A 142,294-nucleotide genomic window follows, 5' to 3' on the forward strand; every position below is an offset into this window, starting at 1 on the left:
CACAGTTCGTGGGTTTGAATTTTATTATCTCGATGTTGAGGTAATCTGATTCGACAACAACCGGAGAACTAGACATCCAGGTTGAGAATCTTGCAGGAAGGCCCTTGTTGACCTCTGAAATTTCCTGCCCGACATATAGGGGACATTTCTTGTCACCACGGGGTGCGAGAGTTAGGCCGCCACCTACAGCTCCGGGGATTCGGGGGAGAACATAGTAAATGCCCTGGTAGTGTACGATTTTACCATCAGTGTCGAGAACTGGTGCTCCGGCGGCGTTTGCGGTCGCAGCCAAAGCAGCAGTTAAGACAAGAAGGAAGTAACACATATAATTCATTCTTTTTGTTTTTTTTTGGTTTGAGGTTTAAATGTTACTGGATGGAGAAAATGTGAGTTTATGTGATCGGTATTTATATGTATAGTATGAACAACACACTGCTTTGCATACACTATGGGGGTTATCGGAGATAAATTTGTGTAGCGTTTGTGAATTTTAAGAGTTGATAGATTTTAAAAATTACGTGGATTGTGAAAATTTATATACATGACTTATGAAATTTGATCGGGAAATCGGCCAATTCATACATCAACAAAAAGCCGCGGTCCCGATCAATACATAAACACAGACCCTGTGCTAAAACATACATCAACACAAAACATATTCAAATTTCATACGTTGACCGTGTCTCTGTTAAATAAATGGTTACAGATGCTGACGTGATTACAGATGTTAATTACAGATGTTAAACAAATAAATTTAACCTGTCGTTTCAGGGAATCGAACATGAATACTACCCATACTGAACCATGCACACAACCACTGTGCCACAACAGGTTATTAATATGTTATCTATGGGATCCATCTTTATCTATTGTGTCTTACTTATATCTAATATATTTTGTTTATATGTTTCTAATTTTCTAGAATTAGTTCCACAAAATATATATAAATTCTAAGAAATTGTGTTTATTTACCTAAATTATTGTTATTGTGTTCTAAAAAAAATAAAAATTTCAAAATAAAAATAAAATTTTGAAAAAAGCATCTTCAAAATTAAAAAAGATTTAAATTTGAAAACATATAATTCAAAACTATTTTAAAAAATATTTTTTATTTTATTTTATTATTTATTTAAATAATTATTTATATTTAAAGAAATATATTTATTTAAGTAATTATTTATATTTAAATAATTTTAAACAATTATTTAAATAAATAAAAATTATAAAATAAAACTAAAAAGTATTTTTGAAAATCTGTTTTCAAATTCAAAACTTTTATAATAATTTTTTCAATTTTTTTTTTCAATTTTTCAAAATATGTTTTTTCATATTTTCTCTTAAAATTTCGAAAGTGCTTTTTAATTTTTCAAATGTTTATTTTGAAATCTTGATTTGTTTTAGAACACAATAACAATAATTAGGTAATTAAACACAATTACTTAGAATTTATATATTTGTAGAACTAATTTTAGATAATTAGAAATATATGAACATACATATTAGATATAAATAAGATACAATAAATAACACAACCAATAATTTGGTTTGGCACAATTGTTTAGCGTTTGATTAAATTTCACTCGAACTCGGGTTCGACTCCACCCAATGACATAATATTTGTATTGTTTTTATTAATTAATTAAAATGTAAAAGCCACGTCAGCATCCGTTAAAGCCACATCAACATCCGTTACCATTTGACTAACAGAGAAACAGTTAATGTATAAAAAAACCTAAATATCTTTGTTCATGTATGAAATTTGAAAATATTTTGTGTTGATGTATGTTTTAGCACAGGGTCCGTGTTATGTACTGATCGGGACCGCGGCCCGCTGTTGATGTATGAATTGGCCGATTTTGATCACAACTTTTTTAGATTTGTATAAATTTTTATGAATTTGTATTACCAATTTTCTATCATTTTTTTGTAATATAAATATATAATCTATTTATTTTCTAAATCATATAGTATTGTTATTTATTTTTTCTTTCAAATTAAAAGAAAATAATAGTGAGTCATTTTAAAAATTTTGTCACAAAATAGCATTCAAAGAGAAAAATGACCAAAAACAATTTCATGAAAAAGGAAAAAGACGATTTTACCCTTTGCTTTATATATATAAAATTAATAAAACAATAAAAATTACGAATAAATAAGTTTCTTTTATAATTTTGAATTATATGTTTTCAAATTTGAATTTTTTAATGATTTTTATAATTTTGAATTTTTTTTCAAAATATTTTCTAAACTCCGGTATGTTCGCGTAACCGAGAATTTGGCTAATTTTTTTTTCAAAATATTTTCTAAACTCCGGTCTATTCGCATATCCGAGAATTTGGCTCTCATATTTTTTTTTTGAAATTCAAATTTTTTGTCGAAACTATTTTAAAATTATTAATATTTATAAATGTAATTATTAATATTTATATTCAAAATGATAAATATTTATAAAAATAGTTATATATTCTAAAATGTAAAAGTATATAAATGTAATGAATTATAGTTTTGGGCATATAATTTGGATTTAAGGTGCAATAGATATTTGGTAAGAATAATTATTTTGTTTTCTAGTTTTTTATCACATGGATTTTGAAAATCACAAGGTTACTTATGATATTTTGAAAGTTGAGTCTTATAAGTAAAAATGAATAGAATTCATCTTCCAATAACAATATATTTTGTTAGAATTAGAGAATCAATAATAATTAAACTTTTTGAATAACAAAGGACTTGAATAGATTTTGAAATTGCTTAAACCAATAACAATAGATTCTACTACAATTTTTGAAATCTAAGAACCAATAATAATGAAATCTCAAAATTTTCAAAATTGACGATAATTCACTTACCAATAACCCTGTACGATTAGGTGTTCAATTATTAACTTTAATATAAGCATGTACATCGAGATTTGAGAAGATGCCTATTCCAATTTGCTTCCACGCTCCAACCACCATTCGCCAATTATTTTTGTCTTTTTTATTTATTATGGATCAACTTTATTAATAAAATGAGTATGTGCTTCACGAGCTCTATTTATTTAAGTCATTTAGCTAGGGTAGAATGGATTCGAATATCTAAAAATAATTAGAGTATATGGATCCGGTTCGGATCTGTTGAATCCGAATTTTAGTATCTGAATCGATTTGGACCTGTGATTTTTGAATATCTAGATTTCGGATAACCGTCTAGATATCTGTGATTTTATTATCTAGATTCAGACTTTTGACATTTGCATATCCGGATTTCGGATAATCGTCTAGATATTGTAATATTTGCGGATATTGGGATTCGGATCCCAAAAAATAATAAAAAATATATTTTAAAAAATTCCAAAAATAATACATAAATTAAATATTTTTATACAATTTCAGCTGTTTTAATTTCATTTTGTAGTTCTCATAAATCTAAATTGGAATAATGAATGTACAGTAAAACCTCTATAAATTAATACTCGATAAATTAATAATCTCTATGAGCTAATAAATATCACCGGTCCCAATTTGGGCTGGTTTGAAATTTAACACAAATCGATAAAATAATAAGATAATATTTTTTTATAAAATTCTATGTAAATATATGGTCCCATTAAAATTATAAATTAATAATTTATATGTATACATATTTTATATAAGTAAGAACCTATTGTTATATTGTTTGTTTTATATTCACAATGAAATTATCTTTATATTTTCTTAACATTTAATATATATTTTTATGAGATTTAGTAATATTATATCTAAAACCACATTTAAGTTCTATGCAATATATATTATAATACACCAAATAATATAATAAATTAATATAAATGTCAAATTTAAAAAAATAACACTTAATGTCTATGCACTAAAATCAAAAAAAATTCTTATCTTAGAATAAATATATTTTAAAATAAAAAATCTAAATAAGAAAACTTTTGTAAATTAATATCTCTATAAATTAATAAATTTCAAAGTCCCAACATTATTAATTTATAGAAGTTCTATTGTAGTTTGTTGAATTTTTATGGTTTGTCATTAACATGGTCCTCATTTATTGAGACATCACCCTACTATAAATCACCTCTTCATCAATGCTTTTAGCATCAATATGTGTTATTGTAATTTTTCCTAAAATAAAAAAACTCAGGTTCATGATTCTTAATTGAATTTTCACTTCTTCTCACATAAACATCTCTTAAGTCAAACAAAAAAACAAGTTTATAAAATTTTGCTTTAGGAAACGAAATAAGTACACTATAATACTACAATTTTCCTTCGCAGAGTGAGTTATTAAGTGGCAGGTGTAGAAATTGATAATAAGTTAATTAAAAACAAAAATCAAAACCAAATTGGTTTGAGAATTATCCTCTTGGTGCTATCTCACTATATAAAAGGGGCTAATTTTGGATGTTATAAAGGATGCCACATAGGCAAAATATTCTCAGCCATTCATTCTGCCACGTCATTGGCAACCCCGACCAACAAATCGTAATTACAGCCCAGCGCATTAACCGTTTTCGCTTACGAAATTGCTGTCTCCGTCACTTTGCTGTTGGGCCAGATAAAAAAAAAATAATAACAGGCGGTGAAAATGGGAATGAAACACGCATGGGAAGCAAAAGATCTGGCCGTTGAATATTATGGAAGGAGGCCTGTGTCCGTCCATCATGAGATTCTCTGACCGAAATCATCACTCTTCCGTATAACCCACGTTAATTATTTACCCTCTTATTAAAAAAAAGTAATTTTCTTTTGCAAAAAAGAACATGGAGTAATAAACATCTTCAAAATAAATTATATGAACGTTTATGCACCTTCAAAAAGTATATGAGTTTTCTTAACATTCCCAAGCTTAATAAAGTTTTGCAAAAAAAAAGTAATTTTCTTTTGCAAAAAAGAACATGGAGTAATAAACATATGAACGTTTATGCACCTTCAAAAAGTATACGAGTTTTCTTAACATTCTCAAGCTTTATAAAGTTTGTTCCTCATATTTTATATATGTCGAATATTTAAGTCAGGAGAAAACATAATTTCTGGGAGAGTGAGAAAAGAAGAGTGCAAAGCGGAGTTTATATATTTCAGTATTTAATATTACATGTACTTAAAACATGTGTGGCTGTTGGGCCAGAAAAAAAAAATATCTCCCAGCCCATCCCATAACCCGTTATCGCCGTATTGGTAAAACGACGGCTTAAGCTTTGTGATCCTCTCAGCAACCCTAAACGCCGTCTTGCCCATTTCTCTTTTTCGCATGGCGATTCTCTTCGTCTCCCACAAATCTCCCCGCAAAACGCCTCCGATGAAAAGGCTTGAACTTCAATGTTCTCCCTTAAAGCCTCCATTCAAGATCCCTACGGCCCTTCCACATCCCCCCTCCGCCTTATATCTATCTTCCCATTTATACCCTTATCTCTCTTACCTCAGATCATACCTTCCAATCTCCTGCCTCAGATCGTTAGCTCTATACCCTAATCATGTCGAAAGAGATCGCAGTCCGCACCGGCGAATCTTCTCCTCCCCTCCTCTTCCGACAAGTTTCACCCGGACCGAGCGATTCCACCCTGCAGTTTCGGCTTCTTCATTTCTGGGATGCTCGCAAGAATGTCAAAGGAGGACCAGGGATCCTTCTTGGGATCGAGATGCTGATGATCGACACGGAGGTATGTCTTCATTTTTAATTAGATTGGCGTCCATTAGGTTGAGATGTTAGCGTATATTGGAAAACAAAAGCTTGATAGATTAAAATATAAACTTGATCGATTCGTTAAACACATGATTGATAAAAATAAAAACTTGATCTATTTTTGGGAAATTTTTTTATTGATTCGTTTGATGTTTCCGTATGTGGGAAAACAAAAACTTGGTTGTTAAGATAAAAAAGTTGATTGATTCGTAAGAAACTTGATTGATTAAAATTAAAAACTTGATCTCTTTTTGGAAAAAACCTTGATTGATTCGCTTTATGTTAGCGTATGTTGGTAAACAAAAACTGGAATGATTAAAATAACAACTTGATTGATACGTAAAAAACTTGATTGATTAAATAAAAACTTGATTTTTTTTTGTGAGAAAAAAAATGATTGATCCGTTTGAATTATATTACCGTATCTTCGATTCATTAGTGGGATTTGTTACTGTTGCTATAAACGCTTATAATTTTAATCATTCTGAAAAACACTTGATTTAGCTTATCTTTGATTGGTTTTCTTCTTTCATTATTCACTTGAGAATTGTTTGATAGAGATCAGATTATTACAGAACATGGGTTCGTGTAATACCATTCATGTAAAGTTTGTTTTTGTTCGCGCTTATAATATTAATCACTCTGGAAAAAAAATGATTGATTAGTTTGAACTGGAGATTTTCTCTGTTGCTTTAGACGCTTATAATCTTAATATTTCTGAAAAAATACTATAAGTGTCATACACATAACAGCTTATCTTTGAGTGGTTTTCCTCTTTTATTATTCACTTGGGAGTGAACACTTTCAACTGACTTGATATGGTATCTATGTTCTGTAGGGTACTTTGGCTCAGGGGTTCATCGGTCAGAACCGTCGCAACCAGTACGAGAAGGAGCTCCATCGTGGGAGCATCTACACGCTGACAAACTACTATGCATCCAACAGCAAGGTGATGTACCATGTTGCTGATCAGAGGCTAGTAATTTGCATCTCACACGCTTCTGCCATGTCGAAGGATGAAGAAGACATTGATGGCATTTTGAGAGAGCGCTTCAGGGTCCGGTCGTTTTCTGAATTTGAAGCGAACTGCGATCTTAGAGGCGATCTTCACGGTACGGTTGAAACCTTTTCTTAACATGTTTAACCATTCCAATCTATTAACTTTGTATTGCGTGTAACTGTTTTTTGTAGATGTTGTTAGCCACCTTAAGCTGGTTGATGGCCAGGCTCTCCATCAGCGTCCGGTTTTGTGCACTAATGATGACTCAGCTTCTCGGAAAGTGATGGTCCATTTGCAGCTTAAAGAGTAAGCTATTGTAGTTCTACCAATATAAAAATTTCATTTTCTAATTTATGCTTCTTACCTAAATTAAACATCAAATCTTTGTTAACTGCAGCGGTCCAGTGATGAACGTCTATTTATGGGACGAGGCCGCTGAAAGTTTCCGCCTCAAGTTTGGCGGAAGTGCAGCCACTCCAACTGTTCTTTTGGTCACAACGGTCAATCCTAAGAGGCTCGGTGGTAATCTCTCACACTCAAAATACGAATTCCTCATCACTCACACTCAGTTAGTTAAACCTACCACTAACTGTTTCTATATTGACAGGGAAATTGTGCCTAAGTTCAATGTCCTCTTCAAAAGTTTTTTTTGATGAAGAGGTTGACCCCAGCAAGGAATACTTGGCATGGTTAGTTTTTTATTTTTTAAGAAACAATCTATAGCTTAGACTATTAAGCGTTTAACACCTTTGATGATCGCCTGACTTGAAATTCTTTGCAAGGTTGGCCACGAACCCTTCTGTAACTTCTTTGGTGAACCCTGTTGAGGTGGTCAAAGCTGAGACTCTCACAATAGGTGAGATTGCCGCCTTCATCAAGCGTCAACCTGCTCAGGTAATCCCATTCCGTTATTACAATCAAACACTTTTCTCAATGGAGTTGCTGACAACCCTTAGAATGTGATTACAGGTTGCCTAATTTGACTGCATTGCCACAATTGATGATGTCAAGCTTGGCACTGGGTGGTATTACATTGCTTGCAAGGATTGCCAGACCAAGTTAAACCGTGGGCCTACAACTTTGCTTTGTCCAAAATGCGGGAATGAAAATGCTACTGCAGTAGCCAAGTAAGTTTCTCCTCTCAAATATGTTTTCAAGCGACAATGTGTATACTAATCATTTGGTTTTAACCAGCTATCGGGTGGAGCTGTCTGTCTATGATAATGATGAGTAGTGCATGTTCATCATTCTCGGTGATGCTGGGAAAGATCTCACAGGCAGGAAAGTAACAGAGTTGATCGATGCTTATGTTCAGGTAATGGTTGTTTTGATTATAAATGAAAATTTCTATAATCTTCACACTTATGTTAATCATAGCGTCTACGAAGTTGATGAATGTGTTTTGTTATATTAGGAAAATGGTGGAGATGCGGCTGAGATTGAAGTTCCACTGCCACAGTGTTTCATTGATGCAATAGGCCAGACAAAGAAATTCAGGATCAAGGTAGCTCACTACAACTTCACTTCTACCAGATTGTCCTTAACTGCTACCAAGGTAGTCTCAGCAGCAGAGTTACCACCAAAGAATTCTCCACTCAAGACGACACCAGTAACTGAAGTGGAGAACACAGAGTTGGCTGAGAGTAGTGATGGTGGTGCTTCAGCTATTGACGATCAGAAGAAAGCAAAGCGTGCCAAGCGTAGTGGCTAGATCACATGCAGAATGGTCACTCCATCAGTGGCTGGTACAGACTGCCAGTCAGGATGATTCTCTAATAACAGTCTACTTATCTCTCTTTAAACAGTTTGTTTTTGCTTCTTGCTAAGACAGTTTAGTATTGGAAACACGTTATGGTTTGGTTTTTTATTTGAATTGTTTGGTTTTTATTCAAAGCTTTGTTATGAAGTTTAAGAATGATCAGCTTTATTATATTAAAATGGTTTGATTTTCATTCCTAACTTATTTAAGTTGTTTGATCAGCATGCATTTTTGCATACGTATACGTACTTAAGAACGTAATGCATGCATGGATTGTTTAATATCCATACTAAATAGTTATACTCATATTCTTCTACGTGGTCAACTTTTTATTCAATTTAGGCTACTGTAATATTAGCTGACATATTATTTTTATTATAGTGATCAGATTTGGGAATTATTTATCAATAACAATTTCCTTGACAGTAACCGTAATACTGTCAATTTATATACGTATGGTCATATTTTGAATGTCAATTATGAGTCAAATAGTATCTACTGAATTTATTGAGAATTAAATTTAATATATTCTGCCATTAAGTCAAATGAATGGCGACATTAAATTTATTATATGCAAAATAACATCAACAATTCTATTCTCAAAAACACAAGTCCATCGCCCCTTTGCAGAAATTCACGCCACCAAGCAAGAGGAATAAACGCCACCAGTCAACTTTTAAAACATTTTCGTTACCGCTTCCTACGTCAATTAAATAGTCACACACAAATACTATTTTCTCATACGAATTTTGAATTCGTCAAAACAATTTATTATTCATACTTACTGTTGTTTTTTTTAAAAAAAATGATCACCGCTTCCAACATCTTCCCATTATTAAACAAAACGCTACACTTATCCTTTTAGAAACTTCAAAACACACAATTTTAATTGATCTGACTTTTATTAAACATGTAATCCGCGCAAAGCGCGGACCCGACTCTAGTTTTCATAATTTATGATATAGAAATGTATCAGGGGAGATTGTAAATGCTATAAAGTGAAGTGAATATCAAATATATTGATGAACTAAAGATAGTGTAATGAATTTGTCAACTGATGAGATAATCACTTTGATCTTTGGTTTACCACTCATGTGTGCCTTATTATATTCCTTAAATACTAGTAACATTAGTCTGAAACAGAAGAAGCAATTAAATAGAATATCTATATTATTAAAACTGAAGTACTTTTTGGTATCGTTTGAAAACTTAGATAGTAGATTAAATGAAAGTTGTTTGGAAACAAAGATAACAGATTAAATATATATTTTATTTACATATTTAGTCACTGTATTACTTTCTCATTTAAAGATTATGTCGTTTGGAAACTTGGATAGCAGATTTAATGAGAATTGTTTGGAAACAGGGATATCAGATTAAATATTTCTTTTTATTTACACATTAAGTCATTGTATTTCTTTCTTATTTACAAATCTGCCACTTCACTTAAAATCAAAAGATTAAATTAATTACAATGAATTGTTATTTCTTTTTGCCGAAAATAAAAACACAAACTGTAATATATAGTATATATTAATTTGCAACAATACAATTTTCAAAAAAACCAAATATCATAAAATTAATAATAATTCATAAAAACCTACCGTAAAAAATTAAATCATTTTCAAATAAATAAACAAAAAAATAAATAGGTTAATATATGAATATTACAATTACATCAAATTGCATCAAGTTATAAAATTATAAATATAATATTACGTACGGATAAAAAATTATTATCAAATATCTATATTATAATATAATATATTCTACTCTAAATATATTTTACAAAACATAAAAATATAAATAGACATTTTATAAAATCAATAGTTAATAAATTTACATATGAAAGTTAACTCCAACATCCTCAAGATCCGGTTAAAACTTAAAAGAGTTGATATAAATTTATCATCTTACCACATTTATTTGGGACCACATTTATTTGGGACGTTGTATAAAGTGAAAGTTCACATACAGTCTCTGCCTTCGTTTTCTCCGTATAAAGCTATCCCAATTTATCATATGGACTTATTTATTACATTATTTATTATCTTAAGAAATAAATTCAAATATATGTTCAACAAAGTTTTGTAATCAATATCCGTGCAGATAGTACATACAAGTTGTCCAATCTGGTAAGCCAAAACATTACAAAAATAATAATATTTCACGAAGTTTTCGTTCTTTTGAGTGCATGGATGTTGCTATTTTCATTCCATTGTAGATTTATTATAGCTTCTTGTTTGATTTTTCCTCTATCCAACTAGACTTTTAGCCCTTTTCAACAGAGCAAGTTCCAAAGAACCTTTTTTTTTTTTTTGTGCACCTCCAAAGAACTTGTGCTTCAAGATGTAGCAGATGTAGAGACAAACCACGATTGACCAAACAAGTTCCAAATAGACGAAACTTCTTGGTTCTATTGTCGCCAGTGATTCATGTCTATTAGCCTCTCTGACTATTTAGAAGATTCTAAGACTTTATTCATCTTCCCTGATGCCTCAGCTACAAACAAACCCTCTCCGACTTTAGCACCCTTTTGTTCTTGACCATATTTACTTTTCCGTTTCTGCCACGTCTTTTTCTGCTCACTGTACTCCTCCGAGAGATGTTGGTCTACAAGAAAACATACAGTTTTGTAGATGCATAACGAACCGGGATATGTGAAGCGGGCCAAACCAAGACGCATACATTTCCTAGCTATCCAAACCGGGTTATTCACGTACCGATTTCGACCCGGTTCAGCCTCTTTTGTGGACTTTCCGGAAGCAGAATCCTAAAAATTAAAGACAGACGGTAGAAGAAGCCATGGAGATCGGAGAGATAGAGACAGCGAAGAAGAGATGCGAATCCGTCATAAGAACAATCACCCACCTTCCTTTATCAACTTCCATCACCGCTTCGTGTCGCAGCACGCTCCTCAAGCTCGCATCCTCCGAGCTCTCCTTCCTATCATCCCTCGCCACCGATCCTCCCCCACAGCCTCTCAGTATCAACATCGGCCACATCGAGTTAGTCCTATGGATCTTACGCCATCCTTCAATCACCGCCGTTTCGCGCGTCTGCAAACAGATTCCTCTTCCGATCACCAATAGCGTCCACGTCGATCTCGTGTGTACTCTCGGAAAGGCTCCCGTTTGGATCATCGTCTCCGATAGAAACCCTAGGTACATCACCTGGAGCGATAACCGCCACGGAAGCAAGGGGTTAAAGTCGAGAATCGAAACGATCCTCTCCGCTGCGAACTCTACAACGACGTTGAAACCTTCTTCGTTGATTCTCTTCTTCGCAAATGGCTTGCCTTTACCGGTTTACGAGAGATTAAAAGACCGGTTCGGAGCTAAAGACTTCTACTTTGGCTCTGATTCGGATTTTGATTGGGATTGCGAGGAGACATTAGAGGGAGGAGAATGGGTTAATGTGGTTCGGACCAGGTCGTATAAAGAAGCTGTTTCTGTCGAGATCAAGCTCATAGATGGTCACGATTCTCTTGCCTCTCCTGAGCATATTGTAGTTGAAGCAGAGGTCGCAGAGCTTAGCGAGAAAGATGCTTTCTCATCTGTACTTTCTTCCATGAGATTAAAAGGTGAAGACTTTCTTGTGAATTTCGACACGACAGCTCTTGTTGCTCTTGTTTCTGGAATCGCTAACGGGTGTGCAGAGAGGATCTTGGACATGCCTGAGAGCGTGTTGGAGGAAAAGTTCAAAGGGAATACTGTTTTCGTGATTGCTCAGGTACTTACCGTTGGATCTTTATCTTATAGTATAATATCAAAACATTGACTTTTTTTGGTGAACTCGACACGCAGGCGAGATCTGAAGTTGAGAACTCAGTTCTTGTCAGAATGGGAGATGTGCTGTCAGGGAAGCGAGGGATTGTGTGCAAGAGTGTTGTTTCAGAGTTCGAGGAGTTAGTATCAATGTATGCTGGACACAATGAGAAGCAAAGAGCTGAGCAGTTGTTGAAGAGCCTAATGTATACAATTTGATTATGTATGCTCTATGTCAACAGGGAATCTCATCTTTTTTACTAAATGTGATTGTGTTTTGTGACAGGGTGGTGAATGACAATCCCACGGAGCGTGTGATGGGACTCCCAACAACGAGGAAGTTAGCGATGAAGAACAAGATTGTGTTTGGGACAGGTGATAGATGGGGAGCTCCTACGTTGACTGCTAACATGGGGTTTGTCAGAGCCGTAGCTCAGTCAGGCATGTCTCTCTCCACCATAGAACATAGCCCTCGTGCTCTCACTGGTGATTAGCCAAAGTTCAAAAACCCAAACCTTGTGTTAGGGAAACAAAACGAAAACAGAACCTAGCATTTTACTTCTATCTGGTTAGATGTCGTTTAGTTGTGGACCAAGTATCATTTCTCGGAAGCAAAGAGACCTTATCAAGACAGTTGCCTAATGTTTATGTTGGTTTCTTTGGGAATGATCTCACAGCGCATAACACGTTCTGAAGTTAACTATTGCGTACACAGGGCTGAATGTTTGTACGATGGTTAGCATAACCATTCCCTTAAACGTGAGAGAGAGGTGTGATCTCTTCATGGTTCATAGTTATTCTTGAAAACATTATGATGCTAGAACAGTGTGGTTTCATCGTTCAGCTAATATAGACAAGAAGATCTCATCAGTTCTGGTTAACGGTTGGTTTAAAGTCTATGTCAGCATTTGGTGGAGCACAGTACATGCACGGTTAAAAAGTGAAAACCAATATGGTATACTGCTGGTCAAGTGTAATCAGGATCCGGTTTAGATGTATGAGTCTTTCTTGAATACCACACTTTTTTGTTAGTATGATAGGTTCGAAACTGAAGAAGGCTTCTCTCCTAACACTATCAATAGAACAAATGAAATTGGTTACGGCTCCATTCCCAACTAACTCTGTTTTATTTATTTTCCTACTTAACTTTTTTCCCCAAAGTTTTCCTACTTAACTTTACCAGCAATTAAAAGGCAAAATTTATGTTTATTAGTATTTGTTATCAATTTAATTATCAAAATCATTTTAAGTATAGATTATTTACCTTTATTGGTAATAAAACTGTGTCATCATCTCTAGAATAAAACACTCACAGTGCTAAAAAGACATTTACTCCAAGTTTCCAACTATAGTTAAAAGGGAAATATGTAAATACTGTTATATATCAATTTGTGAATGTCCATAACCGGCTTGGTCCATAACCGGCCCATACAATTAGAGAGAGAGTTGGCCACGACTTGGAGAGAGAGAGAGGCGGCTTGGAGAAAAGGAACCTAGTTGTTATCTTTCCATTTATGTATTTAATAGTTATCCTAAATCTAGTTGGATTATGATTTGTATACTTTCCATTTATCTTTATCTTGTAATCCTTATATAAAGGAACTTCCATTGATCATTAATAATACACAGACAAATTCCCCATACTTTTACAACACGTTATCAGCACGATAGCCTCTAACACCCTGAGGCTAAAACAAAACCCCTAAAACCCTAAACGAAAGGAATCTACCTCGGAACTTCAAAGGGATCGTTCTCCCAAACCATGAGGACCCAGAAAACGATCAAGATATCAAATCGAAGCTCTTGCCAAGAGGAATCATTCAGTGCAAACCGTTTGTCGATCTGACCACCGACGCACCCTCACGCTCCGATACAGTGCGTGCCGATTTGCTTTGGAACCCTAATCCGAACCCGATGAACCCTAATCCGTTCTTGCTCGCGTCCCAGCTCGTCACCATCCGATCAGCTCCAGCCCTAAGGTGTTCCTGATCCTAGACGATCTCAGCCTCCCGTTCGCATCTCAGCCAGCTCGCATTCCCGATCAGCCGCTTGCAAACCCGATAGGAAGCAGCCGCTCGCGAACCCAATAGGAAGCAGACGTGTCCCGCTCGCGAACCCAATAGGAAGCAGACGTGTCCCGCTCGCATCCGACGACGATCCGATAGTAACCAGCTCGCGTCCGTCCGTGTGCAGCTCGAGGTTCATCCGTTCATCTTGGTGGTCCGGTTTCAACAACCTGCAAACAAAAAGGTAACCCTAATTCTAAGAACATGAGAATTGAATTTGGATTGTTTGTAAAGATTGAAACCCTAAATTCTAATCCTTAAGATAAAACCCTAGGATAATAGAGCAAACCCTAAAAGAGTATATCGGAGCTCGAATAAGTCCGATCCCCACCCTAAATCGAGATTGATCCATTGATCAATTAAAATCATAACCTTAAAGGTTTTGAATCTCAAATCAAATCCCTTTGATCAAAGATCAAAGTTTCGAAATCCCTAAAACCCTAAATTGGAAAATCGGTTTTAATTTTGATTTGAAACTTAATTGTTTGTTTGATCACCTAGAAATATTGATTAAGATTGTTTAAACTTGAATCTAAATTGCTTGAATTGGTTAAAACCCTAATGACCATCGAATTAGATTGTGGCCGTGTGGACTTAACACATTCTAGGTTAATTTTTCTAGATCATCATCTGTGGCCGTGTGGCCTTGTTGTATTCATATATGAACCTGATCACTACTGATTGATTGCAATTGAACTTAGATCGAACTCTAGGGATGATATTGAATTGAACTAAATAACTGTGTGGCTTGTTCTATTACTTGGCCGATTGGTTTGTTTGTTTGTTTTGATTGAATCATGAACTGATAGAAACCAACCGCCATAGGATTGCAAGTACATGTAAACTATATGCATTAACCCTAAATTGAATCTTGGCCGTGTGGCTTCTACTTGGCCATGTGGCTTAATGCATCATAGCTTGGCCGTGTGGCCTAGAGAGACACCATATCTGAATGGTCGTGTGACCTTGCTTGCATATCTTATGAATTGATCTCTAGGATCGTTGTATCACATTACATGGCTGTGTGGCCTAAGCATCACATATAGACCTAGCATTCTCGACTTGATCGCACCATGGTCGTTTTAGATTGATTGAAAACATGATTGTATAAGACTAGCTTGTGGCCGACATTATTGATTGTCTTGCGGACACATGATCACATTGTGAAACCCTAAATTTCGAATGATAATGTGATTCAGATGCCGAAAATCTCAAACCTAGACTATGATGCCCTTAATCTCTCCGGAGACAACTATTTGCAATGGGCACTTGACACAAAGATTAACTTGAGGTCAAAGGAACTCGGTGATGCTATCATCGAGGGCAACAATGAGACTGATAAGAATCGGTACATGTCTATAAGTATTATACGCCACCATCTCATTGAGGGTCTAAAAGATCAGTACCTCACCATGGAGAATCCACTAGACCTTTGGACCGCTTTACAGCGACGATATGATCACCAGAAAATGGTGCTATTACCAAAGGCTAAACATGAGTGAAAGAATCTCAGATTCATGGACTATAACTCTGTGGATGAATACAATTCAGTATTGTTTAAGATAGTCTCAATGATGAGACTTTGTGGTGAGGAAGTAACCGAGAAAGAGTTGCTTGATAAAACATTCTCCACGTTCCATTCGACGAACGTGTGGCTGCAACAACAATATAGAGAGAGAGGCTTCGCCTTATACACTGATCTGATCTCGTGCCTACTCCTGGCCGAGGCTAATAATGAACTCCTGATGAAAAACAGTGAGATGAGACCTATCGGAACAGCAGCAATACCAGAAGCCAATGAGGCTGAAAAGAAAGATCCCAAAGAGTGCAACCATGTCCATGATGATAAGAGATCACGCGGCAAAGGCCGTAGTAGATACAAAGGACGTGGCCGTGACAACTACTCATATGGCCGGCAAGGAAACCACAATAACTGTGGTCGTGGTTCCAGCTATGGCCGTGGCCGAGGCAGTTATGGCCGTGGCCGAGGCAGTTATGGCCGTGGCCAAGGCAGTTATGGCCGTGGCCGAGGCAGTTATGGCCGTGGTCGAGGCGGCATATCTAAACCGTCTAACTCGACCAAATCAGCTTGTCACAGATGCGGGATGAGTAACCATTGGGCCAAGAATTGTAGAACCCCTAAACATCTATGTGAGCTCTATCAAGAGAGCCTTAAGAACAAGAACCCGGAAGCCCATATGGTTCATGATACCGGGTATGATGCTGATGATGATTCCGACCTTGAAAAGGACGACCTCTTGGATTTTGAGACATCTGATTGTCTCAAAGACTAAAATCGACATCTTATCTTATTGTTTTATGAAATGCTTTGAGTTCATTGCTATTATATCTTGCCTGATTTTGCTTGATAATGTGAATGATTTTATTGATAAAGAAATTGCCTAAAGGGCATTATAGTACGGGTATAGTAACCTAGTAAGAAATCTATGGCCAAGGCATTGCCTAAAGGGCATTATATACACCCAAGAATGTATGACCCATTGAGTTAATATGGTTTCCAAATAGAAACAATGGGAAAAAGGAAACAAGTTCCTTCAGATTTAAGAAAGAAAGAAAACGCCCAAGACCCTTTTGAGAAAGTGGTCAAGACTATAACTATGTAATCTACTGATCAAAATTATGCTACAGATCAGTATGATAAGAGGCAAGAGCCGTGGTGATCATACTGATATATCCCACGAAAATTATACACTTTATGGCAAGACCGGATTAGCCATCCTAGTCTAAACTTGATGCAAAGATTGATATTGAGAAGACACAAAGAGTTATCCCATAAGATCTCACGTTGTGTAACATGTACACAAGGGGAAACTCATTAGGCTTTATTGTCCTAAGCATCACGAAATTATAGTATGTTCATGAGGGGGAGAGAGGATAAACCCGTGATCCATGATCACACATGATCAATACTACAAATTCGTGTACTACTATGGTCATGTTATAAACGACTAGGCCGTAAAGGCCATTACCTACAAAGGTTCGGCCGTATAAGCCATTATCTATAACGCTCAGACTCTAAAGTCTATAAGCTTGGGGACATCATGAATTTACATGTATATAAAGATAAGATGCATCAGGCCATATAAGTGAGCATATATATTCTTATCTCAGATTGAATACGGGTCATAAACCAGACATACACCATCTTAAGAGACTTTGAATAAACCACCACAGACATATGTGCCGTCCAAGATGGAACCTCAGAAGAGGATTGGGAATATATGTTGGATAAGAGTATGACTTTCTCCCACGACTTCTAAGAGACCTTGAGTCAAATATGGGTGATCAGAAAGTGGCCAGGTACACGGATTGCATGATCAATGAATCCGACTATCCAACATTAAAAGGAGAAAGCTATAAGCTGGTAAAGAGTAAAGAATGATAAGAAACATAATGGTATCAACCATCATTGTCTTGGAAAATATCCTCGAATTAGACTTATAAACGTCCAAAGAAAGAAAAGATTATACATAGCTAGCTAATCGAGATGCCAAACACTGGCCTGAAAAGAAAAGAAAAGAATGACTAAGTCATAACCAGCTTAGCACCAAACGAAATCTGATGTCCTAGAAAGAGAAACAGTCAAGTTGCTACAGAGTCTATACAAGATAGACCAAAGTGTTCCATAAGATAAGGAACCTCGGAAAGAAAAAGAGAAAGGTGCATAGAATACAAATCCGAGGTCATAAGGAAACCAGACCAGACATTGGAAAAAGGCTGCGCAGCTAAACATCTAAGGTACCAAACCATGTAGTTTGGGACGCCAAGCTACTAGGTAACAAAGGTCCTGGATAATGAAATCTCAAATCGATTAGATCATGTCTGGAACACAATGGAACCATATATAAGTGTCGACACATAAAGATATATTTGTACATAAGAGAGTAGCACTTGAACATAAAAATATAAACGAGGATCAGAACCCACAAAAGAGTACTCATAAAGAATAAAGATTAGATTGAAAAGATAAAGGTGGGGTTTAAAGTATCTAAAGAAGAGAAAGGCGTATTGGCCATACATACATATACAGAAACGTCATCTGATATAAACCAGTGAAATAGATGGATCTTGTGAGGAAAAAGAAACCGTGAGATATGGTACATGATCACGTGGTCTAAAGGTGTTCATGTTTCGTACTAACAGCATACGATCATAGCTTGTTACACAAGGATACTCACAGAGACCATAGAACATATTATAAGGAGACAAACTCCTATGTGGTGAATGCTGCTACACAAATTCAAAATTGATAAAGGTCTGGTCATAAGAAAGAAATTAGATACTGATGTAGTAAGCAGCATATGGATCACTGGATAAAGAACCGCATTGTTCCTAAGTTGTACATGGATAAAGAACAATATTATTCCTAAGCTGTTCATGGATTGAAACAAAGCAGCTGCATATAGTATGTAATACTAGTAAAGGAATTGTATAAGGACAATCCAAATTCAGTCCATACATATACTTATAAAAGAGATTTGAATTCCTTGTGTTTACTATATACTAAACCAGCCTAAAGAGATGTTAATTGGTTGATACAGATTATTTATTAAATCTGTGTGGGTGTCTGGCTAGAGGGGTCCGGCCCGTCTTCTTTGATCATGGCTAGTGTAAAAGAAAGATCAGCCATCATGATTGCCGTCCATAAGCTCGTGTAGTCGAGGTCCATGGCCTAATAGATCTTCCGGTGCGTGGTATGATCCACGACAACAAAGGGCATGGGACACCATCAAGGTATGGATAAAAGACTGTAATAGCATTACCGAATGCAAGAGAGATTACTGATCGAGATCCATGAATGTGTTCGGCCGAAGAGCCATAGCTTGATGAGATTATAAAACTCATTACAACAATAATCATTGATCACATCTTGATTTAGAACACTCATGAGACAAGTTATAAACATGTATAGAATAAGTCTATGACTCAATATGGATCGATCAGATTAGTGCATAGTCGATGATAATAAAGAAAGATCTATGGACAGAGACATTGGTACACATCCGTGTAGTAGATACACCGGAACATAGGTTTACGACCTGAGACTATAAGTTCATAAGTACCATGCTCAGTATATATATTGTCCACAGTGTGTTTAGTCTGTCCGACCTAATTAAGAGGAGTCGACAGCCAAAGGTCCACTTCTTGACCACGCACACACGATGTCAGAAGACATGAGAAGAGACCAGAAAGGTCAAAGTAATCCAATTGCGGTTCAGTAATGAACTTGGCATATTTGTTTACTCCCTACCTGCACGTTCAGAAAAGATCACGCATCAGATGCGTAGACTGAAGAAACCTCCACTGAGGTCCACATCAGGGAGAGTAGTACGTGTTGTACTCTTTTTCCTTCATCATGGTTTTTCCCACTGGATTTTCCTGATAATGTTTTAATGAGGCAACATGAAGCGTACGACGATCCTGAATGGTTATGGCATCCAAGGAGGAGTGTTATAAATCAATTAGTGGATGTCCATAACCGGCCCGGTCCATATCCGGCCCATACAACTAGAGAGAGGGTTGGCCACGACTTGGAAAGAGAGAGAGGCGGCTTGGAGAAAAGGAAACCATCTTTCATTTTCCTTGTAATTGTTATCTTTCCATTTATGTATTTAGTAGTTATCCTAAATCTAGTTGGATTATGATTTGTATACTTTCCATTTATCTTGTAATTCTTATATAAAGAAACCCCATTGATAATTAATAATACACAGACAAATTTTCTATACTTTTACAACAAATACTAAATAATATATTAGTTATCTACTTTATTTTTATTAGTGTAAAAGAAATATTATTTATTCGATGATCTAGTCTAGTCAGTGTTTAGTTGTTAAGGCTGCGATGTTAAAAAGGTGAATAATATGACTTAGCTAACCAGACTTAGTTGTATGGTGTCAACGTTGGCATATATAGTTCGAATCAAGCTAAGACAAAAACGTTGATTAGGTTTGAGAGGTTATCAGAACCTATCCATCAAATAATATATGTGACCTGCAATTTAACCAGAAGTCCACAACAATGTTACCAAACTCTTTTCTTCTCTTCATGTTTTTTTGGGTCTAATTTCAATAATTTATCATATATAATTAATATTACAAAGTATTCTCAGCATTTAATTAGCAGCATCACCCATTAACTAACTAAAGGCAATATGCAGTTGGTTGGAATCCACATATTATGGAATAACAAGTTCTCATGATCCATCCAATGTACGTAAGGTTTCTAGAATATACATATAATTAAATTAAAAACATAGATCTTAGACGTATAAAACACATATTATGCATATGGAGAAGTATATTCGACATAAGCATGCATAAGAATTAACAGTTTTAAAAACTATCGCAAACTAATTTTGTTATAGTTATCGAAATTAGTAATCAAACAATATTTATGTACAACAGTTACTCACAAAAATTATCAGTTTAGGATATCAATATAGTTAAATAAAGAACTACGGTTAAAAAATCAAATCCTCTCTGACACGGTTCCCAATGCAGAACCTTTGGCACATTCCTGGCGGCGGTTCCGGCCTGAAACCTCCGTTAGGTGCAGCTGATGACCGATCCCCTCTGACCCGCCAGATCCAACTTCGCCTCTATCTCCTCACCTCTTTCCCCCGCTATCCCCTGTCTCAACTAACTCTGCCTTATCCACTGTCCCTTTTACCTCTCGTAAAGGGTCAAGGAAACCCGCCCAAACTGCTGCTGCTCCTTCAGTACTAGTCGATACTCTCGCTCTCACCCCAAACCTTGCCATTACAACTTCTATCTGTGATGGCTCAACTGCTCCAATTTCTGGATCTGGAAAAACTATTGTTCCTATCTTTGGGTCTTTTAAAAACCCTGAGGAGGAATTCACCACCATTCCCTCCAAGAACTCCCCAATCCAAACAAACAAAGCTTCATCTCAACCATCAATTTCCCATCAAACCCCCCCCCCCCTCTCAACTAGTACTCCTACCATCCCCCTCCCTCAAACCCTAGCGCCCCACCTCTTACCCTCCCTGCCACCATGAACAAACAAAACATCAACACCCCACCTTCACTTGTGGAGCGAATCCGACGCTCTGAAGATAAGACTCTCTCAAGGTTAGCTCATGTCTCCGTCGCCCCATCAAGAAGACCTAGAGTGCTTATTTCAGATTCAGTTTTTCAGCAAGGAGCTGAGCTGCATAAAGATTTTATCATTTGCTATTTTAAAGGGAAAGCCCCCCTGTGGGGAAAAGGAAAAAGGTTGGAAATACACAATAACTCTCTCAACAAATCTGTTTTGGTTCGGATTCAGAGTGAGTACCTGAAGCAGAAGATTTTGGAGAAAAATATCTGGTATGTGGGTGACTCTATGTTTCACACGTCCCAATGGTCCTCGGAGCACTCAAAGAACACTCCACCTCTGGAAGCTATCCAGATTTGGGCACACTTGACGGGTGATCCTCTCGACTTGCGTCACACAAAATGGCTGAGTTTAGTTGCTGGTCTCGTGGGAGAACCAAAAGAAACAGATGAATTTACAAGGAACTTAGTAAGCCTTACCCTATTACATGTCAAAGTAGAGGTGGATCTAACAAAGCCTCTACCCCTCCATCGTTGAGTTCGAGCGGTAAAATGGGGAAGTAGTGGAAGTTATTGTCCACTACCCATGGGTCCCCCCGACGTGCTATCATTGCCATGAACTGGGGCATATCATTCGTAACTGCTTACTCTACACCCCTCCTGCCGCTGATCCCCCTGCTGCTGCTGGTAAAAGAAGTAACAAAACTCCAGCAAAAAGTGCAAAAAAGGCTCACCCGGCTGTAAAAGTGAGTCAGTCAACCTCAACTACCTCTGGCCCCAGTAAACCCTCAAACCAAGCTCAGAAAGCCCCAGACTCTGTTCCTCGGTCTTCTCCCAAGGAAGGAGTCTCCACCAATGATAGTCACTGTCTCGCTACCCCCTCTATAAATCAGATTGTAACAGCTTATCACATGGACATATCCACTTCTTCCATCTCCACCAAACATCCTCCCTCCCTTGTCCTCTCCACAATAAAGCCTTTCAATCCCTTTTCCACCCCTGACCCCCCTAGACCATCTCTCAAAAGATCTCGCTCATCACCGACCCTCTCCCCTCCTCAAACCTCAAACCCAAACCCTTTTATACGCCCCAAAGCCACCACGAAAGCCCTGCCTTCCACAAACACTCACTCTCTTTCCACAACTGATCACCTTCAAAAAACCATGTCTACTACTTTTTCAAACTCTTTTGCGCTTCTGGATGTTCCCAATCTTTCGGGAGATCCTTCCAACCTTTTGTAATGAGTGTAAAACTCTTTTTTTGGAATGTTCGGGGGCTAAATGAACCGAACAAGCATAGACCTTTTTATTCTTGGCTAAATTCTCAGCAGCCTCTTTTTGGTGCCATTCTTGAATCACATATCAAAGAACCCTCTCTAAATCCCATTTTATCTCATCTCTGTCCTGGCTGGAAACTAAGCTCCAATCATGCTTCTGATTATGATGGTAGGATCATCCTAATCTGGCGAGACTCTCTAAATGTCCAGATCATATCTCAATCAAGCCAGTGCATCACCTGTTGGATCTACTTCCCTAACCAAGCCTCGATTGTCTTCTCTGCAATCTATGCATTCAATGAATGCTCGGACCGTGATGCACTCTGGGTTGAGCTCCTTACTCTGCATCAAGATCTTGATTTGGATAACCATTGTTGGATCATCGGGGGTGATCTAAACTAAGCCCTTCATCCCTCTGATCACTCGGGAACTCATGTCAACACTCCTGATGCTCAGATGTATCAGCTCCAGAACTGCTTCCTTCAAATGGGAGTCTTTGACCTGCGCTTCATTGGCCCTCAACACTCTTGGACCAATAGGCAACCCGATAACCCTATCTCAAAGAAGCTTGATAGATTCCTTGTCAACTCCACAGCCCTCTCCACCTTCCCAAATGCCTTAGCTTCCTTCATTCCTCCCCTCATCTTTGATCATACCCCATGTGTCCTTGACTTATCTTTTTCCCTTCCCATAGCCGGTTCCCGTCCTTATAAATTCCCTAACTACCTGACCAAACACCCAAAATTCCATCAGTTAATACATGATGCTTGGTCTCAAGCCGGAAACATGTGCCAAACGCTTGCCCAATTGTGTTGGAAACTAAAAGTCATAAAGAGCGATATGAGAGCACTAAACATAGATAATTTTTCACAAATCCAAGAGAGAGAGAGTGTTGCTAACCGTTTGCATCAATGTGCGCAGGTTGAGGCTTTGCAGAACCCCACTACCACTACGTTCCAAGCCGAGAGAGACTTGCACCAGAACTGGACTTTCCTGAGACAAATAGAGGAGATGTACTTTAGGCAGAAATCAAGAATCAACTGGTTAAGAGAAGGGGATCTTAATACAACTTACTTCTTTCAGATTTGTCAAGTTAGAGCAAGCTACAACTGCATTCGTGCTTTCTTGACTCTTTCGGGTGACCTGATAACAGACCCCTTAGAGATGAGTGCGCTAGCGGTCTCACACTTTCAATCAGTTCTCGGGCCACTTCACTGCCCCCCATCGGCTCTTCTCTCTCCCCCATAATGGTTCCATGATCTCTTAGGCTACACTTTCCCTGAAGATCACAGACTGAGTATGGTGTCAATCCCATCTGATGAAGAGACTAGGAAATTGTACTTCAAGCTCAACCCAAACAAGGCGCCTGGCCCCGATGGACTAACCTCTGCTTTCTTTAGGGATTCTTGGGACACTCTCGGTGCAGAAATGATAACATCAACAAAGAATTTCTTTGCTTCATGCTTCCTGCCTGCAACAATAAATGCCACAATACTCACTTTAGTGCCAAAATTTCCAGGAGCCTCAAAGATTACAGATTTCAGGCCAATTGCGTGTCTTAATACTGTCTATAAAGTCCTATCAAGACTGCTAGTGAGAAGACTGAAGCCTACCCTACCCTCTCTGATCTTGTCAAGCCAAACTGCCTTTATAAAGGACAAGCTCCTTGTAGAGAATACTATCTTAGCGGGAGAACTGATAAACGGCTATCACAAGAACAAGGGCTCGAAGAAAATTACCATAAAGGTAGACATTGCGAAAGCCTTTGATACATTCTCTTGGGAACTCCTATTCTCATGTCTTCAGGGCTTGCAGTTTCCCCCACAATTTATCTCTCGACTCCGAGCCTGCATCTGCACAACCAGCTTCATGTTGGGTTACAATGGAATAGTCAATGGGTATTTTAAAGGGAAACGAGGTCTCAGGCAAGATGACCCTCTTTCACCTTACCTGTTCGTGATTGCTATGAACGTCCTCTCTCACATGTTAAACAGAGCAGCATCACAAAGCAGGATAAAGCTCCATTCCAACTGTCATGCGATGAAACTAACCCATCTCTTTTGTTGATGATCTATTAATATTTATTGATGGTTCTATTGAGTCGGTGCAACAGGTCTTGCAAGTCCTAAAAAAATTTGAGATGAGGTCAGGACTAGCAGTTAGTATGCAAAATACAAGTTTATTTGCGTCAGGGCTTACCGACACAGAAGTAGACACTGTCCAGGCATCAACAGGCATGGCGCTTGGTCACCTCCCCTTCAGATACTTGGGAGTTTCCCTCGACTCAAGGAAGATCTCCCTCGCAAACTGTGAACCATTGATCCAACAGGTGAAAGGCCGGTTCAACAACTGGTCTGTAAAATCTCTCTCTTTTGCAGCAAGGTTACTTCTCATCAAGACAGTCATCTCTGGCATCACAAACTTTTGGTGCTCCGCTTTCATACTTCCCAAGGCCTGTATTGTGAGGATCAACTCTCTATGCAGCATCTTCTTGTGGAAAGGGAACCTTGAAGGACATAACTCGGCGCGGGCCTCATGGGAAACGATCGTCTTAACCAAAAGACAAGGATGCTTGGGGGTGAAAGACATGAAAACTTGGAACAAAGCTTGCTGTCTCCGTCTACTCTGGATGTTGTTCTTCCGACAAGACTCGGTCTGGGCGACATGGTTCAAAGAAGTCATACTCAAAGGCTCGATCCACAACTATTGGACCACTACTCCGAAGCAATCATACTCATGGTTCACAAACAAACTACTGAAGCTCAAAGATTCTGTCTTTCCACTAATAAAGCTCCGGCTTGAAATTGGAAACACAACTCGATTCTGGTTTGAAAATTGGACGCCTTTTGGAAGTCTCTATGATTATTTGCGAGGCTGTGGCACACGTCTGGGGATCCCTTTAACTGCTGTTGTCTCCTCTCTACACTCTGATGGCGCATGGCGACTCCTTCCAACGAGAACTGATCGCCATCTTCAGCTACATTGCTTCCTGACAACTGTTCAGCTCACAACAAATGAAGATAACTATGAGTGGAAGATCGATGGTAGGACCACAACTAAACTCAGAACTGGAGAGGTATACACTTACCTTTCTAAAGAGAGACAAGATGTACTATGGCACAAAGCCGTCTGGACTTCGCGAGGGATCCCACGCCATAACTTCCACACATGGCTTGTTGTACTAGACACACTACCGACCAAAGATAGACTCATCAGATGGGGAATTCAGGTTGACCACCGATGCCTCCTCTGCAACTCCTCACCGGAATCGCGTGATTACATATTTGGGGAATGCAACTTCTACCGCCAACTATGGAGTCTGGCCGCAAGGAGGATACCGATAGCTCCCTCATCAAGCTGTCTTCAAACACTGGATCAGATGACTTCACTACCTCCTTCGAACTCATCTCGCCTCCTCAGACTTCTAGTTTGGCAATCGACACTCCACTGGACCTGGAATGAGAGAAACTCCAGAGTGCATGCAAACGCCTTTCGCTCGGTAGATTCTCTCTTCCTCTAGATCGATCGCCAGGTAAGGAACAAGACCCAAAGCTTTCGTGAATCAAACCCTGTCCGTTCATCACAGATGCTTCTGCAGTGGCTCACTCATGGTTGAAGGAAGGACCAGATCGCAAAGCTATTATCTCTCCCTCACCCGTAAACTCCCCAACTACCTCCATTACCACTCTTTCAGAAACTGCCTCTTGGGCTTTACTATGAGTTTTACTTGTGTTCTACTTGTGATTCAACTGGACTGGGTTCTTAACTAGCTTTTAGCTTGTAAAACTTTTTTTGGTCTCATGCTTTTAATATTAAGAATGCCTTTTAAAAAAAAAAAAAAAGATATCAATATAGTTGTTTTGTCTTTAATTTGGATATCAATGTTTATTATATGTAAATACGTAGAGCTTGTCGAAGACTACAGAAACGTAGATGAATGTTGGTGGCTCGAAGTAGCGGGTGTAGGTTAGAATTTAGAGAAAACCCTTAAATTAATACCCACACGAAGAGACGTTGAGAGGTTAACGAAATTCAGCGCACACCAAAGCAATCTCTAACCCTTATATGTTTAAATTTATACATATTCCGTAAATTTATCAAGTAAGTATGATCAAATGTACAAGAAAATAAATATAATAAAAAAGGTAGATCGATTACTTAAAATGGATGTTGTGTTGGTTAGGGTAGACGTTGGCATCAGTCGCCGGTCGAGAGGTCCGTCCAAACCCTCCCAACTCTCTAACGGACTCTATTTTATTTTTATTTTTATTTTTCTCTTTATATATATACATAAACTTTATATAATAGACTATATATATATATATATATATGTATACGTGCTGTTGCTCTTCACCTTTCTTCTGGTTCCCACATACCCATCTTCCCCAACCTTTCCCAAAAAGAAAAACTTAGGGTTTTAAGCCTCACAATTCATACAGATATGTATATATATAAAACACACAAACGCATAAAATAATTGCGTATGTTGTTTATGTAACATCTGTGTGTTTTATTTTCTTGTGATATTTTTCTTTGTTCTTGTATTGGTTTAGATCGTTACGCTTGAGATAAAGGTGTTCAGTAATTAATTAAAAAGATCAGCGTAAAGAAAGAAAAGGATCATGTGTAGTCGAGGCCATTGGAGACCAGCAGAAGACGAGAAGCTCAAGGATCTGGTCGAACAATATGGTCCTCATAACTGGAACGCCATAGCCCTCAAACTACCTGGTCGATCTGGTAAGTATCTTTTACGGGTGGTCCTAGATATTACAAAACTAGGGTTTGATATATGTATTAATTATGTAATAAAATGGATAATAATTTGTAATTATGTTGATGTATATATGCAGGTAAGAGTTGTAGATTGAGATGGTTTAATCAACTGGATCCGAGAATAAATCGAAACCCTTTCACTGAAGAAGAAGAAGAAAGACTTTTAGCGGCTCACCGGATCCATGGGAACAGGTGGTCCATCATCGCTAGACTTTTCCCTGGAAGAACTGACAACGCCGTCAAGAACCATTGGCATGTTATCATGGCTCGACGCACACGTCAAACCTCCAAGCCTCGTATTCTTACCTCCACGACTTCTTCTTTATTGGCGACTGACCAAATCATGATGGCTTCTGGTGATCGGAAGAGAATACTTGGGGACGGTATCAGTTACGCTTACCAATTCTCTCATATCAATCATCTTCAGTTCCTAGAGGAGTTCTTCACCCAAAAGATCGCTTTCAATACCAAAGGTAAACTAAAAAAGTGATGGGAGTACATTTTCATATTAGCGTTGCATGGATTGGTGATGAAATTATTATGTTCTAATTTTTGCAATGGCAGCGGAGTTTTTTTTTTCTTTCTCTCTCTTTTCATTGCATAATCAAAAAGAATTGTGATGAATTTCGATTTATTTGTGATAAAATCGTATTTTCTGTTGTATAATAAATCATTTTCTTTATTACCCTAAATTTTTATGCATTTTAATTATAACTATGATTTTTTGGTAAAATTATATAATTATGGTTGCAACGACATATATAACTGGTGATTTGATTGATCTTCATTTTTAGATGCGATGGTAGCAAATCAGAGTAAAAAGCCTGTGGAGTTCTACAATTTTCTACAAGTAGATATGGATTCTAACAAGAGCGAGAATATTGATCAAGATTCAGACCAAAGCAACCCCCATGACTCGGACAACAAAAAAGAAAGTCGTGTTCCTTTCTTCGACTTTTTATCTGTTAAAAACTCTACTTCCTAGGGTTAACTCGTTTGCAGTATATCCTTATATGTATACGTATGTAAGTCATAAATTTCTAGATTTAACTAATTAGTCTGTATACTTACGAGACTTGACATCGATTACACGTATGTTTGACGTATATAAATTACTAAATAGTGAGCTCTAGCTAGCTAATCTGAGCTGAATGTTAAAATGTACCAAATGTAAATGCATCCACTCCACACATTATTAATCGGTTTGTATGAGGTGGGTAAAATGTCTAATCATATAATTCTTCTACCAATAAAACAATCATATAATTAAACTTACGGCGGCGTTCTTAGTTTAGAATACTAATTAAACGATGATTTAACTAAAGAGAACAAAAGATGTCGTGTAACCAAGAAGTAGTGGGCTATTCAAACAGATCGCTTACGGTCAAGATCAGGCACAAGTAAAATGCATATATACACACACAATCATATACTTTTTTTTTTTGAAAAAAAAAAATAACATCATCTCTATGCACTAAGCCAAGGTAAATCATTAGTCACAATCATATACTTCCTTGCAAACTTATGTGAATACATTATATATATAGAGCAAATCACCTAAAAGACCATAAAATGAGTTTTTTACTACGAGTTTAAAAATCATTATACCCTTACTTTACAGATATATAAATATAAAATAATTATTTCAATAAATAATCAAAAATCAAAAGTACTTTTATAAATTCGAGCTTTTTATTTATTTTTCATATTTTTTCAATTTTATTTTGAAATCAGAAAATTCCTTTTTTAACTATTTTAAAAATTATTATTTAAATTTTAAATAGTACTAGGTAATAACCCGCGCCTTGCACGGAATGTGATTATTAGTTTCGTTATTTTTTAATAAGGCGCGAAATGTGATTATTAGTTTCGTTATTTTTAATAAGGAGACATTAATCTATTTAATCTGGATATCGGTTCGGTTTTAGGTTAATTTTTTGGTTTTTAATCTCCTAAAATATAACTATCATTTTAAGTTAATATTTATTTTGTTTGTTCGGTTAAAATGTTTGATGTTTTTGGTTTTTTTTCTGTGATAATCAAAAATTACTATTATTTGTTTGTTTTCATGTTATGAATCTTAGATAATCGTGATGTCGAACCAATGGTTTCATATTATAGTTTCTAAACGGATAATAGTTAAAAAAGAAAAGAAAATTATTAAGACAAATTATGAAAGAAACATTGAGAAAAAAGAATATTTTAACTTCCAAAAAAATTAGATATTTAAGTTGTGGTAAATAAGTAGTTATAAGGTGCTCACGTCAATGTGCACATGTATGTGTATGTAAAAGTATATAAAGATGATTGATAAATATATAAATATACTGTTAATTAATATTAAATGACATTTTTTCAAAATAATACATCAAATATAAAATTCTTAAAATGAAATTATTTAAAAATATTTTTTTTGTAAAATTTATATAAACTATAATATATAACTTATATATACTTTGTTACATATATATATGCATATAACAGATCAAATTGGATATCCGTTTCTATAAATATTGATATTTTTGATTTGCTTTTTTTTTACGGATATTGCATTTTAGTATTTGATTTGCTTCGTAGAGTAACGGATATCTGGATTTTTCGGTTCAAATCAAAACATATAACAAATCGAATCAAAATTTATGAATAATTTGTCCAGCTCTATTCGTAAACAATAAAAATAACGTAAAGAAGAACCACGCATGTGAGTTTTATATTAAAAAAACGTAAGTACATAATGCGAACATATTTATGTAAAATTTGGCTGAGAAGCTCTCTACATGTGACATGTGTCCATTTTAGTGTGAACGCGTTTATTACAATGATTCTACACGTGACATGTGTCCAGTTTAGTGTGAACGTATTTATTACAATGTTTTTCCTCTAATATATAAGGGATTTTAAAAAAAATTAAACTCCACCCTCCCTCACCAAAAAAAAAAATCACTCCTCAAATTTAAATTCTAGATCTAAATTAGTTAACCATATATATATAAATATCTTTTTATTTTATTTTGGTCATTTTGATTTTTATGTATTATATTTATGATAAAAATTTCACTTATATATATATATATATATATATATATATATATATGATATATGTACATTAAAAAGAAAGGAAGAATATAATTACTTCCTGTATCTAGATCGAAGTCGTGCTAATTTGAATGAGTGAGATGTTTCAAAATGAAAGTTTGTTTGATACAAGAATTAAGCTATTTCATTAAGTTTATTCTTCCTATCAATTATAGCAGGTTCCAAACGTGTTTCACTGTATATATTATATTTTACTAACATTATATAACTAATTAATCAAAACTACAAGACTGAGTGAATTTTTGGTGAATAGATTGTTTGTCAATAAAATGCAGTGTGCAAGTTTGAACATAAACACAATCGAGAATAATGCTAGCATAAGCCACAGTTGCATGATATAGGTAGTTAAAAAGGAAAATAATGTTTTGCACGTTTTTGTAACTGAAAACAATGTGATGAATATATACACAAATTCTATATAAGGTTTTACATAATTGAGTTTTTTTTCCGGTAAACGGCTATTCTATTACTCAAACTTGAGGTGGTCTGGGAAGTCAGATCGAAATAGAACAACCAATAAAACATAAAGATCTATGAAACGAACATGCATTCCTAGCTAAGGAATCTGCAATCTCATTATGCGTCCTTGGAAAGTAACTGATCTTGAAGTCCAAAAAACATAACCGAAGAGTTTGAATGATTTCCAGCTCAGTTGAGAAGTTGGGCCAATCTTGTGGCTGTTCTATCATTGCAATCTGGTCCTTGCAGTCCGTCCCAAACCTCTGACAGGTCGAGTGTTGTATCATACTCTCCATTGCCCACTTTAGCGCTTCCAGTTCCGAGTGCAGCGGTGTCTCTCTTCTCTGCAAGTTTCTTGACCCCATGAACTGTATCTTCCCTATTGTATCCTTCCAAACCCATCCCATTCCACTAAACTGAGTTGTGGAGGTCCGTGAACTATCCACCATACAAATATTACCCAAGCTTAAGGCTTGTGTTTCTTCATCAGTCTGTACATGTGGTGGAATCAGTACAGTGTCTCTTGCATTATACCAAGCTTGGCACTCACCCTCTGCATACATAACTAGTTCCAATAGATTTCTGTCTATGCCTCTAAACAGCTTATCATTCCTACTTTTCTAAATGTACCAAATTATCCAAGGATAAAAATCTCTATCATCATCTGGCTCCAGAATACCATTCTTTCTCCAAAAAGGATAGTCCATATTAGCATAAATACTTGGTACAGAGAAAATTTCAGAATTCGACGGCATTGATGATAATTCCCATGTTTGTAAGGCCGGTGGACACTCAAAGATAATATGAGTAACAATCTCTTCTGCTGCTCTACATCTTGGGTAGTAATTGTCAAGATAATTGAGTTTTTAATGGTGAAGTATGATAACGGAAAGACGAAATGGATGTTGGAGTATAGATATGATTAAGTTGGGCGTAGCTATCAGACACCAACAAAGATTATTTCAAAGCAGCATGTAAAACCTAGTCAAAAATACTAAATTACAAAAGTAAAAACAATGGGATGTAGTTGGAGATAAAAATAATTACATTTGACATTTGACATTTGACACGACGGATAAATTAAGTGAAAGTTTAAAAGTATTGGGGCAAAAGTAAAAGTTTAAATAATTTAAGGATGAGTTGGCAATAGCTGACATAAACAAGTGATAAGTTATGCGTCAGTCGGCACACGTGTGACATCCCTCCGTTTCTGAGGCCTAGATCGTCGGCAGATCGCGTCGCGCGTAAAGGTCTAAACGGTCGTTACTCAACTTTCTTTAATCGCATTTGTTGCGAACGCAAACGCGGAAAAGCGTTTTGGTCTGGCGTTTTGGTTCGTGTAACGGTAACGCCGTTTAGATCGCAATAGCTTTTAGCAGATGAACAGATTCTCAAGTTAAAGAGTAAAACGAAACGAACGAGGGATCGTCGTCGTCTTCATTTTCCAAGCGACGAATCAAACCCGAGATTCTGAAGAAACTGCCGTAGATATGGCGACTAAGGTGGCATCGTCTCCAAGCCTTCCCAAATCCGGAGCCATCTCCAAAGGCTACAATTTCGCTTCCACTTGGGATCAGGTAATAGCTCTCGAGGTCCCGCTGATCTGGATAGTGATCCCTTAGTTCAGATACGATAGTTAGATCTGAATGATGCTCTGCTTGTTGAGAATTTAGAGATTCAGTGTGGGTGGCTTGCCTTGTTATCTTCTTCATGTGTAATGTGGTTACTCTCCATTGCAGAGCGCTCCTTTGACAGAGGAGCAACAAGCAGCTATAGTTTCTTTATCTCACGCAGTCGCTGAGCGGCCATTCCCTGCCAATCTTGTGAGTCTGAAGTTGTTTGTTTTGGAGTTTTCTTGAATGTTTTCTCTCTCTTTTTTTTTCGTCTGATGTAAATGTGAGTGTTAGTTCCTGGCTTTAGGTACATGAGTATGTTTACCGGCCCGAGTATGGCTTGTCTGTCTCAGCAGAGGACACAAACTTGGGAGATTCTGGAGTAATTGAAGTTGTTTTGGTTAACAAAAATCAGGTAATCTCTTGCCCTCCAAAAATTTGTGACTTATGTGGGGAAAGACAATGCTTAGCTGATTTTGATAATAGAATGCGGTACTGTAGGGAGTTGCATTTGTATTTGCGGTGTGGACATCTCTTTTATTTCATCTCTATATATGTGCTATTGCATCTTCATTTTGGCGTGCGTGTAGAAAGATTTATTTGATAAAGAATGCGATACTGTAGGATTTGCATCTGCATTTGTGGTGTGGGCATCTCTTTTCTTGGGTCTCTCTATATGTCTGCTAATGCTTCTTTATTTCGACGTGTGTTGCTTTTATTACAGTTTTACAAATGGTTTACTGATCTTGAATTAGCGATGAAGTCTGAGGTTAGTGATAGTCATGTTGTTCCGAGGTTAAATGTCGCGGATGATTATTTGGCTAATAGATTTGTTCGTTTCTGACAACAGACAGAGGAAAAGTATTTGCACTATGTTAATACTTTGACTGAGCGCATCCAGACGTGTGATAATATACTCCCCCAGGCAGGTTTCCACCAAGTTTTTACCTTTCCAAGATAGTATTAAGGCTTCTGTTGTTGTATGTGACCTTAGGAATTATCCTACGCAGGTTGATGAAACGCTTGACCTATTTAACGAACTGCAGCTGCAACATCAAACAGTAACAACAAAGACTAAAACTCTTCACGATGCATTCGACCGACTGGTATTGTTTTCTACTCTCTTTTATGCTGGAAAATGATCTTATTGTTTCTCTTAATCTTTAGAATGTATTCTCCCCCTACCAGCTATAATTATCGAAAACTAAAAAATATATATACTTAATGCATCTTGGCTGATCAAAATTTTGTGTCCGCTGTGTGATTGTTGTAGTTTACTTATTTGAGCTCTTTCTTCCACCTTTTCTAGTTAATGGAGAAGCAGAAATTGATGGAGTTTGCAGAAGCACTAAGGAGTAAGCTCAACTATTTTGATGAACTGGAGAATGTAAGATTTTAAATACTGGCTTACTGACATAATTTTGCATATGTGTGTAGCTACTTGTGATTGCACCCTTGTTTTACTTATCAACATCATCTACTTATAACTTGGCCTACACGTGGAACTTAAGTACATAGTGTATGTTTCTCATTTAATACTGGTTGTAAATTTAGGAGAAAGACCCAACAAGGTTTTCAATTGCTCTAATTTTAGTAATTTATTTATTTTTTCCTTTTTTTTTTGCAGATATCCTCCAATTTTTACTCTCCAAATATGAGTGTATCTAACTCTAACTTTGTCCCACTGCTGAAACGGCTCGATGAGTGCATCTCGTGAGTAAATGATTTTGCATACGATATTCTGAAATTTACATTCACTACGTGATGATTTTCTAAAAGAATGCCGCACGTAACGTGCTGTAGGTAGATCGAAAGTAATCCCCAATATGCGGAGTCGAGTGTTTATTTGCTCAAATTTCGTCAGCTACAGGTACTAGAGCCTTCACGCTCTCTGTCTCTCCTCCCTATTTCAATCTTATTGAGAGACGCTTAGTTTCTTGAGCATGAACACACTATTTCAAGAATTTTGCAATCTCTGTTATGAGAGAACACTTTAAGATTTATAATTTTACAGTCACGCGCCTTGGGCATGATTTGAACTTACATCCTTGCAGTGCTCAAAACTGCCGCTTCCCAGGTAGCTATTCTTTGTAATATGCATACATTCTAGCACAAAGCATGTATTTAGTTCTCGTGACTGGGATATACATATATTGAATACCCATATGCCTGTAATCTAGGCAAGTAGAATGAATTTTGTAGTTATGTCTAGTTTTCGTGAGACAAACATGTTATTTTATGATCAGGTTCAGGCAGCATTTCGCGGGACGGATGGAAACAAAGCATCTGTCTCAGAGGGTGTCGAGGCATCTGTTATATATGTTCGCTTCAAGGCTGCTGCAAGTGAGGTGATACCTTTTGATCTTTTTTCATGTTAGTGCAAAAATGCTAGGGTCACAGTATATATGATAAAAGACAAAGGAAAGTTAGCTTTTGTAGCATTTTCGATTTCAATTTTATGAGTTAGTGTTGAAATTACGGCATGATGATATTTTATTTCTTATGATGTTGAACATCAAAAATTTTATTTGTTCAGCTGAAACCTGTATTGGAGGAAATCGAGAGTAGGTCAGCAAGAAAGGAATATGTTCAAATCCTTGCAGAATGCCACCGACTATACTGTGACCAACGGCTTTCTCTTGTGAGTTTATTTTCTGGATTACATTAGCTTTAGTTTCTATCTGAGGTAACTATAAAGGCCTGTTTATTTTTCATTTCAAATTGTCAGGTCAAAGGCATAGTTCACCAACGAGTATCTGAAGTTTCCAAGAAAGAGGCACTGCCATCTTTGACTAGATCTGGTTGTGCATATCTGATGCAGGTACATGAAGGAACGAGTAGCTCTCTTTATTCACATGGGAAACTAAGAGCTATGTCAGTTTAGTAGAAAAGGACGTTGCTATCATTATAGGAGATAAAAACATATAAGAAAAAGTTTAGAATGTTAATATAGCTGTTAATCTGTGTGATTTCAAAAGTCAGAGAGGGTCTTCGAGAGAGACAATGGCTAATTGACTTGGTTTTGCAAAAAGTAAATTACTGCACCGCATGACTTAAATCCGTTCTGAATTTCAGGTTTGTCATATGGAGTATCAACTGTTTACTCATTTCTTTCCAGCATCATCGGAAGAAGTTTCGAGTCTGGCACCTTTAGTGGATCCTTTGTAAGCTTTTATTCGTGCGTACATGTTCACCATCTCTGTTTCTGTTCAACTTAACCCTGAAATGATTTTTGGTTCCTGGTATACTGAAATATAGACAGCTAATACAGATTGCCATAAGCATGTAATTTATCTACTTGAATACATAATAATTGAGATTTATAAATCTATTCTCGTTCTCTGTACTACCATTAGTGTTCATCAAATAATACACAGCAGTGAATTCACCCCATCATTGATGTTAATTGTGATTTGTGAATAGGGAACCTACCTTGCTGGCATTGCCTTGATAATATTGTGTTAGGTTGATTATGACTAGTCGCGTTTTCTTTTTTAGAGATGAGAAATTGTTATAGTTACTGGATCACGACACTGTAGTTAACTTTCTTTGAATCTGATTATGACTTCTGAAAAGCCTAGATTCAGAGGATATGAGTAAGCATAAGTGATCATGTTTTTAGTTTGGAGCAAATATGAACTTTACAGCTAGTATCTTGCAGATTGATTTCCGTTGTTATATCTTATACCTTGCTTCCAACTATATTGTAGTAGTTGTAGTCAGTGAACCATTACACTGTAGTCAACTTCCCTTGAATCTGAATATGACTTCTTGAAAGTCTAGGATTTAGAAAGTACTGTATGACTAAGCATAAGTGATCCAGATTGTTTTGGTTTCTTATATCTTATGCGATACATCCAATTTATCATTTTTGCTTGATTCCTGAACAGGTCTACGTACTTATATGACATTTTACGCCCAAAACTGATTCACGAGGCAAATATTGACCTCCTATGTGAGCTTGTTCATATCCTTAAAGTCGAAGTCTTGGGAGAGCAGTCCGCTAGACAGAGCGAACCCCTGGTTGGACTGCGGCCTACATTACAAAGAATTTTAGCCGATGTTAACGAGAGATTGACTTTTCGTGCCAGAACATATATTCGAGATGAGGTGCCCAATTTACCTTGCGAGCATTGTTTTTCTACAACTTATTTCTTGTTTCTCTCCCTGGCCTTTACTTCCACAAGCATGATTCTCATCTGCGTCTATGTAGAAATAGTGAAATTTATATGTTGTCACCACGAAGGCGAAACACCTGCTACTGATAATAGGAAATTTTTATCTGTTTCAGCTGTGTAATCCTGTTTATTCGTTGAGGACTTTGCTTTCCTTGAATTGCTCTGTTTCAGTCCTCTTCTTACTTCTGCAGATTGCAAATTATATTTTCAGATTGTTTTTATGGTTTGGTAATCTTAGTTTTATATACTTATATTCGAAGGCGCAGGATGATGAAAACGCTGATGTATTCAAGACTTGGTATCCACCTCTGGAGAAGACTCTCTCTTGTCTATCTAAATTATATCATTGCTTGGAGCCTGCAGTTTTCACCGGATTAGCACAGGCTAGACTGCTCTATCAGTAACTTTATTGCTTCTCATTCTGTTAAAGAAGACACGCAAAGTTGTCTAACTGATTATCACTTATGTTCCACAGGACGCTGTAGAAGTTTGCTCTTTGTCAGTTCAAGTAAGCAACCTAGAAAACCATGCTTTCATCGCCTTGCCTCTTGATTCTTTTTCATCTGTCCTTATTTTCATTTACAGAAGATGTGCCATTTTTTTCTGAAGAGCTTTCGTTATCTTTTGTGTATTTGAGTTACGAAGTCCACATTATTTTGTCAAATATGTAACAGAAAGCCAGCAAGCTTGTCATTAAGCGATCAACTACAATGGATGGCCAGCTGTTCCTTATCAAGCATCTCCTTATTTTGAGGGAACAGGTTATGGCTGATCTATCTTTACTTTGCTTCTTTTGCTATAGATTCAATGACTATATTCTAAACGATACTTATATTTTTTTTCAGATTGTGCCGTTTGATATAGAATTTTCAGTCACCCACAAAGAGCTTGATTTCTCTCATTTACTGGTTAGTATTTTCGAGAGTCAGGTCTACTTTGTATGATAGATTGAAACGATAGCTTTTTAGAGTGCTTATCTTTGGTCTATGTATCAGATCTTTTTCTTCCAGTGGTTTCTTTCTTTGCTGATGACTTGGCTATATTTCGCTAGTAACTAATATCATTCATAAAATGTGGTTAGGAACATCTGAGGAGGATTCTTAGAGGTCAAGTGTCACTTTTTGATTGGTCTAGGTCAACCTCTCTAGCAAGGACCCTGTCCCCTCGAGTTCTGGAGAGCCAAATAGATGCCAAGAAGGTTTTTTTATTTTTCTATTCCACCCACTATCAGTTATAGATTTGCCTCATGTTCACATAACTTTGTCATTCAAATGTGTTGATTTTGTTTTACTATGTAAACCATGAGCATCTTTCTGCAAGACTGATTTACCAGTATTGGTGAAAGATTAAAAATTTGATGTCATAGTCTGGGTTATTTTTCTGCCATTCTAGTAGGCCTAAAGAGATATGGTAACTTAATAGCAGACAATGACCCAGAGAATTTTCAATAAGTTATGCTCGTGTAACCAACCATTCTATTTAGAAGTTCTATTTTGGAACACCATACCTAGCTGCTTGCTGTAGTCTTATTATTTCCATCATGTACATTAAAAGTTGATAACCGATGCAAGTTGATATCTAATACATTACTACCAAGTAAATTGTAGCCCAGCCACTGGCAGAGCTAGTGTTTACTGTTGGGCAGAACTGGTTGAAGCATCTGTATTCAGTTCAAGCTGTTACAGATGATCTTAATTTTTTGTTGTTAGCTTGTTTGTTGTATCATGCTTACCTGGACGCCTCTTTGATGCTGGATCCTTTATATGAATGGGAATGATGCATGCACCCTTTTTTTTTTTGCAGGAGCTAGAAAAATGTCTTAAGACAACTTGTGAGGAGTTCATCATGTCAGTCACTAAGCTAGTTGTGGATCCTATGCTTTCATTCGTAACCAAGGTGGGTTTTCTCTTTTCCTTTTATTTTTTTCTGGGAAACTTTTAAAGTTCAAGTCAGTATCCTTGCACTGCTCCATTTTCAAGAAACTTTAAAATCTCCTCCAATGCATTACAGACCATTTATAACTTAAATTTGTGTCGTAGACACGTCCATTTATTTAACACAATGCACCGATCATCAGAGGAGGGGCTCTATTATCTAAAGGGGCTTCTCACCTAATGAAACAGCGTAACAGTTTGGCTGTGTTTATACATTATGAACTTGGTGTGTATGCAGGTGACAGCCATAAAAGTTGCTCTTTCAACTGGAACTCAGAATCAAAAGGTTGACTCTGTCATGGCTAAGCCGCTAAAGGAACAAGCTTTCGCTACTCCAGATAAGGTGGCTGAACTTGTTCAGAAGGTACGATATAAGAAATGTACTCTTTTAGATATTTTAGGAATAGAGATGGCAGCTATATCTTGTTGTTCCCTATCAAGCTCTCCAGGATGCAACTTCTTTTACTGATCCATGATATTAAAATATTTGTACATCAGTAGTTCCTAGGACTGACAAATACAGATGCTAATGATCCCTCAAACATGCATTTGTTGTTCCTAGTACAAGAATTAATAACAGTAAGCACTGTGAAATGATGATTTGTATCACTTTTCGTAGGTATATGCAGCAATGCAGCAAGAGTTGCTTCCGATTTTAGCAAAAATGAAACTCTATCTGCAGAATCCATCAACGAGGACCATACTTTTCAAGCCGATCAAGTAAGTCTTACTTATTCCAAATCCTCTGCTACTCCGACGACCATCTAAACCATTTTGGCTTTGTGTTCTTGTTGTCTGAGCCCAAGCCTCTTGCTAGTTTGAATACTAACAAATGCGTGGATTTGATGACCCTATAATGTATATGTTCTGTATATTCAGGACAAATATTGTGGAAGCTCATACACAAGTGGAGTCTTTGCTCAAAGCCGAGTACTCAGTTGAAGAACAAGCGGATGTCAATATGATATCCATTCAGGATCTGCAAACCCAACTCGACAACTTGCTTTAACGTCGTGGCTCAATCAACGGTTTTTGATTTCGGCACTTGGGTTTAATATATAAAGAATTTTGCATTTTTTTCTTAATACGTTTAGCTACTTTACAAGAGATCACTTTAGACTAAATAAATAAAATAAATATATATATCTCCTTCGTTGCAAAATACATGAAGTTTTAAGATAGTGCACAACTATTAAAAAACTTGTTTTTTATCTAGAGAAATATCAATAAAATCTAAATGAAAAAATATTTAACCAATCACAAGATAGAGCACAAAATATCATTGGTAGGTGGTTATAGAGATTTTAATAAAGTTAAAAAGTACAATAAAATATAAAAATATTATCTATTTTGAACATCAATTTTTTTTTAAAACATCATCTATTTTGAAACGAAAAAAGTATTATTTTGTATCGAATTACTCATGCATCTCCTGTTAATAATATAAGAATATTTTACTATTTCTCCTGTTAATAATATAAGAATATTTTACTATTTAGGATTTCTCACTTTTTAAATAGAAAATGATGTGATTAGTAAAAACATTGTAGTTAAAGTGGTGAGAAAATTGCAAAAGTAAAAAGAAAATTTGATTTGTCTACCATTCCAAAGTAAAACATTTTCACTTTTTCCATGCAGTGAAAAGTTTTCAGTTGAAAGAAAAACAAATCACTATAAGAAAATAATTTACATAATTTAGCGTTACTCCATTTTATTTGATTTTGCTTACCAAAACCAAAGCATAAAAAAAAATTCAAATGAAAGTTATAAAACATTTGTGAAAGTTGTATAACATGTATTTGTACACAATTAGTTCATATTGATATTCTGAATGTAAATATTCAAGCGATAAACTTCAGCAAACGCTCTAGAAGACACATTGTATACCATTTACTCTCTTAGAAACATGTAGTTTGAGATCAAATTGAGCACATCTCTTTTTAGATGAAACATTTTAAAACAGATTAATTAACATACATTAATGGCAGATATTATGTTGATTTTATACTACATGTTTTAAGTTATTAATTTTCTACAATATCCCGTAGTGATTATGGAATCCCAGTCACCACAAATATCCGAAGAAAAAGTTTCAAAAAAGAAAAATGTTTTTGTTTCTACATTCATTGTTTTAGTAGGAATGTAGATCTCGTTTGAGTCAGTATATAAACCAGCTGTCAAGTTTTTATTGGCTGCTTGATTAATAAATTATAATATTAAGATAATAAAAAATTACTTATATTATAACAAAAATCTTGACACTAATTATTATTTATGACACTAATTTTTTTGGGTTTCACTAGAGATCCAACAAGAATGATAAAACAATACATGGTATATGATATCATCCATTTAGATGACAAACAATACATGGTATATGATATCATCCACTCTTTAAAACATGACTAAAACTATATATATTCAACCATTAAGCAATTTTGTTTAAAATTGATAACATTGTTTTCCATGATAAATAGTCCAGAATAATTTGTTTTATAATGGTTTTGATTAGGCTTGAGAGTAAAATTTGTTTAGTGAATAATATTATTACATTTTCTTTATGATTTAAGAAAATTATTTTATAGAAATAACCAAATTTTATTTGAAGACTTGTTATAGGAGTTTTTTTTTGGCTTGAATCAATCATTTTAAAATTTGAATATATTTTATTCAGTTGTGCAGTTTAACTTCTAGTTCTATCTGATTAATATTTTTATATTGAACATAGATAATTGTAGATAAAAAGATATAATTTCATTTCTTCAATAGAAAAGTGTGTTTGAAAATATCACTTAGAAGGATATATTCAATCTAGAATTTGAAATGACTTGGTGTGATTTAGTTTTAATGAGTTTAGATGATTTAGGGTAATTGAAAACTATATAATATAATTTTATTAAAATCGTTCTAAAATATTTTCAAAAACTATGGGATTTTGATTTTCTTTTTAATTAGAAAATTTCACCAAAACACTTTAAATCATTAAAAACCTTCTAAAATCATAACTTATAAGATTTTCAATAAATCCCCAGTACTTTATAAATAAAAATATCAGTAACATTGATTTTTTTCTTCTTTGCTTTTGATCAATAACATTGAATATTTATTAAAAAAAAATCATAATCTATGCTTTAAATAACAACAAATTTATTATTTTAATACTTTATATGTTTGAAGACAACTTATATTATGAAATAAGAAAAAAACTTGTAAACAATTTATATATTAAACCATTCTAAAGTCTTATCTAAAACCATGAAATTTGAATTTTTATTTTTATAACAAAGAAATTCTTCTTAAACACTCTAGAAACACATAAGCACTCTAAAATTTACAATTTAAATTTTGTTCATTAAAACAGATTTTAAATTATTTTATGAAATGATAAAATTCAATAACATTGGATTTGAAAAAGTTTTCTTTTTAACTCAAACTCCTAACTGAATACACACACCCTCCCTAAAAAAGTTAAAAACACAGGGAATACAAATCATCTCAAATTTCTAACTGAATAAATCTCAATTGAATTAGTCTCCTTAAATTCGGTAGAACAAAATTTTCAATATGCATACCTACATATGTAAAATCTGTAAGGTCCTTGGCTTAATATTTTTTGTCTGCTACTGGCTTCTCCTGTACCTTATAAAAAAAAATCAAGAAATGACGGACAAGAGTTCTGTTGATGGGAGTCTAGAGTTTCTCAAAAGAATCAGTTTCTCTAAAACAGAGGAAGCTCTGCGCAACGAGCTGAACAACAGCTCTGACTTAAATAGGTTTCTTCAGAAGCTTAACCTGGAGGAATATGATTGTGAAAGAGATAGTAGACTTTGGGACTGGCATCACTGGGTCTGTAATCAAATGGGAAAACGGTGAGAAACCTACCAAGAAGGAAACAGTTTTATCAAGTGAGACGAGCTTCACTTTCTCAATTGACGCTGCTCCTGATGCACGTTCCTATAAGTTTACTTCAGGTAACGGTACCTATGATACTTGTGGTAGCAGCTTGGTGGATTCATATGCACTAGAACTTAAATTGAGGCTTAGGGATTTGGTTGATATTGATAAGAAAATAGTGGAGACTGGTGAAGATATCATTTTCTTTAGGAATAAAACTACTTCATGGTCTGGGAATACTAGTAAAGGCAAAGTAAATGAAACAAATGAGATTGATAGGTGATAAGTCGAGCTTATCCGTAACAAGAAAGGATTTAGAAGATAAGATGTTTTTAATAATCAATTAAGATAACTCTCAAATTTTTACAACCCTCAACTTAAATACTGAAATATAAATGTAAAACGACAGCGTACAGACTCCTTATTCATTATTAACTCGACTTTAAACCTCTTTCTCAGAGTGAGTCTTACTTCTTCACTTCAACACTTCACTTAGCCACTCTTCTTCACTCTCTTCGATCTCACCCTCTTTTGTACAAACACTAAAGGTACTGCCAGCTTATCAATACCCTCCCGTAGAAGAGCCAGCTTGTCTTCAAGCTGAGAATGAGGAAACTGCTCTTGTAGCCTCTTCAATGGTTCCCACAAATTCTCAAACTCTGGTAGGCCAGACCACTTAACCAACACCTCCGTCTGCTGTCCATTCTGCGACCTCCTGATACTCAATAGCTCCTCTGCCTCTGCGTTCCACTCAAAGGAGGATGATAGGATTAAAGGGAGCTCCTGAACCTCCGCGTTCGGTTCAACTGCAAGCTTCAACTGAGACACATGGAAGACCGGGTGGATCAAGCTATGCTCTGGTAACACTAACTTGTAAGTGACTTTACCGATCCTCTTCACCACTTGATAAGGGCCAAAGTACCTTGGTGCTAACTTCTCAGCTCTTCTATAAGCCACCGACGTTTGCCTATAGGAGCGCAACTTCAAGTAAACCCAAGCGCCAACTTCAAACTCGACGTCTCTGCGCTTCTTATTAGCAGAAGCTTGCATTCTTGCCTGAGCAGTTGCAAGATTATCCCTCAACTCTTGTAACAACTCATCTCGATTCTTGACCATCTCTTCCACCTCTGCGTTTGCTGTCAGTATGTCACCAAAACGCAACACCTTGGGAGGATCACGCCCGTAGAGTGCCTTGAAGGGAGTCGTGTTAGTAGCTGAGTGGTGGGAGGTGTTATACCAGTACTCAGCCCAGGGTAGCCACTGTGTCCACGTTGAAGGTTTGCGACCTGCAAAGCAACGCAAGTAAGCTTCGAGGCAGCGATTTACCACTTCCGTCTGGCCATCTGACTACGGGTGATACGGTGTACTCTTGTGCAAGGCTGTGCCCTGACTCTTAAACAACGCGGTCCAGAACTGGCTCAAGAACACTCTGTCACGATCCGATACCATAGTCTCAGGAAAGCCATGCAGTTTGATCACTTCTCGCACAAACGTCTTAGCCACTGACTTCGCCGTGAAAGGGTGCTTCAGGGGAATGAAATGAGCATATTTCGTGAGATGGTCGACCACTACCAAGATCACTTCAAACCCTTTGGAGAAGGGAAGACCTTCGACAAAATCAAGACTTATATCTGTCCATACCTGATGTGGAATAGGGAGAGGAGACAATAAACCTGCTGGAGACACGGTAGAGTATTTGTTTTGTTGACACACTGTGCACGCTTTGATGAATTCAGTTATGTCAGAGCGCATCCCTTTCCACATCACTTCTCTCGCCATCCTCTTGAATGTCTTAAGGACACCTTCATGATCTCCTACCTTGCTATCATGAAATTGTCTCATAAGCGTAGGGATGAAAGGTGACTTCTCTGGAATAACCAATCTATTATCCTTCATTAACACCCCATCTTTCACACTATAGCTCTCAGTTCCTGGTGCACCTTCCTTAACCATCCTTATCAACTGCTGTAGTACTTCATCGTAAGCTACTTGCAACGCTAGCTCCTCTCGATCGTTCGTTAACGGAGCAGTCAATTGGAGCTCCATAATCTCCTCTTGCGCAGGTAGGCGCGACAAGGCATCTGCCACTCTGTTGTCCTTCTCTGGTATGTATTCAATGGAGTAGTTCAGACCCAACAACTTAGATGTCCATTTTTGCTGCTCAACCGACACTGCCCTCTGCTCCAACAGATGCTTCAAGCTCTTTTGATCGGTTCGAATCGTGAACTTATGCCCCGTTAAGTAATGTCTCCACTTGGTTACTGCAAACACTATTGCCAGCAACTCTCTCTCATAAACCGACTTCACTCTGCCTTTACTCGAGAACGCCTTACTGATGAAAGCAATAGGGCGGTCTCCTTGCGATAACACCGCTCCTATTCCCACTCCCGAAGCATCAGTCTCTACTACAAATGGTTTGGTAAAGTCAGGGAGTATCAGCACTGGTAACTGAGTCATGGCCGCCTTCAGTCTCGCAAATGCTTGTAACACCTTTTCCGACCACTTAAACCCTTCTTTCTTCAACAAATCCGTTAACGGTCGAGCTATCTTGCCATAACTTTCAACGAACCGTCTATAGTAGCCAGTTAAGCCAAGGAATCCCCGCAGAGCTGTAATGTTCTTAGGTTGTGGCCACTGCTTTACTGCCACTATCTTTTCAGGGTCTGCTGCGACTCCTTTCCCTGAAATCACATGTCCCAAGTAAGCTATCTCCGACTGCCTAAATGCACACTTCTTCTCGTTAGCGTAGAACTGATGATCTTTCAGAAGTTATAACACCACTCTAAGGTGCTCACGGTGCTCAGCTTCATTCTTACTGTAGATAAGGATATCGTCGAAAAACACCAGCACAAACCTTCTGAGATAAGGCTTGAATATCTCATTCATCACGTATTGGAAAGTGGCTGGAGCATTGGTTAACCCGAAGGGCATCACCAAGAACTCATAATGCCCTTCGTGTGTTTTAAACGCAGTCTTTCCAACGTCTTTTGAACGTACCCGAATCTGATGGTAACCTGATTTCAAATCCAGCTTGGAGAAGATGGTTGCTCCTGCTAGCTCATCAAGCAACTCCTCAATCACCGGAATGGGATATCTGTCAGGGATGGTGCTCTTGATCACGGCCCTATAGTCCACACAAAACCTCAGCCCTCCGTCCTTCTTCTTGACTAACAGCACTAGAGTGGAGAAAGGGCTGATACTAGGGCGGATGATCCCTGCTTGCAGCATCTCCTTCACCAATTTCTCAATCTCGTTCTTCTGCGTATGTGAGTACCGGTATGGTCTCACATTGATGGGTGATGTTCCTTCTTGCAAGGTTATAGCATGCTCTCGGTTGCGTTTAGGAGGTAACCTTGTCGGCATCTGGAACACGCTCTTATATCTCTTCAACAACGCTGAAACAGCTAGGCTCGGCATCTGCTCCCTTTCCTTACTCTCACTTTCGAACAACGTCTGTAACTCCAAAAGAAACGCCACATCTTCCTTCTCACATAGTTTCTCCATCGCATTCAGAGTCAGCTGAGCCCTCAGCAACTCCGGATCACTGCAGATCGATACCCATTTCTCATTCGACTGAAACCTTAGGGTATGCAACCCCCAATTAATGCGTGTCTCTCCCAACTCAACCAGCCATGAGTACCCTAACACCAGATCAATTGTTCCCAACTCAAAGCGCAAGAATTCCTCCTTAATTGTAACTCCTTGAATCACCACTTGTACTCCTTCGCACTTCCCTGATCCTTTTATCACTTCTCCATTCCCAACGGCTACTCCGAACCCTTCTGTCTCCACTACAGGTAACGCCAACTCCTCTACCAGCTTCTGAGCTATGAAATTGCAAGAGGCTCCTGAGTCTATGAGTACCACTACTTCGCGGTTACCAATCAATCCCTTCATCTTCATAGTCTTCTTAGATGTAATGCCCACCATCGAGTTCAGAGACAAAACATGTAACTCCTGCTCTTGGTTGTCATTACGATCCTCAGACTTCTCATCCTCGCTCAACTCCTCCTCATCCTTCTCTTCACTATCATCCAATTCCATCTTCTTAAACCGCTGGAAGGCTTTACATCTATGCCCCGCAAAGAATCTCTCACCACAGTGCCTACAAGGGTTGTGAACTGTCTTTCTCTGGTCACTACCCTTGTTATCACACTGTGAATCAACTGACTTCCTCGCGGGTGTGTTATCTCCATATCGAGTGCCTCCAGAGTTAGAGTTATGGTTACGCTGGTTAGCAATGATTGCTGGAGCTGAACTAGTCCGTTGAAAGGACCGGTTCTGATATGCATTGCGCTCACTCTCCTGCTCCTCTATGATCTTGGCCATATCAACGATTTCATCCATCTCCACCAGTCTCAATCTCACCACCTGCTCTCGCAGGCTTCGCTTCATCCCATGTAAAAAGATCTCCTCTAACACGTCATTTGGCACATGAGGGACTTCCGCCGATAACTCCTCAAACATCTCCCTATACTCCGAGATTGTCCCTGTCTGCCTCAACCTCAACATCTGACTAAGAATGGTTCCTCCCCTCGTTGGCTTGAACCTCCTCCTCAGCTTCGCCTTAAAATCCCTCCAATCCAATGGCTCTTCTCGGTATTGTATCATCCTCAACCATGTAACGGCACATCCAGTCAAACACGACATGGCCAACGATAACTTTTCATCCTCCTCGGTCAGATTAACCGAGAAACACTTCTCCATTCGGAAGATCCAGTCATCTGGATTCTTCCCTTCAAAGTTGGGTAGATCGAGCTTCTTAGGAGGTGACTCGAGCTTCTGTTGGGCCGAGTAACCAGATGAACCGGCGTGATACGACGGAGTATTGAGCTCTGCCGATCTGAGTGGTATCGCCGTCTCTGGTACGTGCAGCAGACCCTTCTCTGGTTGGATCTGCAACCCCTGGGTCTTAGGAGCAGATCCTTCCGATTCGCCCTTCTTCTGAGTCGCAGCCACCGCCGGTTGATGCTGGAACATCGCCATCAGCTGGAGATGTCGCTCCTCCGCGAGTTTCACCGACTCCGCGAACTGATGATCGTGTTTCTCCGACGTCACTCGTAACCCATCGATCGCGCCTACGAGATTTGCGATCTGACTCTCCACTGCAGTGATCTTTTCCGCCTGATGATCCTGCTTCGGAGCCATCACCACGCTCTGATACCAATGATAAGTCGAGCTTATCCGTAACAAGAAAGGGGGAGAGGATAAGAAGAAAGGATTTAGAAGATAAGATGTTTTTAATGATCAATTATGATAACTCTCAAATGTTTACAACCCTCAACTTAAATACTGAAATGTAAATGTAAAACGACAGCGTACAGACTCCTTATTCATTATTAACTCGACTCTAAACCTCTTTCTCAGAGGGAGTCTTACTTCTTCACTTCAACACTTCACTTAGCCACTCTTCTTCACTCTCTTCGATCTCACCCTCTTCTGTACAAACGCTAAAGGTACTGCCAGCTTATCAATAGGTTAATTGGAAATTTTGGAAAGAATGAAACTCATTTAAGAACTGGGGATGCGTCAACCAGTTACAATGTGGCTACCCGCTTGGACAAAAGAGAGGGAAAGAAAAAGACTAGTGCGCTGTGAGGGCGGCGATCAAGGAGCAGGAGAGCGAGGTGGCAAGAGCTTTGTTTTTTGGTAAAACTCAATCTAGTTCTGATGACAAGAGTATAAGTAGCTTAGGGTTTCCGCTTGTTTTTTATAACCGGAAGGAAGAGTTTCCTAGGCTGCATCCTGTTAAGCTCAAGTCTGAAGACAATCCTCTGAGTCTTTACTGTGATGAAAAGTTTGAGCGTAGTGATGGTTCAAGTTCAAGGCTGATCAATGATGAGGAGGAGGCCTTTCTCATAGGTTCGTACCTTGATGTTCCCATTGGACAAGAAATCAGCTCATCAGGTTAGATTGCATGGCAATATACCCCTTCAGAGCTTACATTTTGACTAATAAATGATAGTTCATATGGTCTCTAGTTTATGATCTCATTCTTCGAGATGGACTTCTGGAAATGTGCATTTTTCTCCATGAATCTGTAGTAAATTCGTGGTTAATTTTGATTAATGCTGGAAAAATCGCTAGACGGTAATTATGTATGTTTACATAGGATTATTTATTAGGCGGATGCCTAGAGGCCCTAGACCGATCTTTTGAACACGTAGACTGATTTGTAAAAGAATCATTTTGATGAACTCATGCATCAAAACAATGCAAATGTTTGCTCTCATTATCTTGCTTCCTTATAATTCTACGCTGCTCTTTGTTTTGAGTTCTATAGGACCATATTGCTTCACTTTCTACTTGTTTTAGTTTGACATTAACCTTAAAAATTTTAGTTAGAAGTGCAAAAACAAGTTTTAATCTCCCAATGATCACATATTAGGTGGAAAAAAATCTGTTGGGGAAACTGGCTTTCAGTAAGTCAGGGAATAGCAGAGGATGCAACAGATCTTGTATCTAGCTTTGCTACTATCGATGATGGTTTGAGTGAATCTGTTGATTACTGTAATGAATATTGGGACTCTGACGAGTATGATGATGATGACGACATTGGTTATGTCAGACAACCTAATGAGGATGAAACATGGTTTCTTGCCCATGAAATTGATTATCCATGTGATCATGAGAAAGCAACAACTCACGGAAGTCCTGATCATGCAACCAAAGACGAGGAGGATGGTCAGTCTTATACAGAGGAGGCTTCTTATATATCTGGTGAACAGTATCCGCAAGCATAAGATGGTGAAGCTATGTCTTCAGAAATAGTCTTCGTCTATCCATCTAGTAAGAAAAATGATTTAATGGATGACAAAGTGCGTGATGAGCCTGTTTGGCAGGGTTTTGTAGCTCAGACAAATGAGCTTCTCATGATGGGTGGTGATAAGAAAGGCGTAAATGCGCATCGAAAATCTCAACTTGGTGATGTTTGCCTCGAAGATGATCAGCATGATTCAGTTAGGTCAATTGGTATGGGTGTTAATAGTGATGCAGCTGTTTTTGACAGTGAAGTGCGTGAAAGTTTGGCTGGAGGGGGCAGTGAGGGAGATTTTGAGTACTCTGAGTCAGATAAGAAACATAGTGATGGACCAGACAAAAATAAACAGAAAGCAAGTAAACATGATGATCCAAATCACAATGAACGTTTGAGTGTCTCAACAGCTACTGGCGATATGGTTGCTACTTGGAGACGGAAGAGTAGTGACTCGTCAAGTTGTGAAAGTTTGGTGAAAGAAGATAATGCAACGTCCGTAAAATCTGTAAACTCATCTCCCTCTTCTTTGTCAAATTACGCTCGCTAGGAAAGCAAGCATGCTTACAAAGAAGGTGATGGAAATGATAGCAGTGAAAGCGAGGATGACCATGTGGCAGGACTAGATGACGAAGAAGCAGTGTCTGTCCAAGAGCAGATAAGACAAATTAAGGCCCAAGAGGAGGAGTTTGAAACCTTTGACCTCAAAATCGTGCACAGAAAGAACAAGTAACTAAAAATTGGTTTGAACCAGGTTTCTAAAAATTGGTATAGGCAGCCTAGGCGAGGTCATAACTGGAATGATTTTCGTAAATCCATTTAAGTGGCTTAAATCGACTTAAATTGGTTTAAATCGGTCTAATCCGATCTAAATTTAAAAAAGAAGGTTAAAATTAGTGAAAATCCATAAATTTGTCTGATTTTTTTTTGTATATCTAATTTTTTTTTATAATTCATCTAAACAATTTTATAATTAAATGCAAGAAAAAATTAGAATCTCTGATATAAATATGAAATATATAATAAAAAATTTAATAATTTGTTAGCGTCTAAGCTTCGCCTAGTCGTTAGACCTATACAATTAACTCTCTCTCTCCCTTTTTTTGAAACTTGAATACTCTCTTTCTTGTTAAGGAGGAATGTGGATGGATACTAATTGAATAACAAATTCTTATGTTTGTATTGGTTAGGACTTAGGAGCATTGTATCCACTGTTGAAAATATTGTCTGGAAGTAACTAAATGTCTACATAGTCATAGTTTCATATAATAGCTGAGTGCTGCTTTCTTATTACTTGTTTGATATTTATCAGAACTGGTTTCGAAGAGGAAAAGAACTTTCACGTGGTTTTAAATTCGGTCATCGCTGGGCGTTACCATGTCACCGAGTACCTTGGATCAGCAGCCTTCAGTAAGGCCATACAAGCGCATGACTTACAGACAGGAATGGACGTCTGTATAAAAATCATAAAGAACAACAAAGACTTCTTTGACCAGAGTCTTGACGAGATAAAACGTTTGCAGTATATCAATAAACATGATCCTGCTGACAAATACCATCTTCTCCAGTTGTATGATTACTTTTATTACCGGGTAAGTGGTCACGCCTCTGCTGCACAATTTTATGCTGCTAGATCATTATCAATATGAGCCATTACTGTAACTTTAGGGGAGGTCCAATAATTTTTTTTTTTGCTTTATGGTTGATGTTTTGAGCTCTGCAAGCTGTACATTAATATCTGGATTAGCGTCTATGTCTTCAACAATTTTAGTCAGTATTCTAAAGATCGGTCTAGGCGCCTAGGCGTCCTGTGGACCTAAAATGACTTTTTAAAAATCGGTCTAGACACTCAAATAATCGCTCTAGGCGTCCGCCTAATCAATAATCCATAAAAAACGTCTAAAGAATTTTTGTACATTTGTTCTAGCTTCAGTACCTTTTATATAATGGTGTGTCTTGTGGAATGGTTGGTGATAATGGTTTCTTTGGATGTGTCTTTTTTGGCAGGAGCATTTGCTAATTGTATGTGAACTTCTTAAGGCTAATCTATACGAATTCCACAAATTTAACAGAGAATCAGGTGGTGAAGTATATTTCACAATGCCAAGATTGCAGGTTACTCCGCTACATCATTACCAAATTTAGCATAGTTACATATCTAGCCGATACCTGATCTCTTTTGGACCGTTTTGTACAGTCAATCACTATACAATGCCTAGAACCACTTCAGTTTCTACATGGACTTGGACTTATACACGGTGATTTGAAGCCTGAGAACATATTGGTGAAAAGCTACAGCAGATGTGAAATAATAAAAGGCATCAACCTTGGAAGTAGCTGTTTCGAGACGGATCACCTATGCTCGTATGTTCAGTCGAGGTCGTATAGAGCACCAGAAGTCATATTGGGACTTGCTTACGATAAAAAGATAGACGTTCGGTCTCTTGGGTGCATTTTGGCTGAACTATGTACAGGCAATGTAAGTTCTGTATTTTCTATTGACCTGGTCCATCTCTGATGTCATTGCTTTGTCATGTCACTGTAATCCAAAACATTTGGAAGTGAAAGTTGTTGATTTTGGGGAGTTATGTTTGCAGGTTCTTTTCCAAAATGATTCTCCAGCCAGTTTGCTTGCAAGGGTTATAGGAATCATAGGATCTATCGATCATGAAATGCTTACAAAGGGACGTGATTCCCACAAATACTTTACAAAAAACAGAATGCTATACGAGCGGAACCAGGTGAGTGTAGAGGTGCTAAATGGGCGAGCCCATGTCCATTAGCCCATATTGGTTTGTCCATTTATAGTTTATGGTCAGAGAATGGCCATGTCCATTAAGGACCATGTCCATTAAGGACTAAACCCACTAACACCCATATTTATATGGGCTGTCATGAGTCCATTAAGGACCATTTAAGGAAAATTTTGTATTCTAATCTATAAACATATAAATACAAGTTCATATTAATAATAGCTCCATAACTCCATATAAATACAAATTCATGAGTTCATAACTCCATAACATAACTCCATAAATGTAATAAGTGCATATATAAGTTCATAAGTCCATAACATAACTTCAGTACACATAAGTGATAAGTCAAGCTACTTCATCTTCTCCTCCATCTTCTTCCATAAACCCTACAAAACAAGTAACCACAGAAAACACATGTTCATACAAGAACATCAAAGGTATGCATCCAAGAGCTATCTCCAAACGAAAAACACATATACGTTCTCACACATACTCTTAAGACAGATAGACTCTACTTCGGACATGGCATGTTGGATCTGCTTCTCCAACTTCCTCGGAGGGTTCAAAATCCTCATCATCACCTAACCAAATTCGTTTATCAGTTTCAAAGACAACCAAATTCAATGAAAATAACTTACAATCTAAAGCCTCAAATCCCCTTAACCAATTCCTTGCGCAGATCAGTGCTCGCACATTCGAAGGAAAGAGGCAGCTTCTGTATTTGTTCAATACACGGCTGCCAATGCTGAAGGATGATTCTGAAGCCACCGTGGTGATGGGTATGCTCAAGACCTCACATGCCATTGATGCAAGCTCCTTAAACCGATTAGCATTCTCTCTCCAATAGGAGAGAACATTCAAACACTGAAAGGCCATCATGTCTAAAACCGGTTCTTCTAGGTACTTATCCAAGGTTGATTTCCCACTACCACCAGGTCCAGCATTCTGTGAGATGAAAGCATAAAACCCCTGCAACCGAAAGGAAGTAACGTCTATCATAGTCTGGTTTTCTTCTAGAGACTAAGTTAGCAATGCAATGAAACAAAGCAAAGTAAGTAAGCTTACATCATATCCTGGTAAAGTGGTTTGCGCAGGCTTTGATCTTGAAGCCATGTTTTTCTTTGTGTTCTTCTTATAAACACCAAACAGCTTCCTTATCTTCTTCTTAACATGATCCATTTTCATCTTACTTGTGGCTGCATCTAACGTTGTGAAGCAGTATTCCAAGAATGCAAACTTCAGTCTCGGATCAAGCACGGCAGCAATGGCTAAGATGTCAGAATACTCCTCCCAATACTTATTGAACTTGGGCTTCATTGAAGCCACCATCTCACAGATTACATCATCTCCATTGAACTCGTTTTCTTTCAGCCAGTTCTCAATTCTCCACACATGCATAAAATAGAGGTTAGATGTTGGATATGAAGAACCAGAAACAAGCTTGGTCATCTCAGCAAATGGAGACAAGAAGTCGGAGAGAAGCTCTGCCCTCTCCCATTCCAATTCGCTTGGACAGAACTGATATGATTCTTCCACTTCAGCAAGGTGGCGGAAGGCTTCTCTATACATGATGGCTCTCTCTAGCATAAGATGCGTGGAGTTCCATCTTGTTGAGACATCCATAACCAGCCCTGGCAACACACCTTTATCTTTAGGTTTAACTGCCATTGTTTCCACACAACTCTGAAACAGTCTCTCTCTAGTTTCAGTCACTTTCACAAACTTGACACTCTCTCTTATTTTATCCAACGCTCCACCAATAACACTCAGTCCATCTTGAACTATCAAGTTCAAGATGTGAACGACACACCTCACGTGGAAGAACTCTCCACTGCAGACCAGTTCCCTTCGTAGCTGCTTCTTGAGAATGGACTGCATGTTATCATTTGATGACGCATTGTCCACGGTAATGGTGAAGATTTTCTTCTCCAGCTCCCATTCTCTCAGCAACTCCATTATCTTCATCGATATGGCACCACCCGTATGAGGAGGAGGAAACGCGCATAATTCAATAATCCTCGACTTCAGACTCCAATCACTGTCTATGTAATGCGCCGTCAAACACAAATACCCTTCAACCGTCAAAGCTCTCCACAAGTCTGTCGTCAAGCAAATCCTTCCCGGAATCTCTTTTAGCTTCTGTCTCAGTTTCAACTTCTCCCTCTCATAGATCTTCAAGCAGTCGCTAGCTGCTGTACTTCTGCTCCATCAAAGCTACTGCAATCATCTCACGAAACACAAGCTGATCTATCTTCCTACCGGTTCCAGATGTACCAGGGACAGGATTCAAAGAACAATTTCTCATATGACGCAAAAGACTCGAGGTTCCACTTCTACGCAGGTTTAAGCAGTACGAGTGTTTGCAAAATTTACACTGAACATCATTCGAACCATCTGGATACTTCTCTCCTACTATATCAAAATGCTTCCAACATCTAGAGTGTCTGCGTTTACCTCCTCTTTTCCTTTTGATGTGGTTTTCAGCTGTGCTCATGAGAGTATCTTCCATTGCTACTACTTCATCTCCATCTCCATCTCCATCTCCATCTGAGTTTTGATCCATCAGCTCATCCCCACTCATGTAGTCTGTGTCATTTAGGTCCAAAGTATCTTCATTGTCCATCCTGAAGCGATAAAACAGAGAACAAGTTGGACAATTATCTTCTAAAAAGAAACAGAGGCGATCTTCTACATGAACTTTTCAGAAAAATCATAAGAAAACAAAGTTTTCAAAATCATATAATTTAGCATATAATTTAGCAAACATTTAAAGCATCTACATCACTGATAATAAAACAAAATGTTCTTAAGTATGATAAAAAAATATCTTCTAAAAAGAAACAGAGGCGATCTTCTCAAATGGTAAAGAAACTACTCAAATGGTAAAGAAACATGTCAAGCAAACAAGCAAAGAACAGCTCAAGTAACAGAGAACAAGTTAAACAATTATCTGCTAAAAAGAAACAGAGAGTAAAGATACTCATTTCAAATCATCAAAGAGTAAAGAAACTATTCAAACAGAAACAGACCCATCTCAGTTACCCATCTCAAGCAAACAAACCATTAAACAAACGAACTAATAAAGATGTCATAACTAAAGCCGAAGCTACTGAACCACTGATCAGTCAACAAAGAGATACCCATTTCAAATCTCAAAACAAGTAAAAACTCATTTCAAATCATCAAAGAGTAAAGAAACTACTCAAACAGAAACAGACCCATCTCAGTTACCCATCTCAAGCAAACAAACCATTAAACAAACGAACTAATAAAGATGTCATAAACAGTACCTGGAGTTTTTCTCTTGTTATTCTTGTTAGCTTATTCCCTTTAAGGTTAACGTTACGTTACCAGTGAATCTGCAAACACACATCACTTGTGATTATCCCCATCTAATTACACAAACAAATTCAACAAAACCCAGCAATGAAACAGAGGAACCACTGATCAGTCAACAAAGAGATACCCATTTCAAATCTCAAAACAAGTAAAAACTCATTTCAAATCTCAAACAAGTAAAACCCATTTCAAATCTCAAACAAGTAGTCATAGATGAAGGAGTCACAGACTTACAGATGAAGAGACAAGCTCGAACGGACGAAGAAAGCGAGTCACAGACGGAGATACGACGGAGAACGGAGATACGACGGAGAACGGAGAGATCGATGAGATAGGACGGAGAACGGAGAGATCGGTGAGATAGGACGGAGAACGGAGATAGGACAGAGAACGGAGATCGATGAATCGGCGGAATCGCCACTCGAATCGCCGAAGGAGAGAGAGATCGATAAATGATTTTTTTTTTCCCAAATCAAAACCTTAGAAATTTTAGCTTATTGGACAGCCCACATCCACAGTAACCAAACCCATTATCTCCCATAGGCCCATTGGTTTCTGATTTTTGACCATTTAAAACCCATATGGAAATGTGGTTGTGACCAATTAAAGCCCAATTAATTGTGGACATGGGCAACCAATGGAAGGCCCACCCATTTAGCAGCTCTAGGTGAGTGTTCCACAGACCTTTAAAGAACATTCCTTGAATCCCAAAAAACTCTGCTAAGTCTTGAACATTTAATAGAAGAAGCATGTAATGATGCCAACAAGAACATTATTTCGCAAATTTTTTTTGTAGGAAAGTAGCAGATTGGAGTATCTGATACCTAAAAGAACATCGTTGACACATAGGCTGCCAATGGGAGACCAAGGATTCACAGACTTTGTGGGTCATCTTCTAGAGATAAACTTAAAGAAGCGTCCTTCTGCATCGGAGGCTCTCAAGCACCCTTGGCTTTCATACCCATACGAGCCTATCTCTGCTTAAATCTCCTGACACAACCAGTGAGTTGTTTTGGCTATCATGAAAAAGAAGGCAGCCAAAACCGCAGATTAGTGGGAAAAAACCTTATTATCTGTCCAAAGATTCGAAGCTCCTTTTAGTGCTTGACGATGCAAGTTAGTCTTCCTTTGTGGCTGTAGTCTTCGGTCAAGAGAGGAGGTTATCTGAGTGCAGAAAGGTTAGAGATTTAGAGGAGAAAAACTTTTGTGAGATTTGATTAGATCATGTAACACGTGTGATTATTCTTCTCTTAGAACAGATTGTTGTTTCATCTTGTTTTTGTATCATCAGCTGATCCTTAGTTATTTGATTATGAGTACTACATTTGTTTCAGTTTAATAGATTCTTTCAGCCTTTTACATATGTTAAATTTTATTATTAAAAAATTGATTAGCAATTTTCAATAAACCAGTAATAGTTCAATAAATTCAATTATTTTTAAAGTTTACACTTTACTATTAAAATTAATTAAAGATAGATAAACTTTAAAATTTTATATCGATGAAACAATTTTTATTTAAAAGTATTTATTTATTGAAAACAAAAAAAAATATATTATTTATGAATGTTCACTTTAATTTTGTTTATGTTACAAACTTACAACTACTGTATGTCTTGAGTTATGTTTAGTGATATAAAGCTGTTGTACTAAGCTCAATATATAGCCTCTTATCAGAAAAAGAATCAATATAATCCAGGATCTTCATGCAATTTAGCTATGAAAATTCATCATTAATTGAATTTTTGAACATTAAAAAGCTTTAAAGAAAGAAAAAGAAAAAGGTATATTTTATTAGTAGAAAATGAAGTTGTGAAGGTCAGGGGAAACAGAGTGAGTAACTGAACAATCCGATGACCACAGTCTCCGGCGCCGTCGTTCCACCGTTTGTAGCACCTCCGATTCGTCGCCCAGTCTCTCGTCATCATCTGAGTCTGACCAAGGTCTCTCTCTCTCTCTATACCTTATCTAACTCTCTCTCTCAGTGTGTATCAGGTTTCTTCCTCCAACCTTTCCTTTTTCTCTTCGATTGTGATTGTAAGGTTCCTAAAGCCGGCTTGCGGAGGAGGAAACAGCTCGGAATTGCTTTAGCGGCGGTTACGGCTTCGGAATCATCACCATCGGAAGGTGAAATGAAAAGCTCACTCCTTCTCTTCCCGTTAGCGTTGTTGTTGTGAATGAATTGTTTGATTTTTTTTTTGCAGGCACGTATGATCCGGAGCTCCGTTTGGTTTTCGAGCTCGCCACAGATTCTGAGCTGTACGAGCTTGAGAATATCCTCTTTGGTCCCAGGTGAGAATATCTTCTACTGATTCAGTTACCGTCACCTCTTTAACAATGAAGTTCTTGTGCCCTGAGTAGTTAGTTACTTTTGGTTTGGTGAGCAGCTACTTTAGCCCTTTGTTGAAATCAATCCCTAACAAAGGAGGAGGAGGTGAGAGGTTGATGATAGGGGAAGATATTCAGGTGCGAGATGGTTTTATCCAATCTCTTGAATCTAGATTCTTGTTTCTCGCTGCAGATGCTCGCTCCACTCTCAGGTACCCCTTCCTTCTTCTCTCCTTTGAAACATTATTAGACTGAGCTTCACTAGAGTTGTAAGCTTTCAATGAAGCATTGACTCTGTTGCAACTAAATTTCTCGTCTTTGTGGAAACTAGTTCGATTATTTCTTGACTTTAAAGAGTCTGAAACCAAAGAGTTTTCTTTACTGTTTAGGGGTTGGAGGCCTTCATACAGAAACGTTTTACTTGCGGTGAGAAATAAACTGAGCATTCCCTGCTCCAGCCACTTGCCAACCGAGGATCTCGAAGTTGAGATTTTTCTTTTTCTTGTTGACAATTTCTCTAGGTACATTTTTTGTTGGTGGCTCATGGCATGAGTATCCAGATTTTCAGTTGCATTAGTTCTTTACTGGCTGAACCTCTTAACTTATCCTATGTAGTGAAGCATCAGGGATATTCCCTGGCTTGTGGGATAGTTCTCAAGCATCGGAGGTACAGGGAAGCTTAGAAGTTGGGCTCAGTAAATGGAAAGTTGAACTACTTGCTGCTCTAGAAGTAGGTGCTTCAGAGGTCCAATCTATGATTCTCAAGGTTAGTCTTGTTCTAAAGCTTTTTCACCTTAGTAATATGTCCACGTTTCTTTTCTCTGGCTTATAATGTGTTTCTCTGGCCAGGGTGGTGGGATGATCACATTTGCCAAGATTTATCAGTTGGTATGATCACATTTGTCAAGGTTTATCAGTTTGTGTTTTTACATATAACTGGTCTCTTTTGGCCCTGTTATTAGTTGGCTAAGAAACTATCTGGAAAAGTAATCCTTGAAGCCGCCAACTACCAGATAAGGAGAGAGATGCTGAAAAAGGTTTGCATTTGTATTCTAATCCATCTGCTCTGCAGAAGAATCTTATATCAATCACTCATGGATTTGAGAAGCTTTACATATGTCAAATGATGTAGTACTGTAGTAGTATGTAAATACAGGGTGGACAGTTAGCTGCCATTAACTTGGAATCACGAGCAGCTCTGCTTGCAGCAAAACATGTAGTTACTTCTCCTCCATCATATCGCTTCTGAGCTATTTTCGTTACATAAACTACATTGTGACTTACATTTACCTTGTATTGATCACAGGGGTTTGTAGGAGCTGCATCCAGATACCTTGGCTTAAGAACAGTGATGCAATTAGTCGGCCCAATGTTAGTATACACTGCCCCTAATCCTAGCTTGTTTAAAATATATTACAAAAGCTAGTTGCACTAGTAGGAACCTACCTGCAATTTACATAACACATGCACATGGATCTGATTCTTATTCATCAGTAAGTTTTTTTTCTTATTTGGAAGAATGATTGTGGGAATGTGCAGGATGTGGGGGACGTTACTGGCAGATTTGGTTATTCAGATGCTTGAAACTGACTACGCTAGAATCTTACGAGCAATTTACGCGTTTGCGCAGGTACTTATTTCTTATGTAGGTAATAGCAGTAGTTGTACTTCTTATTGTTCAAAGAGTGTTAAAAGGATTGTTTGTTTGAATTTTCCAGATTCGAATCACGAGGACATACAGGCTACCTTGTAAATAAAGTAACAGTTATTTTCTGAAGTATCACAATCTCCACCGTCTCTACTTATTATCTCGGTAACAATGTTAAAGTATACATCACTCGTAGTATGTGGTTGAAACGAAACTAGATACTACTACTCGAATGGAAACGTTCCCTTTTCTTGTTTCTTCATAGGAGACGTGAGGTGTTTCTTTTGTAAAACATGTCTCGTCTGTGAGCTTCCAAAGCGACGGCTCTGTTTCTTTCACGACGTGCGTTTCACCACGTGGCTTGTGGCGGAATTTTAGGTCATTTCCATAATTTGTTTGCATATTAGTCGTCAGTATATCGAACTTTGTGTGTCGTTAGTTACTTCTTGATTTATAACTAGATTATTGTCATTTTTATATCCGATTCTGAAGGCTAGTTTAGGCTTTAATTAGTCAACTCTTTGACACGGGTTGTTGCACGATCTTCTCTTCGAACCTGCGCTAGAAATTATCGCTGGTGTCATATTAATTTGGCTAAACCAGCAGAGTTTAGCTTCATTCACACGAGGCAATTACTATCACGTGTGAATCAAGAAACTTCTTGATTCATACAAAAAGAATAATATGTTTTGCCAAAATTTCTGAGCGTATTGAGTGAGAAAAGTAACGACTTAAAAAGTGAGTTTAGCAACTTCTTGGTTGATTTTTCTCAAATAAAAAAGATAGAGAAGTTGACTCTTTTGGAAAAGTTTGATTGGTCTCTCAGAACATTCCTACGCCAGTATATTGTCCGCCATAAATCAATAATTTTGTAACACTTAATATTTGTATCCTTAATTGCGAGTGGAAAAGGCGGATCAAGCGTTGCGGATCTAGCAGAACAAGAGTGGATCTAGCGGATCTAGCTGTACAAGTACGGATCTAGTAGTCTAAAAATATTTGTTTGAATAGTGAAATCAGATAAAAGATAGTTTAGATTATAATTTCATAATACATTCTACAAAATAGAAAAATTTTATTTAATTTTCAGTTACAATTTCTTTTTTTTTAAAACAAATGCAACAAATACACAATATTTTATCGAAACAAAACATAACATAAATTTAAATAAAAACATAAGTAAAAAATATTACAAAATATTTTTATTGGTCCATAATGCATTTGCAATCTTTTCTCTGATATTCGCCAATAAATTTCCGTCAGCTATATCTTGTTCTTCTATCTCATTAGTATCAGTCTCCGTTTCGGTGTTGCCAACATGTGTTTGTCCCATTATTTCAGCAAAATCATCATATATAGAATTTGAAATTCTAATAAAATTATGCAGACCCATTGTAGTCAATACCACTCTATTTTGAACTTCAATATTATATCTTGGAAACTCACAAAGAATGTCCTTTCAATAACTGAACGCAAAGATGCATGCCAACGATTGAGAAAAATCTCAGCTTCGGTATCTTCTGAATCGATTTGATGAGTTTCATTTAACTTAGGTCCTCGATGAGTTCCCCAAATATTGAACAATCCTCCTGATTTACGTGTGCGAGACATTTGTGTAAGTGATAGTCCTCTTTGACTGTTGGTTGAAGTTGGCACTGGTGTTTCTTCTGTAACTCTTTTTTCAACAATTCTTGTATTTTTAGTCTGAGTTTCAAGTGAAAATCCATACTGCACATTCGTCGGAGGTGAACTCCATTGTTGATCATTTGATGGTGAACTCCAAGGTTGAGTAGTTGATGTTGTACCACATTGTGGAGCTACTGGTGGTGAACTCCATTGTTGAGCAGTTGATGTTGAACCCCATTGTGGAGCCACTGGTGGTGAACTCCATTGTTGAGCATTCGTTGTGGTAGACCATTGCGAAGAATTTGGTGGAGTACTCCATTGGTGAGCACTTGGTGGTGCAGCCATTTGTTGAGCAGCTGGTGGTGTACCCATTGTTGAGCAGCTGGTGGTGTACCCCATTGTTGAGCAGCTGGTGGTGCACCCCATTGCGGAGCACGTTGTTACTGACCCCATTGACCATTTGTCGTTTGCCCCCATGAATTATTACCTCCAGATGTTGGACTACCCGAATGAATGCCACCAGAACTTTGACTCCCGAAAGGTTTGCCAGAGCTTAATCGTTTCCCCATGTATTGATCATCACGTGTAAATCCAGTTAAAGCTTGTAAGAAGTGAACTTTTTCTTCAAAAGTGTTTTCAGCTCTATCAATAAAATACTTAAGCCAGAATGTATCTTCCCTAAATTCGTTAATGCACACCCAGTAAAATTTGGTGTCATTTGGAAGCCCCATCGATTCAAATATCTTCACAGCCACATCGAAATCATCGTAGTCTTATTGATCAATCAAATTTGGATGTAATTGTTGTAACCCCTCGTTTGGGTTCTAACCCTTATAGATGAATGAAACTTTCAGGTTTCGAATGGGAAAATCAGTTCAAGCGTTGCAGAACAAGCAGATCATGCAGATCAAGCGGATCAAGTGCAGATCAATCAAATCATGTGGGAGAAAGGCAGATCAAACAGTCTATTACAATTAATGTTTTGAATATCGGACTGAACATTGACCTGGCATTATAGCTGAGTCAATGGTCAGACAATATTTTAATTCAATTTTAAGTTGAAATGAAGAAAACTAAGTTCTAATATCGAACTGAATCACCGGTTTTACCAAATTTGACCAGCTATTGACTGAAATTACCAATTTTACTCAAATCAGATTCTTAACACAACTCATAACCGGTTAGACGAGCGAGACACAGTCCGATCGGTTTGACCGGAAAGTTCGATCCGGTTTGACCGACAAGTCCGATCCAGTTTTCAAAACACTGATTAAAATTTATAATGATGAAAAATTAAATAAAATATATTACATATTTAAATAATAAAAATTACAAGATAAAATAAAATATATAACTATATAATTACAATACATAAATAGTAATAAATATTTCACTATAGTTATGTTACTGTAATTTTGTAGATCACAATATAAAATTATTAGTAATAAACCAAATACATCTATCTTCTATTAATATATACATTTACTTAATTAAAAACATGGAATCATATCAATAATTCAGATAAATGATAAATTTTTATGACATAAATAAAATAGAAAATTGAAGTTTTTTTGTATTGTTAAAACTGTAAATAGAATTGAATGAAAATATGTTATTTATAAAAGAATGTTAAATATATTAATAATTTGTAACAAAATCATTTATTAGTCAAAATAATAAAAATAGGTGAACATCTCCAAAATTATAGTGGACAAAACTGCATGTAGTAGATCTGTTTTTTTCAGAAAAGACAAAAAAAATATGAACCGCAAGCAGTTCTCCTGCACTTAAATTTTGAAAATGGAAAAAACACGAATGGTATCTTAGATGCAGTTTTCCTGCAACAGCATTGATCTGCTTCGCTCCTGCCACCTCCGATTCATAACCTCAGTGTTAAAAAAAAAGGTCTTGACAATAATTCAAAATACAAAGATATAAATTTGTTTCGCTTGGTCACCATACATATACACATCTCAAGTCAAGGGTGACTTTTATTTCTGTCACGCTCAAGAGACTGACACCTACGTGAGCTTGGATCATCAATCGTTACGTACGCCAATACGTCAACGTTTCCTTTTTTTTTTTGGATCAACATACGTCAGCGTTTCCATTTCATAATTATTTAGATTTATGAGTGATTTTGTAAAAAACAAGGAAATTATGCAACGAAGAAACAAACAAAACAAGACAAAAAGTAGTAAGAGTTGTTATTTTCATCAACTCTTCCACTAAGCTATAATAATCCTCCGAATCTTCCACGAACATCCAAAGGTAGATTTGCTCCCAAGCAAGTTATCATTTGCTCTCCAAGCAAGTTGATAAGCCGATAATATATTTTTCCTTGCATAAGTGGCAACTAGATTTAAACTTCGACCTGCCCCCCTTATCTTTTTTATATATATAATTATTGTAATAATATGCAGATTTAATGGGCCAACAAAACAAACTATAAAATAAAGAACTAGATATCAAATGATTCGCCAAGATAAACACCATTTTTTGCGATAAAATACTGATATCAAATGATTCGCCAAGATAGACACCATTTTGCGATAAAATACTATTATAAGATGTCTGATTGTGCTGATAAAAAAAAAGGTCTGATTGTTTTCGCAAATAAAATATTTACTAGCTTATTTGCTTTGTGGTTAAACACCTCTTCAGTTGTATGATTCGCTTTAGATATCATATTTTTGGACAAAACTTAGGTAGAACCTTTAAATTCACCGCTCATCTTATAACCAATTAAAGTGTCAACTGGATTATTAATAAAAGTTTTAATTTTTTTTTAAATAAAAAATAATTAAAAAAATTCATGCCAGTAACAAAACCCTAAATCTTAAATTCTAAACCCTAAATTCAAAATCCAAACTCTAAACCTTAAATCCTAAACCCAAACTCTAAACCCTAAATCATAAACCCAAACTTTAAACCCTAAATCCTAAACCCAAACTCTATATCATAAACTCAAACCCTATACCCTAAACCATAAACCCTAAACCCAAAACTTAAACCCAAATCCTATATCTTAAACCTGAATTGTAGACCTTAAACCCAGACCCTAAACCTTAAACCCAAAATGTTTGAATTTTGGTTTAAGGTTTACAGTTTGGTTTAGGGTCTATGATTTGGATTTAGGTTTAGAGTTTAAGATTTGGGTTTACAGTTTGGGTTTAGGGTTTAGGATTTGGGTTTATCGTATAAGGTTTGGGTTTAGGGTTTACTATTTGGGTTTAAGGTATAGGGTTTGAGTTTAGTATTTAGGGATTAGATTTAGATTTAGGTTTTAGAGTTTAGGATTTAGAATTTTATTAGGCATCATTTTTTTTTTCAACTAGATAACAATTTAATTGGATATAAGAGATGTGGTGAATTTAAAAGTTCACCCGTAAGTTTTGTCCCATAGATAACAATTTATGACCGGTTTTTGGCTATGAACCGTGGCAACGATCTCCGGTGTGGTCCAGGACTGATCTGATGTGCGCCTTGGTGTTGGTACTATTGATCATGGGCTGAATGCTTATCATTAGAGATTACTAGTCTGTGATTGAATTGATACTCAGATTAGGCTTTGGTTCTACTTGGTTCATTGTTGTTTGCGGTTACCGTGGTCTAATTTAGTGGTCTAGTTTAGTGGTTAAGAGTCGGTTCATCTTGAGTTGTGGGATGAACTCGATTCATTGTGGTGAAAAATACAACGACGCTCTGATTAGGTAGCGTAGGATTCATCTTAGTAATCTTAGGTGTTACTAGATCTCGTCGTTGTATGTCGGGTTAAAATCGTGTGGTTGTAATTCCGTATTCACTTTGGTTAATGAAAGTCGTTGTTGAGCAAAAAAAAAAAAAAAGTTTTGTCCCATATTTTATACGACGAGCATATGACACTATAACTTAATTAAAAAAAATATGTAAAATACCAGCAGATGATCAAACTCTAATGAAATGAAACTGGAAAAGATTGAAGAAATAGCTTTATCATTGACGGATGATATTACAATGCCAATGTTAGGATTCTTACAAATCTCTCATTTTATCCAAGAGTATATAAATGTACAAAATTCTACAAAAAAAAAAATTAATTTTAATTTAACAAACGAACTGAAAATCAAAGCTCTTCCCGGAGAAAAGGATGGCCAAGAAGCTGCGAAGCCGTCCATCTCTTAGTAGAATCTTTACGTAAACAACAATCAACAAAGCTCCTAAACTCTTCAGAGCATCCTTCGGGCGCTCGCGGCGGTTCTCCAAAACACACGGCGCACATTAGCGTCGCCCAGTCTGGTCTCTGTCCCGGCGGTAATAACGGAAAGTGACCGACAAGAAGCTCCAACATCATCAATCCGAAACTCCAAATATCTCCGGCGTATACATCAGAGCTTCCTCCTCCCGAGTCAAACCTCTCCGGACTCATATAAGCACACGTTCCGACATAAGAGTTGCAAGAATCCAAAGACCGGACCAAGATCTTGCTAACTCCAAAGTCAGCGATCTTAACCTCGCCCTTCGAGTTAAGGAGTAGATTCGCCGGTTTAATGTCTCTGTGTACGATCTTTAGACCGTGCAAGTAACTCAGCCCTTTCAAGATCTGTCTAGCGAACCCCGCGAGGCGTTTCTCCGTCACGGCGCCGCGGAGAGACTCTAGAGTCCCGCCGTCCATGTACTCCATCAGAATCGATACTTCACCGACGACTGGTTTCTCGAAGATTCCGTGACACTTTACGACGTAAGGAGAATCTGTGCGCCGGAGTATCTCCATCTCTCGCATCAACTGTCTTGTTAGGATCGGGTCCATGTCGCCGTTGACTGTTTTCAGAGCGTAGAGAGTGTTCTTGTGGCTGACTTTGTAAACAGTCCCGCTGTTTCCGCATCCGAGGACGTTGAGTTTCTCGAGATCGGCGGCGGAGATGGAGTTAGAGAGGACGGTTGAGGAGGCGGCGGTGGTGATGGAGGGGAGGGAGAAGCGGCGGTCGGAGATGGGAGGGAGACGGAGACGGAGGTTGAGCTGACGACGTTCTCTAACAAGAGCCATAGAAAGAGAGATAGATAGAAAAGTGAATGTGATGGAAGAAGAAGATAGAGAGACGCTTCAGGTTTTATATGATTTTGAGAGTCGTGTGAATGGAGACTACTAGGAAGGTGAAGATGACCTAATTATCCCTCTTTTTTCCTTTTTGTTATTTAAAATTTTAAACTTAAAAAAAAATATTATGTATACAATTTTCTTTTGCCAACATGTACACAAGTTTTAAAAAAAAATCAAACTTGTATGTTGACAAAAAAATAGTTCACATAAATTTAAAAGTATTAAAAAAGAATTATTAATTATTTAACTGAACATATTTCAACCTATACTAAATTAATTTATAAACTGTATATAGTTTTATACCATAGCCCTTATAATTTTACATTAATTTTGAAAATATCATTTAGTATAAAGCAAAAAAACAATCTACAACATTAGAAATGGAGAGAATATTTAGGAGGATGTATTCAATTTAACATTTGATGTGATTTGATTTTTAATGGGGTTTTAGATGATTTCAATAAGTTGCAGAGATTTAAGTGACTTTTGTTAAACTACTCTAGAATATCACCTAAAACTATGAGATTTGAGTTTTAATTTTTTTAACTAAGAAATCATACCCAAACACCCTAAAATCACCTGAAAATTTTAAAACTCCACAGCTTAAAATATTTTCAATAACAGTGGATTTCAGAGTACTTTAAGAAATGTCAAATTCAATAACAGTGGATTTTAAATGAGTTTTTAAAATTCATGTTTCAATAACAGTGGATTTGTCGTTTTAATACAAATCACCTGAAACTCTCAGTTGAATACATCCCCCTTAATTTCAACTTACTTAAAATAGCAGTCTCTTCTTATTTTTTTCATTAAAATTGCAACTTGTGTGAGTGTTTTATTACGCACGTGGTTAAATGCATCAGACTGTAATTTATCCAAACTATATATCATGGAAAATGACTAATCCTATTGCTCTCGTAGTAATCTTTTTATAAAGAAAAATCATTTTTAAATTAATAATACTATACTATATATAGTAGATAACGGTAACAAAACAATCAGCACTAATAATTTTGTTTTTTTTAATGCCCACTAATACTAATAATTTATTAACTTACTTGACTGTCACGAAAAAATGGGAAAATGTTTTTTTTTTTGTTGGTGGTGGTGTGAAGGTTCGATGAACCGAGGAGGCTAAAGGACGAGGAATGAGAGCGACCAAATAGCATTAACATTTTTCTCACGCCAACGTGGAAAAGCTTGTTACACCCATCTGCTTAATTTCTGAGGCCGTCATTGACGTATAAAAGTTCGGACAATGTCCTTAATTTGTGGACACATAAGACCATAGACTTTACATATGTAGTTAGGCTTTTGCATGTGTCATGTGTGTGTAATATTGTGCACACTGCACATTGCACATGCTTATATATTGTTTGATGGTATGTAGGTGGTTATGTTTTGTTAGACTAACTAGTATATAAACAATTGTCGAATTAAAAACATGAAAATAATATTTCCTGCGATATTTCTAATTTATACTAATTAACTCATATAAATATGGTGAACATTTTTTTATATAAAATTACTATAAATTGGAAATAGAATGGTAGGACAGAAAAAAAACACCTATCAGAATCAATAAAAACATGCCATTAGAATTTATTAATTCTTGGTGTCTTTCAGCACATGCTTCTTGTTGTTTAACCGTAGAAACATGTGATATTTTTTTCGAGGTATTAATTAGACATCAATACCACCCATGTCGACACATATTATATACTCCGTACATAAGTGGACAACAATTCTCAGAGCTCAAAACCATAAATCGCGTGCTAACGTGCGGCTTGTTTTGTGAATGTTGAAATTTGAAAAGAAACCAAATGTAAGATTTTATTTGATGATAAATGCATGAGGGTGATCAACCAACATAGTTGTCTGGTATATAATTTAGAATCTTCAAAATTCTGAAGAGTAAAAAGTAAAAACTCTAACAAATTCTGCTGCCATTATCCGTGTTCGATTCCACAATATATATAACAAATACAATAAAAATTCAACTTTGTGACTTGTGAGCCGAAGACAACTAAACTTCGATTTGAAGTTCGTTTGTATCAAAGTTTATAACTAATATTACACATAAATAAATGAAACTGGTTACATTATTTGTTTTGAAAGATAAAAATGCATTTTTTTAACCAAACCTGAGTCATATAAAATAGTTTTTACTTTAGACAATTTTTTTTGTCAACATGTATACAAGTTTTTTAAAAATATATTTTTTAACAAAGATAAAAGAATTATTAATAATTTAACTGAACATATTTCAACCTATAGTAAAATAATTTATAACCTGTAATACTTTATACCATAACTCTTATGATTTTACATTAATTTAGAAAATATCATTTGTATATAAAAAAAGATAAAATATTAAAAATGGAAAGAATATTTCATTTCAACTTACTTAAATGGCAGTCTCTTAAAAAATGGCAGTCTCTTCTTATTTTCTCATTAAAAATGCAACTTGTTTGAGTGTTTGATTACGCACGTGCTTAAATGTATCAGACTGTAATTTGTCCAAATTATATATATTATGGAAAATGACTAATTCTATAGCCCTCGCAGTAGATAACGGTAACAAAACAAATAGCACTAATAAAATGATTTGATTTTTTTTCATACCCACTGATACTAATAAATCATTAATTTACTTGTCTGTCACGAAAAATGGGAAAATGATTTGTTTTTGGGGGCGATGGAGTGAAGGTTCGATGAACCTAGGAAGCTAAGAGCATGAGCATTGGTGAACCTCCTCTTGGTGTTTACATGATTTTTTTAATATTTTTTAGTGGATTCATGAATAGTTATGAATTTGTATTTGTTTTTTTCTGCATTGGTGAACTTGTAGAAAGAGTTCATAAAAATAAAATAATAATTTTTTAAAAATTTTTTCAAAATATTCAGAATACATGAATAAAATATTAAAAATATTATTAAATTTTTGAAAACTATTTATTCAATACATTAAAAGAGTAGATAACACAAATTGAGAAATTGAAAAACATACAAAGCTTATTCATCTTCATCACCAAACTTTTACCAAATATTTTCCATTAAATCAGCTTTCAAACGAGCATGCTTCTCTTGATCTCGAACTTCTCTGTGCATGCCTAACATATCACCAGCATGAATACTTTCTCTGCTTGTCACCTTTGAACCTCTGCTTGACTCTCCTGATTCGAACTCCGAAGTATTTATTTGAGCGTATCCGTGTCGTTCGTTCTCTACTATCATATTGTGCAATATGACACAAGTTCTCATTATCTTTCCTATCTTTTCCTTGTCCCATTGTAGAGCTGGGTTTTTAACAATTGCAAACCTCGACTGCAATACTCCAAAAGCCCGTTCGACATCTTTTCTGGCGGATTCTTGCTTTTCTGCAAATTTCTCGGCTTTAGGACCTTGAGGAAGTGGGATGGATTGGATAAATGTTGACCAGTTTGGATAAATTCCGTCAGTAAGATAGTAGGCCATATGATAAGTGTGGTTGTTGACCTTGAACTTAACTTTAGGTGCTCGACCATGTAAGATGTCATCAAAAACAGGTGACCGATCAAGAACATTGATATCGTTGAGTGTACCTGGTAAGCTGAAAAATGTGTGCCATATCCAAAGATCTTGTGATGCCACGGCTTCTAAGATAATTGTCGGCTTTCCTGAACCCCGTGTGAACTGACCTTTCCAAGCCGTTGGGCAGTTTTTCCACTCCCAATGCATACAGTCGATGTTGCCTATCATTCCCGGAAACCCCCGTACCTCTCCAACATCGAGTAATCGTTGAAGATCTTCTGGTGTAGGGCTTCGTAGATACTCATCTCCAAACAATTGTATTATCGTATCAGTGAAATTTTCCAAACATAAACGTGATGTACTATCACCAAGTCGGAGATATTCGTCATTTCTGTCTCCCGATTGACCATATGCGAGCATACATTTAGCTGCCGTACATTTTTGAAGAGGAGATAGCCCGTACCTTCCGGAAGCATTTCTCCTTTGCTGAAAGTAGGGAACTTCACTGCTTAGGCGATCGACAATGCGAAGGAACAATGGCTTGTTCATTCGGAAACGCCGCCTAAACATTTCAGGTGGGTATGTAGGATTTTCCATGAAATAGTCTTTCCATAGTTGATTGTGTCCTTGTTCTCGGTCTCTTTCGATATAAGCTCGTCTCTTCGGTTTGTTGGTTTGACCATCAACTATTGTGTCTATGAAATTATCAACTACTTCGTCGACCATTTCATCAAAAGCTTTATCTGCTTCATCACTTGATGATGAGGAAGACATTGTTGATGAAATTTGTTGATCTTTTCTTTTCTACATAAGGCAAAAGGGGTAAAATAATATTTTTTTTATTATTTAAATGAACAATTTTTATTTCTTGATTTAGGGTTTTATAATTTAAATGAACAATTTTTTTTTCTTGATTAGGGTTTTATATTGGAAATGAACAATTTTTATTTCTTGATTTATGGTTTTATAATTTAAATGAACAATTTTTTTTTCTTGATTAGGGTTTTATATTGGAAATGAACAATTTTTATTCTTGATTTAAGGTTTTATAATTTAAATGAACAATTTTTTTTCCTTGATTAGCGTTTTATAATTTAAATGAACAATTTTTATTTCTTGATTTAGGGTTTTATAATTTAAATGAACAATTTTTTTTCCTTGATTAGGGTTTTATAATTTAAATGAACAATTTAAACATGGCCATTTATGTTTTTCTTTCACTAGCTAGTGTGTTTATCATGGTATTAAAGCCAAGTTTTGAACAAAACTAACCTCAATGTTTGATGACAAGTAGAGGTTGAGCAGAATCAAATGGTTAGTGGTGATCGTGGTTGAGATGAATAGAAGGCAGTGGTGAATGTTTAGTGGTGATCGTGGTTGAGATGAATAGAAGGTAGTGGTGAATGGTTTTGTGAGACAAGTTTTACATATATATAAAGAGACAAGTTTTGATGCAGAACTTGAAGTGAACTAGAGTTCATATATATAGAGAGACAAGTTTTTAACATACGAGTGATTCAAGTTTCACGGGTACATACACCCGTGAGTTACAAAAGAGAAAATGTGGGTACATACACCCTTTAAATCCGATGAACCTAAAGCTAGTGTACAATGAGACAAAATACTACACTCTCCCGTGAATCAAACCTACACCTACAAGCATCAACCCGTGACCTGACATTACCTACACCTACAAGCAGAACCCCGTGACCTGGTACATAAAGAAACCGAGACTATCTTACAAGCATCCACCTCCACACGCATCCACCTGCAACCCGTGACCTACAAAGCAATACATACTGTTAGCATTTGGTTCAAATATATCATAATCAATATACTTAAAGCAACAGAAGTTCACATTAACCAATAACCTACTCAAAAATTCATTAACAAAGTAGCCTCTCACCAAATCAAAGCATTTCAGAGATTAGTTTATTTTTTAGACACACTTCTTGAGCAGAAAGTGTATCTTCATTTCTTGCTAGCAACCGGTCAAGGATTTTCTGTTTGGATATGTGATTTTTCGCGGCTAATATGCTCCCAATCTGATCAAACGCTGCTTCATTCCCGTGCTTCTTTCGTTTGGATGCTTTGCTAGCCTTAACACCATGTGGCCTAACATCTTCCTCCGCAGCCACCTCCTCCGCAGGTTCCTTCTTTTTCTCCTTTGCACCCTCTCTCGACAAAGAATATGATCTCCATTTTTGATCAAACTTAAGCTCTCTCCAACAATGTTCCAGTGTGAACTTGACATGGTAGTCATTAAAGAAGATGTCATGAGCAGCCTTCATGACATCATTCTCGTTTTGTCCACTCGCCTGCTCCTTCAAAGCGGCTTCATGGCTTCCCACAAACTTGCACACCTGCTCATTCACCCTTCCCCACCTCTGCTTACATTGACTCCACTCCCTAGGAACGGAGCCAACAAGCAGAGGGCTAGCATTTACATACTCCTCTATTCGCTTCCAAAAAGCTTCTGCCTTTTGCTCATTACTCACGATTGGATCCTTGCTGGTGTTGAGCCAAGCACTGATCAGCACCACATCTTCTTTCGTTGTCCACTTTTGCCTTTCAGCAGGTTTAGGAACCTCTGAACACCCTAAATCTATTGGCTGACTGCTCTGGGAAGTGAGTAGGTTAACAAAACCGGGAGAATTAAGGGAAAAAGGATCCATTTGGTTTTCGATTAAAGTTTTTAAAATTAGGTTTGTGTTTTCAGATGTGGATTGCGTGGATTGCTTCTGTTTTTAAAGTAGTATTGTGTTTGAAAGGACAAGAAAATTAAACATACCCTAACCACCTAACATTGATTATAGTTAATTACACAACAAGTACTACACAGATAGCATTCAATAAACATCAAATCATTTTTTTAAAGTCGACCATTCATTACGCAACCAACCAAACCGGTAATTCTATTCTAAGCAGTGTAGTTAATTTTTTAAAACTCGACCATTCAATACGTCTACCTAGCTAGCAGTGTAATTAAGCAGTGTAGTTAAGTGTTACCTTTTCTTTTTCAGTCGAAGCAGAGCTTCTCCAAGTCCGCCACCTGCACAGAGAGGTTGTAAACCTCTCCATTGAGGTTATCAACCTGCACAGTTAGGTCTTTAACCTCTGCCTGGACATGGAAACAACAATGACATTGTGTTAGTCACTTAATAAAATATGAAGAACAATATGACAAAATTATTTTTAAAAAAATAAGTGACTTTACCTCCAGTCTCTCAATTTGTTTAGTGAGCTTCAGCATCTACTTGATCACCATCTCAACCTCCTCCAAACGCTTACTGAGACGTTCGATATGCTCCTCGACACCTATCACCCAAGGCTTACGATAATGTAACCCGTCAGCCTTGTTTACAACAAAAACACATATCAGAAGCTCGTTTGACAGTCAAATTATTTTTCGAAATAAGTGAAATGAGAAGAAGCGCTTACTTCGTAGTTTTTGCAGGTGAAGAAACGCTTCCCAGGAAGAGTGTCATAGTCGTCCTTCCCCCAAACCTCGTGAATGATTGTCCCACCACAGGGACAACTCGTCTGAATACCGTTTTCGGAATCAGCCACGTATCCTACCATATCCATGTACTCCTTTTGCCTTTTTGTCTCTCTTATCTCTTCTGCGGGATCCATCTGTACCAGAAACATAAATGATTAGAACAAAATCACCAGTAAATCGCAAACACAAACTTGATTAAGAACCCTAACTAGAAACCCCCAAATCGATCTCAAATCCCATAAACAAACCCTAAATCGAACCCGCATGAAAATTTCAAACAATAAATCAAAACCCCCATATCAATTTTGAACCTTCCCTCGAAACCCCCAAATCGATTTAGATTCACCGACAACGCTTTGGAGCCCAAATCCGTTAAATCAAACCGTGAAAGTTATCGACACTGACCTCAGCTCGTCGAGGAGAGAGTCCGACGTCGATTAGAACCACTAAATCACCCACAGTCGGCGTCGCACGAGAAATCACCTCAGAGAACGAGAAACCTTAGTTTTCGAAAGGAGAAGACAAAATGAATCCTCTCACGCGAATCCCTTTTTTTCTCCGCTTCCATGCGATATCGCGTGGCCACTGTTTCGTCGACACGTGCCATGAACCCGTATCATACGGGTTCACTCCCATGAACCGGATCACCGTTTTAAATCCATTTTTTTTTTTTTTTAAATTTCGGCCCATATGATACCGAACCCATGACCCCTTCTAATTACGTCGATGCGCATGCTCTAAGAGTATGATTATTGCGGGGTTTTTAAGATGGAGTTTTTAGCATAATATAAGAACCCGTCTCTTAACTTTTAACTAAAAAAGTTAAGAACCGGTTTTTAAATAAGAGTTTTAAGAGCCGGTTCTTAGCTTTTTTAATTAAAAGTTAAGAGACGGGTTCTTATATTTTAGTAAGAATTTCACATTAACAATCCTTCGATAATCATGCTCTAAAGGACGAGGAATGAGGTATGAGAGCGACCAAAGAGCATTTAACATTTGTCTTACGCCAATGTGGAAATGCTTGTAACACCATCTGTTTAATTTCTTAAGCGGTCGCATCAAATATAAAATTTTGGATAATGTCCTTAATTTGTGGACACATAAGACCATAGGCTTTATTTATGTAGTTAGGCTTTTGCATGTCTCATGTGTGTGTAATTGTGCACATCGCACATGCTTATATATTGTTTGATGACACGTAGGTGGTTATGTTTATAAACAATTGAAAAAAATCTGTTTAAGAAATTCTGTTAAACAATCGTCCAAAGGATCCTAATTAAAAACATGAAAATAATATTTCCCACCAGAGATTTATAATTTATACTAATTCACTCATATAAACATGTTTAACATTTTCGTATAAATTTGTGAGAAATTAGGAATAAAAATAGAAGGACAGAAAATAATTCACTGACCAGAATCAACAAAAACATGCCATTAGAATTTAGAAAAAAATGACTTTTTAATTCTGAACTTTAAAAAATAAGTCAAAATAACTTTGAACTCTAAAACATAAACTCTTAGTCAAATACGAATAAATCATGAACTTTCATTGACCAAACATTTTTAACTTTGTAATTTATCATCCGTTAATTAAAAGTTAACATGCGTTAAATATCAAAACGTCGTCGTTTTGACAACATGAGAAAACTCTGATCTAAGCCTAAAAAATTCCAATTCATCTCTTTTAAATCCATAATTTCTCATTTCATCTATTTCTCTAGTTCATCTCCTTCATCATCATCTTCGTGATAATCTCCACAGGCCATAAACTTTTTGCAATTCTTGGATTTTTCTTTAATAGCTTCTATTTCCTTATGTGCTCTCTTAGTGAATTTTGCTTTCAGCCGTGAAGTTACAATAGCTCTTTTGGCATTACGAACCATGCACTGTCTATTTATATTTTCTAACAACTCAAGCAAAGGTTGCTAGAGAGAGATGATGAAGGAGATGAGTTAGAAAAAGAGATGAGATGAGAAATTAGGGTTTTGAGGGAGATGAATTGAGGATTTCGAGTTTATATTAGAGTTTTCTTGTGACACTAAACGTCTATTAGCTTTTAATTAACGGGTGATTAATTACGAAGTTAAAAGGGCTTGGTCAATGAAAGTTCACAATTTATTCGTGTTTGACTAAGATTTCATGCTTTAAATGACATGGAGTTCAAGATTATTTTGGCATATTTTTGAAAGTTCAGGGTTAAAAAATTAATTTTCCTTTAGAATTTATTAATTCTTGGTGTCTTTCAGCATGTGTCATGTGTGTATTTATTATACACATGCTTGTTGTTGTTTAACCATAGAAAGATGTGATAGATATATTTTCTTCTAGGTATTAATTAGACATCAATACCGCGCATGTCAACACATCATCTTTATATATAAAGTACAGTTTAATCACTTCTCATGATGACACGTAGACAGACAGCTAGATAAGTCGATCGATCTCGCGGCGACACGTGGCATGTGCTTTCGAAACACGGCGTTTCATTAAACGCAATCGTGAAGGTCTTTCTTCCTGTTTTGCATGTTTGGCTCTGGGTAAGTTGTTCTCTGCGGCCCGGAACGATAACATTCTCTCTCTAACCCTAATTGCTAGATCAAAGCTTCACGGATCGTCTCTCCATTTCTGCTACGGTGATGCATGAAGCCTGAAGAATGTAGGTTTTGTGTTTTCTCATGAAACCCCGGCTGATAGCAAGTGACCTAACCCTCTCAACCCGCATGTCTTCATCCCGTTCTTTGTTGTCCGCTGTTCGAAAGCTGCAGTCAACATGACGAATCGACTCAATGGGTTTCGATTGCGTCGTTTGATTGTCACCACGATCAACATATGTTGGTCCCCCTCTTGCAATGGGAAATCAAAAACGGTCCATAACATCTCATCATTTTATTCATCACAATCATATTAATATTAACTCTTAAATCTTCTGCAGAACACAATGACAAACTCCTCTCGCTCTGAGCTATCGCCTATGAGAGGAAGCCTAAGACTTCCTGGATGAAAGACAATCGTCGGAAACGAGATCGGCACAGTAGGAGGAAAGCTGCGACGGAAGAAAGGAGGAGGATGAAAGCGGTGAAGGATAAAGAGAAAGCCATTGATGATGGTGAAGAGGATAGAGAGAAGAGATCACTAATGGAGAGTGGGACAAAGCTAAGGCCAGGATACATGGTGATAAACAATGGCATGATTCATTATCAATCAAAGGTAACTGCTTGGAGTCTTGAGTATAAATTTGTTTCTTCTCTGCAAGTTTTCTTTGTCCCGAAAAAAAAATTATATGGATTCATTGAGCTCTGAAGCAAGGAAGATGATGACTATGTAAGTCCTGATCTTCTTTGTTGGCTGAAATGGTAATGTCTTCTCTGCAGCCAATTAAGGTTTTTAACATGATTAAGCTCCATGGGAAGTCTATACGCGTTAACAAAGGTATCGTCTTTGTTTCTGGAGCATCCTATATTTTGTTCATTAAGAAATTCTCATGGAACTATCACTCTTGCGGATGGCTCTCTTAGGAATTTGCTAACACTTTGTTTCTTGGATTGAAATTCTCAAGATACGAAGAGCTTGGATGTTGGTGCTAACCTTTTCATTGGAAACCTTGACCATGCAAGTATATGTCTTGGTGGTAATGGTAATTTTACTCTAATTTATTGGTACGTACGGAAACTACAATCTCTGATAAGGTTCGGTTTTTACAAGATGTGGATGAACAGACTTTTTGTGATACGTTCTAATCCTGAAGTAGAATCTTTGTTTTTGTTTATGTATTATCTGTAATCTATGAGTAATTAATATGTCCTTTGTTGTGGGGAAAAGAATTGCTGTACGCATATGAGTAATATTTTCTCAGTTCTTCATTTCAGATCATGTAAGGATCGTGATACCATGAACTCACGTGGTTTCGGTTTCATCAGTTATGGCTCCTATGACGCATCTCATGCTGCTACTGAGGTAATTCTGTTTAGTCTTAGCTTCTTTCGTGGTTATTACTTTTATAAACCTGGCTATCAGAAAGATTCCCAAACTCCCAATATGTTTCACATAAATATCTTCTCTATCAACTCATTCTATGAATGAATATTGCAGGGAATGGCCGGATAATATCTGAGTAATTTTCAAATAACAGTCTCTTAAGCTTACAAGAAAGACACCGACGGCGAGCACCTACAAGTCAGTAATCATATGTGCAACCTCTACAATGTTTAAACGCATTGGTCTTCCAAAACCAAACCTGAATAGTGAATACTCACAACGTCTAAGCACACTGCTATGCAGGAAAGTATGGTGTGTCTTACTGTGTATGTCGGCTCACAATTCATTGTTTACATATATTATTAACATATAAGTGTAGATACACCACAGTTAAAAATTCTGAGTTTGTCTCTTGCGGTGACGAAACCGAGGAGAAGATGAGAGCTTTAATGAAATAGTTTGGGCTGTAAGGTCAAGATCCAAGTCATTAAGAGAGAAGCTCACTTCGTTGTGGTCAGAGAACATTACAGAAGTTGCAAGAGAAGGAGGAAGTGACGAAGTAGAACTTAATTGGGACAGCTACGAAAAAGCAAACCAAGAGATTTCATCTGACAAGCTTAAATTGGCTGAAGAGAAAGCAATAACAAAGGAACAAGACAAGATGAGAGCAGAAGAAGCTGCACACGGCAAGTATAGAGAAGATGAGGAGAGTTGTGGAAAGAAATACATCACGAGAGAGAGAGACCAAATAAAAGGAAGGACTAAAAAAACCAAACAGAACAAGAAGAATGCAACAACTTCACGTTCTAAACTGAAGAAGAGACTCACAAAGGTATAAGAAACTATTCCTTAGACGCCTCAGACAAAGCAAGAAACTAACATGATGATTATTTGGTTTTGTATATTTTTCCTCTCAGATTCACAAGAAGAAAACAAGTCTTGGTATAATTCCTATTGGAAAGTATATGGTGGTCAGTTACAGCCAAGCTGGAGAAACTGGACTTGGAACTGATAAGGAAAGAGAGGAAAAGGAGGAGGAGGAGATATTTCACTATCTGATCATATCCAAGCTGGCAAGAACCAACAAGGAAATGGTTTTCCATCAAAATTTTGTTTTTTTTTTTACTCTGGAATCACTGGATCCTGATTAACTCTTTTCAACTCATAGTTTATAGAGATGTCCCATTACTGATAAAAGACTGAAAATATATGATAAAGAAATCAATTCTTAACAGAACAGTGCTTCTTTAACTCAAAGTCATTTAACTAATTCTCAGTCTCTCACTCAAGCCAGAGTGACAACTGACGAACAGCTCCTACACATGAATATCCAAGAAGGTTAAGCTACTTATCAATGGTATTGGTTCTCAGGTTTACGAGAAGAAGATGAGAAAGACTTCTCACAATATCCTTAAACTTTACATTAACAGATTCTCTCTCAGTTTCAAGCTTTTTCAACAGTTTCTTGATCACAATGATTCTAACGTACAACGCGTATCCTCACGGTTTTTTAATAGAACGATGTTTAGCTAACAGTTATCATTACATACATAGAATATAAGAGTATTTTTCATAAAAACACATCAACAGAGATGCATAGCAACGAAAGATTTGTATGACGATGCTATCTATCTTTATGGCAACACTGAGCTCAAGAATTGGGACGTAGAGTTCGTCAAAGTTGAGTATCAAAGTTAATAAATTAGAGAAAATCACTCTATTATTAATTCTCCCTCCTTGAGTTTCACAAAATGAGTTTAACAGTCTCATTGAAGGGTTTTTCAAGAAGATTTCAAGGCAGCCGAGAAAGAAAAATGGTAAGTAAAGATGTATATTAATGCAAAGAATACACAAAAAAATGAAAGATATTATAGCTTAAAAATTGATTTTTTTTACAAAATTGTAAATATAGTTAGATCGATAAACTATTTTATCACTAAACCAAAAAGAACCTATTTATAGGTCGATTTATTTTTAAGATTGGAGACGATAATTCAATTATCTTAAAGGTATTAAAAAAATCAGTTGTAAATAAAATTATTATTTTTTTCAAATAAATTTTTTTTTTCATAAGAACCTGAATGAACAAGATAAAAGACTATTTGATCATATCGAAAATTTAATTTAACTTTTTATTCATTTAGCTTGATTTCTTGATTATAATTTTAAGTTATGAAAATTAAAAAATATGAGTACAAATAGTTTTAGTTTGTTCATCATGAATAAAAAAGCAAATTCTTATTTACCTACCATTATATATTTGTGTTATCGGTTCATTGTATATTTAATATATATTTAAATACAAATGAAACCGAAAAATTAAAAATTTAATTTAAAATATATAATTCAAGCAATAATGAAAAAAAATCGTAGAAAGAAACATCGTCTCAAGAAATAATTCGTAGAAAAACTATCATTTTATATTTATGATTAAGTTTTGTTTGAGGTTAAGCGCTTACTTATTTTAATGTTGTCTCTGAATTGATTTCAGTTGTGTTTAAGTAGATTTTATGTATACTTGTCTCATTTTTGTAAAATAAATCATATTAATCACCAACTTTAAAATAGAAAAAAATCTCATAATTGTGTTGATCAAGCCACATGGATCCGTCAAAAGTCAATCATTAATATAATTAACTAAATTAAATGATTTACTTTTTCCTAGATGAAAATGACTTGGTTAACGAAAAATGACATTTATTCATATTTGACTGAAAACTGAGAATTAAAATTGGTGCAGTTGTGAGTTGGAAATTTTTTTGGCTAAACTTTAAATTTTAGAATTATTTTTTTTTATTTTTTCCTTTATAAATATGAATAAACATTCTCAACTAAAACATATATGTCCACGACCAGATCAAATAAAAAAAAGGTTCCACTTACAACACCATATAGGATAACAACCCAAAAATAGAAACTCATTTTACAAACAAAATGGTTAGTTCGTAAAAGTTATCCTAATATTTTTTTTCCAATACATCACCACCTCCACTCTAGCTACTCCAACCAACAAACTATCATTGTTTGTCGACCCAAATACACTCTATGTGTTTTCATATGCAAAAACACAGTATACCAAACAGTGTACCCTCCAATATACAAAACACAAATCTCTGAACAATAAAAATACAAAAAATGTAACATAAATTCAAAAGGTAACAATCCGAATGATAGGTATATCTGGAATAGTAGGTATATTTTCTGTTTGAGAAACAATTTCATGTTTCCATGTTACTTTGTTTAAGTTGAAATACTACAAAACTACTAAATTGCAAACTTATATCTAATATTTGCTTGACTGGTGTGGACAAGACCAAACAATTAATATGATCTAAGTCTTTTTTTTCATATTTACTATTTACTATTGTATACGGTTACTAATCTAAAAAAGTCCAACAATTACACTCGCAAGCCCACCTATTCTTTTTAATATGTTAATTCATAATGTTTCTCAAATTTAAACATTATGCTTTTTAAACATAAAAGAATACACTAAATATTAACAAATAAAAAAATTAGTTTTTGTAAACTTAATTAATTTCACCATCTCTCGAACTCGCTCACACCAGAATAAATTACTCCCTCATTTGGTCTAATAACAATAAACTTATGGTGAACAAAAAATTTCAAAACCAAGAACATTCACACAATCAATAAATCCAAATACAAACAAAGAAAAACTTCTGAAAAGTATATTTTAAACAAAATTATATATCATATTCCGCGCGTAGCGCGGACCGATCCTAGTATATATAATGCCACAGTTTACTCTCTTCTTAAGGCATCCACATCTTAAGGCATCCACATCAGCGGTTCATAAAGAATGTGGGGCCCACTTAATGTCTGGTTTACTTTGCGAGACTGGGTTATGGGTTTGGTCTGATTTCTGTATTCACGTTTGGTCTGATAAATTAATAAAACTTTGTGTTTTAAGCGTTGCAGGCTTAGGGCTTCCATGTTATCATCTCTTCCAAAACTCAACCTGGCCATCTCGGCTTTTCATAATCTCATCTCTTCACCTTCCATGTGGTTCAATGTATTTGTTTTAATTCTGTCATAATGGTTATTCACATTGAATCCAGTTTCTATATCGACGCCTCCGTTTCCTTCATCACAAATCTACAAATATGAACAGGTTGAGAGTACGATCGATGTTCAGAAGGGGATTTAGGTTCCTACTTTGAAAGAATAGGTATCTATTTTGATATTTTTTGTTTTTCATTTTCGATTCTTAGGGATTATGTAATGGCCAGCGACGGGAAGAGGTTTGTTCCGGGTTTCACGTGTTCTGATTGTTAAGAATTCCATCGATTTCTTCGATTTTTTTTTTTGCTATGTAAATGGGTATTACTTTTCACTACCTGATTTGAGCCATGTTTCTGACTCTTGAAGGAAAACTGCAAGGAGACTCTTCTGGAGAAAGAGATACTTAATTGATTTAGTGTGCTTTGCAAGAATGGGATAGAAGGTGAGACCCAAAAAGCCGAGACTGAGAAGAAAGGAGGTCGTGGACGCAAAAGAAAGGCTGCTACTCAGGCCACCAGTGTAAGTTCAATATATAAACTTCATCTACTCTCATGATTGATATATTTTGTGGTTCAACTTACTTGGATATTGGATGCTTTATTCTTCATTCAGATGAAGGCTAGGAAAGATGTTACTGCTATGATTTCACGATCTAAAGAAGGTCATGAATCTGCCAACTCAGATCTGAGAGAGGAAGAAAGAGTCATGAAAGAGCAGAGTGAAATTCATGGGAATCCCTCTACTCCTCCTTGATTGGAGATCTCAACAATTTCCTCTCCAACTCTCACGAGCAGGTACCTAATAGGCTTCCAACAAAGTTTAAATCTGTTTCACCTTTAAATTATAATATTAAATGGTGCATCTTTTCTCTTGGTGAACTTTTTTATTAATTTATTTATTCCTTTTCTACATGCAGAAGAAGAAACGTTCTATTTAGAGAACAATCAACACACACATGAAGCTTTTTTTTATTTGCAAGGCTAGGATTGTCGAGGTCTTGAGCCAAAATGGTTGGTACTTATTCTCTTGTACTCGCTGCAGCAAAAATTTAGATAGATCTCCCGCATCTCTCCGCTGCAACCAATGTGTTAATCACAATGTCACCGGTGTTGTAAAGTAAGAAAGGTTAACTTATTTTTCTACTTCTATTTTTTTATGAAAATTTGATGCGTGTAAAACATGCAGCAGGTAAGAAGAGAATGAAAGCCATAGGTAGAGTTGATGTACCTCAAGAAGCTTTCATGGCCATCCTCAAACTCGAAAGGGAGGTTTTGTAACACATTAAGTTGCTCGATAAAAAGATCTATTAAATTATATTTCATTTGATCCCTTTGTAATAGACTATTTTCACACCTAGTGCAATCTTGCTTACTTTCAACTAGCCATGTTTTCTGTATGTATTCCTGAAAATGGTCCGACGACATAAGTGGGCAAAGGCTTGACAAGAACATTTCTTCAGATGTGTTAAACTTTTATTTAAATCATAATTAACAGAAACCAGACAGCTATCTATTACAACAACTCAATAACAACCACGTCCTCTATTTCAAAACAACCAATTTTATAACTTTTGAGATAAAACATACTATTAAGAAGAGATCACACATCAAAAAAAAAAAGAAATAAAGTTTTGAAACAGAACATACTATTAAGAAAAAGATCTACATCTAGAACAACAATTCCTTTTTTTTTAATTTGTTCTTGTCAAAACCAAGAGCGACTCTAAGACAAGGAACTTTTTCGAGACCCATATTGTCAAGAACGTTTACAGAGATAGTTGGATGGATGTGGAGTCCCATACTGCAATTAAACTCATTGGCCAACTCCACCAGTAAACATGCAGTATTAAGATATACATCACTTTCGCATTCGCTATCTTCATTTGCAGCTCCAGTTAAATAGAATATCAAACATTATACAAGTGCATTAGTATGAATTTAGACATCTCTTCTCTTCTTATACATCTCTTCTAATAATCACTACGACTATACTAAACAAAACACTTGGCTCTATCTCCCATAACATTTTGAACTACAACAACACATGTAATTTTAGCATCCCCGCGCTATTATATAATGCGTACCCTTCTGAGTGGACAACAATACTCAGAACTCAAAACCATAAATCGTGTGCTAACGTGCGGCTTGTTTTGTGAAGTATTGAGAAGAAACCAAATGTTAGATTTTATTTGATGATACATGCATGAGGGTGATCAACCAACATAAAGTTGTCTAATCTATAATTAAGAATCTTTAAAATTCTGAAAAGTAAAAACTCTAAAACAGTGCCTTCTGATGTCAATATCAGTGTTCGGTTCCACAATCTCTACTATATAAAAGGAGCTATTTTTGGAGATTCTAAAGGGTGCCACGTCGGCTAAAATATTCTCAGCCAATCAAGTTTACACGTCAGCTTCTTCTCAGACTTCTTTTCAGCTATACCCATTATACATATACGACGGCCCACAATATAATTTGTATTTTGTTAGAGCCCAATTAACAATGCATCTTCAAAGCTCCTTAATTAATCATCCAGACGAAACTTGGAGCACCTCTCCGCATCCTCTCTCTCTCAATTGACAATAGCTATGTCTCTTCAAATTACCTTCATTACTCACACATCCCCCTCTTCAAATAAAAATATCTCCATCGTCCTCTTCCTCAGTCGGTAAAAATTTATTCACGCTCATTTGTAATATCGACATGGCAAACCGATCGACAGACACCACCGCGAAAGTTCCTTCTGCACTTTTCTTCAACCAGATTTTACCGGGATCTGGAGAGTCAAAGTTTCTGTTGATGATTGATGAAGAGGTACGTGCCGACTGCCTACGTTAAACGCTCTTATTTTTCTGCTTCCTCACTGTTTAGCTTAAAAAGGTATTATATTCAGTATATGTTCATCATTGACACCACCGCATTTGCTAATTTTCTCTCAATATTTCATTAGATTCATTAGTCTGTTTACTTTCTTATCGAGAGGAATTTTTCTATGTTTTAACCGTATAAATCTTTTATACATAAATAATTTAATCATATCTATGATCTATAGGGTACTGTTTGTTCGACAACAAATTCCCAGGCTGTTTTATTCTTCAAATGATGTTACTTAGGAAGCTTTAAACGATATGCAGGAAAGTTCCAGTGGAAGTAACTACCCAACTTATCCGTGGAGAGGTAAAGTCACTTCTTTTGCCCCTCCCTCTCTCTCTCTCTCTCTCTCTCTCTCTCTCTCTCTCTCTCTCTCTCTCCCTCCCTCTCTCTCTCTCTCTCCCTCTTATGTTCTACGCCTAGCAAGTGTACACATTTATAACTATTGCTTAGTAGAAATTTCCCTTGGCGTGTCTGACGTCAAATTTAGTTGTCTGATTTTCAGGATGAAAATGTAATAAGATAATCAGTGAGTATGTTGACCAGTGTAAAAATTTGATATGTAACTATCAAAGTAGTTAGTGTAATACTCACATTTACAATACCTAGCAGGATCTGTTTAGGTGTATCCTCAAAATCATCCCATAATATTGTTTATTATTTTGGCATTTACAATAGGTTTTGTATCAAACCTATGTTCATGGCCAATCTTATGCTATCAAGGTAAGCTATTGTTTTTCCCTTATTAAACTTTATTTTGCTTGGTTTAGTTGATGTTGTTCATTTGAAATATGATACTCGATCGAGCTTCTAGGCATTTCACAAGTCGCAACTATTAAGGCCAAGGGCTGCACCTTCGGAGACGGCTATTAGTGATGTTCACCGTGAGGTATATATAATCCATTTTAAATACTGCATTTCTACGGGTTCATTGTAGAGAAGTTATTCTTAAACAGAGTTTCCACCTGTTTTGATGATTCCACAGTCGAATTGAGATGCATTAACAAAGAAGCTATGAAACAAAAAGAAAGGGGAGGTCTAAGAGCACTCTAGAAAACGGTAATGTTGCATTTTAAATCAGCTTTTAGTAGACAAAAGTCTTGAAACTATTCATTGTTTATGTAACTCTTTTTTCCCTTTTTGTCACAATTGTCTCTTATTCTATAGTTGGTTTGTATGGGTTTATTTGGTTCCATATGGATTTTCCGTTATGTATTGTGATTGAATGGTCGTGGCATTACTCATTGCATATATAAAGTGTATGGGATCAAATGATCAGTCACACATGTGTGGAAGAGGAGGACAAATAAAGAGTTGGTGAAAGCTGCGAACCAACAAGAAAAACAAAGGTACAGTTACAAATTTCACTATAATATATGACTATCTATCTTCTGTCTTCCCTTTGTTGTTGTCACTTGGAGTTAGAATCTAATGAATCCAGCTTAATGTTGTAGTGTATACAATGGGATATATATTTCAGTCAGATTTACAATCATTGCAGTTGGATAATCTAACTATTTCATCAATTAGATATGGACCATGATAGGTTCTCCATCAATCTTCATAGGTTTTTGTGTGAGTAATTACAAAATAGAATTTGGAATGAAGCAAAAGATTATCCGTGAGAGATGTCAAACCAAGTCATCAAAACAAAATTTTACATTCATTGCTAGAACAGTACAAACCAGCTGTTCAAGGATTTTTCCCCTGGGAGTTACATCATGAATTATCTTATTATTGTTAGGTTTGTTTACATCAAAAAATGTAAATGGTTTGTTTATTTTACACTTGGTGTTCTGTATAAATATAAATGAGCACCTTATGACAGCCATTGTACAACAATGATTATATATTTTCCAGTCTCCAGTCTTAATTGCTGTGATTCAAATCCGACTTTGGTCTGAGTTTGTCATTTAGTTGACCTATGTTGTGGGAGCCTAGATTTTTTTTGTTTTATGTATTGTAGGTACCAAACACAAGGGACATATTTAAGCTCACAAGCGGGTAATCGACCTCTTCAGCTCTTTGGAAGTAATGAAGCAGATCACTTACATCACTATTGAGCCTGGTATTGAGGAAAAGTTCAACAAAAATGTTTCTTAGTGCATGTGGTTTAGTTTACAAATTGTCTTTGAATTCCTACGACTTTGTCTTCACTTCCCAAATCAATAAATGGGTCTAAAAGCCATAACCAAAAGAGTAAGAACACTATGTAATACTCAGTACAACTTATAACTAGATGATTGACCAAATAAAATAAAACTATAAGAACCCAAAGATTAACATTAAAAACAGGTTTGAGTTGAACTTATTTATTGTAATATTAAAAGACCTAATTTCCTTGATTTTAAAGCATTCCACGATCATATAAAAATAATATAGTAAAGATAATTATTATGTCAAATTTATTGTTAAGATTTGCTACAAATAAAACTCTCAGTAGCACTCAAAGTTTAAACAATAAAATAGTTCATACTATGACAAACTCGAAAACAATTTATATTACCTAAGAATGATTCCTTATAGTATCCAAACAAGATATCGCATTTAAAAATCTTATACTAATCTATTTACTCTTTTTTCTTTTGTTATTACAGAAACTGTTCTTTGTAACAACACTAAAAACTTGCTTCTACTTTAACACCAACAACATTGACATCATACAAAGCTTTATGTGGAGAAAAAAACTAAACTCCCATACACGAAGTCGTCGCTCTACTTTAGATCTAACAACAACGAAATGATGAGGACCTCAAGTCAGTAGCTGGACCACCAGCTCATGCGATCAACCATACAAGCTACACTAGAGCCAACAGCGACATAGGTGCATTCAAAGAAGGATATCTTTGCAACCATGAAGAGTTTAACCGTGAAACCAGTTGCTATAGATTCTCAACTCAACCAGAGCACGCGGCGAATTGGTTTCATACCAAAAGGAGTAATGGTTTATGAGATATGCCATTTATAAGTCAGGCTATCTACACTTCATCCGAATTGATCTTTTTAAGGAAAGTAATTCTTTGCTTAAGGATTGTGCAACTCAAACTCACGTGTGGGAACCAAGAGATCATTCATTACATCGAAGACCACTTGGAGAGTTGTTGGTATTCGAACAACAAAATTTGATTGCAACAAAACTTTATAATCAATTATCTGCGCGTAGCGCGGACGACTACCTAGTATATATAACAAATACACTAAAAAATCAACAAATGCATATAGTTACAAAAAAATATTCTACAAATGTGTTTATTGTTTAAAAGTGATCAAAGTTGTGAGCCGAAGAGTGAAGACAACTAAACTTCGATTTTGAAGTTTATTTGTTAACCTATTACATCTAAATAAAGGAACCTGATTACATTTGTTTTGAAAGATAAATATGCATTTTTTTGTCCAGACTTGAGTTTACTTTAGACTGTCTCCCTCAGTGAAATCTTGGTAGGAGTTAAGCAATGAGTACATTGTATGACCTCAAAAGTGAAAAGAAGATTGAAAATTACACAGAATCATAGTATGGAGACAAGATCAAAGTAGCTACCAGGTGCGAAAGGTACGAGGTTTAGTCTGAGCTCTGTTGATCTGATCTAGGTTTAGCTCTTTGAATATCTGACATTGGTTTAGCTTCCTCCACGAATATAACCCTTCCATCCAAAAACTGTACACAAACCAAATCAATAGTTAATACAAGTTGGCAAACTTTTTATTTGAAACGAACCCTTTCTTGGTCTCAACCGACAAGCGTGAGAGTAATGTGTTACCTTTCCGTGCATCCCTTCAGTAGCTTTCATTGACTCCTCCTCTGTTTCATACCGCAGGAAAGCAAACCCTCTTGGTCTGTTTGCTACTTTATCCATCACCAAGTTAACTAAACGGAGACAATCAAGAAAATGAATTACATTTTGAGTTTTCTTACCTGATCATCGTACATGGTAACTGAACAGACACCTAATTAAAAAGATCTGACAAAGAAGTTGAACAAGGGAGGGGGTTATGGGTTACCAAGTGTGAGCTTGCCAAACTGTTCAAAAGCTTTTCTTAAGTTATCTTCAGTTGTGCGGAAAGAAAGCCCTGTGCATAATAAAACCATCAAACGCCTCGTTATATGAAGTTCAAGTCTTATACGGTAAAGGTAGAGAGACAAACTAGGCATCAAAAGGTGGTAGAAAGCTAGCAAGTAACAAGAAAAAACAGAAGAGAGCATTAAGCCTCTTTTGGCCATTTCTGAACACCACTAATTAACTTGCAACAATCCCCTTAACATAAAGCTTAACAGCATCAGAAAGATATATCTATCTCCCCAGTTCATCAGAACATATACCAATTAAAGAAAACATTCTTCTTAATTTTCAAACTAAGGATGTCTAGGCCAAAGGCCAACTAATCTTATAGGAGACCGGTACCCGGCACCAAGTTTACTAAATGAAACCTAAGACATGGTCTCATGAACTTAGCCCCAAGTTTATTAGTCTTGTCAAACAATAGCAACTTAATTCCTAGCCGGAATCAAAACCCATGAGAGATATTTTACTCAATGCCCCAAATTCTCCACTTATCACCAGGCTGCCACCTGCATGGTTAAAAACAATAATTTGATTTGGGTGCTACTCGGGCTTGTAATCGTATTCCCGTTTTCATGTTGATTTAATATATTTGAATTTAAAAAAAAAAAACAGATAGATTCCCTCGCCCAAAGAATCTCTCGAAAAAACACTAGTCATGTTCAACTAAACAGCAAAGAATAATAACGTACAGTGTGTCCATAACCACATTTAGTTCACTACAGAAGTATCATTCATGAATTTGAGATTAAGCAAAAGATGAAAGAATCGAAAAGAGAACTGGAAGGAGGAGAAAGGAAGGGAACTTACCAATCACGTAGAGTTTCGTATTAGGACCAGAGATAGACGAAGACGGTGATGTAGAATCCGACGAAGACAGACAACCTGAGATGATTACTAATCCGCCGAGCTGAATTTACCACATTGATTCGTCCGCGCCAGTACCTGGAATAGGCACACGAAGAGACGCTGCAGGTGGCCCATAAGTTAGGAGAGAAGAGACCATGTCCAGAAGACGACGGTACAATGACTTATATCCCTAAGCTATTAACTGCCATTGTTCGCTCCCTCTTCTTCTTCCCCGTATCCTCCTCCTATACCTTCATCTTTTGAGGGTCTAATTGCTACTTTCGTTTTTTTTTTCTCCAACACACACAGTTTTGACTCAAAGATTCTGTTTCTTTGCATTTAGCTGCTGTGATATGCGACCGCAATTTTAATCAAATTTCCATTAATCGCAACTATCAGAGCAACAAGCTGTGCTCTCTGGCAGTCACAAAAGGCAGCGACTAGTAAAATAACAGGCCTTGCAGTCGATTTATTCAAGATCAAGAAGATTGCTGATTCATTTTATATACACATTAGTTACATGAAAGCCAAAGATTTCAAACAATTAGTGGATTTCAAATGAGTCTATCTAAACTAAATACCCTGCCTACCTAACAAATCAATAAATCAAATCACAAGACTTTAACTTTGACCTGCTCTTTACCCACTCCTATTAAATCTTTTAATTACAATCAAAAGTTGCCATCATCCTTGGCATTTCCGGTTAATGAACACTTCCAATGCTTCTCTCATCCACCCATTCCGACACAACTCCATCGCTTCAGACAAACAAACCCACTTCCGTTGTCTAAACCCAGATTCGGGCCAAATCTCAAACTGCTCGCTAACGAGCATAGGAAACATGTATCCGTCGTGAACCATCATGTTTTCTCTTTTGCTTTTGTACTGCCACATCCCAAGTGATTCCTCGAGCTGTCCCGTAACACCAGCTTCCTCTATCGTCTCTCTCAAAGCAGCTTCCTCAATTGATTCGTCAATCTCCCAACCACCTTTAGGTAATAACATTCCTTTCTCTTTCCTCTGTGCGCTTATTAAAAGAACTTCAATCTCTCCACCACCACCGTGTTTCTTGTATCTGTACGGTATACATCTGCAAGAAACAAGAATCAGATTCCATTTTGAAAGAATAAATCAATTTTTTTTTTAAATTAGTTTTTTTTTGTTTAATTTTCAATTGGACGTAACGTACCCGACGACTTGACGATACCCTGTGGTGTTGTAGCGTTGCAGATCTCTTCCGGTTCGAGAGACCAAAGAGATTACTTTCTTCGACGGGATGTTGTTGTTGTATGTCGGAGGAAAGTGTGATGCGATGTTTGAGTAGTTTGAGATGCATAGAGAAACATATAACTCTGTCATTGTTTTTGTTTGTCTTCTTCCTTTTCTGCCGAAATTGATTTGATCAAGTCTGAGATAAGATTGTGAAGATAATTGGGTTTGGGGAAGTGTATTTATAAGGAAAATATCCCACGCGCTTTGAAGTAATTTAAAGTTAGATTATACACTTTTTTGGTCAAATAACTTCCTCCTGTATTTGAAATTAGTTCGGTTAATGGAAGGAGATTCCGGTTTTGTTTTCGGTTATTGAATTGACTTTATCGGTTAATCAAGCTTCTGTCTTCTATTATTATTTTGAGATTAGTTCATGTGACAACTGTTCCCACATTGTAAACAAAGACAGATTAGAACGAGGTTCATAACAAATTCACTTCATCATCTTCTAATCTTAGATCATTTTCTACAAATTGAAAATCAAACTCTGTTGTCAACAGACTCATCATACATTACCCCCACCAACGCGGAAAAGAAAAGAGTGTTGTGGAGGGGGGACGCGCTTATGCGCGTGGAGAATCCAACAAGTGGTGAAAGGTCACACAATATGAACACGCATGTAATTCGGACACGGTATATACAGAGTATTTAGCTGTGTTTAGCATTGGCTTTTTATTTTATTTTAAGCTTATGAAAAAAGAGAATTATTACTCGTAGCACGCACATTTCTAATCATAAATCTAGCTTATGAGGCAACAATGACATTAATACAAATCACAATACTACGGAGGACATACTGATGTGTTTCAGCCACAAACGTGAAGCTATAAACTTCATTTCTAGTTTTAAGAAGAATCAAAATCATCTCAAAGCCAAATGAAGCTAAATCCCAAGAAACTGATAGCTAGGGCTGCATTTTCCGTCGTGCTGCCAGAAGAGCTCTCTGTTTCATTTAGAATATCACATCAGTTACATAGATAATTATAAGATTGTAAATTCAATATAGCAAATCTAAAATCTAAGCTTGATCATATCAGAGAAAGTAATTAAGTGCATACCGGTGGTCGTAGCTCCCGGCGACGTATCAGGCGAAGAAACTTCAGTGGGAAAATAAACATATTAATTAGCATGGTGTCGTTTACATAACACATCGCGATTATATCAATGAGACGCGTATTTAATCTAAGCGATACAATAGTCACACTTAATATAGCTAGAGCTGGACGAAGAGAACTCACCAGTGCTATTGCTACAAAGTGATTCATCATAACTAGCTCCACATGAATTAATGAGATTTAGAGCGTCATCTTGACTGATGTTAATGAGTGCAAGCATGTCCGGATGGTTGAGGAATCCGCATAGACATGTCTCGTCTTTCTCGACGATCTCTTTTACCGGATTGCAACACCACGGCGGCGGAGGAGAGTCCGTGTTAATGTACGGATGACACGGTATTAGTTTTTCTACGCATCGCATTGCTTCCTCAGTTTGTTCCATTTGTACTGTGGCTTGAACGGAGTAGAGAATTACGAGGACGGTGGCTACGCCGAGTGATCTTGTAATATCCATTATTTTATACAATATTTGTTATGCAACTTACCCAGTGTTCTTGTTTGGTTTTAAATAACAAGTATGCATGTATTTTTCTAATATATAGAAAGGATACGTGGGATTTTTTTTTTTGTTGATTTCTTGGGTGGTCAACTATATATTTTGTTTCTGAATTAGTTGAACAATTACCTGATTTGTTCTAATAATATTGAATGCGCAAAGAGGATTAAAGACTTTAAAACTATAAAATTAACGTCTTAATCCAAATTCGTGCAATTTGACTGAATATTAATTACCCGGCCTAATGCATGTAACAATGATATCTTTTTCTTATAATCTATTTTTAGTGTCCATTGAATTAGAATAACAAATATGTAAAGTAATTTATATTGTTGACCAATAAATTGGATATTGTATTACTAGTCTCACGTCGATGCTCTCTCTTAGGCCTGGCCAAAATAACCATAACTGGACCGAAATACCCAAAATCGGAACCGGACCAATATCCGAACGGTTTTTATATTTTTATATCCGAAATAATATAACCGAACCGGAACCGAACCAAAAACCGAACGGGTATCCGAATATTTAAAAATATTAATTATATATACATATAACATAACTAAATATTATTTTTAATTTAAAATTATATTAAAAGTATCTGAAAATAGTTGAAAATAAATAAATTATTATAAAGTATCCGAACTACCCGAAAGTATATGAAATTATCCGGATAGTTTTATCCGAAATATCTCAAATTTTTATCTAAATCATCTTAATTATTTGATATTTTACCCTAAATAACCGCTATTTTAACCAAATTATCTTAACTACTCGAATTATCCGAACCCGAACCAGATCCAAATGAGAACATAATTTTTTTCGGGTATTTTCTGGTTCCTACATTTACTATCCAAAACTATCCGAACCAAACCAAACCAAAAATATGTCAAGTAGTAAATGGATCATTTAGCCCTCCATCCGAATTATCCAAAACCCGAAAACCCTAACATAACCAAATCGATACCCGAAATGCCCATGCCTACTCTCTAGTATATATAACCTTTAGGGATCGATAAAAATAATCAATAGATTTTTTTTTTTTTTGAATTAATTTTCTAATTCAATAATATTTTCTTTAAATTAAAAAAAACAGTAAAGTTTCTATATTATTAATTTATAGATTTTTTGTTTGTTTGCACCAACATTAATAACATTGGCTAGAAAGCCCGCGGTCAAAGGTTGAATATATATCTGATTTAGTTATTCAGTAAAAATATGAAAGTCCAACGAACTTTCTCGAACTACCTTATCACCCCTGCTTCCTCTCCATCGTGTTGACTTATTGAGTTTGCTCTCTTCTTGTTCTCAACTCGATCGAATCACGGACAAGAAGTGAGAAGCTATAAAGAAACTTGAGAAAGTAGAATGAGTGTCTTAAGTCACAAGATCATAGCCTTTTCTCTGCTCACTTTCTTGCTTTACATTCACCGCGTTCATGCGCAACACTTTATCCTCAACTTCTCTGATGAAGATTTCCACAATGGCTTCGACAGTAACAGCACCGAAGATGGTTCTAACACCGATAACTTCGTACAAACGGAATCTAAATCCGACCAGGATCTTGATCCTGGTTCTTGGCGACCAATCTTGGAGCTGGATGACTTAGTCGTCAACCCTGCGTTGACTCTGTACTACTCTTCCCTCAAGAAGATGGTCTTGGCAGCGAGCAAAGGAAACATTAGTTTGATGGAGGAAGCGGTCACCCAGCTGAACGCTTCTGCATCGGCCGGAGATCCGCACGCACAGTCAGTGATGGGGTTCGTGTATGGGATGGGGAATGACACTGGAGAAGCATGGAGACAAATCGTTTCTGCAACATCATTTTTCGGCTGAGAGAGGGAATATGCAGTCCGAGATGGCACTTGCATTCAGATATATACAACTAGATGTAAACAACGTCAACATCTATACAACTAGAGATTAGATAACCAAATTTTAGCCAAAAAAAAAAAACCTAGAGATTAGATAAGATAACATTCTTGTTTAATATTTTTTTTATTTTTTTTGATAGATGTATGATAAAGCTGTCCAGCTATATGCTGAAGTAGCGGAGGCAGCAGTCAGTAGCTTTCTGATCTCTAAGGATTCCCCCATGGTTGTACCACTTAGAATTCATAGAGGAGCAGAGGAAGACAAAGATGTGCTAAGGAGATTCCGTGGTGAAGATTTCAAGATGTTGGAGTACCAGGCACAGATTGGGCATCCTTCAGCAATGTACAGAACTGGATTGTTTTATTACTTTTCTCTGAGAGGATTTAGACATGATCACGCCAAGGCAGTGTACTGGTTTTCAAAGGCAGCAGAGAAAGGAGAGCCGAGGTCAATGGAGATTCTTGGTGAGATATATGCCCGAGGAACCGGTGTTGAGAGAAACTATACCAAGGCGTTTCAATGTCTCACACTTGCTGCAGAAGGAGGTCTGGATTCAGCATTTACTGGCCTGGGGTACTTGTATGTCAAAGGCTATGGAGTAGATAAGAATTACACTAAGGTCAGTTTGTTCCTTGTTGCTTCATACTCCCCTGCTTACTCTGTCTCTTAATAGAAGTTTAGTTTCTATAATAGCTGAACTTGTACCCAAAAAAAATGAGTTGGGATTCTTGACTGTGTGACCAAATAGTCTTCATTAGTTTTAAAGATACCACAGTTTGATGTCAGTAATATTTAAGCAAACATTGAAGAAAGGAAGTTGGTGTTTCTTTCATTTTAGTCCTTAGGACATCTTTACATAAGTTAAGCATATATCAGTGCCCCCAAACAGATTACATAGATATATGTTTATCTTAAATTGCAGGCGAGATAATGTTTTGAGAAGGTTTCTGATAGTGAAGACCCAAGCGGGATGTACTACCTTGGAATGTTGTATCTTAAAGGCATTGGAGTCAAAAGAGATGTGAAGAAGGCAACCAAATACTTCCTTGTCGCTTCAAATGCTGGCCTACCAAAGGCTATGTATCAAATCGCCAAGATGTTACATGCTGGCGCCGAGCTCAAGAAGAATCCCAACATGCTGAAACTGGTAACTAATTTCCTTACCATGAATGCCAAGTGCAATGAACTTCATTTCCGTAGGGTTCAAGTGAAAAGTCAAAATCAACAAACAATTTATGATAGTCTAATAATATATAAGGGAGTATGTGTTACGAAAAAAAAAATATATATATATATATATGTCTTTTTTAAACGTGTAGAAGTGGTGCGTTCGAACATAGGATCATTTAAATAAATGTATAAATTAAAGCCTATAATTTTAAATTATATTTCTCAATTTAGACATTATTTTTTTAATATAGCGTTAATATTTTTTTAATATAGCGTTAATATTTTTTTTGGAGTAGACCCTAAAATAAATGTGAGACGGCACTATGTCAGTAATTATTTTAAGAGGAACTATTTTGATCGCTTATTCACTTCACTATCATTTTTTCGGTAAAACACTTCATTATCATTTTATATCCAGGCTGCGGCTTTTTACAAGTCAGTAGCAGAAAGAGGGCCATGGAATTCTCTCTCTAGATGGGCTCTTGAAGCTTACATGAAGGGTGATGTAGGAAAGGCTTTTATATTGTACTCAAGAATGTCAGAGCTTGGTTACGAAGTTGCACAAAGTAATGCTGCCTGGATCCTGGATAAGTACGGTGAAAGGAGCATGTGCATGGGAGTTTCTGAATTTTGCACGGCTAAAGAGAGGAAGGAGCGTGCTCATGCCTTGTGGTGGCGAGCCTCTAAACAAGGAAACGACTATGCTGCTTTGCTTGTGGGAGATGCATATTACCATGGCCGGGTAAGTATTGGACTTGTTCACAAACATTCAATGTCCTGAGCGTTCTCGGCATAGCAAAATGAAATATCGTCTTGGGTCTTCAAATTTTTTAAAATTAATATATATAGACATAGGTTCCTAAATTGTAAATAAAACTTGTAAAGTTTTTAATAAATTATCTTTGGCCCCCCAAAAAAAATAATATATATCTTTGGCCCTCAAAATCTTAAGGCTCATGACTCGACTTGTATTGGGCTTGTATTTGTATGTTTCTCAGGGTAATGGGAGGGATTTTGTGCGTGCAGCAGAGGCATACATGTATGCAAAATCTCAACTAAATGCACAAGCCATGTTCAACCTCGGTTACATGCATGAGTATGGTCAAGGGCTTTCTTTTGATCTCAATCTTGCTAAAAGTTACTACAACCAAGCTTTCGAGAACGAGCCAGTATCCAGATTGCCAATCATGCTTGCTCTTGCGAGGTTGTGGGTTCGCAGAAACTATGCTGATATTTCCATCATGGTGACTCTTCTTCTAGCCTCTCTTGTAACTGTTCGACATCTCCGGACGAAGAGACCACAACGCAGAGAGGTCACCCTGGATTCCATTGGTGCTGACGCTACACAGCCTCTCGTTGAGTATGCTGATTTCCCCAACTGATCCGGATATGTTAACATGTAAGCTACGTAGTTGTGAGTTGTGACACCGTACAGATTAATTCCTACGTATTTTATGTACATTATGGTTTGTCATTTCTCTGTAACTCAATTTGATTATATTATGTTACCGAATGAAATTTGATAAATGGATATTTGCATATAAAATGCAGAAGATAAATATCAGCACTTGATTTTAGGTTGGAAACTCATTTATCAGCACTTGATTTTGGATGCTGGACAAGGATCAATTGACCAACTTTGAGGTAGATCGATGAGGATCGGGTTGAACTGTTTGGATCGGGTTGAACTGTTTGGATCAGGCTTCCAACCTAAAACCAATTGGTGATAATTGGATTAACCCATATGTTTTATATATTACTTAGAATCTTTTCCAACTAACTACCGATGTGTGAGACTAGTCTCTAGTATTACCGTAGGTGACAACAATGGTTAAAGCCTTCGTTATGAACTTTTGATGTCAAGAACGTGGTGTACAGAAAATGGTAGGGTATTGTTTATGAGTTGCATGTCGATTTTTTTTTAATTAAATAGAATCCACGAAGATGAACAACCGTTGAATATATACAATTTAGAATCCCACGAACTTGCGCTTGAGTGGTCCTCACGTTAAGCCAAAACAAATAATGTCATGACTCATGATAACAAAGAAAATGAATATATAATATTTCGCGTCATTCCAAGTAGTAGCCAAACATTGCAATTTCGTTGTCTCTTGTCGGAGAAGAATGTCGCTGATGGATAATCTGTTAGGTATCCTCCGCGTTCACGTCAAACGCGGCGTCAACCTCGCCGTCCGTGACGTTTCCAGCAGCGATCCTTACGTCGTCCTCAAGCTTGGCCGTCAGGTTCTTTCAAGATTTCCACAAACCTCTCCAACGATTGTTTCAAGTTTTAACCAGTATTTTAAAAACCAGTTTAAGCAGCAAATCGATCATTAGCGAAAATATTTTTTTTAAACAATTTTACAAAAAAATCAATACAGGCGTGAGAAATTTTCTATAAAATGCCTAGCGATCTCTTCAACATTGGTTTCATCTGCTTACAGTGTAAAATCTTGTAGAAACTCAAAACCAAAGTGGTGAAGAAAAACGTAAACCCACAATGGGAAGAAGACTTGACCTTCACGGTTACCGACCCGAATCTCCCGCTCAATCTGGTAACTTTAACTATAACATCATCTAAACCGAGCCGGTTGACAATCTTTTATAAATCATCTTGGTTTAAACCTGAACAGGTTGTATACGACCATGACTTCTTTAGCAAGGATGATAAAATGGGAGATGCCGAGATAGATTTGAAACCGTACATTGAAGCTCTACGAATGGAGCTATCTGGCTTACCAGACGGAACCATAATATCGACGATCCATCCGAACCGCAGCAACTGTTTAGCCGAGGAAAGCTACATACGGTGGAGCAATGATCGAATCGTTCAGAGCTTTTGTCTCCGTCTCCGTAACGTTGAGCGTGGTGAAGTGGAACTCGAGCTTCAGTGGATTGATCTGCCTGGTTCTAAAGGCTTGTAAAACAAAACTTGTAACACTACCTTATTGGGCTTTTCCCATTATACCACAATACGAGGCCTTCGAAGATGAGGGTTCGGTTTGGTGATATATTCTTACAATAAACAGTTCTAAATAATAATTGTTATGAAATAACTTATAATTTATAGTATCGAGAAATTTAAATAAGAGTAGAATTTAATACCCGTAGGAAGCAAATAACACTACTATAAGTGAGAGAGTTTATTATAAGTAAGAAGAAGAAGATGTAATGGTTCTTTTCTTATAAACTCTTGTTCTTGTTTATGGTGTACAAAATAGTGAGATGAGTGATGATATTTATAGTGAACAACAATGCATAAAATATCAAAGATGGTGCTTGATTTGGTAAATGAGTGGGTGATCATAGTGCTTGATGAGTAGATGATCATAGTGCTTGATGAGTAGATGATCATAGTGCTTGAGTTGGTAAAGGAGTGGAGGATCATTTCAAAGTTTATCTTATAACACTCCCCCTTGATCATCCATCTTGTATTAAATTAAGTTTCGTAACACTCCCCTTGGGAACCGGTGTCACTCTCCGCTCTCGCTTAACGTCTTTGTTGCCTCGTTAAAAACCTTTCTAGGAAAACCCAATGGGAAAAACCATAGTTAGGTAAAAAGAGTACAACTACGTAAGCTCCCCCTCGATTGAGCAGTCATAGATCCTTCTGATGACGCATTCCAATGTTATGGACATGTTTTCTGAATACCGAAGTAGGAAGTGCTTTTGTGAAGAGGTCGGCTGCATTGTCGCATGATCGGACATATCTTACTTCAATCTCTTTCTTCTTCTCGAGCTCTTGGGTGTATGAGAAGAACTTTGGATGTATATGTTTTGTTCTATCACTTTTGATATATCCTTCCTTCGTTTGAGCAACACATGCTGCATTGTCTTCATATAGAATAGTTGGCCCCGTACTTTTGTCAATCCCACTACTTGAACAAATGTGTTGGCTTATTGATCTTAGCCATACACATTCTTTACTTGCTTCATGGAGTGCGATGATCTCAGCATGATTTGAAGAGGTAGCCACAAGCGTTTGTTTCTGAGAACGCCAAGATATAGCAGTGCCTCCGATCGTAAAAACATATCCTGTTTGCGATCGGGCTTTGTGTGGATCTGAAAGATATCCTGCATCTGCAAAACCAACCATTTGACCATTTGAATCTTTAGGGTAAAATAAGCCTAAATCAATAGTCCCTTGTAAGTAACGAAAGACATGTTTAATTCCATTCCAATGTCTTCGTGTTGGAGATGAGCTAAATCTTGCTAGAAGATTAACAGCGAATGATATATCAGGCCGTGTACAATTTGCAAGGTACATCAACGCTCCAATTGCACTTAGATATGGTACTTCCGGACCAAGTATCTCTTCTTTTTCCTCAGGTGGTCGAAATGGATCACTTTCAATGTTAAGTGATCTAACGACCATCGGGGTGCTAAGAGGAGTTGATTTATCCATGTTAAATCGTTTCAACACTCTTTTAGTGTATGTGGATTGATGCACAAATATACCATTTTGTGAATGTTCTATTTGTAGGCCAAGACAATACTGTGTCTGTCCAAGATCTTTCATCTCAAATTCTCCTTTGAGATAGTCTGATGCCTTTTGTATTTCTTTTTGAGTTCCAATAATATTTAGATCATCAACATATACCGCGATTATCACAAATCCGGATGTTGTTTTCTTGATGAAAACACATGGGCATATAGGATCATTCACATATCCTTCTTTTGTTAAATGTTCACTGAGACGATTGTACCACATACGTCCAGATTGTTTTAACCCATATAATGATCTTTGCAATTTTATTGCACATAACTCTTTAGGTTTGGAACTTAATGCTTCTGGCATTTTAAATCCATCAGGGATTTTCATGTAGATATCAGTATCTAATGATCCGTATAGATAAGCTGTAACAACATCCATGAGACGCATCTCAAGATTTTTATCAGCGGCTAGACTCATCAGGAATCTAAATGTGATCGCATCCATTACAGGAGAATATGTTTCCTCATAATCAATACCAGGTCTTTGAGAAAATCCTTGGGCTACAAGGCGAGCTTTATACCTTGTAATCTCATTTTTCTCATTTCGTTTTCGAACGAAAATCCATCTGTACCCAACTGGTCTCACATCTTCAGGTGTGAGTACAATAGATCCAAACACTTTTCGTTTGTTAAGCGAATCAAGTTCGATTTGTATTGCTTCTTTCCATTTATTCCAATCATGTCTCTTTTGACATTCATATATGGATTTCGGTTCTGGATCATCGGTATCTTCATTTACCTCACCTGACACGATATATGAGAAAGCATCATCAAGATCATTTTGTTCATTTCTATTCCATATCCTTTTATTATGGATGTAATTAATAGAAATCTCATGATTATCTTTCGATTCATGATGCTCTGATTCATCAGAGTCCTTATCATTTATTTCTTCCAAAATATTTTCTGCTATTTTGGGTGCATCATATATTTCAGCTTTCTTCTGTTTCCTAGGATTCTTATCCTTAGAACCAGCAGGTCTACCACGCTTCAGGCGTGTTTTTGGCTCTCGTGTGTCATCCTCCTTTTCTTGTTCATTTGGCATTTTGATACGAGCAGGAGCATTTGCAGCTGGTATATGAGATTTAGTTACCGTCTTGGTATCTGCAAATGCATCAGGTAGCTGGTTAGCTATACTCTGTAAATGCATAATTCGTCGAACTTCTAGTTCTGACTCTTTAGTAGGAGGATCAAGATATAACAATGATGGTACACTCCATTTTATATCACTTCCAACATTTTTGTTTTCTCCCCCTAGAACTGGGAATACATTTTCGTCAAAATGACAATCAGCAAAACGTGCTGTAAAGACGTCACCAGTCTGTGGTTCTAGGTATCTTATAATTGATGGAGAATCACAACCAACATATATTCCCAACCTTCTTTGTGGTCCCATCTTTGTTCGTTGTGGTGGTGCTACAGGCACATATACCGCACAACCAAAGATTCTAAAGTGGGAAATGTTTGGTTCTCGACCAAACGCTAACTGAAGTGGGGAATACTTATGGTATGCACTCGGTCTGATCCGAATGAGTGCTTCTGCATGCAAAATGGCATGTCCCCATACAGAGGTTGGAAGTTTTGATCTCATGATCAATGGTCTTGCAATCAATTGCAGACGCTTAATTAAAGATTCAGCCAAACCATTTTGCGTATGAACATGAGCAACTGAATGTTCAACTTCAATTCCCATTACCATACAATAGTCATTGAATGCTTGGGATGTGAATTCACCAGCGTTGTCTAGTCTAACTCTTTTAATAGTATAATCAGGAAACTGTGCTCGCAGTTTGATTATCTGAGTTAGAAATCTCGCAAATGCCACATTTCGAGATGATAATAGACAAACGTGTGACCATCTACTGGATGCGTCAATTAATACCATAAAATAGTGGAATGGTCCACATGGTGGATGTATCGGTCCACATATATCACCTTGAATTCTTTCAAGGAACTTTGGTGATTCTTTATCGATTTTGGTTGGCGATGGCCTTACGATCAATTTTCCTAGAGAACATGCAACACATGTCATTTTATTCCCTTGAGAAATCTCCTGGATTTTCAGTGAATGACCATGTGAGCTCTCTATGATTCTACGCATCATTGTACAGCCTGGATGGCCAAGGCGATCATGCCATAACGTGAACTCTTCTGGGTTCCGTTTTACTACAAGATTTGATTCGATCTCATCGATATAAGTATGATGTAATCCCGAAGGAAGTTCTGGAAACTTTTCCAATATGTGCTTTCTGCCACATTTTTCAGAAATTACATACATGTATTTCTTTCCATCCTCAGTTGCAGACTGAGTATCATATCCGTGAAGATATATGTCTTTAAAACTCAACAAATTCCTTTTAGAACTCGGAGAATATAAAGCATTATTTATGGAAAATTTTGTTCCATTCGGCAAAGTAAAGTTTGCTTTACCAGTTCCTTCAATCACGTCTGCAGGACCTGATATTGTATTGACGACAATTCTTGTCGGTTTTATATCAGAGAAATATCTCTTTTGTCTCAGAATAGTGTGCGTTGTTCCACTATCTGGTATGCATATTTCACGAATCCGTTTCTTGGATTTTGCTCCATTAGTATTTTGATCCATTTCTGAAATTATCATAAACATTAAATAAAAGTGAAACGTGAAATTTATTCATTGATTATATAAAGAAAACACACAATAATTATACATATATTGTTGTTAAAACAACATTATTCTTTGAAAACATAATTATTATACATTACAAATGAGGACTATTCAGCAGTCTTATTAGAAACATTTTCGTACTCTTCAAGAGTATTCTAGTCCAGCTCATTTGCGAAATCAGAGGATTCAAGGTATGAGGTCCCTTCAACGTTTTCCGTGAGGTTCACCTCTTTAGCCTTTCCTTTTATGGATTCTTGATATAACTTGCACAAATGTGGGGGAGTACGACAGGTACGGGACCAATGTCCTTTACATCCACATCTGTAACATACAGTCTCACTTTTCTTTGTGGTATCCTCTTCGGTTTCTTTGCCTTTATGAGGTTGTTCAGATCTAACCCATTTGTTAGATCTAATACTTTTAGGATAGTAAGGCTTTCCACGTTTGTTGTTGAAACGCCGACCACGACCTCGGTTGGTATGGTTTCTCCTTCCCGAATATTCTACCGCCGTAGCATTCACTTCGGGAAATGCCTTGGCTCCCGTAGGTCGGGAATTATGGTTTTTGATTAGTAACTCATCGTTCTTTTCAGCCAACATGAGTGTTACCATCAATTCAGAAAATTTGGTGTACCCACATTTTCTGTAAATTCGGGATAAGACGTTGTGTTCTTTGTGGAAGGTATTGTATGTCTTGTCAAGCATTTCTGCTTCGGTGACAGGGTTACCACAATATTTTAATTGTGCAACTATCCTTAAGATAGTGGAATTGTAATCTCTAACCCTTTGGAAATCCTGAAACCTCAGGGTTTTCCACTCTTCAAGAGCGTGAGGGAGATTGATTTCCTTTTGATTATCGAATCTGTCTTTCAAGGCTTGCCATAGTACAGCCGGGTCCTCAACGTCTCCATAGTCGTGAGTTAGATTCTCATCTAAGTGCTTCTTCAGGAAGATTATCGCCTCGGCTATATGCTCGGGTGGCGATTTGTTACCGACTTTTATAGCTTCGGATATCTTTTTTATTACAAGATAAGGTTTCACATTTGTGACCCATCTGACATAGTTTTCGCCGGTTACTTTTAGAGCCGGGAACTGGAGTTTCTCGATGTTTGCCATTTGTATTTCTAAAACACAAAATAGTAATTTTATTAGAACTTCATAATTTAAAAACCGTTTACATTAATCATACAAGCAATTACAAGGAGAAGCGATGTAAATAAAATTAAACCGATATTCATCTTAAATTCACTCGGAGTAAATTCTCCAACGAATAAACCATAAATAGAAACACAAATAAAAATGGCACATAAAAACAAAAGTGCGCGAATCATCTTTCTTGAAAAATTGGAGGAGAGCGATTTGAAATTTTTTGAGAGAAGATGAAATATTTTGGATGATGAAATGAAGTGAAAATGAGTTGTATTTATAGATGAAAATTATTGTTCATGACTGTTGGAGAAAGGGGAAATTTTTGAAAAAATTTCTTTGTGACCGTTGGGTTAAATCGAGTGCACCAAAAATTAGTCTGAAAATATCGTATTAAACGGTCAATCAAATCTATAAAATTTCATAAAAGTGAAAAATTATGACAATGAAATATTTATGTTATATGACAACAAATCATGCGACGGCTCAGCCGATCAATGCAGAATAATAAATAAATTATACGGCGGCTCGGCCGACCAATTAATAATAAACAGAATATAAGGCGGCTCAGCCGACCAATAAATAATAAACAGGATATAAGGCGGCTCGGCCGACCAATAAATAATAAACAGGATATAAGGCGGCTCGGCCGACCAATAAATAAATTAAATTACTAGTAAATAATATAGGCGGTATTCCGGCCATTATAACATGATATAAATAATAGTAGAGGCGGTATACCGACCATTATAACAGGGTATAAATGATACAAATAAATTTTACCGAATCGCAGAGTGATCGTGCTGATAACGTGTTATGAAATAACTTATAATTTATAGTATCGAGAAATTTAAATAAGAGTAGAATTTAATACCCGTAGGAAGCAAATAACACTACTATAAGTGAGAGAGTTTATTATAAGTAAGAAGAAGAAGATGTAATGGTTCTTTTCTTATAAACTCTTGTTCTTGTTTATGGTGTACAAAATAGTGAGATGAGTGATGATATTTATAGTGAACAACAATGCATAAAATATCAAAGATGGTGCTTGATTTGGTAAATGAGTGGGTGATCATAGTGCTTGATGAGTAGATGATCATAGTGCTTGATGAGTAGATGATCATAGTGCTTGAGTTGGTAAAGGAGTGGAGGATCATTTCAAAGTTTATCTTATAACAATAATTAATATTTTAATTGTGTGTGTGTGTGTGAATGTGAACCATTTTGGTTTGGCGTCTCTGCCCAAGACGGCACGAATTTTAGTGATTGGTGTTTAGTTTAAAGGAATCGTCACGTTGTCGCAAGGAGGACAAAGATATTTTTCTACTTCGTGAAGTTCCAAAAGAAATATATGAAAAATATTTTTTTTTGTCAACACTTTTATCACTGAAGCCCAAAGGCTTTGAATCTTGAATGAAAAAGATACTTTAATGCAGCAATTGCAGCTTTTGAAGAACACAATATTTTATACAAACGAAGTAGAAAGAGGTGGTAATTTTAAAAAATATTCTCTGTTCTATTGCTATATACTCTTTTTAAGATCAGCCTTTTAAAGAATCTAAAACCGTGCAACGAAATTTATATTGTTTAATTTTAATCTCTTATAAGAAAATGTTGACAGCATCTTATCTCTACATATGCTTTTTCCACTGATTCGTGTATTTGGTCTGATGTTTTTCATTTGGTCGGGGGAACTTTCGAAATTTTAAAACAGACCCCGTATTCTTACTTCGTACCTTAAAATAGACCCCTACTTTTAAGATATGTTTTAAGGAACAAAAAAACATTGACTATAGACTTTGGGAGCTTAATGAAGGTGACAAGTGCCACGCCTCTAACTTTTAGTTTTCAGTATTCCCCTACCCCATCATTAACTTGTACGCATGCCCTCTTGATTCACTTCTTTACATCTTTCTCATGCGGTAAAAGAGTAGAAGATGCTATATTCTTTTTACCATTTCATTAAAGCTGCACCCGTATTTCTCACTTGTCACGAGTCTCATTGGTCAACTGTTATACAAATGTTTTAAAATACTATATGGTTTGAGTGAAAACTTTGAATTGTAATTATGAATCACAAAAGGAACATTCATGATTTGGTTATAAATCATCTGAATAATATCTAAATACAAAAACTACGTGTTTTAAGAAAGAAAGAAAAAAGAAATCAACTCTATAATTAGTTTATTCTCAAGTTACTATGCATGCATGATGATGTATTTCACTTGCATGTATATATTTTCAAGGTTCATGCGTTTGTGCAAGCCTTCTAATTGAAATCAAATCAAATAATACCACTACTCAGCAATGATGACTAATGAAGTTTGACTGATCTTATATGGATCTAAGTTCAATCATTACACTTTAATTAATATCCAAATTCCTAATACATTTAAATATACGTACAACAAAATATGCAACTTATATTAGACTTATAAACACAAGAATTTATGTCCAAATAAACAACATTCATTGATTATATTGTGATTTTAGGTATTATGTCTACTGCTACATATACTAGCATAGAGCTTAGCTATAAAGATAACGCATGCAGTAACAATTTGAATCAATAAGTTAGCCCCCAAAAAAAAAACAATTTGAATCAATAGATAATACGATTGTATAACTATAACTTGGTCGAGAAATAACATCTATTTTTTTTCAGATCGAAGAGGTGTAAATTTGTTAAACATTCTACATCTGAAATTGAGTTTGAATAAAAATCTATAATATAATAGTACAGTCCTCTTCAAGGCATAATATTGAAATGGAATAAGTTCGGCAGCGGATCGCGAAATCTTGGCGATCTTCTCTATATAATGAAATGGAGAGGGGGAGTCCGCTTTGAAATCGTCCGCCCTGCCCCCCGCAGTATATGAGTCAACAGGAATCACACAAGTGTAGATTGATACAATCTAAACCTCTGGTAAAATGTTCCGTAACCCAGCAGATAAAGTACATAGTCAATGAAACAACTTGAGTCGTTATCCGTCTCCTCATTGATCCGTAAGAAACAATCAACACACAATTCCCTTTATATTATCTCTTATATACTAAAGCGCAAATCGCCTAGCGAATCAAACTCTGACACGTGGAATTTAAAAAAAATGATTGAAAAATATAGAAAAGCGATCAGGTTTTTTGTTCATCAAAATATGAAAGTTTCACAATTTCAAATAACCAACATTTTATAAATTCCTCATACACGGATGAATCATGTGAATCAATAAAAAATCAATAAAAGCTAATAAATTATCAACATAATAATTAAAATCTAAATCTATTACAAAATCAAACCGTATAAAAATAACAGTTTTTATAAAGAACTCCACAATCCCTATTTTCATGGCATGATTTCAAACTATTCAATTTTCTCAAAAAAATTCAAAAATGTCATTTATTTACGAAACCAAAAAAATCAAAAGTATACTACGTTCAGTTGATTTCAAATATTTATGTAACTACAAAACAAGAATCCCTATTTTTTACAAAACCACGTTCCAAAATGACTTTCGTAAATCCTTCCTTCTCAATATCAACTGCTTCACTTCTTATAAAACATTCAGTTACGGTTTTTACTTTTCAATATTCTTTTCTTTGTTTCACTTTTTGGTCTAAGAATACACAGCAGAGAAGAGAATCTTTTTTTTTCTCTTCTTCATCTCCACAGTTTCATCTTCTTGGTAATTTTATTTTGTTTTCGAATTTGGCAAAAATTATTTAAATTCATTTCTTCTCTTTTTCCGAACACTATTCTATTATATTTTTCTGCATGATTCAAAGTTGAGGATTTGATCATAGTATACTTCTGTTTTGTAGTTTAAACTTTCACAAAATTGTGGAAAAACAGAGCTTTCTTTCACACAATATTACTACCAAAATTTTTACCAAAAAAAAGAAATATATATTACTACCAAAAGCCTAAAGTTATTCTCCGCATGAAAAGTTATTTTTATAGAAAAAGGTAAACACGACTGGATTTAAATCATGGTATGAGAAAATATGTTTAAATAGACGAAACTTCTTTTTAATCTCTTTAAATAGAATTCTTTGATTGTTTTATCAGAATTTTATCTAGCTGCAATTTTTATATCAAAACATTTTCAATTAAATTATAATTTATCATAATTTTATTGTTTCATTTTGTTCAATATTTCATTGTTTTATATTTGTTATGTTAGATGACTAGGTTTGTATTTTAAAGAAGGATTATTTACAAAAACAAAACTGAATATATCAAGTATTATATTTTATTGGAACATGTATCAAGTATAATATTTATACCATATTTGCATGATGTATTCTAGCCGCTTTGTTGAATGCATCTATTTTAGCATCGATGTGTTATCTATGTTAAGAAAATACGTAACTAAAATAATAATTTATTTTAATAGTAATTGTAAATTTATGATCAGATAATTTAGAAGACAGTGAAGCCGACCTGTGCATAGCACGGGATAATACTAGTTATCTATATTGTACTAACATAAATAATTAAAAATATTTCCTACCCAAATTTTGTGGTCGTCTATTTATCTCCCTTACTTATCAAACTAATTTTACACAAACCTTTATTTTACAGCTTAAAAGAAACCACAACAACCCAAACAATCAAAACACCAAAAACTAGAATTCCAAAAAAAACGAATCATTAATGATTACCTCTCTTTTTTGTCTAATTTTAGAAATAAACTTCAAAACAAATACACCAAACCAATCACCTCAACTAAAACTCAACGACACATACATCGAGTCAGCTAAACAAATACAAACTACACGGTCAGCTATTTAACAATTTACAAACTTACTTTAGCAACGACACATACATCGAGTCAGCTAAACAAATACAAACTACACGGCCAGCTATTTAACAATTTACAAACTTACTTTCGCAACGAAGAAGACGAAGACGACAACCAAGATCAGTGAAATTACCTAAACAAAAAAAGCATAGTAAGTTATGAACTCTGATAAATACAACTAACAATGATTTTTGTTTACATATTACCCATCAAATAAAAGATAAACAAACACAGCCACAACATGAGATACAAGAGACAATCCCGATAGACACAAAGGCGGCAATAACATCTCCACCTGCTCACTCCTCTTGTCTTATAAAAATAGCTTACATGCCCAATGTCAACATGTCAATGCTATTGTCTTCTTATGAGAAATACATAAATTCGTTTAAAACTCATTAAAGCCCAAATACTCAGAACTGTCACTCATTTTATAGTTATTTCTTCAAGTCTTCATGTATTTGTTTTAAAAGTCTGGTAAGAGCAACAAGTTTAAAAATAAAACTAAAACATATAACAAACATAATAAGGATAATAAAAATGATTACTTAATACACACAACTTACACACTAAACTGGAGAAAAAAATATCTAGAAACAAAAGGTACGCTCAACAACTTTAATATAATTTATGTACTCTCAACAGTACAAGAAACAAATTAAAAAGACAAAAAAAAACAATAAGTCTCAGTGACAACAAACAACAACACGAACTATATCAATCACATTAATAACACAGTTTAATCTTTCATAAGTGGAGAACAATGCATACACAGTTCATCATCACAACTCTGAACCTATAACAATAAAAAAAACTTGAAAAACAACTCAAAACGCAAAATTCACAACTACAATAACCCTAGCAAATATTGAGATTAAAATAAGAACTCTGTCTACAAGCGCGAGAGGCAATGCCCCTAGTATATATTAATGATCTAACAACCTTATATTTTGGAGTTATCTTCATTATTAATGTAGTATTATAGAGCTCAAATGTTTTTATTGCTACAAACTTCACGATTTAGATGACTAATCTTGCATGTACTAAACATCCAACATCGAAAATTGAGTGTGAGTGAAACTAATATATAAGTGATATGGCAACCTTCCACTCTCAAAATAGTTTTAAAATGTGAGTTAGTTTCACTCTTTGGTCTTAGTGGTTTAATAGTCCCTATCTACGAAATTGAAAGTGAAATAATCTTTATAGAGATTTATAAAAGCAAAGGAAACACAAATAAAGTAACTATACCTACTTTTCAAATACAACGGCTACAACTCTTTATATATTTATGTTTAAAATCCCCATGAACTGTTAATTATGCAAGTATTATAGGTCTATAGATAATATAATATAACATGTTTTCCATACGAGTTAATTAAAACAGAATAACTTTTACAGTGAAACATATATATCTTCCTGTTGAGACACAAAGACTCCTCCGAAAATAATGGAGCTTTTATTTCTGAATATTTTATTAGAGCAGCTACGATCAATATTACAATAATTGGTTACAACTTAAAGGTTACTTTTTGTTACCAAAAAAAAACTTAAGGTTACGTTTTGAAAATTAACTAATAAATTTTTATTAATTGCTTGACATTTTCACAAATTTTTTAATTCGAATCATAGTTTATTTTCTATGCAAAACAAAAAAAAATTAGAATCAATCGATAAATCATAATTGCCTATATAAATAAATTATAGTGTGATGCAAAATATGTATCACGGCACATATCATTCCCATTGATTAACATACTTAATTACATATTTTTTTGGTTTTTAGTATCAGCCGACCAGGCCCACTTCATATACTAGTGCAAGTCAAAAATAAGCTTTAATTAAAGTGACTAATTAGTCAAAATTTGCTTTATGAAACCTAATTATCTCTACCAGCTGCGACTTTCTTTTCCATTTTTCACGTTCCAAGTGTTTGCTTAAAAGGTCAATCATAATGTGCTCGTCTCAAGTGTTTGCAAATGGTTAAGTAGAAGCGGTGCAAATATAGTAACAATCGGAAACCATCAAAACTGAGTTCAGCAGTACATGGAGTCGTAACTGAAATGAGGATCAATGCAAATATTGGAAAGGATGCAGAATAAAAACGATTGTATAGATTTGAAAAAGCTTGTAAACACATATTTGATTTAAAAAATATTATGATCTAATTTTTAAAATTAAAAGATAAATTGTATAAAATAAAAAAGTGATGATGTTAAAACATACTCTATTTTGATTATTCAGATTGCATAAACCTAATTTGTATGTTTTAATTGATCCGCTGTGTATTGGCCACACCATAGAATATTTAACGTAAATAAAAGTTGATAAAACCAGTTGGAAAAATAAAAAGCTGGAAAAAAGAAGAGTTGTGTTTGTATGGAATGATGGGAAAATTTGAAGAGCAGACTGTTGATGGAATATTGTGTTTCCTCAAATATCAGCACTCCTCATGATATCGACCGATTGCTTTTGTACGGATTTTAATATGTATATATATATATATGTATATTATATAAAATGTGTAAAATAAAATATTAAAATATAAACCTTTAGAAAAAATTTGATGTTTCAAGATGTTTTGATATTTTTAAAATAATTTAACTTTATTAAAAATTAGCTAACTAATAATATTTTATTGTATTATTTATGATTAGATAATATATTTTCAATCTATATTATTAATAATATTATTTATTAAAAAGTAAATTTTTATATTCTTGTGCATTATTATTAATAATAATATTTATTAAAAAGTAAAATTTTATATTCTTGTGCATTCAAATAAAATATCTGACTTTTTCGTTTTATAATGAGTATATAACATAGCAAAAAAGCATAGAAGAACCCTTCAGCTTATATATATATATACTATACTCAATTAACTCAACTGAACTGACCTATTCAGAATTTTATTTGCATGTTTGGCTCTTAAATAAAGCTTTTTTTTTTTGTCACGAAAATAAAGCTTGTTTATAGATAGAAATAAGTTACAAAGTAATAAATTCAGGAAAGAAGACACAAAAACACTATCGAGTGACGACAAAACCAACGAATAATATATCAAGATTTAAAAAAGCATATTAAATAGTATTAGTGTTTCCTCAACGAAAAAATCAAAAAAGTAATATAAAAACGTGTTCTCTTCTTCACACTCACTTTACTCCCTCTCCACCGCTTCTCTCAACACCGAAGACACTTCTTCCTCTCGCTCTCTCTCTCTAAGATAACACGATGATAACGGCGACGGACTTCTACCACGTCATGACGGCGATGGTTCCGTTATACGTAGCCATGATCCTCGCTTACGGCTCCGTCAAATGGTGGAAAATCTTCACACCGACCCAGTGCTCCGGCATCAACCGTTTCGTGGCTCTCTTCGCCGTCCCTCTCCTCTCTTTCCACTTCATCGCCGCCAACAACCCTTACGCCATGAACCTCCGTTTCCTCGCCGCCGACTCTCTCCAGAAAGTCATCGTCCTCTCTCTCCTCTTCCTCTGGTGCAAACTCAGCCCCAACGGCTCCTTGGACTGGACCATCACCCTCTTCTCCCTAACCACTCTCCCCAACACTCTTGTCATGGGCATACCTCTCCTCAAAGGCATGTACGGCGACTTCTCTGGCGACCTCATGGTGCAGATCGTGGTTCTCCAGTGTATCATATGGTACACGCTCATGCTCTTTCTCTTCGAGTACCGCGGCGCGAAGCTTCTGATCTCCGAGCAGTTTCCCGACACGGCTGGGTCTATTGTCTCGATCCATGTTGATTCCGACATTATGTCGTTAGACGGTCGGCAGCCGCTTGAGACGGAAGCTGAGATTAAAGAAGATGGGAAGCTTCACGTCACTGTCCGTCGTTCTAACGCCTCGAGGTCTGATATCTACTCGAGAAGGTCTCAGGGCTTGTCGGCTACTCCTCGGCCGTCGAATCTCACCAACGCGGAGATTTATTCGCTTCAGAGTTCGAGAAACCCAACGCCACGTGGCTCGAGTTTTAACCATACTGATTTTTACTCGATGATGGCTGCGGGTGGTGGCCGGAACTCGAACTTCGGTCCCGGAGAAGCTGTTTTCGGTTCAAAAGGACCTACTCCGCGGCCGTCTAACTACGAGGAAGACGGCGGAGCTAAACCGGCGGCGGGAACTGGGAGGTTTCCTTACCAGTCGGGAGGAAGCGGTGGTGGAGGAACGCATTATCCGGCGCCGAATCCAGGTATGTTTTCGCCGCAGAGCGGCGGCGGAGGTACGGCGGCAAAGGGAAACGGTGCGGTGGTTGGTGGGAAGAGAGGGAGTGGGCAAGATGGGAATGGAAGAGATCTTCATATGTTTGTGTGGAGCTCAAGCGCTTCGCCGGTCTCAGATGTGTTCGGCGGAGGAGGAAACCACCACGCCGATTACGCCGCCGCTACTAACGATCATCACAAGGACGTTAAGATCTCTGTACCCCAGGGGAATAGTAACGGTTTGGCCCCCCAACAATATTACTGTTTCACTTCAGTAGCTCCAAATTATTTATTTTGAAAAAACAACCCCACACTATATGTGTTGTTAGATTATGTTCACGTACACATGTTTTATATCTTCAAATCAAGATTTGGGCTTTGGTTAATGTAGTCTTTAATTGCTGAAATGTTTAATATTGTTTCAGATAATCAATATGTGGAGAGGGAAGAGTTCAGTTTCGGTAATAAAGATGATGATAGCAAAGTCTTGGCCGCAGACAACAACATAAGCAACAAGGCGCAGCAGCAGCAGCCAAAGGTTATGCCACCAACAAGTGTGATGACAAGACTCATACTCATTATGGTCTGGAGAAAACTCATCCGTAATCCCAACTCTTACTCCAGTTTATTCGGCATCACATGGTCCCTCATCTCCTTCAAGTACTGTTTTCTAACAACTCTCAACGTTAATATTTTTGTCACTTTTAATGAAGTTTCTTGATAAAAAATGAAAAGGGCAAAAGTAGTCTTGAATGCGTTCATGTTACAGTAGTAAAAAGATTTTGAGAGAGATCTTGGAATTAAATTTGATTTGGTATGTGCAGGTGGAACATTGAAATGCCAGCTATTATAGCAAAGTCTATCTCCATACTCTCAGATGCAGGTCTAGGCATGGCTATGTTCAGTCTTGGTCAGTTCCTACTCTTTTAACTCTTTTTACTTCTTTACATTTATTACATAATAAATACCATAAATAGTCAATTTGTTCTCTTTATTCCTGACCTTCATTCTTTAAAAGATAACATAAAAAACTTAATCATGTGATTGCATGATTCTCCCTCCTTTGAAAAAAGGTTTCTTTAAAGAAAAAAAGGTTTTTTAAAGAAAAAAATGTTTGAATCAAAAGAGCAAACAAAACTGGCTTTCACAGAAGAAAGCATGCTCCACAGTTCCCTGCTTATTTATCATCATAACATGTCTCTCTTGGAATATTGGTGGTGGAATAATGGATGTAATGATTATTGTATATCACTCTTTTGAAGTTAATCTTCTAAAAGATTAGTTAATTAAATTAACCAAAAACAAAAGGTAAAACAATAGTATTAAATTATTAGTTTTAATGTGTTAAGGGTTGTTCATGGCGTTGAACCCAAGAATAATAGCGTGTGGAAACAGAAGAGCTGCTTTTGCGGCGGGTATGAGATTTCTCGCCGGACCTGCCGTCATGACTGTCGCTTCCTACGCCGTTGGCCTCCGAGGCGTTCTCCTCCGCGTCGCCATCATTCAGGTATTTCTTAATTGTGTTTGTTTATATGCATGATTAAATAAATGCTTTGTATATTTTTTTGTTACCATCACTTTTGTAGTCTTGTTCTATATTTAATTTTAAAAAACTATTCTGTTGATAAAATCAGGCAGCTTTGCCTCAAGGAATTGTACCCTTTGTGTTCGCGAAGGAGTATAATGTGCATCCTGACATTCTTAGCACTGCGTAAGTTTATTCCCTTGTTCATATATGAAATCTGTGAAACTAAGGATATTTCGAGTAAGGGCGTTGTGTTAACTAGTCTTGTATATTTTTTGGTTGTAGTGTGATATTCGGAATGCTGATTGCATTGCCCATAACCCTTCTCTACTACATTCTCTTGGGGCTATGATGAGAGACCAAGTATGAAAAGGAAAAAGACAAGGATCCTCTTAAAATCATTTGGGAGATTATGGAATTAGTGAAGAGCAATGCCCATTTTGTTGGATACCCACAAAATTAAATCAATAGCACCTTTAGATAAAGCTTCTAAATGAATTTGGAGAAAGAAGCTCTTGAAGAAAGGAAGAAGATGTAGCTTTGGCAAGTTTCTATTTTCTTAATTTTAAGGGGGCACGATCTATTTCCCCCTCGGAACTATTGCATAGTGTTGTATCCCCACAAAGTTTGGTGGTCATCCTCTTTCTCCCTAGATTGAAAGTTTCAAACCTTATTACACCTCGATACAAAGTTGAAGATCGTTTTACACCTGAATTGAAAGTTCGAAATCCTTTTACACCCAAAACCGGCTTACTGTTGGTTTACTGTATATAAATTAAACCTGATCATCCTATACCAATTATATACTTGATTAAACCAAAATAACCCATTAAATTATCAATTACAACCCGATTACCCAAATCTAAATACCCGAGTTCTAGGTTTCTCCATCGCCAAAAAAAGTAACTTTAAGAACGAACCCTAAAACAAAATCACCAAAATCTTTGAAATTGAGAGGAGATTTTCGAGGGGTTTTAGTTGATTACATCCGTAATCAATGTTTGTTGTGTCTTTTCATGAAGTTCCTTCTCTTGTTGACGAATCTGACGATGAAGAAGCTATGGAGCGAAACGCCTTTCGAATCGAGGAAGATGTGGCTGGTTTCACTGATGAGGCTCCGATCCGTCATGATATTATTCCAGAGAGTGAGAGCGACAGTGATGCTGAGGAGGAAGAGGGACAAACACTTTCGAAGAAACAAAGAACCCGAGATCGTGACGCCTGAGACGAAGTGATGGAAACCTGTTCGAAGGGCCACTGTTCTTCAATGGAGTGGCATTTAAAGAGGCTGTTCTTGACTACGCATTGAAGACAGGCTATAATCTGAAGCAATATAGATATGACAAAACCAAGCTTGGATATTGTTGTGCAGGAAGAAATGTGGACTCGGTGTGTGGTTGGCGTATCTACTGCTCTACTAGGGCAGAATCTGAGCGATGGCAGGTAAAAGTGTTCAAGGATGAGCATAGTTGTGTACCCAATGGAGAATGTGAGATGATTAAAGTCCCTGTTATAGCTAGGTTATTTGTGGATAAGATCAGGGAAGAAATGGAGTATTATATACCTAAGACGATGGAAGAAATTATTAAGGAAAGATGGAAGATTAGTGTCTCAAGACCTCAATGTCAAGCTGCTAGAAACAAGGCATTGAGATGGATTGACAAAGAATACGAGCAGCAGTTTGCTCGTCTTCGTGACTACGCAGCTGAGATCATGGAATCAAACATCAATTCTACGGTGGAGGTTGAAACTGTGAAAAATAAAGAAGGCCAAGATGTGTTTGATCGATTTTATGTGTGTTTAGATGTGTTGAGGAGAACATGGAAATCGACTTGTAGGCCAATACTAGGAGTTGATGGTTGCTTCTTAAGAGGAAAAACCAAAGGTCAATTGTTGGTTGCTCTAGGTCGAGATGCTGATAATGCCATCTATCCTATAGCATGGGGTGTTGTACAAGTTGAAAACACTGATAATTGGTTGTGGTTTGTGAAGAACATCAAGGCAGACTTGGCCTTAGATGATGGTGATGGTTTCATATTGATTTCAGACCGTCAAAAGGTGAGTTCTTTGTCTTGTAAATGTAAGTGTCTATGATTAAGTGTAATGGATTGTCTTTTTACAGGGATTGATCAAGTCTGTGAAAACAGAGCTACCAAAGATTGAGCATCGAATGTGTGTCAGACATATATATGGAAACGTGAAGGGCAAACATGGGAAGAAGACTGAGCTGAAGAAACTAATTTGGTGGCTTGCATGGAGCTATAACGAGGCAGAATATAAGGAAAGGCTTGACCGTGTGTTCAACTATGATTCAGAGGTATTTGAAGATGTTATGAAGAAAAATCCAACTTCTTGGGTAAGAGCGTTTTACCGGATAGGCAATTTCTGCGAGGATGCTGAGAACAACTCTACAGAATCGTTCAACAGCTCTATAGTTCAAGCGAGAGAGAAGCCCTTAGTTCCGATGTTAGAAACAATTGCGCGTCTGGCGATGGTCCGTATAGCTGCTAGAGATGCTAAAGCTACCAGCCACAAACACATATGTACTCCTTATGTGATTGAGTATCTTCAAGAGGAACATAATAAGGCTGCAAAGTGTGTGGTTCATAGAAGCACAAATAATATGTGGTTAGTGAATCTCGAAGGATGTTATTTTCGGGTTAGCTTAGAGAAGAGATCATGTAGTTGCATGAAATGGGATATCACAGGAATCCCATGTGAGCATGGATACGGCGTTATACTCCAAAAGAAACTAGAAGCTCAAGACTTTGTCTGTCACTGGTTCCGGACATCAACGTGGAGAAAGACTTATGAAGAGGGTATAATTCCAATAAGAGGAGCACGGTTCTGGCCAAGTTCATCAGCTCCATCAGTTCATCCAGCCCCTGATCCTGATCAACCTGGCCGCAAAAAGAAAAATGCGAAGGAGAAGAGGAAGAAAGGTGTTAATGAGTCGCCAGTGAAGAAGAAAGCTAAAACTCTGAAGCGAATAATGCATTGCGGAATTTGCGGTGAGGCCAACCACAACTCTCGGTTCCATAAAAAGGTATGTTATTCTTTGTGTTTGTTAGAGGGTCATAAGGATGTATCATATCGATTTGCTATTCTTTGATACATTTTTCTGTTTGTTACAGGGTCAGAAGGATGGAACACCACAAATCAAAGCTTCCCAAGGGTCAGCTGCTCAAGAGATCTAAGAGTCGGATACATGTAGTAGAAAAGAAAGAGTGGTTTTATGTTTTTGTCTTTGTCACCTTTTGTATTATGCTCTCTATTTTGAATATATATCTAAGATCTCTTTTGGCTTTGAAACACCATAAACGATTTCATACTACAAAACAAACGAGTTCATCATAAAGGACAACACACAACCACAAGACAAAGAGTTTCACACATGGATTAACCTATAACTTTTGTGAGAGCAATCAAGATAACACATCCAATTACTACAACAACACACACTCTCTTTTGTCTCCACCAATGCAGCCTCAACTCTCTCGAATATCTCTTTCTCCAGCTTCACTTTCAACCTCTCAAACGTCTTCTTCTCGTCGAGCTCACATTCTTCCAAAATCTCTGTGACCATCTCTTCAAGTCTTCCTAATTTTCTCTGTAATGTCTCTATCTCATCTAGTAACCCTTCATCAACCCACTTGAAAGCATGGTCATCATTCTCCAGCTATAAACAGAAAATTTAATAGCAATGAAAGTCACAAATCAACAACATTTACAGCATATAACATTGGAATGATTTCTTTTTTTTTTGGATTTAGCTTTGGATTACCTTCTTCGCTACAGCATAACCACATCGATAGTAACGTCGGTACGGATTGTTCACTGAATTCGACATCTTTGGAAGAATCTCAAAGCCACACCAACATTTCTTTGGCACACCAACAACTCTTGACCGCCTCCTTGATGATCCACTCGAATTTCCAGACACATTGCTCATCTTTAGTGTTCTTTGTCACGATCTTTCTCTTATTCTCCCCAAATATGAGTTTCCCCAATTCGATTTTTAGGGTTCTTCCTCAGTTATTGCGAATTTAAAACAAAAATAAAAGGATTCTCGGGTCGGGCCATAGATAACCATTTTGTTAGGTTTACAAATGGTTTGGTTTAAGAAAATTTGGTTTACTATTGGTTCAAGTACACTGACCGACAATTTCAACGGTATGGAGATATAGATTTCGAACTTTGTATCCAGGTGTAATAAGGTTTGAAACTTTCGATCTAGGGAGAAAGAGGATGACCACCAAACTCTGTGGGGATACAGCGCTATGCAATAGTTCCGAGGGGGAAATAGATCGTGCCCCCTAATTTTAATGAGCATTCTTGTTTTCTTTCGGTAGGTGTTAAGAATTTGAAGCGTTGCTACTTTTAGTACTTTAAAACGTTAAGAAATTGAAATATTAGTACTTTTAAAGTAAATTGATATGTATAAACCTAAAAAGGTAAAAGATATCTAATTTTGCAAAAAAATAAAAAGGCATTTAATCATTTCACAAATTATTCTCAGTGATTAAGCTTACTTGACAGAGCAGTATTATTCACTTGGCATGATGGCGTGAAACATATTAAGCATGTGGTTCTAATAAATAACAGAGGAGTTTGCATTCAACATAACACTCGATTAAAGGTAGAAAGATCGATGGAGCACTAACTAAAGATATTTCGTGTTGTCGTATGCACTAGTTGCATGCATACGTTATTCATCCTGGTCAAGATTCCTCTTCACTGCGTTTGTGGAATCGTAAAAGATTCGTTTTAGTATTGAATATTCCTTTTCTGATTCTTCTCAGAATCATTATGTACCACTTCGATGGTGATGCTTTGCAGGGTTATTCAGTTATTAACCTTTTCTATGTGAAGACTGTTTAGTCTGCAAATTTCTGCGAAGGTTTTACACAAAGATAAGTTTTGATGTTGGTTTATCAAAAATCCTACTTTTAAGTTTAATAAGACATAAAATGCATACATATAGTAGCTAACTTAGTTTTGTCGTGTAGTAAACCTTAGTTTAAATTGTTAAGAAATAAGAATCAATTTGATATGCTTTCTAAGCTGGACAGGATAATAGAACTATTTATTAGTCGTATATTTAAGATATTGTTTCAATAGTAACAAAAATTTCTATATATATTTATATTTTTTTTTTACTATTACGATTGCACCGTTTTCTACATGTTGCACTCGGACAGAAAAAGTGGTTGCGTTTTCTATTTATTTACGTACCTAACTAATCTCGCTAAAGTAATACTGTATTGAAGAGAGTGATAATTAGAAGAGAAGAAATATTTGAAGAAATCAACCCTCAATTCATGGCACGCCTCACGTAAAAATCTATCATAAATATTTCTGCATGAGACGGCTATAGCCGCCGTTGTAACTCATTGTTCGAAATGTTTAACGTCTCCCATAACAACTACTATGATAAATTCTAAATTTATTATACCTTTGTTCCACAAAAATATAGTACTACTATTTTTTATGTCCTATCACGTATTAGAAGTATTATATTTATATTATAAATACATCTTCTATATGTTATCAATTTTCAATAAAGTAAAATTAATAGTAATTTATTAAGTTTACTTAATTTTTTGAAAGTTATAGTCTACAATTATTAAAAATAAAAGTGTATCAAACATAAAATCTATTTTTGTGCAACAATTTTTTTTCTTAAAACTTTTTTTTTTTGATAAACCTTATTTTGGTGGTGAATTCTAGAACCTAGATGATAATGTATAAAAATAGAACAAAAGTATTAGCTAAAAGAATATATATATACATACCGAAAGATGGAAAAAGTGCACAAAAATAAGGATAAATATATATATATATATATATTTGCTATAGAGTGGACTGGTTACCACATTTTTTGATCCAAGTTTGAAATACCTTCCGACTAATGCCAGAAGATGAACCGATCATCTGTTACGATCCACCAAGTAAACCACTTGGGGATAAGCTCAAGCTCAGACTAGCAAAGTGATAGATAAAAATATATGAGAACTCTGGTCCTCACATTGCTCATATACATTTAAAAATAAAAACAAGTAAATATAGGTAGACCGGGAGCTTGTGGTCAAATGGTAAGGGGAAGGATTTGGGATGTCACCACATTTCAAGTTCGATCTACCTACCATGCGAAACTAAGTCATATTTTCCTGGTTACCTACACGGATATGGGCTATTGCATTTCGGCTCATTTGAATACCCGGAAGAGGATATATCCGTGGACTGCACCTCCCACCCGGAAGTTAGGTCTGTGTCTTTAATAAACCCGGATTTCATCTTTTTTTTATCAAAAAAGAAAAAGTAAATATAGGTAGACTGAGACAAGAGAGAAGAAGAAAGATGCTGTGTAACTTCCCTTTCTTATTGCCACTGAACACAAACATTTTTCAGAAGCTTCTATTTCGGGGTTCATTCTCTGCTCTTCTTCACAGTGTACCTAGTACCATTTATCGAAACAGCTCACTACCTATAGCCTAATTAGATTTATTTTTTTCATCAGCTGAGATTGTGATATTACATGAGGGATTGAAACGTGAAAGGACCGAGGATGTCATAAATAAGTTAATCTCGTAACGGAATAGAAATCCTTAATTATTTTGAGATTTTAAAGTAATTTTATTTTTTTTGCCCAAAAAAAAAAGAAAGTAATTTTATTTTAAAAAGAAGCAAAAGAATTTTTACAAAAAAGAAGCAAAAGAATGACATGGAACCGCAAAAGGGTATAAACGTCTTTAAAGGCCCGTAGTTGCAGATGTTAGTGTCTGCCTGCCACTAGGCGATGTTGGGTCGGCCGTCGCCCAGACAGAGCTTTGAGAGCTTTCGTTATTTGTCTTTATCTCTATTTTTCCCTGGCTTTTAATTAATTTTAGTACTGTACTTTTTTATAAAATAGTATTAGTAGTTGATTTTGAGATTATATTTGAAAAATGGTAGAAGTAGGAAATAACTGAGCGACGAAGAGAAGATTTATTTTTCTGTTCGTACGGGAAGATTAGATATGTGTGCAGATATGATATGAAGATCAATATTACTATTAGCTTTTTCAAAAATAAACATGTAACCCATGATAATACCATTATATGATGAATAAAAAAAGATACCATTACAATATCCCCACCCAATGGAATTTAACCAAAAGGTAGTTGCCTCCATTCTAACTCTATAGGTAGAAAAAAAAATTGACGCTAAGCGCAATTGATAGATAACCAAAAAAAAGAGTGACCAAAAACATGTTGCTGGGAAAAAAGAGGGTTGAGTTTGGACCTCGAGCACTATATTTCTAGGGTTTTTAATAAGAAAAATAACGTTTATGAAGTTGAAAAGACAAATGATTCAAGCTTTATGCTGTGCCACATGCTCACACGTATAGTCGTCGTAAACTGCATATATATTATGAATTACCACCGATATTTTGAATTATATAGTGTTTTGATATGACTGCCATTCTTTTTGTAGTGTTTGTTGCACGTGAAAATTACTTGGAGTTAATAAAATCCCTAAGAATATTACTAAAATAAAGTTATTTTATTTTGTCTTCAATCTATGGTAATATTTTAATGTGAAAATTACACTATTTTAACATGATTTCAACACTACAAAAATTTCATTTCCAATTCATCTAACCCTACATTAAAGTTACACTATTTCAAAGTGTAACACTATTTTTACACTAAAAAAATGTAACACTATAATTTTACACCAAATTAGTGTGAAATTATAGTATTATTCTAAAATTATAAAAATTTTAATGTTAGTGTGTTGTATATTAAAAAAAAAAGAAGAATGTTCAGTGTTGAAGTAAATATCCATTTTTTATTATTTGAGGAACATTATTTTAAACTAACCTTGACCTCATGTGTTATTAATCAAATTGTCATTTCTTAGGTGTCAACACTAGAATCACTCTCACACTCTTTAATTAAAAGCCCTCTCCTCATTAGACTAATTACATATATTGCCATTATTCATTACAATATAGCTTAACATAATATATTATATGATTTCTATCTATATAACCGATAACCCATTTCTCACGCGGCCTCCTTCGTATTGATAGAATGTCTCTTTTATTATTGATTTTTTGTAGTCTCCTTAGGTTTCTATATCCATCAAGTAGATACAAATATATTTTAGTAAAAGTAGTATAACACAGGTTTTAGTTCAAGAAATATTTCTCATCTATCTCGAGACGCCTATCATCTTTATGATATATAAGTACAAATAAAAATCGAATATAGCTCGAAACGCCTATCATCTTTGAGAATATAGAAATCTCAAGTATAAATTTGTTTTTGTATAAGTATGAATGTTCGTCTCACTTAAATGATATCAACTATAAGGCAATTTCAATATTTTCAAAATGTAGAAGGAGCTATATGACTGCTTGCTCTATACGGTTTGTATTAATATTTTTTATTTCAGAAGTCCTTATTGTCCAATGGTCATATGTTAATTTTTTTATATCAACCTCACATATATAAACTCATTATAGGTATAGTTATATTGAATATATCAAAATATGTATTAAGCTATAAACTTGACCGGTTAGCTACGTATGTTATTATGTTGAATTTGAAAAATTCATTAGCCCGCTTGGACAAATTAAATTAGATATCAATTCAAAAATTTCATTGATTGTCTTTTTAAAATCATTAAGTATTTACCGGCAATTACGGTTGTATATAAAGAAAATTAGATTATTCTGCTTGGACAAATTAAATTACATATCAATTCTTAATTTTAATTGATTGGGTTTTTATAATCATTAAGCATTCATCTGCAATTACATTTGTATATAAAGAAAGTTAGATTATGTATTCAGATTTTAAAAATTATATCACATGATTTTGTTGTTTAAATATCATCCCGAAATCGAAGGTGATATCGTTACAAGTGTTTAAAAATAAAGTGAATTGATTACATCATTTGTGTATGATAGTATTTACCTAATTTGATCTTCTTTGATTTATTATTATCGTGTATTAAGGCAAGCTTTTGAAGGAGATTAAAGCGCAAATTTTGTGATAAAAATTAGTGAATATTTTATATAATTAGGGTGAGATTGATTTCAGAAGATTAATTTAACGTATATAAATACGTTGCCTTGAGTTCTTTGTTATTTCTCTTTCTAGGATTGCAAACCTAGAGTTCTAAAGACATTTTTCACATTAGTTGTGGTTTTATCAGTTTTTTATTTGTTTCTTTATAATTTGTTGCTTTTGTATTTTATTATTCTATTACCTATGTTTCGTTTCATATTATCATAATTTTTATTATGAAAGTAATAATTATATTTCTATGTGTTGTTTTATCTTAAACTTATAATAAATTTATTTAAATATTTGTTACGCTTAAAGATTTATTTCCATATAATATACTTCAATTACACCTAACCAATTACGGTATATAAATCCGCATAATTTCGTTCAATTTTTTTATGTCTAATATTTGTGACTATATATTTTTACTTTATAATATATATAGATTAAAAGTAATAATCTCTTTTAATCACTCATTCCGCGCAGTACGCAGGTTATCACCTAATTAAAATATTGTTTGGGTTGGTGATAGCCTCAAAACTAACGTAGAATAGTTTTTATACAAATAAAAACAACGCGGTTTTGAATTCAAGGAACAATCACCTGTCCCCAGGTGCACGCCTACTCACACTCCTATGCATGTATCCCATATCTAATATTGTAAAGGCATCTCCAATCATAAGACCATTCCGATTGTTTAGTCTATTTTTTTTTTTTTCTAAAGTTTAACTCTACGATAGAGGTAGATATTATTCCAATAGTACTTTATTTTAAAATAAAAAATAGATTAATAAATAAAAAAATAAAAAAATTACTCCACATATAGAGTAAAAAATAGGTTTAAACTATAATAACATAGAAAATGGAATACAATTGGAGCATTTTTACTCTAAACACTATTTTAAAAGAAAAAATAGAGTGGAGTTGAAAATGCCCTAACATCAAATTTAGTATTGAAATTATATCAGATTTAGTATTTTAGTGTCTTATTTGTTTTATTATCTCCAACCATAACACCAAATATTATATCAAAATAATATTATATATTATTTGATGTTTTTTATTTTGATAATTTTTATATTTTTTATTATTTGTAATTGATAAATAATTATTTTACCACATTTTATTATGTTTGCTAAATTTTTGTTATTTTATGTTTATAAAATTTATTTACAAATAAACTTTTTGGGTTTAGCAATATTATACTTTTTAAGTATTTATTTTATATAAAATATTATATTAAAATTACTTATTGTTAATTATGAAAAGTACATAACAAAATAATATATTTATTTTATGTTTTGAGCATTTATTTCAAATTTAATATTCATTTTAATCATATCCAATTAATATTATTAATTTAAATATTTTTTTAATATTAATTAAAATTTTATGTTATTAAAAATAAAATATAAAGTTCTAGTATGATATTTTATCTTCTTACAATATAAAGTATCATTTAGTGATTTCTTATTTGAAAATAAAATATAAAAATTCTATGATATTTTTCTTACAATTAAAGTATCGTTTAGTGAAAAATAACATAAATATAGTTATAAAAAACAAATTATATAGTATACTTATGTTTAATTACAAATTTGAATTAATTAATAATAATAATCAAACTATATTATTAAATGTAACACAATAAAATATATTCATTAAATATTTAGTGTGATGAATACTGTTAGGGTATCTCCAATCTCATTTCATTTTTTTTCTCTAAAATGAAGTAAAAATGAAAATAGAGTGAATAATTCTCCAACCCAACTTCAAATCTAACTCTATAATAGAGCTTACTCCATAAATAGAGTAATCTATTTTTTTGTTTGTAATGGAGTGAGAAATGGAATAGGATTGGAGCATTTTTATTCTATTTTTATTTTTATTTCATTTTAGAGGGAAAATAAAATATTACATTGGAGATGCTCTTACGCTAAATTTTGATGTGATACTATTTACTTTACACCAAATTTGATGGAATAATGTACTCCAATAGAAATAAAATTATACCAAATTTAATGTTTTGGTATCTTATTATAATTGACTTAAGCATAAGTAATATGACGAATAGCAATTATACGTATTCTCAGATGGATGTGTTCATGTTCTTGGAACTATAGTAGTAACTTCTTAAAATTGACAAATATTTCAGTCACGTTTGGGTCTGTATTGCTATAAAAGGTGCAGAATATTATGATATTTCTAATCTCACTTTATTTTTTATTCTAAAAAAAAGTTTAGAATAAAAATACTTCAATGATACTCTATTTCTCACTCTATAATAAAGTAAACAATAGATTTACTCCAAATATAGGGTAACTTGTTTTTTTTGTTCATCTCCCTATTTTTTATTCTAAAATAAAGTACCATTGGCGACGAAGACGACGACTCGACTGGTGACTCTCTGGCTGCTCCGACGGCTGCCCTAGAGGGCTGCGCTCCACCCCCGAAGGAGGATCGTGAATGCAGCTCATCCCCTCGGGAAGGAAATCGCTCCCCGTGGACAAAATCCTCACTTATGGAACCTTTGCCTCCTCCTGAAGCTGTTAATGGCATGGTGGAATTGACGATCCCAGATGAGATCTTGACTGATCCAAACCCTTTGTGGAGATGCTATGTGGTTAGGTATTTCATTGGGGATGCTCCTCGTGTCGGATCCATCCACGCTACGGTGAACTGACTCTGGTCTTCGCCGAAGATGTGCAGTAAAATTGATGTGCAGTTTCTGGAGAAGAACACATTTTTATTTCGGATTGAGAATTCTTAGATGAGAGCTCGAGTGATTCAGAGGCTACTGGCATATTTCAGATATTCCATTGATAGTCAACGAGTGGTCTCCTGAATCGGCCCTTAGACCTTTGGACAGAGTTAAAAATCGAGATATGATCACCAAAGAACGGTGTTATTACCAAATGCCCTATTTGATTGGAGGAATCCCAGAATCCAAGACTATAAGTCCGTGGATGAGTTTATTGCTAGTTGAGCAAAATAATGGATTACTGATGAGAAACAGTGAATTGAGACCTCCTGGATTAACCCCATTACCTGATACCAATAAGGCCATGGCCACTATAACACATTTGGCCGTGGGAATCACTATGGCAGAGGCCGTGGGTATCAACTCAATTTGAGCCATGGTCAAGGCAGTGGCCGTGGTATATCCTTTAAACCACAAAGCTCGACCAAATCAGTGTGCCATAGATGTGGAATGGGGAACCATTGGGATAAGATATGAAGGATTCCCAAACATTTTTGTGACCTCTATCAAAGAAATTCTGAAAGGGAATAATCCTGAAACCCACTTAGTCTATAAAGATGGTGAAAATAATTTCAAACATGATCAAGATGTTCTTATGGAATATGAGACTTATGATTGCCTAAAAGAATCAAGTTGATAATCTGATTTCGACATCAAACTTGTGTGATTGCTTTGCTTGTATGCTTTCTCTGATTTTTATCTCCTTGAATTTATTTATATTACATTGTCTGCTTAGATTAAATGAATGAATGATTTTTCTATATGAGTACACTGAAAAACACCAATATAAGTACTAAAGCAGGTATCGCTAGTCTGAAAGAAGACTATGGCTAGGCTAATATATTATTGCCTAAGGGTATGCATCTAGAAAACAGTGATGCCTTATATTCATCCAGCTCTAAGTGCAAGAGCAGCCTATTGAGTTTTAAAGATATAAGAATGAATGATTTCCATATTGAAACAATGGGTGAAGGAAACAAAGAGTTCCTTCAGATATATGTATAAAATCGCCCAAGGCCATAATAAGTTCTAAAGACTATACATGCATTCTCTACTGACCTAGACTATGCATAGATCAGTATGATAGAGGCTAAAACCCTGCGAAAATATACACTTTATAGCACGACCGAATTGGCCATCCTGGTCCAAACATGATGCGAAAATTGATATTCAAAAGACACACATTAAAAGATAAGAAGAGTTATCCCAAAGAATCTCACGTGTGTAGCATGTACACAAGGGAAACTCATTAGGCCATCACCAGTAAAACGGCTACGAGCCCCTTTTTCATAAATAAAGACTATATGTCTAGATAATACTGGTGAATACATGTTCCAAGCGTTTAAATGATTATGGTATGTCCATGGGGGTAAGTGTGGACAATTCTGTGATACATGTCCATACCAAGAACGGCTTGGCCGAAATCTTTTAAAACGTAAATAGCTGATTGATAGACCATAACTTATGAGGTCAAAACTCCCATTCACAGCTTGGGCCACACGAAATTTACTTGCACCTAAGTTAATACACATTAGGCCATTTAGTGAGCATAGATATCCCCTATCACAATTATTAACGGGTCAAGAGCCAGACATACCCCATCATAAGACATTTGGATGTGCTGTCTATGTACTAATTGCTCCACCACAGAAAACTTAGATGAGACCTCAAAAGGAGGATGGGGATATATGTTGGATATGGTTCTCCCACAATAATAAAGTACTTTGAGCCAACTATGGGTGATTATATTTGAGGCCAGGTACACAGATTATTTTAAGACCAGGAGGAGAAAAAAAAATAATAAAGCTGGTAAAAGAATGGTAAAAGAAATATAATGGAATCAACCATCAATGTCTTGGCAAGATCCCCAGACTAAAGAATGTGAAATAGACGTCCAAAGATTATACATTTACAAAGCTAGCTAATCAAATTCCAGACACATTTGCTGACCCGAAAAAGAATGACTAAGTCATATATAAACCAGCTTGTAAAGCACCAACGAATTTGATTTCCAAGAAGAGACACAGTCAAGTTGCTACAGAGTCTAGACAACGTATGAAACGTGGTAGACCAATAGGTTCCAAAAGATAAGAATCCTCGGAAACAGAGAATGATAATCAAAATCCAAATCCGAGGTTACTAAGGAAACCATCCCAGACATGGAGATAAGACCGGCCGGCTCTAAGGTACATGTACCAAACAATGTAGCTTGGGACGTCAAGCTGCAAAGTATTAAAGGTCCTGATAATAATGAATCTCAATCGATTATATCATGTCTGGAACATAATGGAACCAATAAGGAATGTCGACATAAGATGATTTATTTGCATACAAGGTAGCACTTGGATTTATGAATATAAGTGAGGATCATGAACCCACGTCAGTATAAGAGTGCGCACTCGTAGAACAAATTGGATTGAATGGAAACATGGGGTTAAATAGTTTAAGGAAGAAAGACGTATTTGGCCATATGATTAAGACGCCATATGATGTTAAAACCAGTGGATATAAATGGGTCTTGTGAGGAATATAAATCGTGAGATATAAAGCTGATGTTGCACAAGGATTCTCACAAAGACCAGTAATAGATTATGAGGAGACATACTCCATGAGGAGACATACTCCCATGTGGTGGATGCAACTACTTTTAAATTTCTCATAAGTCTTGCTATATAAGAGAGAAAATTATACTTGCAGCAAGTTGATGTAGTGACTGCATATTTATATGGTCCACTGGATAATGAAAGTATTAGAGGGTATTGAGCTGAAAGTACAACAAGTTCTCGAGAACAATATTGATAATCATCAAAGTATATGATCTGAATATCTTAGGAACCTCTGGATAAAATTTTCCAAACAGTTGAATATCTCAAGAAAGAGTTTGAGATGAAAGATCTTGGAAAACAAAGTTTTGTTTAGGATTACAGCTTGAGTACATTAACAATGAAATCCTTGTGCATCAAATAGTATATACAGAAAATGGTACTCAAGAGATTTAATATGGACCAGTCTCACCCATTATCTAGTACATGGGCGTGAGATCACTTGTTTTGGACACTGATCCATTCAGTCTAAAGGTGGACGAGAAAGAAATCCATTTAGTCCTGAGATGGACGATGCATAAGTCTTGTTTTAGATATTGATCTGTTTGGTCCATAAGAAGGACGATGAAGAAGCCTTTGATTTTGGTTTATTTTATACTAACCAGCCCAAAGAGGGGTTATTTGGTTTTGTTGATTTGTTTTTCAGGCATGCTATGTTTTACACATGGTGGTACACACATATCACATCAACATCATCCAAGATTTCGTGTGTGTGTATTTGAGGTCGATGACTCAATATGTTCGATCATATTGTGGCATGGCCGATGGTAAAGAAGAACCAACTATCATGTTTGAGGACGAAGCATATTCTGCCCAAGATCTTCATCACCCAAAGATTGCAGAAAATTGGAGAGGTCCAAGGGACCTTCAGTAATGTCCAAATCAGGGGGAGTAATGTGTGTTCTACTCTTTTTTCTCCACCATGGTTTTTTTCCAATTGAGTTTTCCTGGTTAGGTTTTAATGAGACAACATTAAAGCACATTACAAGCTCTAAATGGTTATGGCATCCAAGGGAGAGTGCTATGAACCAGATTGTGGATGACTCATAACCATGAGATTATACCATCGGCGGCCCAAGAAAGAAAGAGTGGACCAGCTTTTTCTTTTCCTTTTGTCTTTATGTTTTCCTTTTCCTAGTTGGATTATGATTTTTACTCTTTCTATTTATCTATGACGGTATAATCTATTATATAAGGAACTTCTATGTTATGAATAAATATAGATTTTTTCATTACTTTTATAACACAAAACTATTAAAAGCCAACAGAAAATGAGAATAAACACCCCTCCTAAAATCCATGATCGATTATTAAATATAATTGAATTACAACCATGCATGCATGTTTGATCTAACTATACCACGTGAAGCAAACAATAAATTCTCAAAGTAATTGAACATTTATACCGCTTATTTTAATTACGAGCAAACCCCTTTTCTATCAGCAAGACCAAAAAGTACTTAAAAAAAAATTAAATACAATAAACAGTACAAAAGACAGATCAAGAAGATGAGTTCGAGTTTTTGGGGAGATGTATTAAAGTTTGTCATACCGGCTGGGATTGTGTATTAAAGTAATTGAACATTTATACCGCTTATTTTAATTACGAGCAAAACCCTTTTCTATCAGCAAGACCAAAAAGTACTTAAAAAAAAATTAAATACAATAAACAGTACAAAAGACAGATCAAGAAGATGAGTTCGAGTTTTTGGGGAGATGTATTAAAGTTTGTCATACCGGCTGGGATTGTGATTATTGGATTAACATGTCTGTCGTTAATCGCAGTTGGTACTTACGGGAATGTGCGATTAGTACAATCCGCTAGCACAAAAGATACAAAATTCAATTTTATGGGTGATATTGTTAATGTCTTGTTTTGTGCATGTGGCTCCGTTTTCTTCCTCATTGTCGCCTTCATCTGCTTCAAACGAGCCTTTCTTCGTATCAGACATTCGATGCAATCACAGAATGATATTACTCCCGCATAGTTTTCTCTTACTATTTCTGGCTAGTAGCACATGTACATATACTAACTAATATGGGCTTATATAGATTTTCCGTTCAATAATTAGTTTTTATAAAAACATGCTGCATGCATGGAAGGATGAAGCCAATCAGTTCATTGTTTTTCTTATTGGTTTGGGATGATGCTATTATTTTCATGTACAGCGTCGTTGACTTATGTTACCATATTTATATTCATATAAATTATCTAATTGTATCTTAATAAAAATGGACATCACATGGTTCAAATGATCATAACCAATCACAACAAAGATCCGGCTCAATATGTCAACCAAACTCCTATCTTACCAGCAATCTTTTACACAACATCAGAGAGTGTTGTATGATAGAACCTCAGATTGAGCTCACAATGTTGGGTGTACGAAAGCTCATGTCTAACTCTTTATTGTCCGATAAATACGATATTGCCTATTTTAGATTTGAGAGGCTCATCGTACTAATTAGAGTTAGACTTCCTATTATATATTAGACATTATTTGGCTAAACTTTTAAAGTAGGACTTTGTTTGATATCTCACACACAAATCAGTAATCAACGGGTGTTATGACTGCTGTTTCATACAAAAAAAATTCAAAGATTTGTTGTTATATATCGAAATACTAACCTCACCAAAGTAGTTTGAATTTTTGAATACTTCCACATGCCAACATCACACCACTTTCCTCTATTTTCTTGAGAGTTTTTAAAATGGAGTTTCTGTTGATCAGCTGCAACTTCAATCACGAAACCGAGAACCCACATTGTCCAACTGATTAAATCTGCGGGTTTAAGAGATCCTCCAGCTTCACTTGCGTTAACATCTGTTAGAGGTAATCTCACCGTCCAAACCAACACTGCCTGCAATTAATGGTAGAAAACAAGAAGTAAGAGCTTATTTTACCTCAAGATTCTCATCTCCTTGTCTGTCTGAAATGGAGCTTCTTCTTTACACTTACATCAAGTATGTTCTTTGCATCATCAAGTGTGTTCTTTGCTTTGTTATTTTGGACAAAAATGGATAAGCACCAGCCAAAGCCTTTATTGATGTCATATGGAAGAGGGGTTTGCTGATATTATATTCCCCATGAAAACTTAAAGCTTTGTTAAATAAAAAAATGATTGATGGCTGTTGAGCTATTTTTTTTTTTTTGGTTCCTCAAAACCCAAATTGACATTCCACTAAAAATGAGGTTATTTTCCATTAAAATCACAGAGCATATTTCTCCATTTTTTGTATTGTTACATGTCGATATTATTTTGTTTGAATTCAAATTATTGACATCTCTTTCTCCCTTTATTTTCCGGTTTTGTCTTTTGGACAATATATATATTCCATATTTTGAAATGATCTAAAGAAAAACATATTTAAAAGAAAAGAATCAAATGTTTGCTTCAAATTTAAACAAGTCCTAAAATTTAAACTATATGAGCAGCAACAATAGCTATAGAGGATGGAATAATAGCAAACAAAAACCGATATGATATTAGATTGAACATATAAACAAATTAAATAATAATTATTGACTTAGTGGAAGACCCTAAAAAGATTGTATGAATAAGGAATATAGTTTTTTTTAAGGAAGATAAATTTGATTACAATGTTGTAGTGTAAGTTATTTTGTATTGAGTTTTGAACTGAAAAAGTAAGAGAAACCCTAATGATACTTCGGAAAATTTATCCAATTAATTTTAAAATATGTATTTATCTCAAACATATATCAATTTTAAACATTAAAAATTAAAAATTCAAATTTAGAATTTGTTTCATAATAGTTTTTAAATGTAATTAAAATTATGATTAAAATTCCTTACCAATTATCACATATTTAAAAGGGTAGTTTTCAAAATGTGGGGTATTTATCAAATTATCCCTTTTTATGTTTATTTTGATTTTGAATTAAACTGCATATTAGATTGTATCGGCCTTTGACAAGAGAAATACCTAAATAGATATGCAAAGTTGTAGTATACATAAATATTCAGTGTTCTTAAAACTGCACCGACCAAGTGGTTGGACCATGTTCTAACATGAACCGGTCATGTAACCAGGCTGGATCTAGTAACTGGTTTGACTATGAGCCGTTCAAGTAGTCCAATTGAATCTCAAAGTTATTGAACTTTATAAAATTATTAGAACTATTAATAATATATAAAATAACCATATAAAAAAGTTTATATGTATAATGTTTATATATAATATTTATTTATATTTTAATTATGCATCATATTTACTAATTTTACCTTTAAATTTCTATATTTAAAAAATATTGAACCAAATTATTGAATCAAGTTTGACACAGTTGAACCATATTGAACCATGATCCAAATAAGTAGATGGTTCATCTTCCAGTCCGGTTTTAAAAACATTGTTGAAAAATAAAATGTGGCCGGTGTGTTGGTGTTGAAAAGTGACCAATCCACCCACACAGATATAATAAACCGTTTTAAAGTCTATTTAGGGCCCGACTGGTTTAAACCCAGCGGTTGCGGCTGCGGGTGCGGGAGTTTGCGGATGCGGGTGGTTGCGGTTTCAAGCGTTATTAAGTGTTTTGTATGACTGGTACAACGTTTGAAAATTGTTGCGTTTGTGGGATATTTGTGACTGGTTGATTATAAGATATTACAGCAGTTTAATAATAAATTACCCATATTAACATATTATAACATTATAAAAAATAAAAACATACTATTGTAATAAAATATAATAATTATCAATATAATATGATTAATAAAAATAATAATTTTTTATCTATAAAAATTTTAAATTAGTTGAAAGTTATAATTTTAATAAAATTTGTTTTGAAGATTTATATTAAAAAAATATTTTATTTCGTTTTATATATGTGTGTATATAAATGTTTTAAAATTCTACTAAATAGTTAGTTTAGTTTTTTATAAAACAAATTATTATAATGTTTGTGAATTTTAATTAATATATAAAATATGTATATATTTTTATTTATAATATTTCCATTTTAAAATTTTTAAATATTTTTAAAAATAATTTTATATTTATTTTTCCGCCCGCAACTGCCCGCAACCGCAAACGCTAGCTGGAACCAGCTTTTGATTTTAAGAGATTCAGAGTGGTTTGAAGCGATTTGTAGCGGTTTGTATGATTTTTTCGAAACGCTGTCAACCGCTACCAAACGCAAAACCTGCGTTTGCGGATCGTAGCGGGAAAACCAGTCAGAACCTTAGTTTGCAAATGTTTTCCTTTTGTAACAGTCTAACAGAAGCAAGACAAAATGTTGTGAAGAGTAAAAGAGATTAACCGTTTGGATGATCAACACCAACAATAATGAAAAAAGTTTTTTAATGTTAAGATTAACAAACCAAAGGTAAAAAACTTATTAGTTTATAAGAATAACTAGGGCCGGCCCTACGGACGGGATGATAATTTGAAAATAATGTAAGCCAGATTTTGATCTGCGTTTTGCAAGCGCTGAATATTTTATGATGACAAATTCTACATCTTAATAAATATTTTATTAATTTTGAGAATTTTTGTATTTAAAATATTTTTGCATTTAAATCAGTGTTTTTAAATTTGATCTGAACCCACGGTCAAACCGATTAATCCGGTGGTTCGATAATTCAATTTAGGTTTTTAAAAATATCCATATTTAAAAAATCATGAAAACCCGAAACTAAATCGATTGAACCGATAGATGGCCAATATGTAATATAATTTGATTTAAATTGTTATAGTTTCATAATTTGTCATCTTTTAATCTAAAAGATTATATATGTATTTTCGTTTTTTTATAAATTATTTGAATTTTTCCATTATTTAATTTATCTAAATAATTTGAGAGAAAATTGTTAGAAATTATGAAAAAAAGATGAAATATTAGTTAAACATAAATATTAACATCTAATTAACACACTAAATACATATTAGGGACTCTGTATTTGAAACCAATTATTAAATAACAAAGTAAAGGGTCCCAAACTATTAGTATTTGTATTTCTGAGAACGATGTCTTCGTATAAAGCTCAGAACGGTTGGACATCAGATTGGTTGTTGTTCCTACGATGAAAGTGATTTAGTCAATGTATTTTTTTTTAAATCGGACCAGAGATAGCAGAAGAACGTATCCAAATTGATACTAACCCTAAGTGTCTTCGCGGCCTTGTATATACGCTGGTTGCTGTCACTGTGAGTCATACGGTGTTCTAAGTCAGCAGTGCAGAGTAATGGTGTGGTTAGTTTCTGTAAACGAAATCAGAATGATATTTAGTGAATTTATGACTGATATCTAACTCTGAAACTCCGCATGAAGCATTAGCAGATGCTGCATATCCTAATTTCTTCCAGGACTATCGAAGCAAGTAGTACTTAAAAGAGAGAGTTGTCTTGACACCTACAAATAATACCGTGCATGAGGTGAACGCCTATTTCCTCTCCAAAGTCCCATCAAATGCTAAAGTGTATTTAAGCTCTGATTCCTTTGAGTTAGAAGCTACACCAGATGATGACAAAACACTAAAGATGATGAATCTTGAAATCTCAGTTAAAAATATAACTCACTAATCAGTGTCATGTTGCTCATATATCCTATAAAACTGGTACCCGAAGCAAAAGCCTTGGGTAACCAAATAAAAAACTGTTAAAAATAAATTAATTCGTAAATTACATTTAAAATGTTTAGTTTATTATATCTATAATGAAAGTTAGACTACATTGACTACTTTGTTACTCCATTACGTCTTTTCTTTTGTTTTTGAATGAATTGAGACTTTTAGTTTCTCGTATATATTTTCTTTTGAACATATTGATTCAAAACTAACCAATCTCATTGTGCTAAACTTTAAACAAACCATTTAATCTATAATATATTTTTTGTCATATAAACATATAGTATACATGCAAACTTTGTATTATACATATATATTAAATAGCACAACAAATTTCTTCCTGCTTACTTTTTTTTTTGTTAAAGTACTTTTTATTCCTTTTGTGTTTTTAATAACTCGTTAGATTTCGGTATGCCACATACCTTAGCGAATAGTGAGTTTCCTACAAACTAAAATAAAATGAATTGGTTTACAAAATATTTGGTATTAGTATAGATTATATTATCACATTTCATTATTTAGATGTGATAAAATCATAATGAAAACATTTATAAATTTATAGATCTTATGTTTTACTGCTATATAAAAATTTATAACGATTATAAGATATATTATGTGTTATACTACTAATTCATTTTAAAAGTTAATATTATTCTCTTAACAAAGATTACTATTTGTGTGTGTTAGTTAGAGATTTTTTTTTGGGCCACTAAGACAATATTCACTGAGACGATATTTGTTCACCAATCCCTCGACATACAAAACCTATGAAAGATGACACGTAGTTCGTTTCATAAAATACTCAATTTAATATTTTCTTATAAAATATTATTGGTTTTATAAAATATTTGTTATAAAGTGGTTTTATTATATGATAGATTTATTCCAATTACCAAAAAAGAATAGGAAAAGATAGATGTATTCATCAAATCGTTCTTCTTCCTTAATTTGTTTTTATTTTCTTCTTCGCTTTCTTTTCGACTCCTGCAATTTTCTTTTTTCAATTTCTTTGGATCTTTTCTTAACTTCTTCAGATTTTTCTTTATGCTTTGACGTTTACTTTAATTTCTTTTAATATATTGTTTCTTTTCTTTCATTGATCATACATCATTTGCTTTTAAATCCAATAGTTGCATTAACTTCTGGGATCTTTGACTTCTTTTCTTCCCAGCACACTCATTTTCTTGTCTTCGCCTTTTTTCTATCCTTGGCTTATTTTTTCCTTTTCATTTGCATGTTTCAGATCTGACTTCTTGGAGAAGAACGTGGAGAACCATTTACACATCACCACCGACGCTGTTTACATTTACCATATTTGCAACTAAGCACTGTCATTTGTTCCGGCCACCACCGTTGTCATTTCTTCCACCATCTCCATTATTGTCATATCTTCTTCTCTCGACATAAGTATTATATATTTAGATTTATTATAATTTCTGTTTATTTTCGTCTGTAATAATTTAATGATTTAAAATTGTTTTATATTTTCTACTTTATTATTTTGTTAAGATTAGAATTTGGTCCAATTTAACAAAGTAGTCCAATATGTATAAGTCTCGAATATACATCATTTACACATCACCACCGACGCTGTTTACATTTACCATATTTGCAACTGAGCACTGTCATTTGTTCCGGCCACCACCGTTGTCATTTCTTCCACCATCGCCATTATTGTCATATCTTCTTCTACCGACATAACTATTCTATATTTAGATTTATTATAATTTCTGTTTATTTTCGTCTGTAATATTTTAATGATTTAAATTCGTTTTATATTTTCTACTTTATTATTTTGTTAAGATTAGAATTTGGCCCAATTTAACAAAGTAGTCCAATATGTATAAGTCTCGAATATAAATTTGGAGTTAATTCTTAGTGGATTGGACTATATAAATTAAAATAATGACAACAGAAAAAACGAAAACCCAGACGGAACATAAACAAAAATAAATGAAACGCATCGTTTTTGTGAAAGGGGACAAGTGTCGCTTCTAAGATGCACGACTTTCCACGTGGCATCACAGGAGGGTCACCAACATCTTTATATATATACATAGATATTCTATATCGATTACTTCTCGTCACAATAAGATGTATTATAGTTTGTGGATGCTTTAGAACACTATCAATATCACAACAAACTTTATATACATATAGTCAATCATCTAACTTAAACACATGATCCAACTTAAACACCTGATCCAAGTCATAAATAAATATAACCAATCACAAACTGAGATTCGGTTCAATATATCAACCAAATTCAATAGCTTACACCAGCAATCTTTTACTTAACATCAGAGAGTCTTGTAGGAATACAAACTCAGACTGAGTTCACAAATCAGTAATCTTTCAGTTGATACTTTCTCTTTTCCGTTCTTGGAGTCTCCTCTAACTTTCTTGCACGTAAAGATACACCAAAGAGAAAGCCAAACTTATCAGACACAACAAAGATGAAGCTGAAATTTGAATAGAGATACTTACGAAACAGCAGCTTCTTCAGGGAGACTTCTGCTGTAAAATGGAAGCTCTAAGAGAAAAACTGGCTTGCACCATCCTGGTAAGTTCCCATACACTCCTCTCGGTAACGGAATCAGAGGACTAAAGATGGATCGAAAACATAAACAAATTAGGTAACACTTCTTCAACGATTTTTTAAAATGGTATCAATAGCAAGGTTCATATTGTTAAACCTTGTTGTCTTTTTATAGAATCGGTAAGTTCCCAAATTGCCATGCTTCTTGTCAGACGATGCCTGTTTATATTGAAATTAGCCATGTGCAATTCAGAAAATGGTCTTAAGTAGAGAAAGAGAGTGACAGAACCTCGAGTAATGGTATGCCGCTGACGAATAGAAGTAGCAAAGTGAGAAAGAGTGGTCCGAATATGACAAGATACTCAGCACCTTCAAGAACTGGTGATGCAGCCACAAATATTCCCCACCAAAGTAATATCTGATAACATATCCCATTTATGCATTACAGTTACCAATTTATACTAAAAAAAACTCAAATATTTCTTATAATAAATAAAAAAACTAACCTCACCAAAGTAGTTTGGATGTCTTGAGTACTTCCACACGCCAACATCACACCATTTGCCTCTGTTTTCTGGAGAGTTTTTAAAAGAGAGTTTCTGTTGGTCAGCCGCAGCTTCAATCAAGAAACCGAAAACCCACATTGTCCAACCGATTACATCTGCGGGTTTAAGAGATCCTCCACCATCACTTGCAGCGTTAACAACAGTTAGAGGTAAGCTCACCGTCCAAACCCACACGGCCTGCAATGGTAAATCAAGAAGTTAAGTAGTATGACAACACATGCATCAAATTCCAAAAGCAGAAGTGTACCTGGAGAGTCCAGAAAACTATTAGTTTCACCAAATTTCCACGCATTTCATCGAAGCGTCGATCTTCACCCCATTGCAAAATCCTAAAACAACAGGTAAGGCCATGTTAGTATGATCATAGAGGTAATGAAATATTTTTGTGCCTTGGTAGAGACCTCATTAGAAGGAATATCCCCAAGCGAAGTCCCCATACCACAACAAGCAAAGTCAAGACAATCTAAGAGGAGAAAAGGGTTTCAAGAAAACAAAAAATGTAAGAAAAAAAAAACAGAGAGGAAAATAAGACAAGAGATGAGACTTACCTGGCGGAAGTGCCAAGTGGCTTTAAGAACAAGAGTCAAAAGAGCAAGTATAACAAAGTTTGTGCTTCCTGAACATACATAATCAAGATGAAAACCAAATCTTGACTCATAAGTAAACAAATATTCAAAGAACAAGAAACCTCTCTTATATACAGAACAGTGAGGAAACTGGACCTGCAAAATCAGTGACTTGATCGATTTTGAAAAGAGCGGTGATTAGGAAGAATATAAACTGATAAACCACCTGAAAAACCATGACAAAGAGAATTCAGACAAGAACACATCAGTAAAACACTAAATCAGATATGAATAAAGACAACCGAACACGTAATTTTCCCGAGAAAAGAGAGACAACATGACAGAGAACTTACAGTAACAATGGCAGTAAGAGCCAGAAAGTGCGAATCGAGAACCGTTCCCATTCTACCCAACGAGAAAATAACAAAAAAAACAGAGTATTTTCCCCCAAAATAATTCCCTTTTAAAGCTTGGTGCAACAAAATAATAATAATGGATCCAAGAGAGACGAGATGCGTGATCTTTTCTTATTTGTTTCCGTCTATTAGAAAATCAAGAAAAAAAGATTAAGCAGACTTGAGAAAAGTCGCCATTTTTAACGTTCTTGTATGGCTGAGAGATTCAGATAAACTTATGTGGATGCAAACTAAACACCGCGCCGTTTTACTTGGTACACCCAAAAAGACATTAAAATGTTGACTAATAAATGATTAATTGATTATACGATACTTGGCTTATACTCCTTACTTTCTGTATTCGCCTTGAAAAATCAAATATTTGGTATTTTTAAATTGGGTAACAAATTGACAAATCTTCTTTTTCAAAAAAGAAAAGAAAACAAATTGACAAATCTTAAATATCAAATATTTGGTATTGTCAAATTGGATAACAAGTGGACAATTTTATTACTTCCATATACAAGTTAAATATCAAATAATTTTATATACTTTAATAGTTTCCTTGTTACTTTGACTTGTTGTCTCTATTATTTGCTACTCGTTTCAGAAAATATTTGTTACTTGTTAAAAATTATTTTCTTTTATTGACATAACAAAATAATTCAGATAAAAAATATTAGATTTGATAAAAATCCATTAATAAAAATAAACAACAATAGATAACAAATATACTTATTTTGTACGTGATCGTATGTGATTTTAATTATTTTCAAAATAATAAATATTTTAGAGGATAAATATATAATTTTAGCAAATGATAAATCGGATCAAGTAACTTGCGGGTATGATTTATCTGAGTATTTGATATAGCTAATATTTGTCTTAAACGAATCAAATCCAAATTTTAAATGAGATTTATATGAAGGTCCGAACCAAATAACAAGCTTCAGAACTTGATCTAGGATGCTTTCAATCCAAACGGTAAAAATATTTTCTTACATGGGCTGTAACTGTAATTGTAATTTTCATCTTATTAATATTTAAAACCAGAGTTCATTAGTTTTAGGGTTTTAAATCAGAATGATCTCTATACATATTTCATGTTTATACTAGGTGTTTTCCTACACCATGTGCAACGATAAAATTTTCATTTTAAATTATATTTAAAAATAAAAATTTGCTAATATTTTGAATTTTATTGTTTTTAAACCAATATTTTAATATAAATACTAAATACTAATTTAATTAAACATAGAATTAAGATAAAATAAATAATTTGATTTATTTAAAATTATATTTAAGTTATATTTAAAATTATAATTTAGATAGATTTTCATTTATTTATTTTGGTTAAGATATATTAAATTAACTTGTGTAAAGTATAATTTTTTATAATTATCAAAATATAAAACTAAAAAGAATTTCTAAAATTTGTAGATATCAAAAATAAACAAATGATACTACAAACTTCCTTGTAGTGTGGATTGCAAACACTAAAGAGATGAGATTGCACTTTCATCCCGACTCAGACTCCAACTTAAAAGCTTTCTGCGATAGTGACTGGGCTGGGTGTAGTGAAACTAGAAGATCAACTTAACCTTGAGTAATTACAGTTAGAGCCAGTTGAACCTTGAGTAATTATCAATAAAAATGATGTAATATCTGAAAACTTTTCATCACAGTGAATTCTCTCTAAAGATTTCAGAGACTGAAAAACAGAACTGGAAAAAAGAAGTTTGAAAACTTTTCGAAACTGACAAGACTCAGACTACAGAGATGGGATTGAACTTTCATTCCGACTCAGACTCCAGCTTAAAAGCTTTATGCGATAGTGACTGAGCTGGGTGTAGTGAAACTAGAAAATCAACCGGAGGTTTCTGCACCATACTTGGCTCCAATCTCATCTCCTGGTCTGCTACCAAACAACACTCCGTATCTCGCTCATCAACTGAAGCGGAATACAGGTGCTTATCTGATACTGCAGCAGAACTCTCCTGGATAATTGATGTTCCCAAAGAACTTGACTTCCCTGTGACAAAGCTTGCGAAAGCCTACTGTGACAACTTATCAGCTGTTCACCTTACTGCAAATCCAGTTCTGCACAAGAAGTCTAAACACTTTGCTACTCACTACCACTACGCTCGGGAACAAGTAGCTAAAGGCACTCTGATCGTACGTCATGTTCCTGCATCCTCTCAGCTGGCTGACATTTTTACCAAGTCACTGCCTCAGGCAGCATTCTACTCTTTGAGGTCCAAACTCGGTGTTGTGCCGTCACCCACCACGAGTTTGCGAGGGGATATTAGCACGGCCCATATGAACTATAAGAAGGCCGACATAAAGCCTGGCAGTGGTCAGCAACGTGACAAACAAGAGCTACAGACAATGAAAACAAGAGCACAAGGTTGTTGTGTACAACGTACGGAAAAATATCCTCTACAGCTGGGAAATCGGTACTCGCTACTATCTGTCGCCACATGATTATGTCACAGCTGTATAGGATCCAGATCTTTCTGTTTTCCCTTTATATATCAAACATTGTAACCAGAGCTTCTCTTATTCTCTACATAATACTTGGGCTTCTCTTTCGGTTACAACAGTTGTACAAGCAAAGCTTTAGTTCTCACTCTCACTCAGGGTACGGGTTTGCTTGTTGTAGTATGAAAACATTATTTATAAAACTTAGTTATCTAAAAAACCAAACTGTACCCAGAAACATATATACCAAGGACCTAACTACGTGACGCATACAGCTGTGCCACGTGACATCTGACCACTTAAGGCGCGGATCGGAGGTACAATGGAAGCCAATTGGTTGGGTCAGGATCCGAGCTCCAGACCGAGAAGGCGCTGGTACATCGCATCCACTGGTTAGTTAAGTTCGGGAAGTGTCGATCTATTACATCCTTCAGTGTCTCTGTTGTATTAACTCACTCTAATCCTTCTTTAGTATACGTTTTATCGTTGAAATTCGTCGTGAAAAACCTATCTGCTTCTAACCTCCTAATTAAAATTCAAGATTAGCAAGTTTTATTCCTTGTAACGCAAGTAAAGCCTTTGTTTTAATAAATGTAGTAACCTGGAAGCAACAAGGAGGAAGATGAAGAAAGCAGTTTCGCTGATGGCGAATCCTTTGATCTTTTTCTCAGCGTGCAATCCCACGTTTACATCAACCTTGTTTATATCGTCTTCGTACACTTCCTTTAAAGCATCGATAGCTTCTTCATCATCTGTCAAATCTTCCCATTTTTTGATAGGACTCATCAGCAGATTCTTTCTGAATTCGTTGTATCTAGGAACTCCTCTCTCACGATCTCTATAAACTAAGGAAAAATTAAGCAACTGGTCAGAAAATTGGTGATACAGAAGAAGAAGCATGGGTTTGACTTACTCTCCAAGGCAGCCATATCTATAAGGTTAGGTCAATCTTCTCCATCGATATCTTGAGCCACAAGGTTCCTCATCCAATTAGGGTAATTCCACAATGTCAATGCCCACAAGATTGGTGTCCCATTGAAACTAGTAACTGCTCAAACCCGATCCTCGAATCCGTTTTTCCTCCT

General features: G+C 35.6%; 18 protein-coding genes and 4 pseudogenes across 21 annotated transcripts; 12 read left to right on the forward strand and 10 right to left on the reverse strand.

The window, feature by feature from the left end:
- The first annotated feature begins 10,985 nt into the window (after positions 1–10,985).
- Positions 10,986–13,227, forward strand: LOC106381302 (UPF0415 protein C7orf25 homolog). Its single transcript, XM_013821202.3, has 3 exons — positions 10,986–12,158; positions 12,233–12,399; positions 12,480–13,227. The coding sequence occupies exons 1-3, from the start codon at positions 11,232–11,234 to the stop codon at positions 12,685–12,687; spliced, it is 1,302 nt and encodes a 433-aa protein (XP_013676656.2). The 5' UTR covers positions 10,986–11,231; the 3' UTR covers positions 12,688–13,227.
- A 2,549-nt stretch (positions 13,228–15,776) lies between these two features.
- On the forward strand, positions 15,777–16,553 carry LOC111213458. Its single transcript, XM_048748866.1, has one exon. The coding sequence runs from the start codon at positions 15,777–15,779 to the stop codon at positions 16,551–16,553; it is 777 nt and encodes a 258-aa protein (XP_048604823.1).
- Positions 16,554–24,754: 8,201 nt separating this feature from the next.
- LOC106378112 lies at positions 24,755–26,134 on the forward strand. The gene has a single exon (XM_013818298.1). The coding sequence runs from the start codon at positions 24,755–24,757 to the stop codon at positions 26,132–26,134; it is 1,380 nt and encodes a 459-aa protein (XP_013673752.1).
- Positions 26,135–26,937: 803 nt separating this feature from the next.
- LOC106381305 (transcription factor MYB54-like) lies at positions 26,938–28,490 on the forward strand. The gene is made up of 3 exons (XM_048748604.1): positions 26,938–27,351; positions 27,465–27,860; positions 28,182–28,490. Exons 1-3 carry the CDS (start codon positions 27,237–27,239, stop codon positions 28,370–28,372), a joined length of 702 nt encoding a protein of 233 aa, XP_048604561.1. The 5' UTR covers positions 26,938–27,236; the 3' UTR covers positions 28,373–28,490.
- Positions 28,491–32,154: 3,664 nt separating this feature from the next.
- LOC106381303 lies at positions 32,155–39,814 on the forward strand (annotated as a pseudogene).
- Positions 39,815–49,367: 9,553 nt separating this feature from the next.
- LOC106379442 (DYRK-family kinase pom1-like) lies at positions 49,368–52,170 on the forward strand. Its single transcript, XM_048748868.1, has 7 exons — positions 49,368–49,814; positions 49,866–50,044; positions 50,628–50,907; positions 51,323–51,430; positions 51,513–51,794; positions 51,913–52,056; positions 52,135–52,170. Exons 1-7 carry the CDS (start codon positions 49,368–49,370, stop codon positions 52,168–52,170), a joined length of 1,476 nt encoding a protein of 491 aa, XP_048604825.1.
- Positions 52,171–57,122: 4,952 nt separating this feature from the next.
- Positions 57,123–59,723, forward strand: BNAC02G22210D. The gene is made up of 12 exons (XM_013821208.3): positions 57,123–57,352; positions 57,452–57,536; positions 57,614–57,701; positions 57,797–57,949; positions 58,127–58,258; positions 58,353–58,503; positions 58,587–58,625; positions 58,700–58,774; positions 58,894–58,953; positions 59,044–59,108; positions 59,277–59,367; positions 59,456–59,723. Exons 1-12 carry the CDS (start codon positions 57,263–57,265, stop codon positions 59,492–59,494), a joined length of 1,068 nt encoding a protein of 355 aa, XP_013676662.1. The 5' UTR covers positions 57,123–57,262; the 3' UTR covers positions 59,495–59,723.
- Positions 59,724–65,116: 5,393 nt separating this feature from the next.
- LOC106381307 (mitogen-activated protein kinase kinase 9-like) lies at positions 65,117–66,037 on the reverse strand. The gene is given in 1 exon segment (NM_001316298.1): positions 65,117–66,037. A coding segment is annotated over 1 exon segment (921 nt).
- A 2,659-nt stretch (positions 66,038–68,696) lies between these two features.
- On the reverse strand, positions 68,697–75,390 carry LOC106380386 (putative nuclease HARBI1). Its single transcript, XM_048748605.1, has 3 exons — positions 72,614–75,390; positions 71,333–71,386; positions 68,697–71,288 (listed from the first exon to the last, which is right to left on the reverse strand). Exon 3 carries the CDS (start codon positions 70,376–70,378, stop codon positions 69,131–69,133), a length of 1,248 nt encoding a protein of 415 aa, XP_048604562.1. The 5' UTR covers positions 70,379–71,288; positions 71,333–71,386; positions 72,614–75,390; the 3' UTR covers positions 68,697–69,130.
- Positions 71,343–72,279, reverse strand: LOC125582268 (glutathione S-transferase T3-like). Its single transcript, XM_048748869.1, has 2 exons — positions 71,554–72,279; positions 71,343–71,441 (listed from the first exon to the last, which is right to left on the reverse strand). Exons 1-2 carry the CDS (start codon positions 72,277–72,279, stop codon positions 71,343–71,345), a joined length of 825 nt encoding a protein of 274 aa, XP_048604826.1.
- A 704-nt stretch (positions 75,391–76,094) lies between the features above and the next one.
- On the forward strand, positions 76,095–78,318 carry LOC106378114 (splicing factor 3B subunit 4-like). Its single transcript, XM_048748606.1, has 6 exons — positions 76,095–76,316; positions 76,481–76,538; positions 76,666–76,743; positions 76,963–77,063; positions 77,199–77,916; positions 78,002–78,318. The coding sequence occupies exons 1-5, from the start codon at positions 76,107–76,109 to the stop codon at positions 77,211–77,213; spliced, it is 462 nt and encodes a 153-aa protein (XP_048604563.1). The 5' UTR covers positions 76,095–76,106; the 3' UTR covers positions 77,214–77,916; positions 78,002–78,318.
- Positions 78,319–87,185: 8,867 nt separating this feature from the next.
- On the reverse strand, positions 87,186–89,226 carry LOC106378115 (annotated as a pseudogene).
- Positions 89,227–89,328: 102 nt separating this feature from the next.
- Positions 89,329–90,327, reverse strand: LOC106381308 (nudix hydrolase 21, chloroplastic). Its single transcript, XM_013821210.3, has 2 exons — positions 90,077–90,327; positions 89,329–89,977 (listed from the first exon to the last, which is right to left on the reverse strand). Exons 1-2 carry the CDS (start codon positions 90,244–90,246, stop codon positions 89,572–89,574), a joined length of 576 nt encoding a protein of 191 aa, XP_013676664.1. The 5' UTR covers positions 90,247–90,327; the 3' UTR covers positions 89,329–89,571.
- Positions 90,328–91,025: 698 nt separating this feature from the next.
- LOC106380384 (non-specific lipid transfer protein GPI-anchored 8) lies at positions 91,026–91,728 on the reverse strand. Its single transcript, XM_022696522.1, has 2 exons — positions 91,398–91,728; positions 91,026–91,102 (listed from the first exon to the last, which is right to left on the reverse strand). Exons 1-2 carry the CDS (start codon positions 91,726–91,728, stop codon positions 91,026–91,028), a joined length of 408 nt encoding a protein of 135 aa, XP_022552243.1.
- Positions 91,729–92,987: 1,259 nt separating this feature from the next.
- On the forward strand, positions 92,988–96,405 carry LOC106381309 (annotated as a pseudogene).
- A 136-nt stretch (positions 96,406–96,541) lies between these two features.
- LOC106379600 (protein C2-DOMAIN ABA-RELATED 3) lies at positions 96,542–97,866 on the forward strand. Its single transcript, XM_013819518.3, has 3 exons — positions 96,542–97,062; positions 97,278–97,373; positions 97,452–97,866. The coding sequence occupies exons 1-3, from the start codon at positions 96,943–96,945 to the stop codon at positions 97,740–97,742; spliced, it is 507 nt and encodes a 168-aa protein (XP_013674972.1). The 5' UTR covers positions 96,542–96,942; the 3' UTR covers positions 97,743–97,866.
- A 4,248-nt stretch (positions 97,867–102,114) lies between these two features.
- Positions 102,115–103,074, reverse strand: LOC125582096. The gene has a single exon (XM_048748607.1). The coding sequence runs from the start codon at positions 103,072–103,074 to the stop codon at positions 102,115–102,117; it is 960 nt and encodes a 319-aa protein (XP_048604564.1).
- Positions 103,075–111,051: 7,977 nt separating this feature from the next.
- On the forward strand, positions 111,052–118,085 carry LOC106381310 (auxin efflux carrier component 1). Of its 3 annotated transcripts, XR_007319953.1 has the most exons (7): positions 111,052–112,368; positions 112,555–112,789; positions 112,954–113,039; positions 113,479–113,636; positions 113,764–113,840; positions 113,940–114,214; positions 117,972–118,085. XR_007319953.1 is itself a non-coding variant. In XM_013821211.3 (6 exons), the coding sequence occupies exons 1-6, from the start codon at positions 111,141–111,143 to the stop codon at positions 114,004–114,006; spliced, it is 1,851 nt and encodes a 616-aa protein (XP_013676665.1). In that variant the 5' UTR covers positions 111,052–111,140; the 3' UTR covers positions 114,007–114,368. The 3 variants fall into 3 exon arrangements, 1 of the variants encoding a protein (XP_013676665.1); XR_007319954.1 differs by lacking the exon at positions 117,972–118,085 and having other exon boundaries at positions 112,555–112,814; positions 113,940–114,368; XM_013821211.3 differs by lacking the exon at positions 117,972–118,085 and having other exon boundaries at positions 113,940–114,368.
- Positions 114,652–116,851, forward strand: LOC106378116. Its single transcript, XM_048748870.1, has 4 exons — positions 114,652–114,868; positions 115,027–115,712; positions 115,777–116,700; positions 116,789–116,851. The coding sequence occupies exons 1-4, from the start codon at positions 114,652–114,654 to the stop codon at positions 116,849–116,851; spliced, it is 1,890 nt and encodes a 629-aa protein (XP_048604827.1).
- On the reverse strand, positions 117,043–117,606 carry LOC106378119 (uncharacterized protein At4g04775-like). The gene is made up of 2 exons (XM_013818302.1): positions 117,439–117,606; positions 117,043–117,333 (listed from the first exon to the last, which is right to left on the reverse strand). Exons 1-2 carry the CDS (start codon positions 117,604–117,606, stop codon positions 117,043–117,045), a joined length of 459 nt encoding a protein of 152 aa, XP_013673756.1.
- Positions 118,086–136,794: 18,709 nt separating the features above from the next.
- Positions 136,795–138,992, reverse strand: LOC106381312. 2 transcript variants are annotated; one of them, XM_013821212.3, is made up of 10 exons: positions 138,687–138,992; positions 138,490–138,559; positions 138,316–138,383; positions 138,169–138,230; positions 138,015–138,096; positions 137,708–137,944; positions 137,491–137,619; positions 137,359–137,420; positions 137,150–137,266; positions 136,795–137,064 (listed from the first exon to the last, which is right to left on the reverse strand). In XM_013821212.3, the coding sequence occupies exons 1-10, from the start codon at positions 138,735–138,737 to the stop codon at positions 137,007–137,009; spliced, it is 936 nt and encodes a 311-aa protein (XP_013676666.1). In that variant the 5' UTR covers positions 138,738–138,992; the 3' UTR covers positions 136,795–137,006. The 2 variants fall into 2 exon arrangements, with proteins under 2 accessions (XP_013676666.1, XP_013676667.1); XM_013821213.3 differs by having other exon boundaries at positions 136,795–137,060; positions 138,687–138,985.
- A 1,356-nt stretch (positions 138,993–140,348) lies between these two features.
- LOC106378120 overlaps positions 140,349–142,294 on the reverse strand; it is a 3,128-nt pseudogene continuing 1,182 nt past the window's right edge.

This window comes from Brassica napus, chromosome C2, assembly GCF_020379485.1.
Source record: "Brassica napus cultivar Da-Ae chromosome C2, Da-Ae, whole genome shotgun sequence".
NCBI classification, from domain to species: Eukaryota; Viridiplantae; Streptophyta; class Magnoliopsida; order Brassicales; family Brassicaceae; genus Brassica; species Brassica napus.

Excerpts from the sequence above, each read along its gene's own strand:
- LOC106381302 (XM_013821202.3), top strand. The coding sequence starts at position 11,232 with ATGGAGATCGGAGAGATAGAGACAGCGAAGAAGAGATGCGAATCCGTC. Across the intron at positions 12,159-12,232 it reads CTGTTTTCGTGATTGCTCAG|GCGAGATCTGAAGTTGAGAA; the intron begins GTACTTACCGTT and ends CTCGACACGCAG. Across the intron at positions 12,400-12,479 it reads CAGTTGTTGAAGAGCCTAAT|GGTGGTGAATGACAATCCCA; the intron begins GTATACAATTTG and ends GTTTTGTGACAG.
- LOC111213458 (XM_048748866.1), top strand. The coding sequence starts at position 15,777 with ATGGACTATAACTCTGTGGATGAATACAATTCAGTATTGTTTAAGATA.
- LOC106378112 (XM_013818298.1), top strand. The coding sequence starts at position 24,755 with ATGAGGTCAGGACTAGCAGTTAGTATGCAAAATACAAGTTTATTTGCG.
- LOC106381305 (XM_048748604.1), top strand. The coding sequence starts at position 27,237 with ATGTGTAGTCGAGGCCATTGGAGACCAGCAGAAGACGAGAAGCTCAAG. Across the intron at positions 27,352-27,464 it reads CAAACTACCTGGTCGATCTG|GTAAGAGTTGTAGATTGAGA; the intron begins GTAAGTATCTTT and ends GTATATATGCAG. Across the intron at positions 27,861-28,181 it reads GATCGCTTTCAATACCAAAG|ATGCGATGGTAGCAAATCAG; the intron begins GTAAACTAAAAA and ends CTTCATTTTTAG.
- LOC106379442 (XM_048748868.1), top strand. The coding sequence starts at position 49,368 with ATGGATGACAAAGTGCGTGATGAGCCTGTTTGGCAGGGTTTTGTAGCT. Across the intron at positions 50,908-51,322 it reads ATGATTACTTTTATTACCGG|GAGCATTTGCTAATTGTATG; the intron begins GTAAGTGGTCAC and ends CTTTTTTGGCAG. Across the intron at positions 51,795-51,912 it reads CTGAACTATGTACAGGCAAT|GTTCTTTTCCAAAATGATTC; the intron begins GTAAGTTCTGTA and ends TTATGTTTGCAG.
- BNAC02G22210D (XM_013821208.3), top strand. The coding sequence starts at position 57,263 with ATGACCACAGTCTCCGGCGCCGTCGTTCCACCGTTTGTAGCACCTCCG. Across the intron at positions 58,259-58,352 it reads CTTGTTGACAATTTCTCTAG|TGAAGCATCAGGGATATTCC; the intron begins GTACATTTTTTG and ends TATCCTATGTAG. Across the intron at positions 58,626-58,699 it reads TTGCCAAGATTTATCAGTTG|TTGGCTAAGAAACTATCTGG; the intron begins GTATGATCACAT and ends CCCTGTTATTAG.
- LOC106380386 (XM_048748605.1), bottom strand. The coding sequence starts at position 70,378 with ATGTCTTCCTCATCATCAAGTGATGAAGCAGATAAAGCTTTTGATGAA.
- LOC125582268 (XM_048748869.1), bottom strand. The coding sequence starts at position 72,279 with ATGGATCCTTTTTCCCTTAATTCTCCCGGTTTTGTTAACCTACTCACT. Across the intron at positions 71,442-71,553 it reads ATACACTTTCTGCTCAAGAA|TATATTGATTATGATATATT; the intron begins GTGTGTCTAAAA and ends TGTTGCTTTAAG.
- LOC106378114 (XM_048748606.1), top strand. The coding sequence starts at position 76,107 with ATGAAAGACAATCGTCGGAAACGAGATCGGCACAGTAGGAGGAAAGCT. Across the intron at positions 76,539-76,665 it reads GTCTATACGCGTTAACAAAG|ATACGAAGAGCTTGGATGTT; the intron begins GTATCGTCTTTG and ends GAAATTCTCAAG. Across the intron at positions 76,744-76,962 it reads TATATGTCTTGGTGGTAATG|TTCTTCATTTCAGATCATGT; the intron begins GTAATTTTACTC and ends ATATTTTCTCAG.
- LOC106381308 (XM_013821210.3), bottom strand. The coding sequence starts at position 90,246 with ATGACAGAGTTATATGTTTCTCTATGCATCTCAAACTACTCAAACATC. Across the intron at positions 89,978-90,076 it reads GGGTATCGTCAAGTCGTCGG|ATGTATACCGTACAGATACA; the intron begins GTACGTTACGTC and ends TGTTTCTTGCAG.
- LOC106380384 (XM_022696522.1), bottom strand. The coding sequence starts at position 91,728 with ATGGATATTACAAGATCACTCGGCGTAGCCACCGTCCTCGTAATTCTC. Across the intron at positions 91,103-91,397 it reads ACTTTGTAGCAATAGCACTG|AGAGCTCTTCTGGCAGCACG; the intron begins GTGAGTTCTCTT and ends TAAATGAAACAG.
- LOC106379600 (XM_013819518.3), top strand. The coding sequence starts at position 96,943 with ATGTCGCTGATGGATAATCTGTTAGGTATCCTCCGCGTTCACGTCAAA. Across the intron at positions 97,063-97,277 it reads TCCTCAAGCTTGGCCGTCAG|AAACTCAAAACCAAAGTGGT; the intron begins GTTCTTTCAAGA and ends AAAATCTTGTAG. Across the intron at positions 97,374-97,451 it reads CGAATCTCCCGCTCAATCTG|GTTGTATACGACCATGACTT; the intron begins GTAACTTTAACT and ends AAACCTGAACAG.
- LOC125582096 (XM_048748607.1), bottom strand. The coding sequence starts at position 103,074 with ATGGCAAACATCGAGAAACTCCAGTTCCCGGCTCTAAAAGTAACCGGC.
- LOC106381310 (XM_013821211.3), top strand. The coding sequence starts at position 111,141 with ATGATAACGGCGACGGACTTCTACCACGTCATGACGGCGATGGTTCCG. Across the intron at positions 112,369-112,554 it reads ACCCCAGGGGAATAGTAACG|ATAATCAATATGTGGAGAGG; the intron begins GTTTGGCCCCCC and ends ATATTGTTTCAG. Across the intron at positions 112,790-112,953 it reads TGGTCCCTCATCTCCTTCAA|GTGGAACATTGAAATGCCAG; the intron begins GTACTGTTTTCT and ends TGGTATGTGCAG.
- LOC106378116 (XM_048748870.1), top strand. The coding sequence starts at position 114,652 with ATGTTTGTTGTGTCTTTTCATGAAGTTCCTTCTCTTGTTGACGAATCT. Across the intron at positions 114,869-115,026 it reads GAAACAAAGAACCCGAGATC|GAAGAAATGTGGACTCGGTG; the intron begins GTGACGCCTGAG and ends ATTGTTGTGCAG. Across the intron at positions 116,701-116,788 it reads ACTCTCGGTTCCATAAAAAG|GGTCAGAAGGATGGAACACC; the intron begins GTATGTTATTCT and ends TGTTTGTTACAG.
- LOC106378119 (XM_013818302.1), bottom strand. The coding sequence starts at position 117,606 with ATGAGCAATGTGTCTGGAAATTCGAGTGGATCATCAAGGAGGCGGTCA. Across the intron at positions 117,334-117,438 it reads GTTATGCTGTAGCGAAGAAG|CTGGAGAATGATGACCATGC; the intron begins GTAATCCAAAGC and ends TTCTGTTTATAG.
- LOC106381312 (XM_013821212.3), bottom strand. The coding sequence starts at position 138,737 with ATGGGAACGGTTCTCGATTCGCACTTTCTGGCTCTTACTGCCATTGTT. Across the intron at positions 138,560-138,686 it reads CTCTTACTGCCATTGTTACT|GTGGTTTATCAGTTTATATT; the intron begins GTAAGTTCTCTG and ends ATGGTTTTTCAG. Across the intron at positions 138,231-138,315 it reads CCACTTGGCACTTCCGCCAG|ATTGTCTTGACTTTGCTTGT; the intron begins GTAAGTCTCATC and ends TTCTCCTCTTAG.